This window comes from Hippopotamus amphibius, chromosome 1 (assembly GCF_030028045.1).
Source record: "Hippopotamus amphibius kiboko isolate mHipAmp2 chromosome 1, mHipAmp2.hap2, whole genome shotgun sequence".
In the NCBI taxonomy this organism is placed as follows: domain Eukaryota; kingdom Metazoa; phylum Chordata; class Mammalia; order Artiodactyla; family Hippopotamidae; genus Hippopotamus; species Hippopotamus amphibius.
In genome coordinates, this window is record NC_080186.1 from 81512038 (window position 1) to 81636324 (window position 124287).

Consider the following 124287-nt stretch of genomic DNA (forward strand, 5'->3'; position numbering starts at 1 on the left):
GGATTGTTTCCTTAATTTCTCTTTCTGATTTTTCGTTGTTAGTGTATAAGAATGCAAGAGATTTCTGTGCATTAATTTTGTATCTTGCAACCTGACCAAATTCACTGATTAGCTCTAGTAGTTTTCTGGTTGCATCTTTAGGATTTTCTATGTATAGCGTCATGTCATCTGCAAACAGTGACAGTTTTACTTCTTTTCCAATTTGGATTACTTTTAATTTCTTTTTCTTCTCTTTGCCGTGTCTAGAACTTGCAAACTGTGTTGAATAATCTTAGAGGAAATGCCAACCTACAGCTAAAACATACCATGCCTGGGACACTCAAAGGATGGTGGAAACTGTGAGCAGGAAAAGATTAGGAAGTCACCTAAGTACTACATCTCCTGGTAGTGGGGTTCCCACTTCCAGCCTCTTTCCTTAGACTCTCCCCACCTAGGGAAGACAGCACCCTCAACAGCCAGTTTTGCATAGCTTGGAATTTGTCCAAGGGATGAAGGGGAAGAGGAAAAGGGAATGAGGCACAAGGCCTAGAGTTTTGGACAGGCACAGCCAACTCTCATTTCCAATAAGCAGAGGACTTACCCAAAGGCTCAGGTTGCCCTAGGAATCAGAGTGGGGCTTTAAGCAATGCTGCCGCCTTGTGGCCGCTTCCCAAAACAAGTTGAAAACCTGTGCTTAGGGGCATAGCAATTCACAAAGCCTACAGCGTTGTAAATGACATCTGCCCTTGAAAAATGTCTTGGGGTATGTCAGTGAAAAGGACTTGAAAACAAGATAAAATTGCAGGAACCGGATTTCATGAGGTAGATTTGACGCAACACTAACGCACATGTAAAGCTGCTCAATATCGCCAATGACTGATTTGTTGTTTTTCCATACAAATATGTGGGAAATGCAAATCAACACTACAAAGAGGTATCTCCTTGCATCAGTCAGAATGGCCATCACCACAAAGTTGAAAAACAAGAAATGCTGGAGAGGACATGGAGAAAAGGAAACCTTGCTACTCTGATGGTGGGAGTGTAAATTGCTAACAGCCACTCTGAGAACAGTGTGCAATTTCCTAAAACGTTTAAATAATAGAGCTACAGAGGATGCGGCACGTCCAATCCTGTTTATATATCTTGGGAGAACCACAAATTGACAAGATACAGGCACCCCAACGTTTAATCAGCTCTGTTTAGAAGAGCCTAGACTTGGAAGCAACCAAAATGTCCTTGGAAGGAAAAAAAATGGATAAAGAAGGTGTGGTACATATGTACAATGGAATATTACTCAGCCATGAAATGAATGAAATCAGGCCATTTGCAGCAACTCAGAGCGACCTAGATACAATCATACTTAGTGACATAAGTCAGACCTAGAAAGATAAATATCATATGATATCACTTATAGGTAGAACCTAAAAAATTGTTATTAATGAAGTATCTTACAGCACAGACACAGAGTCACAGACTTAGCAAAGGAACTTATGGTTACCAAACTGGAAATGTGTGTGGGAGGCCTAAATCACGAGGTTGGAATTAATATATACAAACTTATATATAGAAAATACATAATGAACAAGGACCTGCCCTATAGCACAGGGAACTTGACTCAACACACTGTAGTAACCTCAATGGGAAAGTAATTCAAAAAAGAATATATAGTCATCTCTATACAAATGAATCATGTTGGTGTATATCAATAATGAACACATCATTGTAAATCAACTATACTCCATTATAAAATTAAAATTAAATTACCGAAAAGAGAAATCTTCACTAAATTAGTTCAGTTCCAGTGAATGGGCTAGTGTCACATCCCTGGACACAGACCCAGTTTGGTCCCAAGTCTGGGCTGTTGTGGGGCCAAGGGAGCTGGGGAGGATATGCCAGCCAAGGTGCACCCCTTGAACCTGTAGTACCTGGTCCCTTCTGCATGGGATCACAATCTCCAGATCTAGGTGTGCCCTCATACTACTAAATCAAGCCTCTGGCACCCAAAAGATGGTGGACCCTCTGGGCTTGATGAAATTTGGAAAATTACCTGGTCTCAACATCTCCTACTGTTTGGGTTCCCACATATAGCCTCTTTCATTAGGGTCATCCCACTCTGGAAGATGGCACCCCCAGCAGTTGATTTTGCAGGGGTTGGAATTTGTTCGGGGGATGAAGGGTAAAGGGGAAGAAGTAATGAGACAGAAGCTCTTGGGTGTTTGGTCAGGCACATTCTACTCTAATTTACAACCCAGAAACAGGACTTTCCTACATCTCAGTTCATGCCAGTAACAAGAGGAGGGCATTAGAAATCCTGCCACTCTGGCTGTTTCTTATAACAACAACTCTAAAACTAGAATTTATAGGCACTTCATATTCACAATGCCTGTGGAGATGTAAATGACACCAGCCCTCAAAAAATGTCTTGGGGTAGGTAATCAAAAAAGATTTCAAAACAAGGCAACCTTTCAATAACCCTGTTAAGTGGTAAATTTTACTCACACTGTTTTTAAAAAAAAAAGCACATATGAAAATGCTCACCATTGCTTTGTATTAGAAAAAAGCAAATCCAACATACAAAGATGTATCACCTGGATCAACTCAGAATGGCCATCATTACAATGTCTACAAACAAGAAATGCTTGCTTGAGAGGGTGTAGAGGAAAGGGAAACCCCCTACACTATTGGTGGCAATGCCAATTGGTAACAGGCACTATGGAGCAAAGAATGGAGGTTACCAGGGGATAAGGGTGGGTGGAGGGATAAATTGGAAATTGTGATTGACATATACACACTACTATATATAAAAGAGATAACAAATAAGGACCTATTGTATAGCACAGGGAACTCTACTCAATATTCTGTAATGACCTATATGGGAAAGGAATCCAAAAAGGAGTGGATATATGTATGTGTATAACTGATTCACTTTGCTGTGCAGCAGAAAGTAATACAACATTGTAAGTCAACTGTACTCCAAAAAAATTGAAATTGAAATCAAATGAAATAAAATAAAATAGAGCTACCAAATGATCCAGCAAGTTCACTTCTGTGTGCATATCTGGAGAAAAGCATAAATTGAAAAGACACATCTTCCCCAATGTTCCCTGCAGCACTAATTACAATAGCCAAGACAGCGAAGCAACCAAAATGTCCATCGACAGATGAATGGGTAAAGAATATGTTACATACATACAATGAAATACAACCCAGCCATAAAATAGAACAAAATAATGCCATGTGTAGTAACATGGATGGACCTAGAGATGGTCATACTAAGTGAAATAAGTCTGACAGAGTAAGACAAATATGATATGATATCACTGATAGGTGGAATCTAAAAATTCATACAGGGGATATGGAGATATGTGTACAAATACAGCTGATTCACTTTGGTGTACCTCATAAGCTGGTACAAGAGTGTAAAGCAATTATATTCCAATAAAGAGCTTAAAAAAATAAAAATAAAAATTCATACAAATGAACTAACTTAAAAAACAGAAACAGACTCAGAGACTTAGAAAACAAACTTGTGGTTACCAAAGGGGAAAGTGGGGGGTAGGGATAAATCAGGAGCTTGGGATGAACATACAAACAGTATTAAATATAAGATAAGCAACAAGGACCTACTGTATAGCACAGGGAACTCTACTCAATACTCTGGGAATACCTTTATGAGAAAAGAATCTGAAAAAGAATGGATGTATGCATATATGTAACTGAATTACTTGCTGTGCATCTGAAACTAACACAACATTGTAAATCAACTATACTCCAATAAAACTTAAAAAATAGAATCACCTATATTTCAAAAGAAAAAAAAGAATTCCTATGTATTTTTTTGTCTTGATAGCTACTTTTTTTTAGTGCTCAGTGTTATTCCATTCCCAGAATATATTAATACTATTGGACTTCCCTGGTGGCACAGTGGCTAAGAATCTGCCTGCCAATGCATGGGACACGGGTTCAAGCCCTGGACGGGAAGATCCCACATGCCATGGAGCAACTAAGCCCGTGCACCACAGTTGTGGCTACTGAGCCTGCGCTCTATAGCTTGCCAGCCACAGCTACTGAGCCTGAGTGCTGCAACTACTGAAGTCCATGCACCTAAGCCGGTCCTCCGCAACAAGGGAAGCCACTGCACTCAGAAGCCAGAGCACCGCAAGCGTAGCTCCCACTCACCACTACTAGAGAAAGCTTGCACACAGCAATGAAGACCCAATGCAGCCAAAAATAAATAAATAAATTTATTTTAAAAAATACTATATTGTTTCATTGATCTATTGGAGGACACCTTAGTTCCATTCACATTTTGGCACTATTGAATAAGGTGCTATAAATATCCACATGCAGGTTTTTGTCTGGATGTGTGTTTTAAAATACTTTCAGTATATATCCAAGAGCACACTTGCTGGATTGTATGGTAAGAGGGTGTTCGATATTACAGCAAGTGTCAATCGGACTACCAAAGTAGCTGTATTATTTTTCATTTCCACCAATGACGAATGAGATTTCCTATTGTTCCACATCCTCTACAGCATTTGTTCTTGTCATTGTTCACATTTTGGCCATTCTAAGTGTTATACAGTGGATATAATTATTTGACGTTAGAATATTGAGCCAGCCTTGCATACCTGGGATTAATCTCTCTCATTCATGATGTAAAATTCTCTCAAAATATTGTTGGGTTTCATTTGTTAATGTTTTGTTGAGGATTTTTGCATCGATGTTCCTGAGAGATATTGGTCAGTAGTTTTTACTATTCATATTTTCCTCTGAGTTTGGATGTTGTGGTTTTGGTGTCATACATTCATTTGGGGAAATTTTCAGTCATTTTTTAAATATTTTCTGTTCTTTGTTATCTTTATTCTCCTCCTACTATACCCGTTACATATGTGTCATAGCTTTTTTTGTTTTTCCACAATTATTGATTGCTCTGTTCTGTTGATTTCTTTCCTGCCCATTTTCTCTTTTCTTTTGAGATCTGAAGGTTTCTCTCTCTTCAGCCAGCTCTTTGACTGCTAAAACAAAATATGAGAGACTTGGTAGTTTATAAGCAACAGAGTAGTTTTTTTCTCATAATGACTGAGGCTGTAAAGTTCAAGAACAAGTTACCAGCCAACTTAGTGTCTGGTGAGGGACCAATTTCTGGTTCATGATGTGGGTTTTCTGGCTCTGCAATGAAATGATGGACTGGACATAAGAGCTTCTGTGGGCTACATTTATTAGGTCACTAATTCCATGTTTGAGGTCTCTAGCCTCATGACCTAATCACCTCCCCAAAGCCCCATCCCCTAATACCATCAACCTGGGAGCTGGGTTTCAAAATTTGAAAATTAGAGGTACAAAATGTTTACACCATAACAGGGACCACAGAGTTAATAGATTTTTCCTTTCATGTTAAAGGTTTTGCACATTTATATTTATTATATAATCCCCAAACCCTCAATTGTTTATTTTAAGATTATTTTCCCATATAGATCATTACAGAGCATTGAGTAGAGTTCCCTACTCTACAGCAGGTCCTTATTATCAATAGTTATCTATTTTATATATAGTAGTGTGTATATGTCAGTATCAATCTCCCAATTTATCCTTCCCCAACTTACCCCCTGGTAACCATAAGTTTGTTTTCTACATCCATAGCTCTACTTCTGTAAATAAATTCATTTGTACCTTTTTTTCTTAGATTCCACATATAAGCGATATCATATGATATTTGTCTTTCTGTGTCTGATATTCTGCACTCAGTATAACAATCTCTAGGTCCATCCATGTTGCTGCAAAACCCTTATTAAGGATAACTCTCAATTTTTTCCAGTGTTGTCAGCTATTCTTTCTGGCAGACATGTGATAACACTTTTTAAACAGGGATATTGAGACCAAGACTTCTGACCTGCCAACCAAAAGTGAATCAAGAAGAAATAGATAACTTGAACAGACTGATCACTAGAAGTGAAATATAATCTGTATTTTAAAAAACTCCCTACCAACAAAAGTCCAGGATCAGATGGTTTCACAGTCAAATTCTTCCAAACATACAAAGAAGAACTTATACTGATCCTTCTCAAACTCTTCCAAAAGATTGAAGCATAAGGAATACTTTCAAAGACATTCTGTGAAGCCACCATCACCCTGATATCAAAACTAGATGGGCACTTTTCTGGTGGTTCAGCGGTTAAGATATCGCCTTCCAATGCAGGGGGTGTGGGTTCGATCCCTGGTTGAGGAGCTAAGATCCCACATGCCTCGTGGTCAAGAAACCAAAACATAAAACAGAAGCAATTTGTAACAAATTCAGTAAAGACTTAAAAAAAAAAAACCAAAAAAGACATTACTAAAAAATAAAATGACAGGCCAATATCTTTGATAAATACAGATGCAAAAATTCTCAACAGAATGTTAGAAAACCAAATTCGACAACACATAACATGATCATACAACCATGACCAAATTTGATTTACCCCAGGGTCACAAAGATGTTTCAACATATGCAAATCAATCAATGTGATACACCCTATCAACAAAGGAAACGAAAAATCAAATGATTATCTCAACAGATGCTGAAAAAGCATTTGAAAAAATTCAACATCAACTTCATGATTAAAAAAACTCTTACCAAAGTGGGTATAAAGTGAACATATATCAACGTAATAAAAGCCATTTATGACAAACCCACAGCCAATATAATACTCAATGTTCAAAAGCTGAAAGCCTTCCTGCTAAAATCTAGAACAAGACAAGGATGCCCACTCTCACCACTTCTCTTCAACATAGTATTGGAAGTTCTAGCCACAGCAATCAGACAAGAAAAAGAAATAAAACATATCCAAACTGGTAGGGAAGAGGTAAAATTGTCATTATATGCAGATGACATGATAATATATATAAAGAGAACCCTAAAAATTGCACACAAAAACTACTAGAACTGATAAACTCAGGAAAGTAGCAGGATACAAGGTTAACATACATAAATTGGTTGCATTTCTTTACACTAACAATGAAATATCCGAAAGGGAATGTAAACAATCCCTTTTAAAATGGCATCAAAAAAATAAAATACTTAGGAATAAACCTCACTAAGGAGGTGAAAGACTTATATGATAAGAACTACAAAACATTAGTAAAGGAAACTGAAGATGATTCACAGAAATGGAAACACACCCCACCGGACTGGGAGAATTAATAGTGTTAAAATGACCATACTACAAAAAGCAGTCTACAGATTTAATGTGATCCCTACCAAATTACGCACGATATTTTCCACAGAACTAGAACAAATAATCCTAAAATGTATATGGAACCATAAAAATTCAGAATTGTCAACACAATCCTGAGGAAAAAGAACAAAGTGGGATACATAACCCTCCCTGACTTTAGACAACACTACAAAGTTACAGTAATCAAAACAGCATGGTATTGGCACAAAAGCAGATATATGGATCAACAGAACAGAATAGAGAGCCCAGAAATAAACCCACACACCTAAGGTCAATTAATCTTCGACAAAGGAGGCAAGAATATACAATGGGGAAAAGACAGTCTCTTCAGCAAGTGGTGTTTTGAAAGTTGGACTGCTGCATGCAAATCAATGAAGTTAGAACATAACCTCACCTCACACAAAAATAAACTCAAAATGGCTTACATGCTTAAATATAAAAAATGACACCATAAAACTCCTAGAAGAGAACACGAGCAAAACATTCTCTGACATAAATCATACCAAAGTTTTCCTGGGTAGATCTCTCAAGGCAGTACAAATACAGTAAGTCCCCTACATATGAACCTTCAAGTTGCGAACTTTCAAAGATGCAAACATGCATTCGCATGTCTAATCATGTATGTTACTTCTTATGTCTGGCGTACATTGTCATGTGTGTGCATCCTCAACAAGTGGTTGTGCTTTTGTGTACTTTACAGTGCTGTATACAGTACTACAGTACCTTTATTTCAAGGCCAAGATGTCTGGAAGCAAGTGTAAAAGCAGCGGTGATGTAGCTGGTACTGCTAAGAAGTGCCAAGTGATAATGATGGAAACAAAATTGAAAATAATTAAGAGAGTGGAGCAAGGCAAAAAGATGTTAGACATCACTCATTCTTATAACATGAATCATTCAACCACTGGTACGATTCTAAAGAACAAGGACAAGATCATGGAACATGTGAAGTCTGCTGTGCCAATGATGTTCACAAAATATTGAAGAAGCATGGAAAAGTGATGGAGGAGATGGAGAAACTTCTCACTGTGTGGATGCAGCATCAACATCAGCATCGAGACCTGCTCAGCTTAATGCTGATTCAAGAGAAAGCTAAAAGCCATTATGAAGACTTGAAGAAGAAACATGGCAAAGAATCAGAGGGTGCATCTTTTAATGCCAGCCATGGCTGGTTTCATCGGTTCAAGGCTAGAGCCAACCTTCACAATGTAAAAGTAAGTGGAGAGGCAGCAAGTGCAGATATGGTAGCTGCCCAGGAATTTCATGAAATACTTTGAGAAATTATTGATGAATGTGTGTATTTACCTGAGCAGGTTTTTAATGTGGATGAGACACGACTATACTGGAAGAGGATGCCAGACTGAAGTTACATCAGTAAGGAGAAAAAGTTGATGCTAGGCTATATAGAAGCAAAGGATAAGCTAACTCTATTGTTTGGTGGCAATGCTTCTGGTGATATGAAGCTGACGCCTCTCTTAGTTTATCATTCAGAGAACCCAGAAGCCCTTAAAAATACGGCCAAGGGCTCTCTTCCTGTTGTGTGAAAGAGTAACCCCGAAGCCTGGGTTACACAGGCCATTTTCCAGGGCTGGTTTTTCCACCACTTTATCCTGGAGGTAGAGAAATATTGCCTGGAGAAGGATGACCCATTCAACATTCTTTTGCTGCTCGACAATGCTCTGGGCCACTCCCCATTCAAGGATGACTTTCATCCCAACGTCAAAGTAGTGCATCTGCCACCAAATATTACATCGCTTATCCAACCTATGGACCAGGGAGTTATAGTGACTTTCAAGAAATATTATTCACGTCACACTTTCCGTCAGGTAGTAAAGTGAGTGATGAATCAAGAACAACCTTGAGACAATTTTGGAAGGGCTATAACATTTACAAGGCCACAAAAAACATTGACTTTGCTTGGTGTGAGGTTATGGCCATCACCATGAATCAGGTTTGGAAGAACTTTTGCCCACAGTTTGTTCATGATTTTTGTGGATTTGAGAAGGTAGATGAGGACTCTGAAGAGGTCTTCAGCAACACAGTGACCCTCAGCAAGAAGCTGGAGCTAGATCTGAAAGAGGATGACTTCACTGAAGTCCTTGCTGTGCAACACAAGGAGCTTACTAATGAAGACCTGATGGAACTGGAGGCCCAGAGAAAGGATGAAGAGGGACAAGAGGAAGAAATAACTGAAGAACTGAAAGAGGTTCATGGCACAGGAAATGGAAAGGGGATTTTCTTTCTTTTTTTTTTAAAGATGTATTCTTTTAAAAATTTTTTTTATTTATTTACTTATTTATTGGCTGCTTTGGGTCTTCATTGCTGCACATGGGTTTTCTCTTGTTGCTGTGAGCAGGGGCTACTCTTCATTATGGTGTGCGGGCTCCTCATTGAGGTGGCTTCTCTTGTTGTGGAGCATGGGCTCTAGGCACTTGGGCTTCAGTAGTTGTGGCACACAGCCTCAGTAGTTGTGGCACACAGGCTCAATAGTTGTGGCTCACAGGCTGTAAAGTGCAGGCTCAACAGTTGTGGCACACGGGCTTAGCTGCTCCGTGGCATGTGGGATCCTCCCAGAGCAGGGATTGAACCCATGTCCCCTGCATTGGTAGGTGGATTCTCAACCAATGCACCACCTAGAAAGTCTCAAGGGGATTTTCTTTAGTTGAGGAGGCACTGTTAGTTTATGAGGCACAGGACCCCAGCATAGAATGGTACACAAACATTGCAGCAGCCATTCAGAATGCAATCCAGTGCTACCTTGTCATTTATGATGAGAAAAAGGAGCTACTACCCAGACATCAATGGATCATTTTTCAAGAGGGTAGGTAGAATTGAATCCAGCATGGAACCAGAACCTGTGCCATCAATGTAAGGCGTGAGTGAAATTGCAGCTTGCCCTCTATTTCCTGTTGCTGATGATCCTTCAGCTCTACCACCTCCTCTCCATTCTCCAGTCAGCAATTCTTCTTACCTGTTCACTCAGTGCCAGCCCCAGTATGCCAGATGTTGTACTGTACTACTGTACTTTTCAAGGTACTGTACTGTAAGACTGAAAATGTTTTCTTTACTTTTGGTGTTTGTTTTTTATGTATTGTTTGTGTGAAAAGTATTATAAACCTATTACAGTACAGTACTATATAGCTGATTGTGTTAGTTGGGTACCTAGGCTAACTTTGTTGGACTTACAAACAAATTGGACTTACAAATGTGCTCTCGGAATGGAAGTTATTTGTATGTAGTAGACTTACTGTAAAAGCAAAAAAGAAACAGGACCTATAAGCTTTTGCACAAACTTATAAGCTTTTGCACAGCAAAGGAAACCATAATCAAAATGAAAATACAACATATAGACTGGGAGAAACTACTAGCAAACAATGAGGCTGACAAGGGCTTAATTTCCAAAATATACAAATAGCTCATACAACTCTGTGACAAAATAACAAATAACTCAGTGGGAAAATGGGCAGTAAACCTGAATAAACATTTCTCCAAAGAAGACTTACAGATATCCAAGAGGCACATGAAAAATGCTCATCATCACTAGTTATTAGAGAAGTGCAAATCCAAATTACAGTGAGTACCACTTCACACTGGTCAGAATGGCCATCATTAAAAATATCTACAAATAACAAATGCTGGAAGGGGTATGGAGAAAAGGGAACCCTTCTACATTGTTGGTGGCAATGTAAGTTGGTGCAGCCACTATGGAAAACAGTATGGAGTTTCCTCAAAAAAAACTATAAAGAGAGTTGCTATATGATCTAGCAATCCCACTTGTGGACATATATCCAGACAAAACTATAATTCGAAAAGATACATGCACCCCTATGTTCATAGCAGCGCTATTTATAATAGTCAAGACATGGAAACAACCTAAATGTTCATTGAAAAGTGAATGGATAAAGAAGGTGTGGTATACGTATACAATATGTATACTCAGACATAAAAAAAGAATGAAATAATGCCATTTGCAGCAACATGGATGAATCTAGAGATGATCATACTAAGTGAAGTAAGTCAGAAAGAGAAAGACAAATACCATATGATATCACTTATATGTGGAATCAAAAATATGACACGAACATGTCAACGAAACAGAAACAAACACACAGATATAGAAAACAGGCTTGCGGTTGCCAAGGAAGTGGTGAGGGAAAGACTGGGAGTTTTGGAATAGCAGATGCAAACTATTATACATAGGATGGATAAACCACAAAGTCCTACTATATAGCAGAGGGAACTGTATTCAATATCCTGTGATAAACCATAATGGAAAAGAATATATATATATATATTTTCAGATATATGTATATATATCTGAATCACTTTGCTGCATAGCAGAAATTAACACAACATTGTATAAATGCTGGAGAGGGTGTGGGGAAAAGGGAACCCTCTTACACTGTTGGTGGTTGATACAGCCGCTATGGAAAACAGTATGGAGATTCCTTAAAAAACTAAAAATAGATCTACCATATGACCCAGCAATCCCACTACTGGGCATGTACCCTGAGGAAACCATAAGCAGGTATAGAGAATATTTTATTAGACTTGTAACATGTCTCTTACTTAACAGCATAAAATAGAAACTAGTTACATGATCCAGTTTAAGAATATATATTTTATATAATTTATAACTCTTTACAAATAGAAAGTCAGTAAATACACTGAATCTATGGTGATTCAATTTGAGAAATCTTCAGTATAAACAAGTTTAGCAGAGTCCTTTAGATGCAATTTCTTTTGGGTTTACTGTAACACTTTTTGTTATATTGTATGTCTTGTAAATTCCAATAAGTCTATCTGGAATCTCAAACATTATTCAAAGAGAAATTATTATGAATTGGGCATTTTTTGTTTGTTCCTAAAGAGAAAGAAAATAAATTAGAAAAATTATACATATATATATGTAAATATATAAATCATAATAAACATCAAAGCTTTAAAAAAAGAAAAAGATACATGTACCACAATGTTCACTGCAGCACTATTTACAATAGCCAGGACATGGAAGCAACCTAAATGCCCATCAACAGATAAATGGATAAAGAAGATGTGGTACACATATACAATGGAATATTACTCAGCCATAAAAAGGAACAAAATTGAATTATTTGTAGTGAGGTGGATGGACCTAGAGTCTGTCATACAGTGTGAAGTAAGTCAGAAAGAGAAAAACAAATACCGTATGCTAATGCATATATATGGAATCAAGAAAAATGGTGCTGATGAACCTAGTGACAGGGCAGGAATACTGACACAGACATAGAGAACGGACTTGAGGACACAATGGGGGATGGGAAGGCTGGGACCTAGTGAGAGAGTAGCATTGACGTATATACACTACCAAATGTAAAATAGATAGCTAGTGGGAGGCTGCTACATAGCACAGGGAGATCAGCTCAGTGCTTTGTGATGACCTAGAGGGGTGGGATGGGGAGGGAGGGAGGGAGTGAGGGAGGCTCAAGAGAGAGAAGATATGGGGATATATGTATACATATAGCTGTTTCACTTTGCTGTACAGCAGAAACTAATACAACATTGTAAAGCAATTATACTCCAATAAAGATATATAAAAAATTTTTTAAATAATAAAAATTATGTATTGCAAATTGTTTATTTTTTTTTAGCTGTGCCTTTGTTGTTCCTGCATCTCATGTTGAGGAAAACACTGCCAAATCCAATGTCATGAAGCTCTTGTCCTGTGTCTTCTTCTAAGACTTTTTAATTTTATTAGGTCTTCTATTTAGTTTCTTGATAATTTTCGTTAATTTTTGTATATGATGTTAGGTAAGGGTCAATCTTCCTTCTTTGGCATGTTGACAAGACTTTTCAGCACATTTATTTGAAAAGACTATCCCCTCTACTTTGAAAGTTCTTATCAACTTATCAAAAATCATTTGGCCATATATCAAGGTTTATTTATGGGTGTTCTATTGTATTCTATTGGTCTTGAATAAGAGAGAAAATAGTATAACCTATCCAGGTTGGTGAAGAACATAAAGACCAGGACTGAGGATTAGAAGGGCAATATAAAAGAGCAAGGAGTAAAAGGCAGTGTGAGAGATCTTGTATTTGCAAGTTCGTGGAAATATGATCACGCTAAAACAACTAACAGCCTGATTTTGAACAATAGAGTAAATGTTTTAGCAAGAAACATAACATCCATCTCTGGGAAATACAGTATGGGCATAAAGACAAACCACACACAAATATATTAAAAAGGGAAGGGTTTTCATGGTGTGAGAAGATTGTGGGATTTGAAATACAATTTACTTCTATTCTACCATTGTCTCTAAAATTTATCAAAGTGTATATACAAGCAATTCCAATTCTGGTAATGTACTTGACAGGTTTATACATGAACTTCAGCAGACCAGTAAATATGTACTCATAGTAGAACTGTTCCCTAAAGCAAAACAAATAAACAAAAAACCCCAAACAACTGGAAAGACTATAATTTACTTTGTCAACACACATACAGATGTAATGATGGTTAACTGTTCAAAAACAGAGGGTGAGCTTGGGTGCAAGATGTTAATACTCAGGCTGGGGTGGGATGCAGAGTTTGAAGGTAACACAGGTAGAAAAGGCTTTTGTCAAATCCTTGATTTTTGAGGTATAGAAATTCACAGGTTACTACCTTCATTTCAAAATGAATGAACGCACTATTCAATTTTTTAAAACAGGTGAAGTAAACATGAGTGATAATAAATTTCAAACTGTCACAAATCAAATAGGATACTAAGAAAAGTTAAATAATATGATTTAAGAATGCAGTGGGGAGATTGTCCAAGATGGTGGCATAGAAAGACCCAGAGCTTGACACCTCTCATGGGCACACCAGAGTCAAAACTATTTATAGAACAGCAATTGATGAAAAAGGCTGGGACCTACCATAAAAGATCTTTTACAGCTAAAGACATAAAGAAGGCACCACAACAAGACAGGAAGGAAGGGCAAAAATTTCAGTATAGTTAAGACCCATACCACCAGGTGGGTGGCCCACAAATGGGAGAATACCATTTCAGAAGTGCTCCCAGGTAGCAAGGGGTATGAACCCAAAATAAGGCTCCCAAGCTGGGCCCAGGGATCCTGTGCTGAGAACAAGAGTCCCTAGAAAGTTGGGCTTTGAAGACTAGTAGGGCTTATTTTCCAGAGAGCCAGAGGATTGTGGGAAATAGAGATTCCACTCTTAAAGGATGCTGACAAAATCCCACATGCTCTGGGAATCAGAACAGAAGCAGTCATTTGAAAGGATCCTGGGTCACACCTGCCTCCTGATCTTGGAGAGTCTCTCGGAGAGGCAGGAGGCAACAACAGCACACCCTCAGGGACACAGACCCTGGCAGCAGCCATTTCTGGGAGCTCCTTCTACCTTGTGAACACTGGTACCAGCAAGCATAATTTCAGAATCTTTCCTCTAGCTTATCAGCCTCTGGACCTAGCCCCACCCACTTCCACCAGTCTATAGACACAAGTACTAGGATGCTGCAGGCCAAACAATTAACTGAGCAGGGGCATAGCCCCATCCACCAGCAGACAGGCTGCCTTAAGTCTGTCTCAACCCACAGCTGCCCCTAGGCATGGCCCCAACCACCAAAAGCCCCAGGACCAGCCTTCACACCTCAGTGCACAGGCAGGCACTAGACCAGGACCCCCAGGACCCTCCAGCCAGAGACCCTGGATCCCAACTCCACCCACCAGCAGGCAAGCACCAGCCCCAGAATCCCTGGCCCCTCTGATAAGTGAGCCTGCTCTAGCCTTGGAATCAGCCTCACCCATCAGCAGGTGATTACTGCACAGGGACTGGCTGGAGCATGGACCTACCCAACAGCAAACCTGCTGTAGCCTTGGGATCTGCCTGATACACCAACAGGCACACACCAGCTCCAGGAATACCACAGCCCAGTAACCTGCGTAATCAGGCCACTCACTAGCAGGCCAGAAGTAGCCATAGACTCAGCTGGGTCCTAACCCTGCCCATCAGAATGCCAGCACAAGATTTGGGATACCCCAGACCCCACAGATAGCTGTATCAGGAACAGTGATCCAACACCAACTCTGGGACTCCTGGGCCCTGCAGCCAGAACCCAGGACCTAGCTTTGCCTCCCAGTACCCAGCATAGCCCCAGGACTTGGCTTTACATACCAGTGGTTGGGCACTAGCCCTGATATCACCTGGACTGCAACTCTACCCACAAGTGAACCAGCACTAGATTCAGTGTCCCCCAGAGTTGTGCAGCTAGCTGCCTTATGATTTAGTCCCACCAAGCAGCAGAGACATCCTCCATACAAGGCAAACCTGGCCAACAACCAGTCTGGGGGCAGCCAAGCCTACCAGACCACCCAGAGGAGTCAGCCTACCACAACAGAAGAGCTCAAGCAGCCCACATGGGGGTACACCTAGAGCATATAGTTCTAGTGATCAGTGAAGAGAGGGCTGCTGGGACACATAGGGTATCTCCTACAAAAGGCTTCTTCTCCAAGGTCAGGAAATGTAACCATCCAACTATATACATAGCAATAAAAGTAGTAAGTTAAGAGAAATGAGGTGACACAGAAACATGTTCCAAATGAAGGAACAAGATAAGAACCCAAAAGAAGATCTAAATGGAGATAGCCAATCTACTCAAGAAAGAGTTCACAGTAATGATTGTAAAGATGATCAAAGAACTCAGGAGAAGAATGGATGACCAGAGCAAGAAATTACAAGGTTTTTTTTTAAGGTTTTATTTATTATTTATTTATTTATTTATTATTTTTGGCTGTGTTGGGTCTTTGTTGCTGCATGTGGGCTTTCTCTAGTTGCGGTAAGCGGGGGCTACTCTTCATTGTGTGCAGGCTTCTCATTGTGGTGGCTTCTCTTGTTGTGGAGCACGGGCTTTACGCATGCAGGCTTCAGTAGTTGTGGCACGCAGGCTTACTTGTGGGCTTAGTTGCTCAGCGGCACGTGGGATCTTCCCAGACCAGGGATGGAACCCATATCCCTTGCATTGGCAGGTGGATTCTTAACCACTGCAGTACCAGGGAAGTCCCTAGACATTTTTAAAAACGAGTTAGACTATTAAAGAACAACCAAACAGAGATGAGGAATACAATAGCTGAAAGGAAAAATATATAAAAGGAAACTACTGTAGACTAAATTATACAGAAGAATGAATCAGAAAATTGAAGGACGGAGTACTAGAAACCACAAAAGAGGAACAGTAAAACAATAGACTAAAATTAAATGAGGAAAGTTTAACAGACCTCTGAAACAACATCAAGTGTACTCACATTTGCATTATACTGGTCCCAGAAGGAAAAGGGAAAGAGCAAGGGGTGGAGAACATACCTGAAGACATAAAAGATGAAAACTTCCCTAACCTGGGAGAGAAACAGACATCCAAGTCCAGTAAACACAGTAAGGCCAAAACAGGATCAACCCAAAGAGGACCACACCAAGATTCATTGTAATTAAAATGGCAAAAAAAAAAAAAAAATGTAAAAAGAGACTATTAAAAGGAGCAAAGGAAAAACAACAAGTTACAAACATGGGAACTTGCATAAAGTTATCAGCTGACTTTTCAGGATAAACTCTGCATACCAGAAAGGAGTGGCATGGTATATTTAAAGTCATGAAAGGGAAAATCCTATAACCAAAAATACTCTACCCAGCAAGGCTCTCCTTCAGATTTGATAGAGAGATCTAAAGTTTTACAGAGAAGCAAAACTAAAAGACTTCAGCAACAGCAAACCAGCTTTATGGGAAATCTTAAAGGGGCTTCTCTAAATGAAAAAGAAAAGGCCACAATTGAAACATAAAAATTATGAAAGGAAAATTACTAAAGGAAAAAACCTCATTGGTAAAGGCAAATATTCAGTAAAGGTAGTAAATCAACTATGTACACAGCTAGTAGGAAGGATGAAAGAAAAAAGTAACAAAATCATCTATATTCACAATAAGAAGTTAAGGAACACACAAAACAAGCAGATGTAAAATATGTCACATTCAGTAATTGTGGGGGAAGAGAGTAAAAATGTAGGGTTGTTAATGTCCACTTGAAATTAAGCAATCAGCAACTTAATCACACACATACCTGAAAGAAATCCAAACATAACATTAAAGATAAGTCCTCACATCACATATGAAGGGAATGAAAGGAGAAGAAAGGAACACTGAAGAAATTAAAGAGGGCTTCTAAAAATACCCAGAGACAAATGAAAATGAACACACAATGATCCAAAATCTATGGGACACTGCCAACGTAGTTCATGCGGGAAGTTATAGTGATACAAGCTTACTCTCAGGAAACAAGAAAAATATCAAATAAGCAACCTTACATTACAGCTGAAAGAACTAGAAAAAGAAGAAAAAACAAAACTCAAAGCTGTCAGAAAGAAAAATTTAGAAAACAATACCATATGCAATCACATCAAAAAGAATAAGATACCTAGGAATAAACACACCTAAGCAGGTAAAAGACATGTACTCAGAAATCTATCAGCCATTGGCGAAAGAAGTTGAAGGTGACACAAAAAGATGGAAAAATATAGCATGTGGATGGATTGGAAGAATTAATACTGTTAAAATAATCACACTACCAAAGACAATCTACAGATTTAATGCAATTCCTATCAGAATACCAATGGCATTTTTCACAAAACTTGAAAAAGTAATTTTAAAATTTGTATAGAAACACAAAAAACCCCAACTAGCCAAAATAATCTTGAGAAAGAATAGAGCTCAAGGAATCACGCTACTTGACTTCAGACTCTACTACAAAGCTACAGTAATCAAAAGAGAATGATACTGGAGTAAAAACAGACACAAAGATCATTGGGATAGAACAGAGATCCCAGAAATAAACCCACACACTTATATATAATTGATTTACGACAAAGCAGGCAATATGGAGAAAAAACTGCCTCTTCAACAAATGATACTGTGAAAACTGGTCAGCTACATGGAAAAGAATAAAATTAGAACATTTTAACACACCATATATAAAATAAACTCAAAATTGAATAAAGACCTAAGTGGAAGACCAGAAAACATAACACCCCTATAGGAAAATAGAGAACATTCTTCAACATAAATAATAGCAACAGTTTTAGGTTCAGTCTTCTCAGGCAAATGAAATAAAAGCAAAAATAAACAAATGGGACTTAAAAGCTTTTGCACAGCAAAAGAAACCAAAGACAAAATGAAAAGACAATCTGCTGAATGAAAATATTTGCAAATGTTAAGAGGTGAACATCTGAAAGATGACCAACCAAGGGTTAATATCTAAAATATAGAAATAGCCCTTACAACTCAATATCAAAAAACACCCAAAATGTTTTTTTAAAAATGAGCAAAAGACCTAAATAGACATTTTTTCAAGGAAAAAATACAGATAGCCAGAACTCAAAAAGATGCTAAACATAGCTAATTGGCAGTGAAATGCAAATCAGAAGTACAAGATATCACCTCACTCCTGTCAGAATGGCTGTCATCAAAGAGATCACAAATAACAAAGGTTAGTGAGTATGTGGAGAAAAGGAAACTCTTGTACACAGTTGATGAGAATGTGAATTGGTGTAGCTACTGTGGAAAGCATAATGGAGGTTCCACAAAAAACTAAGAACTACCATAATATCCAGCAATTTCACTCTTGGGTATATATCAGAAGAAAACAAAAACACTATTTCAGAAAGATAAGTGCACCCCAATGTTCATAGCGGTGTTATTTGCCATAGCCAAGATATAGAGTCAAACTAAGTGTTCAATAGATGAGTGGATAAAAAAGATTTTTTATGATGACTTAACCAAAAAAATGAAATTTTTCCATTTGCAAGAACATGGTTGGACTTGGAGGGTATCATGCTTAGTAAAATAAGTCAGACAGAGAAAACAAGCATGGTATGTCATCGCTTACATGTGGAATCTAAAAAAATTGAATACAGCAATAACAAAACTGACTCACAGATTAAAGAACAAACTATTGGTTATCAGTGGGGAGAGATAAGAGTAGAGGAGCAAAAGAGTGGTAGGAGATTTTGAGGTACAATCCACTGTGTATAAAATAAATAAGCTATAATGATGTATTGTATAGCATGGGGAATATAGCCATTTATAACAACTATAAATGGAGAATAACCTAAAAATTTACAAATCACTATGTTGTACCTCTGAAACTGATATAATAATGTAAATTAACTATTCAACAATAAAATATAAAATAAGAAACAATAAAAGAGAGACATTATTAGATGGAAATCAATTAAATAAACACAAGTTTTGGAAATCAAGGAATTAAAAAAGAACATGCAGGAAATAACATTGGCATTTAAAGTGCATGATCTACTCATTTAAAAGAAATCATTTAAGTGGTAAAAAATGTTACTCACTCTCACAATTTTGTATATCTAGGATAAATTATCTACAAAAATATGTTACAAATATTCACTTAAAAAGAAAGAAAAATTTGGATTAACAAATTTTAGTATACAAATTTAATATCAAAGTCTATCTAAAATTGATTTGAATAAGTTCTGTCAACATTGAATAAGTTCTGTTAGCCACTTATAGTTACTTTGTGACATAAAATCTTTTAAAGAGTAAATATAACCCTGTCTACATTATTCCATTAGACTAAACTATACATAGAAGTTAAAAGAAATGAGAAGACAGAACAATCAACCGAGAATGTGAATTTACTGAGAAACAGTCACTTTTTCTCCCTCTTGCTTTTCTTTTCCTGTATTTCCAGGTCTCTTTCTGTTTCAATCGAGAGAAGCCTTGAGAGTTCTGAGAATATTTCTTTAAGGGCTTCAAAACACCACACCTATATCCTCTGCCGCAACTATGCACACAGGGACAAAAATAATCCTCTGCTATCTACTCATGTGGGAGGGATTCATGCACAATCAACTCCTACACGGAGACCAACAGATGAGTTTTCTACCTGTTCTTTATTATATCCTTCCTTTATAGTGAATCCCACACATTATGAGGTAGAAGCAGTTATGTGGGCTTTTCCTTGAAGTCAAAAACTTGCAGTCATTTCAAGTACCTGATGATGATAGGGTACAGTCAGGGAGGATGCTGTCCCCTTTGCAGGGTGGATGGGCGTTTGTATTAATTCAGTGACATCTATGGGGGGCAAATATTGCACTAGCTCCCAGAGCGAAATAATCAGCCTCAAGCCTGCTCCTCCCGTTGGAGGTGGGAGCCCCCCTTCACCACCATCCCCAACTTAGTCAAGATCATCAGTGAACATGGTGCCACCACAAGAATGATTTTCAGGCAACCTGTGTTTCTCTGTGAGAGGAGGAGTCAAGAGGGTGTTTGAGTGAGTCCCCAGATCTTGAGCACATCACCTCTCTGAGGCTCACTTCTCACTTCTGTCAAATTAAACAGCTAGAGTCAATAGATGATCCCCAAGCTTGCTTGCAGTTCTGAGTGTCCTAGATTCAAAGGGATAAATTTGTTGTCCACAGTTTAGGGATGAGTCCACTACAGGCTGGCTTAGATGGGCTCCCCCACTGCTAGGAGGGCACCAAAATCATAGGACAAGGATAAACCTTCCCAAATAAGTCATCCTTATCACCTCATCACTTTTCAAGACTTGCCTTTAACCCTTCCATGTTTACTGAGTTAAAAGCTAGTGGTTCTCAAGAGGATTTCCCAAGAATACACAGCCAAATAAAGAACTTCCCAACATTTGCTTACTTAGGGAAAACATATACTATATTTTCTATGTATTTAGTAGTTCATAGACCAAACAGAAAGCTCCCATATAAATGAGATTTCTAGTACAGAAAAGACTGAAAATATATGTAGGCATTAGTATGTTTTCATTCTGCAGTCACAAATTTTAGCAGATAGCCACTGGTCAAATGGAATGCTCATTAAGGTTCTACTCTATATTGTCCATTTCAAATGGCATAGAAAAGAGAGCACTTCTTGCCTGACTCACTGATTTTGGACTTATCACCAACCTCCACAAGAACACCTCAAAGAAAGGATTTATAACTCCAACCCCCTTAATTTGGATAAAATGCTTCGCTGCAGAGAAAAACCATGATAGAATTTTTAGAACATCATAAAAAGAATTCACGTTCTGTAATCTATCATGACCATTTATACTCAATCAGGAGAAAGGTAGAATTAAAGGCAACTCTATTATCATCCGCTGGAAGGTCAATTCTAATGCACTATAGGATGGTCTTGAACCACGTGACATTTTATTTGAATTGCATTTTACATTTTCTGTCTTGATATCTTGTGACTCCAGAGGACTAGCTACTGTTGCCAAGGCAAGATGACTTTGGTAACTGCAGGGATCCACAGGGGTTTTTGTTTGTTTTTTAAATATTAACACAACAAAAGTGGAAAAAGTAAATATAGAGAACAAATTCAGCCCATTTTCTCTACAAAATGTATGAAATACAAATCCTTTGGTATCCCTGCTTAAAGAATACAAAGACTCATGAAGTGATTTTCCCAACTGGTATAGAGACTTTATCCCAATTGATGGGGCTGGTACCATCAGAGTCCTATTCTTTGTTCTGGATTGAAGCCCCTCTGAAACTGTGGGATATTGACTAGACACAATATTAACTGCTCACCTCTGACATGTTGACCTCCAAATGAAAAAATCCTTTTTATGTGTGAATAAAGGTGGCCTTCGAGGTCTAGGTTTCAGAGAACTTGTGAAGGGAAGACAGAAAAACACATGGTGCAAACCACAGAAATACATTCAGTGGGTTCCAAAAGATTCAAATGCAGATGAGAATAAAAATTCCACCATTAAACTGGCTTTTCCCCCTCTGTGATTATTCCTTCTAGTCAGTATAATCTAAAAGTTTTTAGTCATGTTGGTGGACTCAAATCATCTGGTAATGCAAAAACCAAAGCCTCTATTTTCTGGAACATTACATAAAACTTCTCTGGAAACAGATAACATCCTTTTTCCTACTAACTGAAATGCAGTATTACTGAATCTGGAAGAGTTAAGAAAAATGACTCAGTAATTCACTCTTCTAGCTTTTTTAGGTCAGGACAGTATACGGGAGAGATGAAATCATCCAATTAGATTCTAAGAGCCTTCAGAATAAAACGTCATTTGCTCAAAGTCACTCAATTAGAAAAAAAATTAAACTCAGGAAATTTTATGCCTTCAGATGCATTGCTTATCCAAAGCTGGATCTAAAATCATTTAGAAATCAAATATTTCCATCGAATTGGTTTCATGGGCATGCAACCTGTGCAGTTCACACAGGGTCCACACTCAAAAGTGCCCCACACTTGGCTTAATACTCTACTGCATTTATCTTGAAATTCTTAATAATTTAATCTTTGAAATTCTATATTGTAAGTGAAGTCTGATGGGACAATGTGGCCTCTGTCTGAACTGAGGAGATAAAAGTGTTCTCCATTCTTTCCTGCAGAATTTGCATGTAACTTTCTAGATTTGCCACATGAATGCGGAATCCTGGTGGAGATCCACAATGCCTGAGTGTTCAGCAAGATTCAAAACAAGTACAAGGTAAGCACGTTATGTCCAAAACTAAGTGGGGCCCTGACAGCCCCAAGAGGTTGTGCTTTCCGTTCAAACCAGAATTTGCTTTCTGGTTTCCTAAGAAACACAGATGACTGAAGAACATTATCACATCCTTTCTTATTCGTGTTACTTCCCTATATTAGCCAACCATTTACACTGAAAATGACATAGAAGGAAAGGGAAAGATAGCGACCTATAGTTCTTTTCCTTTCAGTTCTTCCTTACTCATCAGTAAGCTGAAGATAGTGCTTGTAGGATGTGTGCATATCAAGAAGTGAAACAAAAACAGTTGAGTTATTTTTGTGCAGTGTTTTCACTTTTCTGGTAAGGATGAAATAGACGTACTTGTATGAGCTACAATATATGAACTCTAATTTTGGTAATTCTGCATGAATTACATGCTCTTATATTTGCATTTAAAACTGGCATTGTACAATACAAAGATGAACATTAAAATTCATGCTAATAATTTAAAATTTTACTTTTTCTTTATTTAGAATGACATTAAATATCAAATAAAAAACACCATTGCAAATCCAGAAAGAAACCTCAGAAGAAAGAAAAAAACTTTATATTTTAGTAACTTTAAAAAAAAAAACAGCTTTATTAAGATATAGTTCACAAAAATGAAATCTTGCCATTTGTGACAACATGGATGGATCTGGAGGGTATTATGCTTAGTGAAATAAGACAGAAAGATAAATACTGTATGACTTCACTTAAGGTAGAATCTAAAAAACAGAACAAAGAGATATAAGCCTCTAGTTACGAACTAAATAAGCCATGGGGATGTAATATACAGCATAAGGAATATAGTCAATAATTTTGTGTGGGGACAGATGGTTACTGCATTTATCAAGGTGATCATTTCATAATGTATGCAAATGTCAAATCACTACACAGTACACTTGAAACTGACACAATGTTGTATGTCAACTGTATTTCAATAAAAAAGATAAATGATATCGTTCACATACTATACAATATACATCACAATTTAGAAGTATAGAATTCAATGGTTTTTCAGTATATTCACAGACAAGTGCAACCGTCACCACAGTCAATTTTAGAACATTTTCATCACCTCAGAAAGAAAACCCCTCTCCTTACCCTTGCAGCTCCCTCTCCCTCACCTATCCCTAAGCAACAACTAACTTACTTTCCATCCCTACAGATTTCTCTGTTCTGGATATTTCATATGAATGGAATCATACAATATGTGGTCTTCTTGTGACTGGCTTCTTTTACTTAGCATATTGCTTTCAAAGTCTATTCATGTTGTAGCATGTATAATACATCATTCCTTTCTATAGCCAAATATTACTCCACTGTATGGATATACCACTTTTGTTTATCCATTTATCAGTTGATGGACTTTTGGGTTGTTTCCATTTTTTTGACAAAATGAATAATGCTGCTATAAAGATTATATTTTAGTACTTTTTTGTCACTTTTTTCTTGCTTTTTGAACAAAGGGACCTGTATTTTAATTTTTTTTCACAGTGCTTGGCAAATTATGTAGCCGTCCCTGGTTCCAATTCATTTAATTCAAGAAGTGTTTGTTAGGTGTCTACTCTGTCCAAGGTATAGTTGACAGTGCTTGCCCTTAAGTGGTCTACAGTGTGGTAATCAAGTATAAATCAAATTGATGTCATACTTGGCTCATAGATTTCAAATGAATTATAATATTTAAAAATGTATTTTTAAATATTAAAATATTTTAAAATGTATTTAGCACTAAAACACTTCAATACACAGAGGATAGTTAGACCTTGAGAGGGACTCTCTATGGAAGTGTGCTCCAACTTCTGGGATCAGCATTGGTCAATTTCATGAAAATACTGGCTCCCTGAGGGCTGATAAGCAGCCTTTTCCCTAAATTAAGCAGGCAAAAGCAGACATGCTGATAAGGACCAGGGAAACCCAACCTCTGAAGCTGCCAAGTCCCTTTGCCCATTGAAGACAGGAGAGAAAGGATTTAATATTTGGTAAAAGCCAGTATAGTGACTTTATTTGATTTTGTCTCTTTGTTGTGGCTAATGTTTGCCATTAAAATAAATCACAATTGACCTGTGAATAGTTCAAATGAAAAGAAGGCTAGGACATTAGTCTGAATCAAAAAGTACCTTTATGACTTAAGAAAAAGGACAAGCCTGAAGGTGCCTTTAGTACTTCAGAATTGAAATGTGTGGGGACTGAGGAAGGATGGTCTCCAGGACACCCTTGAATAGGATTCCTAGGTTCCCTGACATTACAGAAGTGGGAAAGGAAAAAAATCTTATGAGAAACACATAACGCAAACACAGAATACAATCCACAATGGGGTTTTTTTGTTTTGTTTTGTTTTGTTTACTCTTTTATGAGTATATGTAGACTAACTCTAATGAAAAAGCATAAGCAAAAAAGATACACTGTTAAAAAAAAAAAGAGGGAAAATAAAGGAATGCTATTCACTTAATTGTTGATTCATCACATATTTATATTGTGAGCCTGGTAGAAATACATGGTTCTTTCTTCTCAAGGAGCCCAGACTAAAAAGAAGAAACTAGTCAATATCTAAATAAGTTATACTGTGAACAACTGAAACATAGAAATATGAAAAAAGGAAAGCACAGAAGGAGCTTTGAATTCTGGCACTAATGGGACTAATATCTAGAACATCTGAACTGGTCTTTGAAGGATGAGAAGGAGCTCACTATGTTAAAAAAAGAAGTTAATTCCAGCATGGCAGAAGACCCAGGGCTATGAGAGAGCATATTCTGTTTGGGGAGTGTGACTGTACTACTGGGCTGCAGAGTGGGGTGTGTATCAGGGAGATGCAGGAGAGGAGGGTTCTGACCTCAGGCTAAGGGCTCAGGAATGTTGCCTTTGTCCTGTGGAATCAGGGGTATTTTAAGAACAGGAATAACATGATAGGATGCGTATTTTAGACTGACATCTGGGCTGTAAAAGAGGAATGATCTTTGAAGGGAGAAGAAGAAAATGGAGGCTCAGAGACTGGTTAGCAGACAAAGAAAAGAAATGATGACAGTGTGGTAGGGCACTAGCAATGGGAAGGAAAAAAAGAAAGATCTGAGTGGCATTTCAAGGAAGAATCAAAACGATTTAGGGATCAGCCGAATGGTAAGACAAATGCAAGCTGAAAGCTATACTGTAGAGCCTACCCAAAAGTCCTAACCTATGAGAAGTTTACAATCAAGTTGAGAAGGCAAAACAATTACATGCACTCACACATATACACACACGTACCCACAATCCAGCAAACAAACAATAGCCTAAGCAGTAAATGACAAGAGTCATTTGGAATGAATGAGCGAGTAGTATAATTGACAAATGCTATGCGAGTCAGAGCAGCACAATAGTAGAGCATTAGGCACAATGCTTATGAGTACAGGCTTTGGAATCAGGCCTTTTTTCAAATCTCCACATAACCACTTAGCAACAGGGAGAAGTTGGGCAAGTTATTTAATCCTTCTAAGCTTCATTTTCCTCCTTTGTAAAGTAGGCAAAATAATCATACTGATAATAATCATAATAATAACACTCTCAAAGGGTTGATGTGAAGATAAAAATATTGCATGTATAGGGCCTAGTACATAGTTTTTGATCAATAAATGATAAATATTATATTTGTGATGTCTTGGAGATGGTCCAGGAAGACTTCTCCAAGGATGTGAAACTTTGTAGATCCTAAACTGAATTCCACAGAAAGGGTAGATTTTATATAGGCAATGAGAGAGCAAGACATTTGCTACAGTCATGAGGAATGATATGAGCAATACAAAGAATAAAACAAGGCAAAATCATAAACCAGTTCCTCTGTGCTTCATCTCCATACTCCCATTTCCGTACACATGGAGTTATTAGGGTCTGATTCCCTCACTCCTTGAAAGCAAGAAGTGTATCATTTATGACTGTCACTGTATTCTCAGTACTTAACATAATGCCTGGTACACAGTAGGCACATAAACATGATGTTCAATGAGTGAAGAATAAAGGGATCTCCATGGAGCTGCAAGATTAATCAGGGATAGATTTTATGGGACAATGTCACTGATATACATTTTATCAGCAGGGTATCTTTTTTTCTCCTAAGCAGTAGCTATTTTTGAGTCACAGCTGAAGGATGGTTTTACATCCTTGGCAACATAAAGGCAGCAGCTTGCTTCTTTTCTGGCTTAGAACTTTAAAGAATAAAGTATCTTTAAAATGAAGTTAAAATCCATTGGAAAAATATAACTTTATAGCTTCCATCACTAGTTATTAATAGATTCTAGAAGAGATCTCTAAGCAATTCCTTATAGTAGCACAATATCCAAAGTTAAAAGCAAGTGCAATCAATCTTCTAACACTTTTTTATATCTTTTAAAAAATACTTTATATATAAATAACTTTGAGAAATATTGTCATAACTTATAAAATGATTTTTTTGCTCTCTCTATAGCTTCACTATTTATCTTGAACACAGTCTTGATTAAAATTATAGCTTTACTTCTCATGGAAATAAAATTTAAGTTATCTAAAATATACTTTAAAAAAAGTATTATGGATAATGGAAATACACGCTCCCCTCTGTCACTCCTCAGCACCCCTGTAGTAATCAGAACAGCAACTTCCTTTCTTGTTTTCATTTTTACTATCCAATCAGTTTTCTATATCAGTATATTGAGCTCTCCTCATTATTTTTACAGCTACATAGTATTCCATTTATGGATGTACTATTGTTTATTTAACCAGTTCTCTATAGATCAGTAGTTTTCATCAGGGGAACGGGAAAGATCTTGTCCCCCACTTTTACCCCAGGAGACATGTGGCAATGTCTGCAGTCATTTCAGCCTGGAGGGAAGAATGCTACTGGGCATCAAGTGGGTAGACACCAGGGAAGCTGCTAAACATCCTACAGTGCAGAGAGGACAGCCCCCACAACAAAGAATTTATTTGGTCCAAAATATAAGTTAGTACTGAAATTGAGAAGCCATGCTATAGATGGACACTTGGGCTAGTACAAACAATTATTAAACAAACAATTTCATAAATTTGTTGCTTTATATAAATGCAAATATATTTTTAGGATAAGTTGCCAGAAGTGAGATTGCTGGGTCAAAGAATAAATGCAATTGAAATGCCTTCCAAATGCCCTCCAAGGGGTTGTGGATTTTATACTCCCAACAGCAATTTATTTATTTCCATAATCTTGTCAGCAGAGTGGGTAGTCGCACTTTTGCTTTTTAACAATCTGAAAGGTGCAGGATATTATTTCAGCTAGTTTTAATCTGTAATTTTCTTATGATAACATCTTTTTATATGTTTAAGGGCTGTTTGTTTGTTTGTTTTGGCTGCTCCGCATAGCTTGTGGGATCTTAGTTCCCCAACCAGGGATTGAACCTGCTCCGGGAAGTGAAAGTGTTGAGTCCTAATCCCGGGCCATTTGAATTTTGTTTTCTGTTGCCTGAGTGTGAGATTCAGACAGTTGTCTACTGGAAGGAGTTTTCAGAGGAAGGGACTTGGACAATAGCTCCCTGTACGTGTCATGCAAGAAACCACCACAGATGGAGGGCAGAGCCAGAGAACTTTGCTTTCTAATCTGTGTAAGAGTCAAACTTCTATTTTACTTTAACTCTCAAGATGGGGTAATCACCAAAGACTGATGACTTAGGTCTCTTCCAGTTGCTGGGTTATTGCAACTAAGGACCTACCTTCCTTGATGATAGAATTTCTAGAAAGTGAGTTCCATTAGAATGCAAAAATCCACAAAGAGTGTCTCGGTGTTTTTGTTCATTAATGTATCTCCAGAATCTAGAATAGTGCTTGGTGCATAGTTGGCTCAATAAACGGTTGTTGGAATGAATGGATAATCTGCAAACTATGCTATAGGGATGTGGGAATGGGAATGGAAACAAAATGACAAGAAAGAGGCCTAGAAAAAAAAGAATTTGTTGATTGTGACTGAGGTGTCCAGGGTAAAGAAGGAGATAAGAGGACTTAGAGGATTAACCAGCTGGTGACTTTGGGAATTGTAGCCCCATTGACATAAGCAGGGCAGTCAGGAGGGTGTCCAATTAGAGGGCTTAGTTTGTGGTCATGCGGAGTTAGGGGAAATGACAGGATATTCGAGTGGAAATACTCAAAAGGCAGAGAAGGGACAGAGTTGAAGGTATTGATTTGGAAGACATTTGTTAAGAGGGTTGATATTTCAATAGTGCCTGAGATCTTTCAAGGACAGAATATTGAAATAAATGTTTGCTAGGAAAAAAATTTATTTTTAAATTTTTTTTGAGAAATAGGTGAGCTCAACTAATCAGCTATCCTCACTTTGTATTTTCAAGTTCTCTCTTTCTCAAATGGCAGCTTTCTCTAATCAATAAATGTGCTCAAATATCTCTAGTACTAATAAAGTTCTCCCTCACTCCTCTGGTGACCTGTCTATCTCCTCTTCAAGCCCACAGGGTCTCACCTTTCCAAAGTGATCAAAGATTTTCCCAAACAAATAGGGGTTTGATGCCAGGTGGTGATACTTTTAACCTTTCATCATGAAAAATTTCAAATATTTACAAAAGTAGAATAGAATAAAGAATTCCTGTCACCAGATTAAATAATTGCCAACTCATGGGCAATCTTGTTTAATCTGTAAGCCCCCTATTGCCCTCATCATTTCTTTGGAGTAAATCCTAGACTTCAAATGGCTTCATAGAGAAATATTTCAATGTGTATTTCTAAAAGATATGGACTCTTTAAAAAACATAATCACAGAACTATTGTTACATCTAAAAAAAGGTTTCTTAATACCATCAAATATTCAATGTTCAAATATCCCTGATTGTCTCACAAAGTTTGCTTTTTAAAGTCTGTTTGAATCAGGATCCAAATAATGTCCATACATTGCAATTGGTTGCTATGTCTTTTAAACCTTTTTTAATCTATAGACTCCCCTGCACCCTGCTCCCCTTAACTTGAAATTTATTTGTTGGAAAAACCAAGTTTTTTGTCCTATAGTGTTCCATAGTCCAGATTTACTTTATCCCCAATGACGCTGTTTAGTATATCACTCTGTCCTTTGTGTTTCCCATAAATTGATAGTTTATATCTAAACTAGGTTTGCTTAGATTTTGGTTAGATTTTTCTTTTTTTGGCAGGACTACTTCATATGTGGTATTAGACACTTACGAAAGGCACACAATGTCCAATTATCTCTTTTTTAATGTCAGCAGATGTAATTAATACATCTATTAAGTCATTACAAATTGTAAAATGGTGATATTCTAATTCTATAAGTCCTTCTGCATTTTAGCTAGAATACTTCTATAACGAGAAGTTTTATCTCATGAACTATTGGGTTGGCCGAAAAGTTCAGTTGGGTTTTTCCATAATATGTTACAGAAAACCTGAACAAACTTTTGGCCAACCCAATCTTTGGTTATTTGGTAGAGTTCATATAGGAAAAGTAGAATAAGGGTTTGATTCTTTCCTTTTTTTTTTAAAACTGTTTTTTTTTTAAATTTATTTATTGGCTGTGTTGCCTCTTCGTTGCTGTGGGCAGGCTTTCTCTAGTTGCAGCAAGCAGGGGCTACTCTTCCTTGCTGTGCATGGGCTTCTCATTTTGGTGGCTTCTCTTGTTATGGAGCACGGGCTCTAGGTATGTGGGCTTCAGTAGTTGTGGCATGTAGGCTCAGTAGTTGTGGCTCGTGGGCTCTAGAGCACAGGCTCAGTAGTTGTGGTGCACGGGCTTAGTTGCTCCACGGCATGTGGGATCTTCCTGGAGCAGGGATCGAACCCGTGTCCTCTGCATTGGCAGGTGGATTCTTAACCACTGCGCCACCTAGGAAGCCCCTGCACATGTACTTTTGCCTGATACTGCCAAATTCCCTGCTATTAGCAGTTTCATGTTCTGCATTCCCATAAACCAATAGGAAAGTGTCCATGCCCCAAATAACCTCACTAAAAGAATATTGTAAAACTTTGGGATTTTTGCCAGTCTTATAGGTGAGAAATGATATCTCACTGTAGTATTGATTTGCATTTTTTCTTATGAATGAGATTGAACATCTTTTATATAGTTGAGAGATATTAGCATTTCTTTTTTGTGATATCTCTAATCCACTTTTTCCATGGGATTTTTTGTTTTATATTTTAGAAACTTTTTATATGCTAGAGATATTAATCCCTTTTCTGTGATAAATATTGCAAAAATTTTCCCAATTTCAAATTTTTCTATTTTGCTCCTTGTGATTTTTATCACATAATTTAAAATTATTTTATGAGGTCAAATTTATTAATCTTTTCCTTATTGTTTCTTGATAGGAAAGTTTTCTCCACTCCTATAGAGAAATTCATTATTTTCCTCTTTTTACATTAAAACTCTAATCCCATTAGAATTTATTTGGTATACCTTGTATATGGTATGGGGATTGAGTCCAATTGTGCCTTTTACCATATGATTATCTTCTAGTCTAAATTAATAAATTCACTTGGCTGGTTATCAGTGCAGCATATTCAGTTTTATTTGTGTGTATGTAAGTGACCAGAAACTCAGAGTATGATGAAAGTCCTGCTCTTGGAAAAACAAAAACAAAAACACATCCATGCTATGATATCCCTCTTTCTTGCTTTTGGTGAATATTTGATGTTTCATGTAAGACTATAGCTCTCATGCCAAGTGAAACACTCATATTGAGTTATCCAGGTACCTTTCCCTTGAAAAGTTCTAGAGAAATACTAATGAAATTATAGTTACTAACTTTACTTTTTCTGGATTATTTGAGACTCAATTTCTTTTGGTGGTATTTTAAAAATTATATTACCAGTCTTTCTTCATTTCAATATGCTTTTATAATTCTCTATTCTATAAATTATTTTTGATTATATTTTAAATTGAATGCTTGATGACAGCAAGAAATATATTACTCTCAACACTACACATCTACCAACAGACAACCAACTCCATCAAAGTTTCCACTTAGTTCCAAAGTTATCTTATGAAAGTAGAATAGTAAGTTTGAGCTTTGCTCAAAGCCTAATTATCATGAATTGAAGTATTTATTATCTTCTATGCTTATAGTACCATATTTGGTAACAAGGCAATGCAAAGTTGAGTAATACGTATTTTCTACCTCCTAGGATGTCAAAGATTAGTGAGCGAATAAGCAAAACATACAACTAGTGACAATTTAAACCGGACTGTGTGGTGTTTTCTCCTTTTTTTAAAGCCCCAATTGTGGTTATAAGTAATTGCTAAATTAACACAAGGGTTGAGTCAGGAGTGGCTTCACAAGACTAGTAACATTAAAGAATGAAAAAGATATGGGAAGATAAGATGGAGGGCAAGGGCGTTCCAGGCAGAGGGGCACAGCATGAAAAGAGGCAGAGAAATAAGTGAAAACATAGCAAAAGTGGAAATGGGATAGAAAATGGTAGTTGTATAGCCAAGATAGGAACACAGGGATAGTGGGAGATTTTAGTGGAAGAAGGGAGGAAATAAATGATAGGTGATAAGTAACAGCTGAAGGTATGGAAGTGGATGAACTAGTTTATGAAAAGTAGACTAGAAGATAAAAAGGAACAGGACTGAGGAAGGGGTGTTATTATTTAAGGGCTAAGCAGAGGAAGAAGAATTAGCAAACATGCAGGCAGAAAATCCATCAGAAAAGTATTGGGGTTTGAAGATTCATATTATTTTACTTATTTTTTTAATCTTAAAAAACATACTGGACTTTATTTTTTAAAACAATTTTAAGTTTAAATAAAAATTGAGAAGAAAGTACAAAGTTTCTATATATTCCCTTCCCTAATCCTTCAGTTTCCCCTATTACTAGCATCTTGCATTGGTATGGTTCATTTGTTAAAATTGATGAATCAATATTAACACATTAATATTTACTAAAGTCCATTGCTTACATTAGGGTTCAGTCTTTGTGTTGTACAGTTCTATTTTTTTTATCTTACTTCTTGATCTTTCTCACTTTAGAGATACATCTTGATAATGAGTTTATTCATTTCTTATTCTTCCTTGTAGTGATATTTTATAATGTCATATTTAAAAAATTTTTCAAAATTAATATATCTTTTCTTGAGAATGGGAATTACAGATCTATCTCCTCTGTTTTCACTTTTGATTTCATGGAGCTATTTATCTATAGTCCAAAGTAGGTATCAGAAAAGGAAATATTCACAAATATTTCTAATCATACTTTTAGTATTTTCTACTTCCAATTTAAATGAACCATAGGTGTCACATTTTTTTTCTTCCTTTTAAAAGAAATATTTTATGTGGGATTATGGACAGCAAATGTTAATAGTGTTTATTTCCATATAGATTATGAGTAATTTTTATTTTATGCTTTAAACTTTTCTATATTTTTCCAGAAATAACATCAATACTTTATAATTGGAAAAATATGTGTTAGAGACAACTATTGGTTTGTACAAAAAATTTTTTTGTTTGTTTTTTATTTTATTGTGGTAAGGACACTTAACATGAGACCTACCCTCTTAAGAAATTTTTTTGAGTATAGAATATATTATGGTTGACTATAGGTACAACATTGCACAGTAGATCTCTAGAGCTTCTTCATATGGTTTAATTGAAACTTTATGCTTGTTATTCTTTGAGTTTATGAATTTGACTATTTTAGATACCTCATATAAGTATAATCATGCAATATTTTTCTTTCTGTGACTGACTTATTTCACTTAGAATAATGCCCTCAAAGTTCATTCATGTTGTCGCATATGAGGTGGTTTTTTCCACAGAAGTTTGTGGCAATAGGTTTGCAGGATATAAGAAACATATCTGACACAGAACAAAAAAATTCTCTTTGCTTCTGTGAAAATATAGAGGAAAAATCTAATGTTATATTACAAAGAAAATATATGTTAACAAAGGGACACTTTTTACAGAAGTCCTTAGAAATAAAAGGAAAATTAACGCCAAAGCAAAAGTCATGTCAAGACTTAAGAGCACTTTACTCCCAAAGATACGAAATCTATTAACTTAAATAGTGGGACTTCTGTCTATAAGAATACCAAATATTTTGAATGGATAGAAGACTCCAGCTGTAAACTGATGGACTTTTGTGGTGTAAAAGCAGCTGAGAGTTTCTACCCTTAAGAAAAGATTTCTCCTGTTACAGCAATTGAGGTTGTGAAAAATGTATAGAACAGATTGTGTCTCACTCTTTTTATGAGTGAAACAGCTTGCATGGCTTGTCGAAGGTGGGTTAATACTGTGGGAATCCTTATTCCATTCACAACTCTGAATACATATTTATGGTATTTAAGTATCTAGAGTTTAAGTGATCACTCTTATTACCATCTGTACATGGATAATTTTTACTCTATGAACTATTGGTTCCAATGTATTGTTTTGATACAATACACTATACACTATACACTATACTATACACTATAATTGATTGAAACAGAAGTAAATACAATAACAGTTGGTGCTCCAAAACAAAATTCAGCCCAATAATTTCCACATTTATCACCCACACTTAGTTCACTACATAGCCAAAGTAAAAGCTTGGGAAAGTAAGAATGAGATCTATGTAGACATTATCATCACCCACTTGACAAAAATCCTAAATGAAATCGAGACCTCTGAGTTCAATTTAAGAAAGTTACACAGACCTAGAATCCCCCAAATTTATCAAGTACGGCTGTTGGCTGATATTTATGGCCTCCCTTTCCATTTCTATTCTACTGTTTCTTTTTAATCATGGTAGAGTAGAACTTGTTTAAAATTTTTTCAAGGACTGAAGATTCAGAAACAAAACTAAACAATTTAAAAGCAAAACTTCTTGGGATTATAGATGCAATCTAAAAAATATAAGCATAGGATATAGGAAATCTTTATAGTTTACAGTCTTTAGACATTTTAATAGCAGCCAAGGCATAATAGGTCCCAAACAATCAAATTCCAGCTACAAAGGGTTAAGACTCATTTTAAAGTTTTATAAACAGGTTCTCATAATCATAACACTACCCACCAGTTAAAAAAAGGAGGGTGGGAAAGCACACGGATTAGACAAGAGGATTATTGATGTTAGACATAATTGATATTATTTATTTACAAGTTTGTATTTCTAAATATCAGTATAATTGAAGCTTTGTGTTAAGTTGTTTAATCAAAATTTGTTTAAAGTTGGAGACAGAAAATATAAATTGCTACATTGATTAATTCCTAACCTGAGTTGTAATGCATATTGACCTGACTCCAATATAATCTGAAACTATTAGGTCAATATGATTGTAATTATCTAATTCTGAAAGTTCATACACATATGGTTGGCTCTAATAACACCTGAATATTTTTCTAGTTCATTGAGGAGTTCTGACCTGTTCTAACAACCACAGCAAAAAAGGAATCAATGGGAGTGTTCAATTGTCAAGGAATCCAATAAGAGATGGAAGAGGAATTTACATTCCTTGAATGCCACTAGATTTCAGACAGCATGCTAGGCACTTTACATGGGTTTCTTACTTAACATTTCCAAAAATCCTATGAGTGATAAACTGTATTATTATCCTATTTCACAGATGAACAAAAGTAAGGTTTAAAGAGGGAAAATGACATTTAGGTGGCACTTAGCTCTTCTTTGTGATGAAAATTCAAACTCATGAGGATAAATTAAGAGGAAGCCGGGGGCTTCCCTGTGGCACAGTAGTTAAGAACCCATCTGCCAATGCAGGGGACACAGGTTCGATCCCTGATCCAGGAAGATCCCACATGCCACGGAGCAACTAAGCCTGTGTGCCACAACTGCTGAGCCCGTGCTCTAGGGCTGGCAAGCCGAAACTACTGAGCCCACATGCTGCAGCTACTGAAGCCTGTGTGCCTAGAGCCCGTGCTCCGCAACAAGAGAAGCCACCACAATGAGAAGCCTGGGCAACACAATGAAGAGTAGCCCCCACTCACTGCAACTAGAGAAAGACCACATGCAGTAATGAAGATCCAACGCAGCCAATAAATAAATAAATATCAACTTATCTTTAAAAAAAATTAGAGGAAGCTGTTGTAAGACAGGGAGGCTGGGTAAAAAACATGTCAGAGAAGTTTCAGCGTGAACAAACGTAAGGTGACATTTCTTTAAAATATATTCAGAGAATAATGGTGTCATTATTAACTACTCCTGTAGTTAATAAGATACTAATTCTCAACTGTTATAGCCAACACACCAATAAAGGATTGAGCATCACCAAAAATTAAATTCAAAACTAAACTGAAGACACTGTTCTACCCTTCTACAAACTACAATATATCCAGATCCATTCTATCCTATTCTGCTTACTTCATCTCTAGACATGAATAATGGAATCAAAGAAGACCCAGATGAAATTGAATGACTTATTTAAGGGAAAACATCACTTGAAGTTTTTTAGGTTAAAAATACAGATTCTTCCATCCTCAGATCACTTTTTGTGAAATGCTGGTATAGACTCTGGAGTATGATGGTAAGAAGGATGAACATGCTCACTCATCTCTTTTCTAGTAACTCATGTGACAAACATCAGACACTGCAGATGACAGAAGTCAAAGATGACAAAGGTATCTTTTAGACACCTTCTGTCTAGACTGTCTGTCTGTCTAGATGTCTGTCTGTCTAGATGTCTGTCTAGACATCCCTGCCATTTTACTCGAACCTGGGATGTAAACACACACCTGGGCCAGGCTCTACCTATCCCCTTGGGCTTGGAAAAGCAATTCCTTACTGTTGCATTCGTTTTCTTCAACACTGGTCCTAGATCATCTCCCATCCCTTAGGGGAAGGCTGATTATAAAAGTTTATTGTCCTCATTTGTCACTCCAGCTGCCCTGGGCTTCACTGGGGAAGATGTCTGATTTGTGTTGAACCCTAGGATCAAAGTCCCTGTGTCAACTTCAAAACCTTGCAAAAATGAAAGTGACTAAACCTATCACTGGTCCTAGTCCTTGTTTTTTATGTAGAGTAAAATATTTTAATCAGGTCTTAGTACAAACAAGACAGCACATGAAGACAATAAATCTACAGTACAATTTCTAAAATATTTTATTTGATAAAATACGGTCAATTTAATGAATATAAACTCAACTAATGTTAATAAGATCCTAATGGGAAACATATGGACCTTTGAAATAAGACATACATATAGTAACTACAATTGAAGTAGAGATTAGAGCTAGCCTAATGGTAGCAGAAAATCCCGAAGGGTTGGGTCCCTCCCTCCCCAAGGTCAGCCCTGCACTGGGCACAGGAGAAGAATGAAAGCACCAGCACCATGTATTTTCTGACTCTGGCTTAGATTAGAAATTCACTGAGCCAGAGTCCTTGGTTTGGCTATCTTTTTATCCATATAGTTATCATAATCTATTTTTCTGGCCTGGAGTACCTCTCATATATCAGCCCCTACTAGGTGCATGAGCTTTTGCTAAAGGCAGTTTGTTATAGGTTGGGTTCTCTGGGAAACAGACTCTAAGATGGAAATTAGCATGTGGGAAGCATTATGGAATCTCTTGAAATCAACACTTGTAGGAGAAGGGAAGAAAGAAAGATTGGGCACAGAGAGAACTTGGCTGCAGTGTAGCCACAACAAGGTCTTAGCTGACTCCATGAGAAGGTCTGAAGTTAAAATGATCCTTGAGCTGTCTCCTGCTGAAGTAAAGGGGTCTGATGGCCAATAATGTTGAAGATCTTTTGTTGTGCTCATTGGCCATTTGTAGATTATCTTTGGAGAAATTTCTTTTTTCTTTTTTAAACCATAATGTTGTTTAATCAGTTTGTTGTACAGAAGAGGAAATAAAGGAACAGATTTCACAAGACTGCACAAATAAAATCTGAGCAGGGCATGCAGTGTTTCCTTCCCACCTTTCTTCCTGAATGACCCTGGACCACTGACACAAGCAAGCATCACAAGGCCTTGGCGTAAGCCATTCCAGAGTCTAAAGAATTAGGCTTAAAAGTCTGATTCTATTAAAAATGAACTCATATATATATTTTCAAGCAAACTATTCTCAGGGGATTCTCAAAAGTCCTATCTCAAAGTGACTTAGGTTTCACAACTAACCTTTGTGAATTTTAAGCAGAAGAACAAAATTAAGCTGTTAAATGATCAAATGAGATAATGTATGACAAAGGAAATACAAGGCATTATCATGATTAAATATGTTTGTTGGTTTACCACAATATTTGCCCTACGCTAGGAAGTGAATAAATAATTTTAAAAGAACCGAATGATAGTTTTTATAGGCTCTTTAAAAAATTAATTTTTTCCTCCCAGTTTTATTGAGCTATAATTGACATATAGCACTGTAGAAGTTTAAGGCATAATGATTTGACTTACATAATCATGAAATGATTACCACAATAAGTTTAGTGAACACCTATCATCTCATATAGATGAAAAATAAAATTAAAAAGTTTTTTTCCTTGTGATCAGAACTCTTGGGATTTACTCTTAACAACTTTCACATATAAGATACAGTAGTGTTAATTATATTAATCATGTACATTTATGTCCCTAGTACTTATTTATCTTTTTTCAAAATTATTTATTGGCTGCATTGGATCTTCATTGCTGCACATGGGCTTTCTCTAGTTGTGGTGAGCGGGGGCTACTCTGTTGCGGTGTGCAGGCTTCTCATTGTGGTGGCTTCTCTTCTCGCAGAGCACGGGCTCTAAGCATGCGGGCTTCAATAGTTGCAGCACAGGGGCTCAGTAGTTGTGGCACACAGGCTTAGTTGCTCTGCGACATATGGGATCTTCCCGGACCAGGGCTCAAGCCTGTGTCTCCTGCATTGGCAGGCAGATTCTTAACCACTGCACCACCAGGGAAGTCCCTTATTTATCTTATAACTGGAAGTTTGTAGCTTTTGACCACCTTCATCCAATTCCCCCTCCCACCACTCTCTGCCTCTAACGACCACAAATCTGATCTCTTTTCTGTAAGTTTTCTTAGTTTTGAAGTACAATTGACCTATAACACTTTGTTTGTTCCTGGTGCAAAACACAGTGATTTGATATTTCTATAGATTTTAAATGATCATCACAATAAGTCTCGTTACCATCTGATACTATATAAAAATAGTACTATATTCCCCACACTGTACATTTCATTCCAGTGGCATTTTGTAACTGGAAGTTTGTACCTCTTAATCTCCCTCACCTATTTCTTTTATCCCCTTACCCACCTCCCCTCTGGCAACTACCTGTTTGTTCTCTGTATCTATGACTTGGTTTCTGTTTCATTATGTTTATTCACTTGTTTTGTTTTTTAGATTCTACATATAAGTGAAATTATACAGTATTATCTTTCTCTGTCTGGTTTATTTCACTTATAATATCTTCTAGGTCCAAATTTTGCAAATGGCAAGATTTTATTCTTTTTATGGCTCAGTAATATTCCATTGTATACATATACCACATTTTTATCCATTCATCTATTGATGTCCACTTAGGTTGCTTTCATATCTTGACTATTGCAAATAATGCTGCAATGAACATAGGGATGCATATATTATTTTGAAATAGTGTGTTTTCATTTTCTTCTGAAATGTACCCAGGAATGGGATTGTTGGATTATATGGTAGTACTATTTTTAATTTTTTGAGGATCCTCCATACTGTTTTCCATAGTGGTTATACCAGTTTACATTCTCACCAACAGAGCACATCCTTACCAACACTTCTTTTCCTTTTGATAATAGCCATTCTGACAGGTGATATCTCATTGTGGTTTTGATTATTTGCATTTCCCTGATGATTAGTGTTGTTGAGCATATTTTCACGTGCCTGTTGGCCACCTGTATGTCTTCCTTGGAAAAAAATGTTTATTCAGGTCTTCTGCCCATTTTTTAATTGTTATTTTTTTTGATATTGAGTTGTATGAGTTCTTTGTATATTTTCAATATTAACCCTTTATCAGACATATCATTTGCAAATATCTTCTCCCATTCAGTAAGTAGCATTTTTGTTTTGCTGATAGTTTCCTTCACTATGCAAAAGCTTTTTAGTTTGATCTAGTCTCATTTGTTTACTTTTGCTTTTTTTCTCCTTGCCTGTGGAGACATATTCAAAGAAATAATGCTAAGGCCAGTGTCAAAGAGTGTACTGCCTATGTTTTCTGTAGAAATTTCTATTTGTATCCTTTGCCCATTTTCAATTAGGTTGTTGGGTTTTTTTAATAAGAGATTTAAGATTTCTTTATATATTCTGGATAAATGTCCTTATCAGATATATGATTTCTGAATATTTTTCCCATTTCTTGATAGTATCCTTTGAAGTACAATTTTTTGTATTTTGATGTCCAATTTATCTATTTTTTCTTTGCTTGTGCTATTGGTATCATATTTAAGAAAGCATTATCTAATTCAAGGTCACAGGTATATTTTCTTCTAAGAGCTTTATAGTTTTAGCTTTTAAAGTCTTTAATTTTTAGCTATTTTTTGTACCTGAAGTGCAAGTAACAATTCAACATGGACAGCAGCCTATACACTATAACACTTGACCAAAACACAGAGCAATCCAATGAGATCCTCCAAAGGCTTAAAGTAAGCAAAGAGATTCTCTATTAGAACCCCTGGCTGTGTGTACTCAAAAGAAAGAGCAGCACACAAACACTGCAGCTCTCAGCAAAGTTGCCACATTCCATTCAGTATCCCGAATACAGTCTGCAGAGATCTGTGGTGGTTCTGCATATAATTCAAACTTAGTGACCTAAAACACCTTCTAATACATAAGGACCTACATCATCTGCCTAGGTCAAATACAGGTGTTTTAGGCTCAAGGGATGATGATGTCCATTCCCCAATGTTGGTATAGGCAGGTAACTGACAAGCCCGTCCCTAGGGCTCAGATATGTAAATCAGTGCAGATAAACCAGGTGGGGGGGAAGGGAATATAAAAACTTTAACAGAGATTAGATCAGATTTCAGGTTATGCTGATCAAATCTATTAGAGGTAACCTTTAGAAAGTTTTGAAAGCAGTAGCATTTTTAAGAGCTAAATTAATGTGTGCTCAGGAAGAAGTGTTTTGATAAAGCGTCCTGGCCAAATCTCAGCTGAAGAAAAACCACTGATCCCACGGTTGAGTGGTTGTGTTTAAGAGCGCTTTAGGCTGAAATAAAAGGTGAAGTTTAAAGCTAACTGAATACATCTGGGACATAGGTGTGACTAAGTCAAGGAATAAAAGCTGAAGAATTAGCTTGTAAAGCTTAATGAATTAAACTGGCTGAATTTAAGTTGCTCTGCAACTGTCGTCTGCCTACTTTTATATTGTTTGCACCCCAAGATTTCCTTATAGAAAAGCAAAGTAATTTTACTATCTAATCAATCAATCAATCAAACACTGTGTGAGAAGAAATAACTGATAAGTTTCAAGCTTTAGGTAAAATACAGGAAAATTTCCATTATTTCCTTAGTGAAAAATGGACATGTATGAGCAACAACATTCACTCATTTACTCATTAAACAAATATTTATTGACCAGATATGTGACAGGGCATTGTTCTAGGCACTAGGGATATTACAATGAACAAAACAAAGTCTTCACTCTCATGGAGTTTATATTCTAGTGTTGAAGACAGATAATAAAAATATATTTTTCAAGTGGTAATAAATGCTATGAAGCAAAAAAGGGAGCAGAGTGACTGAGAGGTTATGTTCAATATAGGGCAGTCAGAGAAGGTGACAATTGCTCTGTTAATATTAACAATATTAATCAATATTAATCAATATTGTGCAATACAATTATCAACCATTAAGCACTTTTTTGGGTGCCTACCAGAATAAAAATAACAATATTTGAGTACTTCTAGTGTCTGGTATTATTTAACTTACCATTCCAACAAATCTGAGGTAGCTATTATTATTATTTCTAACTTACAGTAGACAAAACTGAGACTTAGAGTGGCTGACTGTTTCAGGTATCTATTGCTATGTAACAAAGCAACTCAAACTTAGTGACCTAAAACAACATATCAAATTTGCTCGTAATGCTGCAATTTGGTCAGGGTTTGATGGGGACAGCACATCGGCTCACAGGGTATCACCTAGGATGGCTTAACTGGAGCTGAAGGATGCACTTCCAAGGTGGCCTCATGAACATGGTTGGCACGTTGGTGCTGTAAGCCCTGTTCCTGTTGTTCTACATCATCACCAGCATTTGGTTTTATCAGCATTTTGGATTTTAGCCATTCCAATAGGTGTGTAGTAGTATCTCATCATTTTAATTTGCAACGTTGAGCATCTTTTCCTATGCTTTATTTGCCATTTGTATATCTCTTTGGTAAGTTGTCTGTTCAGATTTTTTGCCCATTTTTAATTGGGTTCTTTGTTTTCTTACTGTTGAGCTTTAAAAGTTCTTTGTATTTTTTTGATATGTTCTTTACTGGAAGTGTTTTACAAATATTTTCTCCCAATCCTTGATTTCCTTTTCATTCTTTTAATGGTGTTTTTTGCAGAGTGAAATTAATTTTCATAAAGTTCAACTTATCAATTTTTTAATTTATGGAGCATGGTTTAGGTGTTGCATCTAAAAACAAACTGCCAAACCCAAATCACATAGACTTTCTCCTATATTATCTTCTGGAATTTTTATAGTTTTGCATTTTACATTTCTGTTTACACTCAATAGCATCTGTTAGATAAATTAAGGAAGGTTAATGGCAACAGAAATGGAACAGATGAGTTTAGATTGGAAGAAAGATACTGGTTCTATAGGTTTTGAAAGCATCAGCATAAAATTAACAGTTGAAGCTGGTTGGAAACTCATCCAGAGAACTACGTTGCCAGTTAAGACATAGCTGAGACAGCCAGTTGATCAGAGGGCAGGATTCAGGGTAGACCAAGGACAGATAAGTGAGAAGAGATCTGGTTCACCAATTAGAATTTCAAGAGAGGCAGTCCAGTACCCTGGAGAGCTCCCCAAAGAGCCTATGTTTTGACAGCCTGCGTGCTTTCAAATGCTCCTAGCTGACAGCATTTACGTTTTCTCATGGGTTACCAGAAACCTATATCACTGCACTGAATGAGTTTTAAATATCATTTTAAATATCACAAGAGTGGAAAAATTAGGAAATAGAGAGGAACATTAAAAAAAAAACTTACCACAGAGATAATAACTATGAAAATGGTGAAACAAGATCCACAAATTGACTCTATTTATTCATTCCTGTTTTCTTCGTCAACAATTCTTCAAATACTCCAGTTTAATGTGTACATTTTATGAAATTAAATTTGAATACCTAAGATTATGTAATTAAATATACTCTGATTCAATTACAATTACTATTTTTGCCAAGCCCTTGTTCCTGGCATAGGAGAGACAGGGAAGAACATTAGCAAAGCAAACTGGATTGGAGTACCAAGGCTTGTGTTCGTTTTCCATCTAATACCCGCCCTCTCCTTTACTGCGCTCCAGATATACTTCCTGCTGCCTACTTGACATCTTATTTTAATATCCATGGGCACCTTAAACTCAAATTGTTCAGAACTTACGTAATTCGTTTTTACCTCAAATTGTTCCATTCTTTCATTATCTATCTTGATTAATTTTAATACCAACGACCTTATCCAATCTTTGCAAAAATGAAGAAGGGAAGAAAGAAAGGAAAGAGGGAAGAAGAAATGAAGAAATACAGTCATCATCTCTCATTTCACTCAAGCCACAAACCTCAAAGATTATCTTCAAATCAATTCATTCTGTCACCTATCTCTTACAATGACTGCCAAGTTTTGTTGGTACCTCCTTCTGTCTCTGAAGTCTCCTCTTTCCTCTCTGTTCAGACCTTCAGCCATTACTCACCTAGACAGTTGCAGTGGCCTCTTTATTTGCAGTACTTCCTGTCTTAAATCCAATTTCCACACTGCTACCAGAGAGATATTTCTAAAGGATGGATTTATTTAAAATTCTCTGATGATTCTCCTATTTCTCTATAGGATAGTGATTAAAGAGTCATCTCCAGCGTCAAACAAAACCCGATTCAGTGAATTCCCTGGTGGTCCAGTGGTTAGGACTCAGCGCTTTCACTGCAGTGGCCTGGGTTCAATCCCTGGTCAAAGAACTAAGATCCCACAAGCTGCTTGGCGTGGCCAAAAAAAATTCAAACCTGCACTTACTGTTGTGTGACTGTGTGATCCTGGACAATTTGCTTATCTTCTCTATACCTCAGTTGCTTTACCTGTAAAATAGGAATTGATAATATCTGCTTCAAAGGATTCTTGGGAATATTAAGTAAAATAGCATATGTAAAATACTTTTTCACATATCTTAGCAGAGGGTAAACATTCAATAAATGTTATTATTATTACTATTATTATAATAATGGAAGTTCAAACTTCATTGCATGTTAGTAGATTAAAAATATTTTGATAGCCCAGAAGAGCAAATCCTTCTTTGGGAAAACATCTTATCTTCCAGTCCAATTATCTGCCCCTTGTGATGGCAGCTAAGAAGATTTCCACTTCTTTGGCTACAGGGATGGGCACTGATCCAATATTTGTTGAATATCTCACCTTCCTGCCTATAACATTTGGTTCAGGTTGGGCGTGTGACCCAAGCCTGGCCCAACAGAATACTTCCCTGGGATTTTTTTTTTTTTTCTGGAACTCTAAATGTGGGGAGTAGGGATGGGGGAAGGAGGTAGAGGGAGAAAATTCCCTTTTCTTAATTGGTTCCTATGGAAAACATAACCTTCCAAAAAGCCCTGTTTCCCACTAAACAGAGAATGCCATCTGCAGAAGAAGGGAATGAAACATCATTCAGAGAGGAGAAGAAATGAGAGAGAGAGAGAGGGAATGAGAGAGATGAGAGAGAGATGGAGAATCTTCATACCTTTTTATAGTTTCTGTTTCTAGGCAATACCAAGGCAAGGGTTTGCACCTTTTCAAGGCATATTCTGGTTACAGTCATGACCCCTGCAATCAAAAAAAGTCTTGACTGCTACCACTTGTCATACAAGGTCTCTCACAATAAGACACAACCATCTTTCAATCCTTGTTTCCATCTTTCACGCTAGGTTTCACTAAATTTGTTCTCATTCCTAGCATACATCACATCCTTTCACACCTCTGCACATTTGTATTGTATCTCAATTACTTATTAATGGCACAATCTCCAGACTCTAAGTCCTCCAGCCCATAATGCTTGTACTCTGTCCTGAACACTGTATAGCACAGTTTTTCTGTTATTTATTGTTAAAGAAATATCCACTAAAATTTTATTTATATAAAGGCAGATCTGTGGTCCAGATATGTTTCCAGGAATAGGGATATAAAAAATAGTGATGCCTTCCTACCCTCAAGAAGCTTGCAGTTGAATCAGGGGAGTCAGACATGTAACAATTGCTGTAAGAGAAGAAAATAAAGTACTTTTACACATATTATTTCATTTAATCCAAATGATAAAGCTTTAATGTTGATATTCTCACCCTCTCCATTGAGCTCACAAAGAAGCTCAGGCTGTGAGAGTTTAGAAAACTTGTCCAAGATCACTCAGCTAATAAAGTGAGAGAGGCTGGCCAGCAACTGAGGTCCTTTGTCTTCCAGTGTTCCTGCTTCTGTTATTCTGTCTCTCATATCATGCTTTCTCTCTTGCCTTGTCCACATCTTTGAGTGCTCAGTGGACAAAACAGCAGGGTGAAGCAGATAAGATGGTTTATCTTTCTTATCACTGGATAATATTCTCTCTCTCTCTCTCATCCCCTTCCTCTTAGCTTTTGGTGATTTAATCTTCAAAAACTTGTATCATAAGCAGGGTATGTCACAAGCACGAATTGGAACCTTTTTGGGGGGGTGGGTGGCGTGCCATGCAGCATGCAGAACCTTAGTTCCCCAACCAGGGATCGAACCTGTGCCCCCTGCAATGGAAGTGCAGAGTCTTAACCACTGGACCGCCAGTGGAGTCCCTTATGACTTTTAACTGAGTGATTTGTTTTGATTGCACACACAGTTTTCACTTGCCTTAAATTTTTGACTACCAAGACAGCACAAATATCACTTTACAGAAGCACATGTAAATTCTTCTGAGAGTAGGGTATGGGAAAGACTATTTGACAAGCCTCAGGAAGGTGCATGTGCTCCAGGATCCCAGCTCTGGAGCAGCTGTGCACACTGCAGGAGGCTGCTAAGAGTGCACTTTGGAACCACAAAGGAAAACCACTTTATAATGCATGGTTTCTCTCGCATTCTCCTCTGACAAAGCTTAACATTATGCCAGCTGGTGAGGGAAAAATATTTAAAGGGTCCACATCCATTTTCACAAAGCAAGTAATGAAGGGTGAATTTGGAAATGGTAATAAATTGCTAATGGGCACACTATATTTTAAGATACATTATATGAGGGGTCTAAATTTGCTATGTATACTTTTACAACAAATAACTGGGGTTAAAAGCGATGTTCATGTTATATATGGACATTTAAGCTTTGGATAAAAAGGAAAGGAATTTCAACAAATCCTCTTGATTTGATTATTATGAAAACATTTTTTTTTTTTTATGTTTCAGATCCATTTCCCTTTTCAGACCAATGCCACAATGAATAATGTAAAAGGTCTTCTACTCTTCCTCCACAGACAGTAATAGCTAATAATTGAGAGCCTGTAGGTTTATAACATTCTCTGTGATTTTTCAATTTTTGTATTTTTCATTTTTGGCTTTGAATATGGTAGAGAGCGCAATGCTATTATTGAGTTCTGTTACATATTAACATATCTGGATTGTTTCAGTCAGAGTAAACTAAAATATGCTGGGTGGCAGACAACTCCAAATTGCAGTGGCTTAACATAACAAGAGTTTGTTTCTCAAATTAAATATCCACATGCAAAAAGATGAATATAGGTCCATACCTCACAGTGCACACAAAAATTAACTCAAATGGATTATGGACTTAAATGTAAGAGCTAAACCTATAAAACTTCCATAAGAAAACATGATAGAAAATCTTTGTGATTTTGGGTCAGGCAAAGAGTTCTTAGATATAACATCAAAAACATATGGCATTGAAAAAAGATATATTGGACTTTATCAAAATTAAGAAACTTTTGTGCTTCAAAAGACACTATTAAGAAAATGAAAAGACAAACCATAGACTGGCAGAAAATATTTGCTAATCATGTATCTGATAAACAACTTGTATCCAGGATATATAAAGACTTCTTATAACTTGATAAAAAGAAGACAAACAGTAAAGTTAAAACGTAGGTAAAAGATGTGAATATATGCTTCACCAAACAAGATATAAGAATGGCTAATAAGCACATGAAAAGATGCTCAATATGATTAGCAATTAGGGAAATACAGATTGAAACCACAAGGAGAAGCCACTTCACTCTCACTGGAATGAGTAAAACAAGAAAGATAGACAATAACAAGTATTGGTGAGGATGTGGAGAAATCAGAACCCTCCCACATTGTTCACACTCTGGAAAGCAGTTTGGCAGTATCTTAAAAGGTTAATATAAACTTACCGTCCCATGCAGCTATTCCACTTCTAGGAATCTATCCAAGAAAAATAAAAACAAGTATCTATAAAAGACTTGTACACACATGTTCAAAGCAGTGTTATTCATAATAGCCCCAAACTGTAAACAATCCAAATGTGCATCAACTGGTGAATGGAGAAACAAAATAGGGCACATTCATACAATGGAGTACTATGCAGCAATAGAAAGGAAAGAACTAGGGACACATGGTACAACATGAATGAACCTCAAAAACATTGTGCTGAGTGAAAGAAGTTAGACCAAAAGACTACATACTGTATGAGTCCGTTTATATGAAATGGCCAGAAAAGGCAACTCTGTAGAGACAGATACCAGATTGCTTGGGTTTGGAAGCTGGAAAAAGGATTGATTGAAAACGGGCATAATGAATTCTTTTAGGGTGGTAGAAATGTTCTAAAGCTGGATTGTGGTAATGGTTGCACAACTTTAGTCTCTGCTTGCTGTCATTTAGGGACTCAAAGTGATGGATGTTCTATCTCAACACATGCTTCCATGGTCACCACAGTAAGGGGGAGGGGAATGTGCCTCTTAAAAATTTTCCTAGAAAGGGATTCATTTCCTCTTCCATTCTATTAGTAAAAGTGAGTTACATGGCCATGCTAACTTCAAGGGTGCAAAAGAGTGCAATTTGACTCTGTGTCTGGAACAAAGGAGAACCAGATTTTTTGTGAACAACCCTTATGACTATCACAGAAATACATAACAATAAAGGGTACAATTTACTCCAACTGGAGTTATTTTGCTTTGTACTTCTGAGGGGTTTGACATTTGTTTCTTCTAATCCATTGCATGTTGCTTAGTTAACAGAAATTCCTAAGACCACAGTTACAGAAATTCTTTTATGGTGCCTCCCTCAGTGCCCTTGATTCCTTGAGCATCTGGCTTCCTTAAATTAAATAACTGCACTTTTGTACTCATATAATTACACAGAGAAACAGCAAGGTTCCCCCCTGCCCCCAAGGACAGGCATTACTGACTTCTCTAATGCATAAGAGATTAGAACACTTTCGTGTGGCTAAAGAAGCAAAAAGTTAGACCAGTAAGTAGAAATTATAGGAAGGCAGATTGTACATCTATATAAGAAATAACTTTCTAATTATCAGCCTTTGTTAAACTGAAATGACTGCCTCTGAGGTACTGAACCACTGAAGATGCTGAAGCTGAGGCTTGCTGACCACTTGAAAAAAATGTTGAGAATTTAGACCAAAAGTTCTCTAAAACTGATATTCTATGATTAGGCTTAGCTGCACAGCAAATACACCTGTTTATGTAATATCTTTATCCATTTTTGGACTGCATCTAATTGTTTTAAATTCCACTCAACCGAAAAGTGTGAAGGGCACTGAAGATAAATTTATGATAAAATGTGTTATCACAGAGTTTAAAGTTACACTTGAAAGGTAGCACACAAACTGAGGCTCTCTTCTTCCACAGACTTAAAAACATGGTGCTAATTATCCCTGTGATGTAATAAGAGCCAAAAATATAAAATGATTTTAAAAATATAAACAAACGTACCACATGCGGCTACTAAGAGGAGCTGGGTTTTATCTACGTGGAAGTCACAGAGACAAGCATGCACTGTCACTTGGGACCTCTGTCGGCAGCAGAATATTGGCAGGCTAAGGGTCTGCCCTAGTACGAAAAAGTTCTGTATTCCTAAAACAAACCACTTTGCACGAAATTATTCTCAGATTTCATCACAATTAGTAAGGATTTGCAAAGCAGATAAACAGATAAACCCTTCATCTTCAAGGAAAAAAAAGTCCGAAAATCTTCTATATAAGCAATTTCTGATAGAAAGGAATTTGGGGCCGGACCATAATCGCCAAACAAAATATAATTCTGACATTCAGCGTCTCTTCCCCGCTGAATGAAATTAGGACAGCAGGCCTCACGCTGACGATAAGAGATTTTCTCCACAGAAAGGAAACTGGAAAGGCAGAACATAGGGAGCACCGTTCCATTTCTCAGAAACAGAACATGCAGTGTGAAAGTTGGACACAGGCTTTCCTCTACAACAGAAACAGCCTCAAGACGGCCGACGGTCCCAAGCACAGCGTTCACTATTGTGTTAGCGCCGGCGGCGGAAGAACTTAGCCCCACCACAAAGTTAAAGAGTCCTTCTTTGTTCAGCTCCGGCCGAGAGCGCAAGGCACGGTGTTCTTCCGCGCTCGCTCCGCAGTCTCCGCCCCCTCGCTGCTCTGGAGAGCTGCCATTCGGCACCCGAGTCGCTTCGCGTTCCCAGAATGCACCGCCAGTCCGCGGGAAACCAAAATGGCGAAGGGTTGTAGCGAAGTGGGCTGTGTTTGAGGCCGGTGTAAGGACGCTCACTCTGCCCCCCAACTCTCGTCCCCAGGACCTCGGTTTGTGCGCGTGTATGTGCGGGGTGCCCGGTGGGGCGGGTGCCCAGTAAGTGCTCGGACTCGCAGGGGAAGCGCCCACGGGGTCGTGATTGGTTGTTTTTTCCTGTATGAAGCGGTTGGCACCACTGAAGTGACCGAATGAGGTGAGAGACCTTGGCCTGGGAACCAGGCTCTTCCGGAGGAGGTGGAGGGGGTGGGGAGGAGGAAGAAAGGAAGCAAGTATAAAAGGGAAAGATGGAGGCTCACGGTGGGGGTGGGGGCTCCAGTGTGCATATGGGGGTGCGTTGTATATATGTATATGTTGTAAAGAATGGATGGAAAGAAGTAGTCAGTTGGGTGTTGGAGAAAATAGGGACTAAAGGAGCGCGCAGGGCGTTGGGGAAGTCGGTTGGAGGAACGAGATGAAACGTTGAGACGGGGAAGCTGTGTTTGGAGGGGCAGGAAGGAACCTGGGGGCGGGAGACGGTTGGAGGGGCAGGATGAACCTGGTGATGAGGGGGTGGGGAACCGAGGGGAGGAGCCGTTAGGAAATGGGGACTGAGGGAGATGTGGGGACCAGAATGAAGGGGTTGCCTGGGACCTTAGGGGCCCCAAAGGGAAGTAGCAGCTTGAAACGGGAGGGTGGTGGAATTGTATGGAATTGGAGTATGGGGGCAGAATAAAAGGGCAGGATGGAGTACGAGGATAAGGGGAACACCAAGTAGAGCCTGAGACCAAAACCCTGAAAGCTTAAAGGGAAGAAGTGAGAGGGAAAGTGTGAGATGGGGGCGAGATACCTTATGTTGGGAGCCCACCAAAAATCTGAGACATTCTTCTGTTTAATTAAATCTAACTCGTTTGCCTGCTTGGGTATAGATTTGTATCATTGTATTCATTTTTACAACGGAGGTAATTACGGTTTAAGGGATTTTAACTAATTTGCCAAGATTTCTTAGCATGTTTTAGTAGTGCCAGAACTCTTAACTGTGTGTTTTACAATCTGGCGTCCTTGGTTGCTAGAATTTTTCTTTGGAAGCAGCTAGAGGGAACAGATGGATTTATCGGGGTGATTTGACGAACTGTGAGGGTTCGTGAACAATGGGTAAAGGGATATGGAATGCTATTCTGTTCTTTAAAACATTTAACTTTAGTTAAAGATAGAACCCATTTACTAATTCAGATATATAAAACTGGGTAGGCCTGTGTATAACATAAGAAAGCACCATGTGAGGTCAGTATAGAACTAGAAATATGTAAATAGTGCCTGATTTAATTTGACTCCAGATGCTCCGGTAGTAGTAACTTTCTCCTTTAGATTGATTCCAGGTGACCCTTCTGTATACTTTGCCTATAGGCTGGTTTCAATTTCCATGTTTTCATTCTTTCTTGAGAATTTCTTTTTTGGGCAGTGGATTGCAAAGACAGGAAATTTAGAAGTATTTAATGTGGATAAAATAAAATGTATTTAAATTATTGAGTGACCTTTTCAGAGCTTTGAAATGCTTTAAATGGAGCCATTTTGACTAACAGCTGTAAGTGTCCAGTAGTTTTGGCAAGGAAAGAACTGATTTTAAATTTATATTCTGTTCTTGATATTTGGAATGTTATTCAGACTCCAAGCGTTTGTAGTGATAGCTTGTGAAGGGAATACAAGGTGTAACTTTTTGTTTTTGTTTTTTTAGGTTCCTAAATATAAAAATCTGTTTGAACTCACATTTTAAATTTACTCACCTTCATTTTTTTTAAGTGCTAAAAATATTCTAAAATATTTGAATTGAGTGCACCTGTTTCCTGATACTGCATATTCATGTCAGTGGGCATTAACGGACATCTATCAAGATGAAATGCACACACAATTTTAGAACCAGAAGTATAGAAATCATCTGGTTAAACTTCTTTTCTAGATAAAGCAAAATGTATTTAAATTATGCTTGTTACCTCATAGCTCAATTAGGAAAGAAATTTTATTTTGTGTATTTTGCTATGGGTTGTAAGCTCTTTGATGTCATGGATTTATAAATATACCTTTTCATTAGACCTTTGATTGAAAGGATATATTTTAGCATAATCTTCACATCTGACTTTAGGAAACTGGCAGTATAGTGATAATCTATTTTAACAGATGGGGAAATTTGCCTCTGAGCAGTTGCCATGGCCAACATCTGTAGCTTGGTGGTTTTGAAAGTAAAATTTAACTGCAGCTTTAGTTAGTGTAAACTTCCATGAATGGTATTCCTTGGTTGATATTTTTAATGCTTTATTTCCCCTGTTCTTCAAGATTTGCTTCTTGTAACAAAATACAGTGTAACAAGTCTAAATTGGAATATGGTACTTTGTGGATGTTTTTTATGTATTTGATTAGTGTTGTCCAATACAACTTTCTGCAGTGGTGGCAGATATCTATAGATGCTGTTTCCAGTATGGTAGCCATGGGCACGTGTGGTGTTGAACAGTAGAAATATAACTGGTGAGGCTGATAATTAAATTTATAACTTAATTTACTTCATTAAAACTAAAATTTAAATGGCCATATGTGGCTGCTCTATTGGACAGCACAATATTGTTGCATCCATTTATTAGGAGTTGTCACACACATGAACCATGAAAACCACAGGAACCCATGGGTAAGGAACTGTCTTTGAACTAAGGAGATGCAAATTCTCTTTGTACATTTTTAAGATGAAGTAATCTTCATTTTTGCCACATACTGTGTCTTCTGTCATATCTCTTTTCATATAACATTGCAAAAGAATAATGAAGGTGGCAATGTCGCTGGTCTTTTTAAGATAAAAGAGTCTTTTTCCTTTGCCAAAGACAACAAAAATGGATTTTGGGAAGATTAGTTTACCTTGCTATTTAAAAAAATTTATTTTGTTACTTTTACACATAAAATTTCAAACACATACAAAGTGAACAGGAGTATAATGAACTGTTTTGTATACGTGCTTGTTTCATCTGTACTTCTACCCACTCCCTACTCCTTTGTTTTTATTATTTTTAAAATTTTTTTGAGGGAAAATTTACACATATTGAAATGCACAAATATTAACTCTACACTTCTAATAATAGCTTGAGATATAATGCATGTATTATATTTATACATAATTCACCGTGTTACAATGCAGTGATTTTTTTTGTATATTCAGAGTTGTGCAACCGTCATCATTATCTAATTTCAGAGCATTTTATTACCCCGAAATGAAAGCCTGTATCCATTAGTAGTCACTCTCCAGTCCTCACTACCCCTACCCTGGACAACCACTAATCTACTTTCAGTTTTTATATTTTGCGTATCTTGGACATTTCACATGAATGGCATCATACATTTTTGTGGCCTTTTGTGTTTGCCTTCTTTCACGTAGCATAATGTTTTCAAGGTACATCGAGGTTGTAGCATGTATCAGTACTTTCTTACTTTTTTCTTTTAATTTATTTTTTTTATTGGCTTTGCTGGGTCTTCATTGCTGCGCTCGGGCTTTCTCTAGTTGTGAGGAGGGGCTAATCTCTTTGTTGCGGTGTGTGGGCTTCTCATTGCAATGGCTTCTCTTGTGGAGCACAGGCTCTAGGCTCGTGGGCTTCAGTAGTTGTGGTTTGAGGGCTCTAGAGCACAGGCTCAGTAGTTGTGGTGCACAGGCTTAGTTGCTCCATAGCATATGGGATCTTCCCGAACCAGGGCTTGAATCCATGTCTCCTGCATTGGCAGGCAGGTTGTTAACCACTGCGCCACCAGGGAAGTCCAGTACTTTTTTCCTTTTTACGGCTAAAATATATTTCATTGTGTGGACATACTGTCTTTTGTTTTTTCATTCATCACTTGATTGACATTGTGTTTTTTCTCACTTTTTGGCTATTATGAATAATGCTGCTATAAACATACATGTACAGGGTTTGTACAGACACATGCTTCCATTTCTTTGTGTACGTAGCTAGGAATGGAATTGCTGAGTCAGATGATACCTCTGTGTTTTACGTTTTGAGGAACTGCCAAACCATTTTCCAAAGACCCTGTTACAGCCTCACCGCCAACTCTGAGGGTTCCAGTTTCTTCACATCCTTGCTTGTACTTGTCTGTCTTTTTGATTATAATCATCCTAGTGGGTGTGCAGTGGTATCTCGTGGGTTTTTTTAGATAAATAAATTTATTTATTTATTTATTTATTTATTTATTTATTTATTTATTTATTTTTGGCTGTGTTGGGTCTTTGTTACTGTGCACCAGGGCTCTCTAGTTGTAGCAAGCAGGGGCTATTCTTCCTTGCAGTGAGTGGAGACTACTCTTCATTATGGTGTGCAGGCTTCTCGTGGTGGCTTCTCTTGTTGCGGAGTATGGGTTCTAGGTGTGCTGGCTTCAGTAGTTGTGACTCACAGGCTCTAGCGCACAGGCTCAGTAGTTGTGGCACACGGGCTTAGCTACTCTGTGGCATGTGGGATCTTTGCTGACCAGGGCTCGAACCCATGTCCCCTACATTGGCAGGAGGATTCTTAACCACTGTGCCACCAGGGAGGTCCTTCGTTGTGGTTTTGATTTGTATTACCCTGATGGCTATTGTTGACCATGTTTTAAATTGTAGTTATTGGCCTGTTGTATATCTGCTTTGGTTTTTTAAATTCTTTTTACTTATTTGTTGGCTGCATTGGGTCTTCGTTGCTGTGTGCGGGCTTTCTCTAGTTGTGGTGAGCGGGGCTACTGTTCATTGTAGTGTGAAGGCTTCTCAGTGCAGTGGTTTCTCTTGTGGAGGGTGGGTTCTAGGTGTGTGGGTTTCAGTAGTTGTGGCTCGTGGGCTCTAGAGCGCAGGCCCAGTAGTTGTGGCGCACAGGCTTAGTTGCTCCTCGGCATGTGGGATCTTCCTGGAGCAGGGATCAAACCCGTGTCCCCTGCATAGGCAGGCAGATTCTTAACCACTGAGCCACCAGGGAAGTCCCTGTATACCTTTTTTGAAGAACTGTCTATTCACACCCTTTGCCTATTTTATTTTATTTTATTTTATTTTATTTTATTTATTTATTGCTTTTTTTGGTGACCCCGAAGTGATACGAACACTGCCTATTTTAAAAAAATTGGATTATTTCTCTTTTTACTGAGAGTTGTAAGCATTCTTTGTATGTTTTGGATACAAGTCCCTTATCAGATGTATGATGTGCAATTATTTTCTCCTGTGGGTTGGCTTTTCACTTGATGGTGACCTTTGAAGCACAGAAGTTTTTTAATTTTGATTGTTTAATTTATCGCTTTTTGTTTTTTTGCTTTTGTTTTTGATGTCATATCTAAGAAACTATTACCTAATTCCAGTACATTTGACAAATGGATATAACTGTATCTCATAAGCCTATCATGGTGTAGAGTACTTCTCTCTTTCTAGGAAGCTCACATGTAGCCTTTCTCAGTCTTCTCTTTCCCTAATTACTATTGACTTTAATTTTGAATAGAACTTTATATAAATGGAATCAGTATGCATGTTGGTTAAATTTTTTGTTTCATAAAACTAGAACTGCAGTCTTAGCTTGAAAAATCCAGTTTTGCAAGGGGTAATGTAGAAGTATTTAAGAATCTTACATTATGTGGTGGCAGTCCTAACCAATAATTTGTGTAACATAAAGGTTTTTTTTAATGGCTTGTGAAGACAGTTCTCTTATTTTGAGTAGATATAACTGAATAGGGACTTAATGGGTATTTACTTCCAAATGTTGCCTAAGATAAGGATTTAAAAATTAGGGGAACGGGGCAATGTGAGGGATCCTTGTGATCATGGAAATATTGGTATTTTGACTGTATTGATGTTAATATTTTTGGTTGTGATATTATTCTATAGTTTTCAAAGATGCTACCACTGGGTATGAGTTACATGGAATTTATTATCTCTTACAACTGCATATTAAATCTACAGTTATCTCAAACTAAAATGATTGATTAAAAAATAAAAATTAGGGGGACAAAAGTGGATCAAAGCAAGCATAGCAAGAATAGGTCAAATTTGTTTGATTTTGGTCAGTCAGGTTCTAAAAACAAACTGAAGATTAGCTCTTGTTTTTCTCTGCCCTTACTGGTGAAGTTTATATTGCAGAAAAAGCTCCCACAGTTTTTTTAGGTTGTAGTGGAGGTTGGAGTGGAAAGACACAGTTGTCTGCTGGAAAGTACTGAATGTATACTCCGAAAATTTGGGTCTTTGTTTAATCTGCTAGCTCTGCAGCAGTTTTTGTTTCTTTACCTACAAAATGAGGATGTTACCCACGTGTGTTATTCACAGGGTTGCTGGGAGGGTCAAGAAGGAAAATAAAGGAGAAAGCACTTTATAAACTCTAGGTGCAGTGTAATTGGTTAGTATTATTTACCAAAATCTTTTTGCGGAAGAGTTGTATAGAACAAGAGAACCATGTACATATATAATGAAGCCTATGCACTAAAAACACCCTCTACAGCTTTCCTCTCCAGAAGATGATTATGTCTAATAATGAATAATTTATTTTGCCCTACTCATGATTATAACTTCAGACCTGTTAACTAAACAGCCATGTATCCTGTTGAGTATAATATATTTAGAATTTTAAAAACCATATTTAGTTAAAATTTGAAAAATACTGGCCCTTGGTGTTTTGGGATAACCAGTGCTGATAGTTCTAATTGACGTTAGATAAGCACCCATAGAGCTATCAATAGAAAACTGAAAAACCGAACCAAGACAAACAAGACCAGTTTCTTAGAACTCGTACCCTAGAAATTCTAATTTGAGAGGTTTGGTGCAGACTTTTGTATATATGTTTAAGATTTTTTCCCACTTGATTTTGTTTGCAGCCAGGGTTAAGAAGTACTAAATTTTGTTCTAAGGTCAAGTTTAGAAACTTACCAGTTCTTATTAAAATATTATTAAGAACTACAAAAAGGAAAGATGAATAATAGGTATGTTTTTCATACTTGAAAAAGAAAAATATTTTAGTACTGTTTCCATCACACTCGTTTAAAATATTTTAAATATGTGGTTAATAAAGTAGTTAGAGGAATTTTGTGGGAACCTTGTGAACTGTTAAATGTTTTATAAAATTGCATTTAGGTGTTGTGAGGTAGAGAATTCTCCTTTCATGGAAGCGTTTAATCAAAGGCTAGATGATCATCATATTTAGGGATATTATCATTATTATTTTAAAAATAAATTTATTTATATGTTTTTGGCTGTGTGGGGTCTTTGTTGCTGTGTGCTGGCTTCCTCTAGTTGTGGCAAGTGGGGGCTACTCTTCCTTGTGGTGTGCAGGCTTCTCATTGTGGTGGCTTCTCTTGTTGCAGAGCACAGGCTCTAGGCGTGCAGGCTTCAATAGTTGTGACTTGTGGGCTCTAGAACACAGGCTTAGAAGTTGTGGCACACAGGCTTAGTTGCTCTGCGGCATGTGGGATCTTTCCTGCCCAGGAATTGAACCTGTGTCCCCTGCATTGGCAGGCAGATTCTTAACCACAGGGTCACTGGGGAAGTCCCTATTTGGGGATATTATAAGGAGGGATTTTTTTTTTTCATTAGCTAGGAAGTAAATAACCTTCTAGGAACTTTCTAAAACTAAAATAAGGTTCTAGATTATAATGAAAACAATGGGCACTGTTTTTCCTTTAGGTTGATGAGAATTGTCAAGGGGAATAGAATCCTTCCCCAAATCCTGTTTCTCCTGAATGTCCTCTTCTCTGTTGTTTCCTAGGTCTCACAGTTTTTTCTGCTTTGTCTAAATCCATCTCTTAGATTTCTCTTTTTTCAAAAACAGGCTGCAGAATATGATGTTTTTCAATTAAAAAAATTATTTATTTTTGGCTGCATCATGTCTTAGTTACAGCACACAGGATCTTTGTTGTGGCATGTGGGATCTTTAGTTGCAGTACACAGGCTTCTCTCTAGTTGTGGCATGTGGGTTTTCTCTGTGTAGTTGAGGCGAACAGGCTCAACAGTTGTGGCACATGGGCTTAGTTGCCCCACGGCATGTAGGATCTTAGTTCCCCAACCAGGGATTGAACCCACGTCCCCTGCGTTGGAAGGTGTATTCTTTACCCCTGGACCACCAGGGAAGTCCCTGTTTTTCAGTTTTTTTGTTTCAGGAGTTTTATTGTTGTTCATTAGAGAGGAACAAACAAAAGTCGTTATTTGCAAAGATTAAAAATTTAGAATATCCTTTTAGAATTCACTAGTGCAGTGGATTCTCAAATTTTTTGGTCTCAGGACCCCTTTACACTCTTCTTTCTTGAGGATCTCAAGAAATTTTACATGGGCTATCTCTATTAATATTTACTGATTATAAATTAAAACTAAGAGAATTTAAAAATGAGAATACATATGTGTACACCCTGTTAATCTTAAGAGTGAAATCATCACATATCATTTAGCCTCTGGAAAATTCCACTTTACAGTTGTGGGAGAATGAGTGAAAAGGGCAGATAATGTCTTAATATTATTTTGAAACTAGCTATAACTTTGTAGACCTTGTAGACCCAGGTACCATACCTTGAGACCTGCTACTACATTCTACTCTTTTTTTAGGGAGTTAGGTTGGTTTTATGCATTGCAGGGTGTTTAGCATTCCTGTTCTCTTCTTAAGCAGATTTTTGTCACTTCTTAGGAAAAAAAAAATTTTGTAAGCAATTATTTTTAAAATTTGTTTTAAAAGAAGTTACTTTATTATTTTATTTAAAATTTTTTTTATTTTTATTTTTTGGCTGCATTGGGTCTTTGTTGCTGCAGGCAGGCTTTCTCTAGTTGTGGCAAGCAGGGTCTACTCTTCGTTGTGGTGCATGGGCTTCTTATTGCTATGGCTTCTGTTGTTGCAGAGCATGGGCTCTAGGCGCATGGGCTTCAGTAGTTGTGGTGCACGGGCTTAGTTGCTCCGTGGCATGTAGGATCTTCCCGGGCCAGGGATCAAACCCATGTCTCACTGCACCACCAGCAAAGTCCCTCTTCTTGGAAAAAATCTGAGGCTCTCAAACATGAACTACTTTAACTTTCTATCTTCACATCTACCAATTTAAGTATAAATGTACCCAACCTCACATTAGAAGAAATATACCTTCTTTGATTCAAAGCTAGTCTTTTCCTTAAGGATTCAGTTTCTCTGAGTTGTGTTTTCAATTATTTTTTGATATCTTCCTTTCATATTAGAAACATGGGCAAGACTTCTCATACTTAAAAACGGAAAAAGGCATTCACCTTGTATCCAGATGTTTGTAGCCTTCTCTCCTTTATGTAGCCAAGCTCTTTGTTTTCTTTAATTAATTAATTTTTGGCTGTGTTGGGTCTTGGTTGCTGCACAGGCTTTCTGTAGTTGTGGCGAGCAGGGGCTACTCTTTGTTGCGGTGCACGGGCTTCTCATTGTAGTGGCTTCTCTTGTTGAGGGGCATGGGCTCTACATGTGTGAGCTTCAGTAGTTGTGGCATATGGGCTCAGTAGTTGTGGCTCACGGGCTTTAGAGCACAGGCTCAGTAATTGTGGCACATGGGCTTAGTTGCTCTGCATGGGGATTCTTCCTGGACCAAGGCTCAAATCCATGTCTGCTGCATTGGCAGGCGAATTCTTAACCACTGTGCCACCAGGAAAGTCCCTATACAAGCTCTTTGAAAAAATAGTTTAAACTTCAGCTGAGTCCTTATCCAAGCTCCTAGAAAAAATAGTTTCAACTTCAGCTCTCATTTACAGTTTTATTAATAAACATATTTTTATACATATAATACACTTGTAGGAAATTTAAATATTAAGCAAAACTTTAAAAAGTAATCTATATCACTCGAACAGCTACCAAAAATGCCTTTAATCTCATTGCCTCATTTCTAAGCATATTTTTCATTTATGCTGAACGCTTTAAAATTTCCTTTAGTGGGGTAATGTGTGTAGTTGACTAAAAATATCAGAGTGCAGAAACAGAAGGATTTAAAACGAAAAACTACAGTCTTTAGGCCTCCTGAGTCCTGCTTTGAGAGAGAATTACTTTATTTTTAAGTGTTATATTTTTGTTCTGCTCATAATCTCCATAATGCTATGATACTTTTATACTACTATTTGATGTATTCACTTAGGCATTCTGCTGTGTAAAGACATTCCTGCTGTGATAAATAAAGATTCAGTTCACTTATGCCCTACATCTGTTTTCCCCTTTCCAAATTTTTGGGTTTTCTATTGGTTAGTTCTTTAACTTTAAACTGAAATCTTTTTTTCATAGTCCAACAGCTTTAAACTTTATTCCTCCACCATGTAAGGCAAGTATGATTAAACTCCCTTCCTTTGCCTTGGTTTCTCTTCATCCTTTCACTGCTCAGTTTTTGTCATCTTCACATTGCTTTTTTGTTTTAAATTTTGATAACATTTAATATTCTCTTCTTAACTGTAATTATCTGTGCCTTGTTTATAGTTGATTCTAAAGGCTGAAAATTAATAAACTGCTTTTATATGATTTTTACCAAGTGAATATTATTGTCTGCAGTGCTAGATAGAACCATGATTACAGTTCCTTTCTTATAATATTTTTTCCCTTAAAATTTCTAACACTTTTTCATGTTTTCTCTGCCTTTGTCTTATCTGGTGTTTTATACTGTTTAGTTTGTTAAATCCTCCGTTTTTCCTCAAACACTGTTCTTTGGGGTTCTTTTCCTTTCCTTTCCTGTCCTGTCCTGTCCTGTCTTATCTTTCTCTTTTTCTTTCTCTTTTTCTTTTTCTTTTTCTTTTTCTTTTTCTTTTTCTTTTTCTTTTTCTAATCCAGACTTGTTGCTCTCTAGATTTTTCTCATGGCTGCCATTATGGGGATTCTCTATGTTGTTCTCTTGGGCTGGGTGCAAATTTCCTGCATCCCATGTTTTTTCTTTCTTGAGGATATTTCCTCACTCCACTAGAGCCAGAACCTCAAGTCTTGGTTTAAGATCTTTTTTTTTTCTTTAATTTTTTAACTTTTTAATTTTTTTATTGGTTGTGTCAGGTCTTTGTTGCTGCACACAGGCTTTCTCTAGTTGCAGCGAGCGGGGGCTACTCTTCATTGTGCTGCGTGGGCTCCTCATTTTGATGGCTTCTCTTGTTGCAGAGCACAGGCTCTAGGCGCATGGGCTTCAGTAGTTGCGGCACATGGCTCAATAGTTGTGGCTCACGGGCTCTAGAGTGCAGGCTCAATAGTTGTAGCACACGGGCTTAGTTGCTCTGTGGCATGTGGTATCTTCCTGGGGCAGGGATCGAACCCATGTCCCCTGCATTGGCAGGAGGATTCTTAACCACTGTGCCACCTAGGAAGTCCTTGGTTTAAGATCTTAACATTTATTTTATATGCCTTCACTTTTTCAAATTTAGTTTGGTTGATTGGGATTCTAGTTTGAACATTATTTTTCTTCACAATTTTGAGGCAGTCCGTTGTCTTCTAGAATCTAGTGTTGCTCTTAAGTCTAATTCTGATTCTCTTTCTTTTGTAGGTAACTTGATTTTTCTCTGGAAGCTTACCAAGTCTTCTGTTTTCAGTGTTATGCAATTTCATGCACATTTAGGATTTTTGAAAATCAGTACTTATAAAGTCCTGTTTTGAAGATTTCTGTCTCCTTTCAACCTTGGGAAATTTTCTTTTATTATTATTTAAAAAATAATATTCCCTCACACCTGTTAGATTGGCTGTTACCAAAAAGACAAGAAATAAATGTTCGTGAGGATATAGAGAAAGGGAATCCTTGTGCACTGTTGGTGGGAATGTAAATTGGTGCAGCCACTATGAAAACAGTATGGAAGTTCCTCAGAAAATTAAAAATAGGGCTACCATATGTTCCAGCAGTTCCATTTCTGGGTATTTATTTCAAGAAAACGGAAATACTAACTTGAAAAGATACCCAGTTGACCTAGAATGACACAGGTTTGAAGCGTGCGGATTCACCTGTATGTGGATTTTTTTCAATAAATGTAGTACCTGTATTTTCATTTTATAAATCTTTAAATTAACTAAGCATGGGGGGAGGTTTTGTGTTTGATTAGACATCACAATATATGGAATCAAAAGAACTAGGATTTGATTATGAGTGTATCTATTATTATTTCAGCTTCCTGACCTTGAGTGAGTCATTTATCAGTTCCTTTGTTTTTGAGGCAGAAATAGCAGCACTCAGATTTTTAACTGTGCATTGGGGTGGGAGTGGAGGGTTGGTTGGTGCCCCTAACCTCCACTTGTTCAAGGGTCAGTGGTATATACCTCCCATGGTCATTGCAGCATTATTTATAATTGCAAAGACATGGAAGCAACCTTAGTGTCTATCAGTGGATGAATGCATAAAGAAAATGAGATGGGGATGTGTATGTGTGTGTGTCATGGAATATTAGTAAGCCGTGAAAAAAAAATGAGACCTTGTAATTTGTGACAACATGTAACTATACCTTGAGGGCATTATGCTAAGTGAAATAAGTTAGACAGAGAAAGACAGATACTCTTATGATCTCACTTATATGGGGAATCTAAAACAAGAACAACCAAAAAACCCAAGCTCATAGATAGAACAGATTGGTGGTGGCCAGAGTTGTGGGCTGTGGGTGTGGGTTGGACAAAATGGGTGAAGGGGGTCAAAAGGTACAAACTTTCAGTTATAAAGTTATGGGGGTGTAATGTACAGCGTAGTATCTGTAGTTAATGATATTGTATTGCATATTTGAAAGTTGCTAAGAGAGTAGATCTTAAAAGTTCTCATACGAGAAAAAAATTGTAACTAGTGACTGGTGTTAACTAGACTTATTGCTAACTACTTATTGCTAGTTGATGTTAACTACACTTTTATTGTCATTTCATAATGTATACAAATATCAAATCATGTATATCTGAAACTAATGTAGTGTATGTCAGTTGTATTTCAATGAAAAATAAATATTAATTAGCAGAAATAAATAAAAAGGTGCTGTGGAGATATGTTTCTAGATAAGGAAAGATGTTTCAAATATACTGTTAAATTGTTATTAAAAAAAAAAAAAAGAAATGCATGTTACAGAGCAGTATGGAAAGTAGACCTAATTTTTAGAGACGAAAATGTACATGTGGATGAAAAAAATTTTTTTTGTGCTGTGCATTCTCTTTGTTGAAGGCATCTTTTCTTTTATATTTTCCATTTCCTTTATCATTTACCTTCCCCCCCACCCCACCAGTAATCTGGGGACATTTTCATTGACTTATTTTTCCAGTTAAAGTTTTTTTAAATCATATTTTTAATTTCCAGGAATTCATTCTTGGACTCCGATTGTTCCTCATCATCATATTTTCAGTTTTTGAATGCAACATATCCTTAATTTTTTTCTATGTATATTGATCAGACTTTATTTATTTATTTATTTAATTTTGGCTGCGGCTTGTGGGATCTTAGTTCCCTGACCAGGGATTGAACCCAGGGCCCCAGCAATGAAAGAACCAAGTCCAAACCACTGGACCACCGGGGAATTCCCATAGACTTTATTTTTTAAGTTCTCTGTTCCCTGGATTGTTTCCTTTGGAATCTGTTTTCTTGGGCTTTGTCTCTTATATTGTAGTTTTTCAATATTTATTTAATCAGGAGGCAATACATACTTGGGTACCAGGCATGTCAGGCTTTAATTTAGGATGAAATGTGGGGAGCGAGCTCCCTTCTGCTTCCAGTGATCCCAGAATGTGAAAGGCATTGGGACACCAGCACTCACACTTTTCTTGTGAGTTGAACCCTCACTCCCCCCCCCCCCGCCCCCTTTGCTCCCAAAGCCAGCAGCTGGTCATACCAATGATGGTTAGAGGAGACAGCCAGTCCTTGAAATACTGCTCAAGAATGGTGACATCTCAGGAACATGGGAAGCTGTATTTAAAAAAGCCTCTCCTTTCCCTCAGTAAAACGGGAAGGGGAGTAGAAATGAAAGGAAAGAGAACTAACTACTGTGGTAGTGAGTTGCTATTTTTAATGGGATTTTCAGGAACATTGGGCCAAGTTGGAAGAAAAAAAGATTGAGAAATACAGTCAGCCCTCGTATCTGTGGGGTTCTGCATTCTGGATTCAGCCAACCTTAGATGGAAAATATACAGGAAATTAAATTCCAAAAAGTTCCCAAAAGCAAAAATTGAATTTGTCTTGCATTGACAATTATTTATACAACATTTACATTGTATTAGCTATTATAAGTAACCAAGAGATGATTTAAAGTATATGGGAAGATAGGTTATATGCAAATACTATACCATTTTATATAAGGGACTTGAGCATCCTTGGATGTTGGAATCTGAGGGGTCAGGGGATGGAGGAGGTGTCCTAGAACCAATATCACTTGAATACTAAGTGAGCCTGTGCTGTATATAAGTTCCAAACATAACAGATAAGCAGACCCTTTATGGTATGTTTCTTGACAACTTCATCTCACAGGAATTATGAGAAATAATGAATTATTGTTGTGATTGGAATATTGGGGAGTGGGAATGAGCATTGTATGAGAGGTTAACTTGTGAAAGCATTTTATATTTTGAAGGGATTTAAACTTTATTCTTTTGACCAGTGTGTTTCCTAAATGTTATTTTGTTGCCAAAATGATTTCTTGCCGTATCTGAGTATCTCTGTTATTATTTACTAAATGGTTTTCTATATATTAACTTTAACTCAGTTTTATTCTGAGCAATAATGATCAGTTTAGGATTGAGTATATTAGTACACACTAAAATAATTACACAAAATGGAAAACGTTTTTTCCTGCCAAGATGCTCATTACAACTCTGTAAAATACTGTATTTTATCAAATATAAGATGCCAGCAATTGCAGGATGTGCTGTTATTTGGTGTATCATTAAGAAAGAAAAAGCCCTGTCAATCAAGCTGGATGTGTTGCTTATTGTGTAGAGTTTTTATTTTATGCTAATTGAAAGACAGCTTTTTATTACCTATTGTTCTTGTATAAACATAAAATGGAAAGTATAAAGTTCATTGGCTTAAGTTTTTCTATGACTTCTTCCTGCTAAAAATTTGCTTGTTTTGAATTATTTAAAAAAAAAAGTAAAAAAAATAAGTTTTATTGAGATACTTCACATGCTATTATAATTCATCCCTTTAAAGTATATAATTCAGTGTCTTTTAAAAAAATTGAATGTAGAATCATCACCACTAATTTTATTTATCTTTTAATACTTATTACTTTATTTTCTTTTATCTATTTATTTATTTTGACTGTTTTGGGTCTTAGTTGCAGCATACGGGATCTTCATTGAAGCATGCGGAATCTTCTGTTGCAGTGCGTGGGCTCTTTGTTTAGGCATGTGGGCTTCTCTTTAGTTGTGGCGTGCAGGTTTTCTTTCTCCAGTTGTGGTGCGGGGGCTCCAGGGCGCATGGGCTCTGTAACTGTGGCACGCAGGCTGAGTTGCCCCACGGCATGTGGGATCTTAGTTCCCTGACCATGGATCAAACCTGCATTCCCTGCTTTGGGAGGCAGATTCTTTACCATTGGACCACCAGGGGAATCCTGCTACTATCTAATTTTAGAACAATCTATTACCCCCCCAAGAGAAACCCCATAGCAATTAGCATTCATTCTCCATTTCCCCCTCCTCCCCCTAGCCCCTGAAAACTACTAATCTACTTTCTGTGTTTATATTTTGCCTATCTTGGACATTTCATATGAATAGAATCATACATTTTTGTGGCCTTTTGTGTTTGGCTTTCACCTAGCATAATGTTTTCAAGGTACATCCATGTTGTAGCACATATCAGTACTTCCTTCCTTTCTATGGCTAAAATATTTTTCATTGTGTGGACATACTATGTTTTGTTTATTCATTCATCAGTTGATTGACATTTTAAAAATTTATTTATTTGTTTATTGGCTGCATTGGGTCTTCGTTGCTGCACGTGAGCTTTCTCTAGTTGCAGAGCACGGGGGCTACTTACTCTTCATTGCGGTGTGCGGGCTTCTCATTGCGGTGGCTTCTCTTGTTGCAGAGCATGGTCTCTAGGTGTGTGGGCTTCAGTAGTTGCAGCATGTGGGCTCAATAGTTGTGGCTTGTGGGCTTAGTAGCTCCACGGCATGTGGGATACTCCCGGACCAGGGATAGAACCCATGTCCCCTGCATTGGCAGGCGGATTCCCAAACACTCTGCCACCAGGGAAGCTCGATTGACATTGTTTTTTTCTGACTTTTTGGCTGTTAATAATGCTACTATAAACATACATGTACAGGATTTGTATAGCCACATGCTTCCATTTCTCTTGGGTATGTAGCTAGGAGTGGAATTGCTGGGTCAGATGACACCTCCATGTTTAACGTTTTGAGGAACTGCCAAACCATTTTCCAAAGACCCGGCACTGTTTTACAGCCTCACCAGCAGCTCTGAGAGTTCCAGTTTCTCCACATCCTTGTTTGTACTTGTCTGTCATTTTGATTATAACCATCCTAGTGGGTATGCAGTGGTATCTTATTGTGGTTTTGATTTGCATTACTGTGATGGCCAATGTTGTTGAGCATGTTTTAAACCCTGTAATTATTAGCCTGTTGTATGCCTTCTTCGAAGAACTGTCTCTTCAGTTCCTTTGCCTATTTAAAAAAATTGGATTATTTCTCTTTTTACTGAGCGTTCTAAGCATTCTTTGTATGTTTTGGATACAAGTCCCTTATCAGATGTATGATGTGCAATTATTTTCTCCTTGTGGGTTGTCTTTTCACTTGATGGTGTCCTTTGAAGCACAAAAGTTTTTAATTTTGATGAAGTTTAATTTATCCCTTTTTCTTTTTTTGCTTGTGGTTTTGATGTCATATCTGAGAAGCTATTCCTAACACAAGGTCACAAAGATTTACTCCTATGCTTTTTTTCTAAAAATTATATAGTTTTAGCTCTTACATTTAGCCTATGATCCATTTTGTGTTAATTTTTGTGTGTGGTGTAAGGTGGATGTCCAGCTTTATATTTTTTACATGTGAATACCAGTTCCCTAGGACCATTTTTAAAAAACTCTTCTTTCTCCATGGAATTGTTTTGGCAGTCTTTTCAAAGATCAATTGACTATGAATGTAAGAGTTTGTTTCTGGATTCTTAATTTTATTCCATCCATTTATGTATCCTTATGCCTGTATCATAACATCTTGATTACTGTTGCTTTAAGTTCTGAAATCGGATAGGACTCACACTTTTTGTTTTGTTGTTCTTTTTCAAGGTTATTTGAGTAGTCTTACTTTATGTGAATTTTAGGATCTGTCAGTTTCTGCAAAAAAGGCAGCTGGGATATTGATAGATATTGCATTCAATATGTAGATTGATTTGGGAAATATTGCGATCTTAACGTTAATATCTATGAGCAAGGGTTGACTTTCTATTCATGTAAGTCTTATTTAATTCCTCTCTATTGGGTAGTTTTCATTGTATAGGCTTTCCACTCTTTTGCTAAATTTATTCTTAAGTATTTGGGGTTTCTTTTTGGTGCTGTTGCAAATGGAATTTTTTCTTAATTTCATTTTCTGATTGTTCATTGCTAGTGTATAGAAACACAATTGATTTTTTTTTTAATTTTATTTATTTATTTATTATTTTTTGGGGGGAACATCAAGTTCAATCATCTGTTTTTATACACATATCCCATATTCCCGCCATCCCTTGACCCCCCACCCACCCTCCCCCGAGTCCCCCCCCACCCTCCCCGTCCCAATCCTGTAAGGCATCTTCCATCCTCGAGTTGAACTCCCTTTGTTATACAACAACTTCCCACTGGCTTTCTATTTTACAGTTGGTAGTATATATATGTCTGTGCTACTCTCTCGCTTCGTCTCAGCTTCCCCTTCACCCCCCGCCCCCTCCCAAACCTCGAGTTCTCCAGTCCATTCTCTGCACCTGCGTCCTTGTTCTTGTCACTGAGTTCATCAGTACCATTTTTAGATTCCGTATATGTGAGTTAGCATCAGTATTTGTCTTTCTCTTTCTGACTTACTTCACTCTGTATGACAGACTCTAGGTCTGTCCACCTCATTACATATAGCTCCATCTCATCCCTTTTTATAGCTGAGTAATATTCCATTGTATATATATGCCCCATCTTCTTTATCCATTCGTTTGTTGATGGGCATTTAGGTTTCTTCCGTGTCCTGGCTATTGTAAATAGTGCTGCAATAAACATTATGGTACATGTTTCTTTTGGGATTATGGTTTTCTCTGGGTATATGCCCAGGAGTGGGATTACTGGATCATATGGTAGTTCTATTTGTAGTTTTTTAAGGAACCTCCAAATTGTTTTCCATAGTGGCTGTACCAACTTACATTCCCACCAACAGTGCAGGAGAGTTCCCTTTTCTCCACACCCTCTCCAACATTTGTGATTTCCAGATTTTGTGATGATGGCCATTCTGATCGGTGTGAGGTGATACCTCATTGTGGCTTTGACTTGCATTTTTCTGATGATGAGTGATGATGAGCATCTTTTCATGTGTTTGTTGGCCATCTGTATGTGTTCTTTGGAGAAATGTCTATTTAGGTCTTCCGCCCACTTGTGGATTGGGTTATTTGCTTTTTTGGTATTAAGCTTCATGAGCTGCTTGTATATTTTGGAGGTTAATCCTTTGTCCATTGTTTCATAGGCAACTATTTTTTCCCATTCTGAGGGTTGCCTTCTAGTCTTGTTTATGGTTTCTTTCGCTGTGCAAAAGCTTTTAAGTTTCATGAGGTCCCATTTGTTTATACTTGATTTGATTTCCATGATTCTAGGAGGTGGGTCCAAAAGGATGGCGCTTTGATGGATGTCATAGAGTGTTCTGCCTATGTTTTCCTCTAGGAGTTTTATAGTGTCTGGCCTCCTTACATGTAGGTCTTTAATCCATTTGGAGTTTGTTTTTGTGTATGGTGTTAGGAAGTGTTCTAATTTCACTCTTTGACATGTTGCTGTCCAATTTTCCCAGCACCACTTCTTGAAGAGGCTGTCTTTTCTCCATTGTATATTCGTGCCTCCTTTGTCAAAGATAAGGTGCCCATATGTGTTTGGGCTTACTTCTGAGTTCTCTATTCTATTCCGTTGATCTACCTTTCTGTTTTTGTGCCAGTACCATACTGTCTTGATCACTATGGCCTTGTAGTATAGTTTGAAGTCAGGAAGCCTGATACCACCAACTCCATTTTTCCTTCTCAAGATTGCTCTGGCTATTGGGGGTCTTTTGCGTTTCCATACAAATCGTAAGATTTCTTGCTCTAGTTCTGTGAAAAATGCCATTGGTAATTTGATGGGGATTGCATTGAATCTGTAAATTGCTTTGGGTAGTACAGTCATTTTCACGATGTTGATTCTTCCAATCCAGGAACATGGTATGTCCCTCCATCTGTTTGTGTCGTCTTTGATTTCTTTCATCAGTGTCTTAAAGTTTTCTGCATACAGATCTTTTGCCTCCCTACGCAGGTTTATTCCTAGGTATTTTATTCTTTTTGTTGCAATGGTGAATGGGAGAGTTTCCTTAATTTCTCTTTCTGCTCTTCCGTTGTTAGTGTATAGGAATGCAAGAGATTTCTGTGCATTAATTTTGTATCCTGCTACTTTACTAAACTCATCAATGAGTGCTAGCAGTTTTCTGGTAGAGTCTTTAGGGTTTTCTATATATAATATCATGTCATCTGCAAAGAGTGACCATTTTACTTCTTCTTTTCCAATTTGGATTCCTTTGATTTCTTTTTCTTCTCTGATTGCTGTGGCTAAAACTTCCAAAACTATGTTGAATAATAATGGTGAGAGTGGAAACCCTTGTCTTGTTCCTGTTCTTAGAGGGAGTTCTTTCAGTTTTTCCCCATTTAGAACGATGTTGGCTGTTGGTTTGTCATATATGGCTTTTATGATGTTGAGGTAATTTCCTTCTATGCCCATTTTCTGAAGAGCTTTTATCATAAATGGATGTTGAACTTTGTCAGAAGCTTTTTCTGCATCTACTGAGATGATCATATGGTTTTTATCCTTCAATTTGTTGATATGATGTATCACACTGATTGATTTGCGTATATTGAAGAATCCTTGCATCCCAGGGATAAACCCCACTTGATCATGGTGTATGACTTTTTTACTGTGCTGTTGGAGTCTGTTAGCTAGTATTTTGTTGAGGATTTTTGCATCTATATTCATCAGTGATATTGGTCTGTAGTTTTCTTTTTTTGTGACATCTTTGCCTGGTTTTGGTATCAGGGTGATGGTGGCCTCGTAGAATGAGTTTGGGAGTGCTCCGCCTTCTGTGATATTTTGGAAGAGTTTGAGAAGGATAGGTGTTACCTCTTCTTTAAATGTTTGATAGAATTCGCCCGTGAACCCTTCTGGTCCTGGGCTTTTGTGTGTTGGGAGATTTTTAATCACTGCCTCGATTTCCGTACTTGTGATTGGTCTGTTCATGGTTTCTATTTCTTCCTGGTTCAGTCTTGGAAGATTGTATTTTTCTAAGAATGTATCCATTTCTTCCAGGTTATCCAATTGATTGGCACATAGTTGCTTGTAGTAGTCTCTCATGATGTTTTGTATTTCTGAGGTGTCCATTGTTACTTCTCCTTTTTCATTTCTAATTCTGTTGATTTGCATCTTCTCCCTTTTTTTCTTGATGAGTCTGGCTAATGGTTTATCAATTTTGTTAATCTTCTCAAAGAACCAGCTTTTAGTTTTATTTATTTTTGCTATGGCTTCCTTCCTTTCTTTTTCATTTATTTCTGCTCTGATCTTTATGATTTCTTTCCTTCTGCTCACTTTGGGGTTTCTTTGTTCTTCTTTCTCTAGTTGTTTGAGGTGTAAGGTTAGGTTGTTTATTCGATCATTTTCTTGTTTCTTCAGGTAGGACTGTATTGCTATAAACTTCCCTCTTAGAACTGCTTTTGCTGCATCCCATAGGTTTTGGGTTGTTGTGTTTTCGTTGTCGTTTGTTTCTAGATATTTCTTGATTTCCTCTTTGATTTCTTTAGTGATTTCTTGGTTGTTTAAGAGTGAATTGTTTAGCTTCCATGTGTTTGTATTTTTTGCAGTTTTTTTCCTGTAATTGATATCTAGTCTCATGGCGTTGTGGTCTGAGAAGATGCTTGATATGATTTCAATTTTCTTGAATTTGCTGAGGTTTGATTTGTGACCCAAGATGTGATCTATCCTGGAAAATGTTCTGCGTGCACTTGAGAAGAAAGTGCAGTCTGTCGTTTTTGGATTGAATATCCTATAAATATCAATTAAGTGGAGATGGTCTAATGTGTCATGTAAAGCTTGTGTGTCTTTATTTATTTTCTGTTTGGATGATGTGTCCATTGACGTAAGTGGGGTGTTCGAGTCTCCCACTATTATTGTGTTACTGTCGATGTCCCCTTTTATAGCTGTTAGCATTTGCCTTATGTATTGAGGTGCTCCTATGTTGGGGGCATAGATATTTACCATTGTGTTATGTTCTTCTTGAATGGATCCCTTGATCATTAGGTAGTGTCCTTCCTTGTCTCTTGTAACAGTCTTTACTTTCAAGTCTGATTTGTCTGATCTGAGTATTGCTACTCCAGCTTTCTTTTGACTTCCATTTGCATGGAATATCTTTTTCCATCCCTTTACTTTCAGTCTATATGTATCCCTTGGTCTGAAGTGAGTTTCTTGTAGGCAGCATATACAAGGGTCTTGTTTTTGTAACCATTCAGCCAGTCTGTGTCTTTTGGTTGGAGCATTTAATCCATTTACATTTAAGGTGATTATTGACATGTGTGTTCCAGTTACCATTTTCTGAATTGTTTTGGGTTTGTATTTGTAGGTGTTTTCCTTTTCTTGTGTTTCCTACTTAGAGAAGTTCCTTTAGCACTTGTTGTAAGGCTGGTTTGGTGGTGCTGAATTCTCTTAATGTTTGCTTGTCTGGAAAGCTTTTGATATCTCCCTCAAACCTGAATGAGATTCTTGCTGGGTAGAGTATTCTTGGCTGTAGGTTTCTCTCTTTCAGGACTTTCAGTATATCCTGCCATTCCCTTCTGGCCTGCAGAGTTTCTGTAGAGAGGTCAGCTGTTATCCTGATGGGTTTTCCCTTATATGTTGTCTGTTGCTTTTCTCTTGCTGCTTTTAATATTTTTTCTTTGTGTTTAATTGTCGTTCGTTTGATTAATATGTGCCTTGGTGTATTTCTCCTTGGGTTTATTCTGTATGGGACTCTCTGCGCTTCTTGGACTTGGTTACTTATTTCCTTTCCCACGTTGGGGAAGTTTTCCACTATAACCTCTTCAAATATTTTCTCAGGCCCTTTCTTTTTTTCTTCTTCTTCTGGGATGCCTGTAATTCGAATGTTGGTACGCTTAATGTTATCACTGAGGTCTCTGAGACTGTCTTCTAATCTTTTTATTCTTTTTTCTTTTTCCTGCTCTGTGGCAGTTACTTCCCCCATTCTATCTTCCAACTCACTTATTCGTTCTTCTGCCTCAGTCATTCTGCTGGTTATAGCATCTAGAGTGTTTTTAATTTCAGTTATTTTGTTATCCATTGCTGTTTGTTTTTCTGAGTTCTTATGAACTGTTTCTTGTACTTTCTCTATTTTGTTATCGAGATTTTGTATCATTTTTACTATCATCACTCTGAATTCTTTTTCATGCATTTTTCCTATTTCCTCCTCATTTATTTGGTCTTGTGGGTTTTTTTCCTGCTCCTTTGCCTGCATGGTGTTCCGTTGTTTCCTCATGGTTGTCCAGACTTTTGGGGTTGCTTGTCCTGGCGATAGAGGTGCTTATAGAAGACTCTCCAATCCTCAGACTAATGTGCAAGTATTGGATTAAACAAATACTAAGTCTAGGAAACACATACGTGTATAAGACACACAATTACTGAATCCATTAGGACGTAAGGCTCTGGAAAGACCTGACAGAATCCCAGTATGCTATCAGGTATTCAAAGAGAAACCCAACAGAAATTGACAACTGAAACAGAACAAATCAGAGACAAAAGCAAAAGGAAGCAAACAAACAAATAACACCTTACACATACAAACACTAATCCAGGGAGATTTTGTAAGCTAGGATCAAATATAGAAAAGAGCTAGGGTAGCACCAGAGAGAATGGAGATTCTCAGAATGAAATTAGACAGTTGTACTAAGAACTAAGATAAAGGCAGAAACCTAATAGTAAATACCAAGGTGGTGCATCATCTGGAGAATAGAGCAAGGAGTCTGAGCAGATCGATTGTGTTGCTTATAAGTATGTTAAGATAAAATAAACTTAAAATGGCTGTAAGAAAGGAGAACAGAAGAGCATAGTGTGGTTGGAAATATGGAAATAAAAAGAAAGGAATAGAAATGTATAAAAGATAGGGATGAAAGGAAAGTATGAGAGATATATTGTCCATACTACCAAAAACTTAGCTAGATATAGAAGTATATAAAAAGACAAAAAAAATGAAACTAGAATAAAAAATATCATTAAAAAAATTGTTATAAAACTTTTAGATCCCTTAGGACTAAGATCGTAATTAATAAAGAGAAAAAAAAGAGAGAAGAAAAAAAAAAAATCCAGAATGGACCAGTTCAATAGGATCGATACTAATATTTCTGTTTCCTTAGAGTCTCAGCTGTGAGTGTCCTTCTCCTCGCCTTGGGTTTCTTTGCATTATTCTGTGACCAGCAGAGGTTCCTTTGTTGTTCGTCTCTAAGCATCGGTGTGTGGGGAGGGAGAGGGTACAATAGTGGCTCCTTCCCCTGGGAGTGAGTGAGCAATGGCCTACTGTTGTTTCAGTCAGGCTTGGATGTGCCTGTTGCAGAGGGACGCCGGTGGCTCAGGTGTAAACAGAAAGTCTTAGGGTTGGGCCTCTCACGGGTTTTTTTTTTTGTTTTTTTTTTCTCGGCAGCCTCCCTGCTGCTGGCGTTCCAAGGGGTTTTTATCTAGCCCCGTCCAAGTGCCTGATGGTGCTTGTTATCCCTGAGCGCCTTAGGTGGCCCAAAGGGCGTCTCTCCACTGCCCGCTGCAGAGCCACCCGAAAGAGTGAGAGAGGCTATGCGCGCAGCTCCTCCCCACTGCCCGTGAGCCTGCAGCATCCAGCCGCCATCATGGCCGGGCAGCTCTCAGGGGCAGGCACTCCTCGCCGTGGACCTCTTCCCTCCTGTCCTCTCGGTCCGTCACCTTACTGGCAACAATGTTGCTCACCCTGAACCAGCTCTCCGGTTCCCACGCTCCCGCACCCTCTGTTCAGCTGTGGATTGACGTCTCGGTCCGGGAATGCTGAGCTGCGGTGCGGACCCTCCATATGTTTCTCACTCCCTCCCATCTGCCACAGCTCTGCCGCTTCACCCTCTTTGAGCCGTCATAGATGCCTCCCTACCAGTTGTGTCGGGCTCCTTGCGGTCCTTTCTGGTGTCAGAGGCCGTCTGCTGGTTTTCAGCCGGTTCTCTATGGGAATTATTGCGTCCTTTGGTGCATTCCCAATGCATCTGTGGAGAGGGATGCATTCCACGTCCCTCTACTTCGCTGCCATCTTTTTCCTCACAATTGATTTTTGTATGTTAATCTTATATTCTGCAAACTTGCTGAACTGATTTATTAGTTCTATTGGTGTGTGTGTGTGTATTCTGAATCACTACTTGAGTTTTATAACATAGTTTTCCCTCACAGTGGCAATTTTGGTGCCGTCATAAATATTGGTGACAGTATTTCTTAAAGTAATCTATATGAGTTAAAACAATTATGTAAAGATTGGTGCTGGTCTCTAGTGAAGGTTTATAGTGTAGTAGAGCATGTCTTTTCTTGATTCTCACCTTAGGAGACCAGCTGAAAATGTCTGATTTACTATGTGTACCCCAACTTCATCTATAACCATTTGTTTTCTGGAGGGATAAAAGATGCCTCAGTATTTTCTCTAATATTTTCTCCCCAGTGGCTCCTGACACCCATTCTGTATGCTTTGATGCTGGTGCTCTTAGTGTATGCACATGCATTGGCTATGAGGAGTACTTTGCTGCTGCTGCTTGGCTAGTGATTAGAAGTTACCATCAGTTGTAAGACAGATTTACATTTTATAGAGTTAAAATGTGAAAATTTTATGTCCTTTTAGTTATTTATTTCTCTAGACATAGGGCCCATTGGAGCTCTTTAAGCAAATAAGTGAGTGGCTAAAACAGGTTTTCCTTACAGCAAATTGAAAGTACATTTAATAAGTGGTGGGGTTGGTGACCAAAAGATCAGTTAGAAGTCAATGGTAATAGTGCAAGTGAGAGCTGATAATGACCTGAAATAAGGCTGTAATTATAGGAGATGTTTGAAAAGTAGTCTTTTTTATTTTTTAACTTTTTACATTTGTAAATTTTTTTGGCTAGGTTAGGTCTTTGTTGCTGCGTGCAGATTTTCTCTAGTTGTGGTAAGCTGAGGCTACTCTTGCATTGTGGTGCATGGGCTTCTAATTGCGGTGTGTGGGCTTTTCATTGTGATGGCTTCTCTTGTGAAGCACAGGCTCTAGGCACGTGGGCTTCAGTAATTGTAGTGTGTGGGCTTCAGTAGTTGTGCTGTGTGGGCTCAGTAGTTGTGGCTCGAGGGCTCTAGAGCACAGGCTCAGTAGTTGTGGCACACAGGCTTAGTTGCTCTGTAGCATCAGGGGTCTTTTTTCTCAGACCAGGGGTTGAACCCATGTTCCCCTCATTGGCATGTGGATTCTTTTTTTTTTTTTAAAGTTCTTTATTGGAGGCATGTGGATTCTTCATCACTGGGCCACCAGGGAAGTCCCTGAGAGGTGGTCTTTAAGGGAGAATCAGCAGGATTTGGTGAATATTTGGAGGGTTAGGGAAGACGGCTAGGGAGGGATCAAGGATAACAAATTTCTAGGTAGAGATGGTCAGATAGTAATGGTATTAACTGAGATAGGGAATACTAGAGAAAAGTGAGGAATTTTAAGAGAATGTTAGCTTTGTTAAGTTAAAGGTACTGGGGGAATCCAGGTTGAGGGGTCTGGTGGGCAGTTCCAAATGAGGGTATCAAGCTTTTGAGGTAGGATGGGGCTGGAGATAAAAGATTTAGAAATTGTCAAAAGGCAAAAAGTTAGGTGAAGTGTTAGGAGAAAATAACTAAGGACAAGAAGATCACGTTGCACAAGAGGAGGAAACGCTAGGCAACTCCATCATTTAAAGCGTTGGCAGAGAGGGAAGAATCAGTACAAGAAATGTCAGATAGATGGGAGAAGAGTCATGCACTTAGGGGTGAGGGGTATCTTAGAAACTAAGAAAAGTGTATTTCAAGCAATATGTCATCATCGTCATCATCATCAGTTATTATGTAAAGATTTGGGTACAGTGAGAACTGTAATTAGAGCATTGTCTGGTATTTGGTCATTTGGAGGTCTTTAATGCAGCTGTTATTAGGACTGTCAATTTCTTATGAATTAAGTGGAGTGTGCTTTTTAAAGTTTATTGGTGAAAAGAATGAGAAAAATGGAAATGTAGTTTGTAAAGACTTTTGTGGTTTTTGTTTGTTTTTAACTTGATTTTGGTTACCGCAGCTTTACACCAAGGAGAGTTGGAGATTCATAAGAAAAGAAAGGAAATAATTGATAAAGTGAGATTCTCAAAGTGAGATCTCTCATAGTGGAGAGGAGAGGCTTGTCTTTCTGAGAGAAGCGTTTTAGGTACTTTTATGGATAGGTTTAGGGGGAAAAGGGTGGGGAGAAGTTTAGGTATTTAATATTTGTAGCTTCTGTTTTTTGTGATAAGACTACCTCGTGAGTGAAGGAATTGAGTGCCCCAGCAGACCTTCCCCCAAGTTCCTCTTTCTGAAAGTGTTTACATAGGAGAAAAATAGTAATTACATATTTTTCAAAAAGCTTAGGTGCGAACTTCCTAGGTGGCACAGTGGGTAAGAATCCACCTGCCAATGCAGGGCACACGGGTTCGAGCCCCGCCCCAGGAAGATACCACATGCCGCGGAGCAACTAAGCCCGTGCGCCACAAAAAAACAAGCAAACAAAACAAAACAAAACAAAAAAACAAAAAAAAAAGCTTAGGTGCTATAACTAGCTGTATGCTAAGTTACTAATACACACCAAAAAAAAGAACTTTGAGCTCTTTGAGGAGTATCTGGCACATTTATCGCTTTACGCTTTACTATTTCTAGGTGAGCATTTTTTTTTAAGAATTATAGTTTTATAATATTAAGATGTTTTAAACATAGAAACAAACTATTTTTTTTATGAGAAGAGAGATCATTATTTCCTCCTTACAGTTTAAGGTTTCTTTATGGATACATGAAGCCCTCTATTGACAGTCTGAGGACTTTTTGGTAGCAGTTATGAATTCTCTGTTAGAAGAGTAGTTTATGCAGCTCTGGTTAAGAACACTTGCCTAGTGTCAAAAATACGTTTATACTGAATTTCAGAATATTCTCCTCATAATGTAGTTTTGGATCCTAATGACATTACTTGTAAAAACACACACATACACACAAAAGTAGGGATTTGTGAAGCTTTTTTTAATTATTATTTTGATTGAAGGATAGTTGATTTACAATGTCTTAGTTTCAGGTGTACAGCAAAGTGTTATATGTATATTTTTTTCTTTTTCAGATTCTTTTACCTTATACTTATTATAAAATGTTGAGTATAGTTCCCTGTGTTATACAGTAAGTCCTTGCTGGTTATCTGTTTTATACATAGCAGTGTGTGTATGTTAATCCCAAACTCCTAATTTATCCCTCCCTTCCTTTCCCCCAAGTTTGTTTTCTTGTTCATTTATATCATTTTTTTTAGTGATTCCACATATGAGCAGTATCATACAATATTTGTTTTTCTCTGTCTGGGTTACTTCACTTAGCATGATAATCTCTAGGTCCATCCATGTTGCTGCAGATGGCATTATTTCATTCTTTTTTAAAAGCTGAGTAATATTCCATTGTATATATGTGCCACATCTTCTTTATCCATTCCTCTGTTGATGGGCATTTAGGTTGCTTTCCTGTCTTGGCTATTGTAAATAGTGCTACAATGAACATTGGAGTGCATGTGTCTTTTACATTCCCTTTTAATCACGAATGAACATCAACAGATATCTGTTGGGTGCTCTTCTTGAAGAAAGTACTATACTTTAGTGCTGTATGCTGTAGAGAATTCATTTTCTTATTCAACAAATATTATTAAGGACCTTATATGTGGGATATAGTGTTAGATGCTAGAGATTTGTTGTGGAACAACATAAACATTTTCATTGCTTTTGTGGAGTATGCATTATTTTGGGGGGAGGGAGACACACACACACACATAGGAAACAAACACACAGTATCATCCATGTAGTGTTTATACTAAAACTGTTTAACTTTAATCATGAGGAAACAATAAGACAAATCCAGCATGCTACCAGCATAGCTGACATGAAAAAATGTCGAGTGTTAAAAATACAAAACTGGGGGACTTCCCTGGTGGTCCAGTGGTTAAGAATCCGCCTTCCAGTGCAGGGGACGTAGGTTCGATCCCTGGTTGGGGAACTAAGATCCCACATGCCATGGGGCAGCTAAGCCTGCATGTTGTAACTACTGAGCACACCACAACTAGAGAGAAGCCTGCATGCTGCAGTGAAGAGCCCATAAGCTGCAACGAAGGATCCTGTGTGCCGCAATGAAGATCCTGTGTGCTACAACTAAGATCTGATGCAGCCAAAAATAAATAAATAAATATTAAAAAAAATACAGAATAAAACAAGAACAGGGATAACGTGGAGATTAAAGGAGGCAAAAGAGACATGACAAATGCAATGTTTGAACCTTGACTAAGAGCCTAGATTTTGAAAAAAGCTTTGAAGAACATTTTTTGTGTGTGTCAAATGGGAGAATTTGGACTGTACATTAGGTGATATTAATGTTAAGTTTGCTGCAAATGATAATGGTCTTGTGGCTACATAGGAGAAAGATTGTTTTAAGGGGGTATATGCTGATATTTACTGGTGATGTGTCATGGTGTCTGCAACTTTCAAATGGATCAGCAAAAAAGTGTATGTGTGTATGTGTGTTTGAGACAGAGAGGAGAAGGGGGGAGAGAAATGTGAAATATTAATTGGTGAATCTTGGTGAAGAGTATACTGATGATTATTATATTATGGCAACTTGCAAAATAAAGAATTGAGAAAAAAGAAATGTAAATATGTTATAAGTGCTTTAAGGAATGAGTTCTCTGATAGTATTGTAGAGTGCAACTATTTTGATGTAATTACTTAGAAGAATGAGCTATTCAAAGAATGGAGGAGTTGGGGTGGGCAGTCTGGGGAGTAAGTACAATATGTATGAATGTCTTGGGTGGGAAAGATCTTGGTTTTGAAGAATTGAAAGGCAGAGTGTACGGCTAGATGTTTAGATGCAATGATGTAATACTCCTGGGAGAGGACAAAACCAACATATGATATTTTATTTGTAGCATTTTTAGCCTAATAAATATCTTTCTAAAAATTTGTTGAAGTGTAGTTGATTTACAGTATTATGCTAATTTCTGCTGTATAGCAAAGTGACTCAGTTATACACATATATACATTCTTTTTTTTATATATTCTTTTCCATTATGGTTTATTCCAGGAGATTGGATATACTGTAGTTTCCCAGCCTAATAAATATCTTAATGTCCCAGGTTTGTTAGTGTTTGAACTACTTGTAAAAGTCCTTTTGTATTTATCTGTATGAGGCTCTTAAATGCAGAAGTTTGAAAAAGTAAAATAGAGACCGTTGTCTTTGAACTTTTTATTGTGTCAGAATGAGGGACAGCATTCCTATCCTAGGGAACTTAACATCCAAGTTAAACCATCTTCAGAAAGACATTTTATCATTGGTAAATTAGGCTTGTAGAAGCCTTGTGGTTAAATATACCATGGACAAAAGGCTTGTTAGTGGCAGTGAATGACCTGATTTCACGACTTGTTAAGTCTGAAAATATTTTTGGCCTTCCCACTGTATTTTGTGACTTTTGTTCATACTTGGGATCCAAAATGACAAATACCTAGAATAACTTAGTCTGTTTCAGAGACAGTGTGACTTTCTTTAGATTTTCAAGGAAGTGATTGTTTTTAAAAATTTTTATTGGAGTATAGTTGACTTACAATATTGTGTTAGTCAAGGAAGTGCTTTTATTTCTTAGTTACAGATTTCTTATTTGTCGAAGGGAATAGTAAGTAGTCTCCCCTTCCTATCTTATGGCATTGTTATTAGGAAAAAATGAGGTGTGAGTGATCTTGAGAAAGTTAAATAGTACAGTAAGATGAAGGTGTTTTCAAGCCCTTTTAAATCCGTCAGTTCTATTGTACTATACAAGATCCAGTTCATACTTTTCTTTTAGGAATTGAAACTTTTTAATTCTAGGGCAGTGTTTGTGGCTTGCAGCAAGGATACCTCAGTTCTGTTTGGTTTTAGGATTATGATGAAAGATTACAAGATTACAATGAAAATTCTGAACTTTCAATTCAGTTCATTTTTGGCTGAATTTTTAGTGGAGTTTCATTTATATATTGTAATGAACCTTACCACTTTTGGACTTGAATGTGAATATGTATTTAACTCACAGATATCTTTAGTTATTATGTGTATTATTAGCATTGTTGGTTTTTGTGTTTTGAATCTGTAGTTACTGCTATCTATTGTGTGCAATATAACTAACTGTTGTATGCAAGATAACTAATTATCTCACAACTAATGTATCATCAGGGATCTGCAAATTAATATTATTAGCTAATAAAATGTCATTATGGAGACATTCTGTTTTCTGTTTGCACAAATAGATGACTGCATGTTGTAATGAAAAGGCTTAACCAACTGTAATTTTTATTTTATTTTTTTATTTTTTATTATTAAAAAATTTTATTATTTATTTATTGGCTGCTTTGGGTCTTCATTGTTGTGTGCAGGCTTTCTCTAGTTGTGGCGAGTGGGGGCTGCTGTTCGTTGCAGTGTGCAGGCTTCTCATTGTGGTGGCTTCTCTTGTTGCGGAACATGGCTGCTTAGACATGCGGGCTTCAGTAGTTGTGGCTTGCAGGCTCAATAGTTGTGGCTCGTGGGTTCTGGAGCGTAGGCTCAGTAGCTGTGGTGCATGGGCTTAGTTGCTTCATGGCATGTGGGATCTTCCCAGACCAGGGATCGGACCTGTGTCCCCTGCATTGGCAGGCGGATTCTTAACTACTCTGCCACCAGGGAAGTCCCCCAACTGTCATTTTTAAAAATCCAGTATATTCTTGAAATCTTATACTGTCTCTAAATGTTTGGTATTTCTTTGCCATTCTGAGAACACTTGATATGTTATATTTAGTGTCATTTACAGTTTTTAGAAGAGTTTTTAACAGTTTATAAAAATCTTTTTATGATCACAAAATATTATATACTTGTTGCAAAAGCCTGAACATACAGAAGTGTTCTTTAAAACTATTTTATCCTAAATTTTACGGTTTTTGAGTATATTTTCTATAATTTCATGAAGAGAGCCAGAGTCACACTCACTGAAATTGTAAACACCTCTGTCATTGCCTGACTTGTTGGGTGGCTAAGCTATTTTTAATTCTAGAGGGCACAGGCTGAATCTGAGGTTGGGGTGGAGAATTTGCCTCTGCTTTTAGTTTCAGTCTTCAAGTGAGATGAAATTAAGGGCAATTTTAAAAGAGTTTTTGGCTTTTTAGTATTATAATATGTATTCATAGGATAGTGATATTTGCTTAGGTGGATTTTTTTTTTTTACTAGTATGTGTACTGGTAAGTATAGGCTTTCATTAACTTATTCAAGAGGTAATTATTAAGTACCCACTTTATGCCAGACACTATGTAAAGTTTTAGCAAAATATTTTTTCACTTGTAATTTGAAATGTTAAATTCCATTTGTTTGAAGTTATTAGGTTATAAATTTCTAGAAAATTGAGTCTGCTTTTTTTTTTAAGTTCTTTATTGGAGTATAATTGCTTTACACTGTTGTGCCAGTTTTGGCTGTACAACGAAGTGAATCAGCTGTATTTATACATATATCCCCATATCCCCTCCCTCCCATGACTCATTCCCACCCTCCCTATCCCACCCTGAGTCTGCTTTTAATATATGTTTTTCACAGAAGATTCAGACTTAATCATCAGTGTATGAAAGTTTGTTAGAATATGAATATTTATGATTAATAAATAATCTAGTTTCAACAACCTCTTCATTTTTGTAACCAATAGCTTGTATTAATGCTCAGATTTTTTGCACCCCAAAATGTCTTTTGACCTCCTTGAGGAGCTAAGCTTTTAGAAAGAGTAAACTAAACTTAGCCTGTTAGTCTTTGCTTCTAAACCCCATGTGGTCTGGCATTTAAGCTCAGTGATCATAGGTGACTGGAATTGTTGACTTTGAAAAACTTTTTATTATTTGTTTTACCTAACCTATTACGTACATCTGACACGCTACTTTCTCCTTTTTCTTAGTTGTCTTTTTTTTTTTTAATGATATTTCTCTCTCAGGGTTATCTTTCTATTTCTGTGGTGACTCCTTTTCTCAGAGGATTCTTTGTTCATCACTTGAATAAAAGAGTTTTCTGAAGATTCCCAGATTTGACTTTCAAAAACCTTTAGATTTTCTTGGTGGGATGGGGGATGGGTGGGTAGTGTACTGATGTAGGATTGCCAGCTTTTTATTTTGGAAAGTAAAAATGTTTTAAAAAATTGCCACTTAACCACCATCATTTCATAAAAGAAGAGATACTTCAGCTCTAAGAATGTAAGAAGGATATGCTCTCAAAATACAGAATGGTCCGTAAGGTGATTAATTTTAACTTAATTTAAGCTCAGTATATTGTCCTTGCTTTTCTTATTTTGTTATATATTGACACTGATCTATGGACCTAATTATATTTGAGAACTCCTGACTTAAAACAGTAGTTTTTTAAGCTGGTTCAAGGGGAAGGGAGTGTGGGAAGTTCTGTGTCTAATGTTAAAGGAAGGGAGTGTGGAAAGTTCTGTGTCTAATGTTAAAGGAAACACTGTAAAGTATGTCTTAACATATTAAAGGCTTCAAAGTAATCCTTTGTGAAAAAGCCCCCCACTTTACTTGATATTACTTTCTTTGTGTAGCAACTCTTAATATTCCATAGAACTGTTATTCCAGAGGATACCCTTTGGGAAACACTACTGTGGGTGTTGATGTTACTGAGAGTTTTTCTTTACTTTTATCATTTTCTACATTTTTAAAGTTAATTTCTAATATTCACCAAAATATTACTTGCTAAGAATATAAAATTTAAAAACTTTTAACCAAAAAAATGCAGTTTCTTTATCTGTTTCCTCTACCCTTCTTTTTTTTTTTTTTTTTTTTTTTTTGAGTGCATTGGGTCTTCGTTGCTGTGTGCAGGCTTTCTCTTGTTGGTGTGAGCAGGGACTGCTCTTCCTTGTGGTGTGCGGGCTTCTCATTGCAGTGGCTTCTTCTTTTGCGGAGTACAGGTTCTAGGTGCACAGGCTTCAGTAGTTGCAGCACACGGGCTCAGTGGCTCACGGGCTCTAGAGCACAGGCTCTGTAGTTGTGGCCTACGGGCTTAGTTGCTCCGTGGCATGTGAAATCTTCCAGGATCAGGACCCGAACCCGTGTTCCCTGCATTGGCAGGCAGGTTCGTAACCACTGTGCCACCAGGGAAATCCCTATTCTACATTTTCTAGTTAGATTTCAAGTTTTACATTTTACCTTTATGTCTGGTCCATCTGGAGTTCACTATTTTGTGTATTGTGAAGTAGGAATACAACTTTTTCTCCCTTTAAGTGAGCCAGTTTCTCCAAAACTGTCTAGTAAATAATACATCCTGTCTGTACGGACTTGTAGTATCATTTTTATCACTAACAGTTTCCTGTAAGTAGATCTGTTTTGGAAATACCTGTTCTGTTGCATTGGTGTTATAGATTGTTTCTTACCAGTATAGAACAGTTTTCTCTGGAATATGTAACAGTATCTGGTAGAGCAAGTCTTCCTCTCTTTGTTCTTCCTTTTAAAAGTTGACTTGGCTATTCTGTGGAGATTTAATTTATCGTATTTTCTGAAGTGTTTGACCTCAAAAAAATCATGCTGGGATTTAAATAGGAATTGCATTGAATTTATATGCTAAAGATTATCTGCCCAATACTGTGAAATTTAGCTTGCATCAACTCCATTTGGGAGAAGCAGGAGTATTCTAGACCCTCTTAACATATTGTGAAAGGGAAAGGTATGAACTGGAGGTTTAATGGGTGTTGAGAAGAGCATTCATAACCCAACAGCAGAGGTAGGGAATACAGAGCTTAAGGAAAGGGCAGGTGGGCCAACTCCTTTATTTATTTTGGTTTTCTGTGTAAATTTCTCAGGTTTGACTTAAACATGAGAGGCAGCCTAGCCTTGACTCAAAGCTGTATCTCTCAACTGAGCACCAGGGAGTACTATTCTCCCAATCAGCTAGTCTGTTTATTAAGGCACTTTTACAGTGTGTGAACTGGGAAAAATATTCCCAACTTATATAATAATGAAGTACTATTCAAAGTATATAATACGCTCTTAAAAATCATTATGGAAAGGATTAAGATTTCAGTTTTAAAAACAGGCAGAGAATATCAACTGCAGTTTCCAGAAGACATACACATTGTTAACAAATTTATGGAAGAAAATGTAGATAGAAATTTGTGCTTGTGTATGTGTTGTCAAATAGCGAAAGGCTAATACTCCTTTTTAGTGAAGGTATGGCCCATCAGGTACTACTCTGATAGTGTCAGAGTGTTAATTGGTACCATTTTTGAGATTCATTTGACAATATGTATCATTAAAATATATACATAATATAGGTTTGGGGGAAATGGGGTGTTTAAATGTTTAAATGAAACAATATTCATCATGAAATGATAATTGGAAATGAATGGTGAATATCTGATGGTTCATTATACTTGTTTTGTCTACTTTTGTATATTTTTATAATTTTTGACAATAAAAGGGAAAAATACATATTCTTTGATATAGTCATTATTCATTAAGAATTTATCCTATATAGTATTTGGAATACTTTAAAAATAAAATGTAAAAGGATGAACTTTGTATTATTGCCTGTTATAGTAAAACATTGGAAAATCCTAAATGTTCCTCAGTTGGGTAATAGTTGGAAAGTAGCTTAGTGACGGAAAGATTATCTTACATACTTTTATATTTATACAGGTGGACAGTACATTGGCTAAAATACATTGTTACATGAGAAAAGTTATACAGTAGTATATGTAATATTCCACTTTTTAAAAAAACATGTAAATTACATCTACATATGAATTACATACATAAGAAAAATCAGGAGATGAACAGTTGTCTTTGTGTTGTTACTTCTTTTCAGGAAGTAGCATGGGGAATTTTCACCTTTAAGTATATGTTTCTGTATTTTTTATTTAACCAGCTGCATGTTTACTTTTGTCATCAGAAAGGAAATAATAAATTCTAAAATCAGAAAAATTAGTTTCTAATAAAGGATAAATTCTGGAGAGGAGGGAACTAATCAGTGACAATAATAAGTTCCTTAGAGGGGAAAATGTACATTGTTTATAATACCACAAGGCAAATACTGTTGTGTTTGAGTTGTGGTATTATAGATCATTTACCCTTGCTTTGTTTTCTCTAAAATTTCTTTGGGCAGAGGAATTTTAAAAGAGGAAGATACTTTTATAGAATATCTGTTTATTAAAGCATTTTTATGTAATACTTTGTTTACTTATTTAACCTGTCTTCACGTGCTGCTGTTATTTCTCAAAGGATGCAATCCTTAGTTCCCTGTAAAATTTTTTTAAAATTTATTTAACTTTTTATTTATTGGCTGCGTTGGGTCTTTGTTGCTGTGTGCAGGCTTTCTATAGTTTCGGAGAGCAGGGGCTACTCTTCATTGCAGTGCATGGGCTTTTTATTGCGGTGGCTCCTCTTGCTGCAGAGCATGGGCTCTAGGCGCACGGGCTTCAGTAGTTGAGGCTCAATAGTTGTGGCTCATGGGCTCTAGAGCACAGGCTTAGTAGTTGTGGTGCACGGGCTTAGTTGCTCCGTGGCTTGTGGGATCTTCCTGGACCAGGGCTCGAACCCATGTCCCCTGCATTGGCAGGCGGATTCTTAACCACTGCGCCACCAGGGAAGCCCTGTAATACATGATTTATGGTATGCATGTTTATATGGATAAAAGATTGGTGTGTATTTGCCTTAGAATGTGAATTAGAGTGTATTGTTTACTCAGAGCAAACTGAGATTATTTGTGCATAGATTCATTTTTAGAAAAAAATGTTAATTTAAATACAGATTTTTTTTGAATTGAATTTGATCTTTGTAAATTCCAAATAACCTTTTATGTACCCTGCCCTATATAGAGCATTGAGGATATAACTGTGAATAAGAGTAACACACACATTCCCGGGTTTTGGTGGAATGTTTGGGTGGGAGAGTGGTGGCTTGTGTTGCAGTGGGTTTCAGATTACATGGGGATGCTGTAAGAGTGGAGACAGTTAAATGTGTATAACTTTCTCTCAAAGGTTTAGCTATGAATGGGAGGAAAGAAATAAGAGGAAGTGGTGGGAGGGGCAAAAGGAATCAAAGGCATTTTAGTTCTCTTCCTGCAAGTTTTTAAGAATACTTGCAAGTTTTTAAGAATAGTTGAATGCTACTGAGAAGGTGCATTTATTTTTATTTATTGATTGCTTGCTCTGGTCTAAAATTCTGTAACCTTGGTCAAATTATTTAATCTGTCTTCTTAGAGTTGCAGTTTTTTCATATGTAAAAAGGGATCTGTGAAATCATTACCTGTAAAAATGTCTCCATAGGATTGTTCTGAGTATTATCTCTGTTCCTCTGGCACAGTAGGGGCTTAAAAATTATCTGTGAAGAATAAATGTACAGAAGGCTTAATGTGTGGTTGAGCACATAGTAATCACTCAAGTAACTTTTCCCCGGAGGTTTGGCTGTGAATGGAAGGGAAAAAATAAGGAGGTGGTAGTGGGATGGGGGCATAAGGAATCAAGGGCAGCTGTTATTAGATTGGGTATTGTCGATACACAATACACCAGAAATATTAGCAGAAGCAAAGTGGAAACACTAGGAGGTGGAAAAAAAATTTTTCATGGTTCATTTCTTATGATGTAAGTACATAACTGTGTAGTGGGAGTAATATAATGGAGAGTAAGATGGGGACAGACCTTGTCATCAAAGATGAAAAAGGGAGAGAACTTGTTGAAGCAATAGCAGAGCATATGAAACTATCCAGGAATGTTTGCAATTTTGATTTTTGTACATCTTCCACTCCAGAATTGGAAGATTCTACGTCCTTGAGGTCATCTTGGCATTCTGTTGAGGTTATTTCTCACCTGTAATTAACTAGGTTGCTCAGGCTTTAGTTAGTTTCTTTAATTTAAGGGAAACAAAGTCCCATTGTGACAACTAGATTTATAGCTTTTTAGGAAGTTGCTTGCTTATGCGGTCATTTTCATACTGTGATTTGAAGGTATTATATTGCTTCACTGTCTGGAGAAAGTTCTCAGCCTGGCATTGAGCATTCCTGCTGATAAAATTTATTGTAGTGACTCATTCTCTATTTTTACTTCTCTAGCATTCATCTTGTCAGGCTTTTAAGTCTTTTAGCCCTTCAAAAATTTTTTTATAACTTTTTAAAATTATTTATTTGTTTATTTTGGCTGCATTGGGTCTTTGTTGCTGCGTGCAGGCTTTCTCTAGTTGTGGCGAGTGGGGGCTACTCTTCCTTGCAGTGCTTGGGCTTCTCATTGCAGTGGCTTCTCTTGTTGGGAATCGCGGACTCTAGGTGCGCAGGCTTCAGTAGTTGTAGTGGACGGGCTTCGCTGCTCCCAGGCATGTGGGATCTTTCCGGACCAGGGATTGTACCTGTGTCCCTTGCACTGGCAGGTGGATTCTTAACCACTGTGCCACCAGGGAAGTCCACCCTTATATTATAGTATTGAAGTGCCTTTTCCTCACAGTTGACTCTGACAATAATATATGGCAATATATATTCCTTTATTTAGAGCACGGCTCTTAAAATGTGATCCATGCGTCCTTTCAGGTGATCTGGTCTGCAAGGTCTAAACTATTTTCGTGATAATACTAAGGTGTTACTTGCTTTTCTGACTGTGTTGACATTTGTACTTGCACGGTGGCATAAAAATAGCGTTTGGTCAAACTGCTGTGTGCCTTAGCATGAAACAAGGCAGCAAACTATGCTAGTATTCTTTCTCAGCACACAGTAAAACAAACACACGTGCACGCATGCGCACAAAACCCAATTTCACTTAAGATCGTTCTTGATGACACGGTAGAAATGATTTTCACTAAATCTTAATTTTGAGTTTAGGTTTTTAATATGTGTGACAGAATAGGAAGTATATATATAAGGTATTTATGCCATTGTTTGAGTTGCTGGCTGAACTAGTAGCTTTTTCATGGAACACCAGTTTTTGCTTGAAACAGTGACTTGTTTGGGTATGTGTGACACTCATTTCACTTATATTTACTTTACTTACGATTTTTGGTTTTCTTGATTTGTTCATGTGTGTTGGAGCTGCCATCTTATGTCATTACTTAAATACAGTTTTGTTCTCACCAGCTTCTTTGTGCTCTTACTGTCAAATATATTACATTCCTATATGTTATAGGCCTAACAGTACAGTTATGTACATATTGTTTCATATGCTTGCTTTAGAGGAAATAAGTATTTATACTATGTTTTATATTTACTTAATTACCTTTTGCAGTGTTCTTTGTTTTTTAGTGTGTGTGTGTTTGAATTTCTACCTTAGTTTACTTAATTTCAACCCTAAAAACTTCCTTTATTTCTTGCAAGGTAGCTCTGCTAGCGACAGATTCTCAGTTTTTGTTTATCTGGGAGTATCTTTATTTCACCTTCCATTTTTGAAAGACAGTTTTGCTGGATATAAGATTCTTGATTGAGAGGTTTGTTTGTTTGTTTGTTTTTTTCTTTCAGTGCTTTGATTATGTCATTTCACTGCCTTCTGGCCTTCATTGTTTCTGATGAGATGTTAACCTCACTGGGGTTTCCTTGTATGTGATGAGTTATTTTTCTTTCTGCTTTCAAGATTTTCTCTTTGTCTTTCAGCATTTTTACTGTAGTATGTCTGGATGTATATCTCTTTGCATTTATTCTACTAGGAGTTTATTTAGCTTCTTGGTTATATAGATTAATGTTTTTTAGCAAATGTGAGATGCTATAAGCCATTAATTCCTTTGGATATTTTTAAAATGTAATGTATCTTTCAAACTGAAACTCTATACCCTTTAAACACTAACTTCCCATGCTCCCCTCCTCCAAGCTGCTGGCAGTCACCATTCTACTCTGTCAGTTTGACTATTCCAGTTATCTCATGTAAGTGGAATTATACAGTATGTCCTTTTTGTCTGGCTGATTTTGCTTTAGCATAATGTCTTCAAAGTTTATTCATGTTGTAGTTTGTGACAGAATTTCCCAGAATTTGTATACCCTTAGGTATTGAAAATAGGTATTCCCAGTTGGAAACAATTTTTTTGTTCCCTACTTGTTTTGTTTTTACTTAACTTTTATACTGTTTTTGAATTATCCTCTGTCTAGTTTTACATACTGTTGTATGTTTAATTAGTTAAAAAAAATCTTAATTGGGAAAGTGAAACCAAACAAATAGTGCTTTGTTATCTTTAAGAAAGCTGATGGTGGTATGCCATGCTGTTTATGCTATAACTGATATATAAGTTACAATGTAATTTTAGAGTATGTAATTTTTGGGTCTTATGCTTAAAAAAATGTAAGTGATCTTACAATTGGCTTTTCAGCTGAGTATGATTTTGTGAAATTGGTGGTTCTCTTCTTTTTTTTAAAAAAACTTTTAGTTTGCATATTTGAGGGACTGTGATCCAGTCTCATCAATAATTTCAGTAGTGATTCCTGTAGGGTGGTCGTGACTGCCTTTCCAATGAGGTGAATATACCCAACTACCCAGAGTCACTGGTTAGTGTGTTTTAACTGCATGTAGCATAATCTAAGTTTAAGTTGAAGTTAGTTGGTTTACAGTATTTCAAGTGTGCAGCAAAGTGATCAGTTATACATATACATGTATATGTATTCTTTTTTTTTTGCTTCTTTTTTTGGTTGCATAGCATGCAGGATCTTAGTTCCCCTACCAGGGATTGAAACCTGTGCCCCTTCCTCTGGGAATGGTGGAGTCTTAACCCCTGGACCATCAGGAAAGTCCCCATATATGTATTCTTTTTCAGATTCTTTTCTGTGATAGGTTATTACAAGGTAATATTTGTTTCTGGAGAGTTTTTATGATTTGAGGTACTTGTTAATATTTTCCCAAAATGTAAGATTTTTAATGAATAAAAAAATTTGATTAATACATGAAATACATGATTGGTATAAAATAAGCTCTATAAGTAAATCAGTATTATATATGGTTATTTATTTCCTAAACAGAGACTCTACAGGGGCAGGTAATTCACTGGTCCACAAGCGGTCTCCTTTACGTCGAAACCAAAAGACCCCAACATCCTTGACCAAGCTGTCTTTACAGGATGGACATAAAGTCAAAAAGCCAGCATGTAAATTTGAAGAGGGTCAGGATGTCCTAGCTAGATGGTCAGATGGCTTGTTTTATCTTGGAACTATCAAAAAGGCAAGTTTACCTTAATATATCTTTTGCTGTTTTTGCAGTAAACTTTAATAATCGTGAATTTAAATTTAACTTCGTTTTTGATTTTTAAAGAAATCACTGTAAGTTTTCCTCTGTATTTCAGATAAACATATTGAAGCAGAGCTGCTTCATCATATTTGAAGACAGTTCTAAATCCTGGGTTCTCTGGAAGGACATTCAAACAGGCAGGTGCTACTATTTCCCTTGGATGTGATTTACACTAAAATTTTATTTTCTTCAGCTTGTCATTTTCTGGTGTTGTCTGTTAGTACAGTCTATTAAGATAACTTAAAAAATCAGTGTATTTTCCAGAATCTTCAAGGAGTTCTAATCTGTTATAGACCATAAGAAGAACAAGAATTGCTCTGTTAGGGTAGAAGTAGACTAGAGGACAGATGTATCACTGATGCACATGTATAAATTATTGTGGGGACCCTTCTAAGAACTTTGAAGAAAAATTTTAGCTACTAATAGGATTAACACTTTGGACTTCACCTTTACTGTTACTTGCGTGTAGTAGTACAAAGTAATAATAGAGAGCTAATATTTATTGAGAACATAATATTTGCCAGATGTTTTGAGGAATTAGGACATATTAAATAACTGTAGAATACTAGAACTATTCATTGATAAGAGTAGTTTAAAATTACTGCTTAGTTATGGTTTTTTATGTTTAGGTGGGAAAACGAGTCTGTATTTGGGTACAAGTAAAAATGAATACAGGTATACTTTGGTTTGGTTATAGGTATGTTTCTTGTAATGCTTTCTATTTTTGCAAACTATAATTGCTGTATACCCTTCAAATGTAATAAATAAAGGTATTTTTCCAGGTATCTCTTTCATGGAAAGTGCTTTATTTGTGAAAAATTATGAATATTAAAAATTTGAGTACTTTCGCTGTACACTAAAGCCCCACTTTTGGTATCCTTTTAATGGGTTAATGGGCCTGCACTAAGATGTTTTTATATCTCCTCTTATAGAAAGGAGACAGATCCTTTAAAGTATTTATCAATTAGGTTTTTAATTTTAATCCCAAGTGTGACTTTTTGGTAGGTTACTGCTATTTCAATTTCTTGATTTCACTCTTAATTTTTTTAAAGAATAAAAAAAAATTTGGTAAAGGAATTGGAATGTTCTAGTTGCCATTTTTATACATGGTACTCAGGGATTAGGTGGAGAACTCAATAGCTGTTACTCTAGTAAAATGTCATTCTAGAGAAACTTTTTACAGTTTTTAGGACTGATCAGTTTAAAGGACTAAAGTTGTAAACTGTTTTGAATCTCAAATTGAGGAGTCAGAAAAGGAATAGGAGGAGGATAGGAGGTCTCCAACAGTAGTGATAATTAGCAGATCGTATTACCCTGCATACAGAATTATCCCTTTTTCTTAGTTTGTAAATACGAGTCTCTCTGGTGGAACTGAAGCATGTTATATTGCTTCTGTTCCCCTTCTATTAGCTCTGTTTCCCTTTCAGCTTTTCTACCTTTTTGAAGTTATATAGGTCTGTCTGTCTTTCTGCCTCCTTTTTCCCTCCCTCCCTTCCTTCCAGAAAGGAAGAAGAAAACCAGTTGTATATAGAGATAGAGAGTTGTCTTGAAAGTGAGGGGGTCTTGTCCTACACGTGGCATACCCAGTATATCAATTCAGTGGTCTGTGGTTGTTTTTTCCTCGCTGGCTCCTTTTACTATCCTTGTATATAGTATAACTAGGTAGGATAGCTCCCTTGGCCAGTTATCTCTTTGTAACACCCAGAAAGTAGCACACATGTAACTTGGAGTTGCTATAGAATGACTAAGTGAATCTGAAAATTGCAGTATGGCAGATGTCAGTGTGAAGTGTAGCTTTAGTAGTTTTCTTCCTGTAAGAATTCTGCTTATAGTAGTTATGTATCAGAATAACTTAATAAATTATAGTAATCTCACTCATCTAATAAGATTCTTTTAAAAAGTTTACATAAATAGGAAAAATGTATAGTCATATTAGTAGTCAGAGAAATGTGCATTACAATAGGGGGATAGTATGTTAAAACCATTAAATAATTTTAAAAGGATTTTTAATCTTAATACCTAATACTGTTATGGTTTCTGTGAAAATGATGCACTGCTGGTGGCAATGTAAATTTCTACTTTGGATATTTAATGGTTGCATTAAATGCATGAAAATGTTTTATATGCTTTCATCTATGCAGCAGACTCATTTGTAGCAGTTTATTCAAAAGAAATAGTTCGTAAGTAAAAAAATCTGGATGAAAAATATTTGCTGTAGCTTTATTTTAACAACAACAAAAATTTTTGGCATATCTAAGATTAAATGGCTTTATAGTCATTTGGGTTTAGAGTAAGGGCGACTATAGAAGGCCACTAAGCTGTACAGAAAGTTTTTGTAAACTTGATGATAAAAAAGACAGAATGGATTTCACAAGTAAAGGCAATCCTCTGCTTCCTTAGGATTGTTTCCTGAGGTGAACACATATTGTTTGTTGGATCAGCACTCTTTTCTGAGGAACTGCCTTCCCCCACACCAGTCCACATGGTTATAGTGGGGGTCAGATCAGGCACCTTCTGCAATCTGGGGGCTAATGGTCCTTTTCCAGGAAGTTGCAGATTTGGACTGAGAGGTTCTAGGCTCAGTCTGGTTGCTTTCCTAAGTGGAGCCATAAACTGAGAAACTATGGAAACTAAGCCACATCCAGCTAAGTGAACAAAGCCTGGGAGAGAGGAGAGGACAAGAGCCAAAAACAAAAAAGGAAAAATGCAAAAAATGAACAAGCAAAAAACTTGGTAACCTGCATATCTAAAAATAGAGTCATAATAAAGTAAATTTGGTTCTTTCCACTGGATAGGATATTATACTGCTATTAGAAGTTACACTTTTGAAAACTACACTGTGAAAAAATGCTTTTGATGGAAGAAACATTACATAGTGTTAATGAAAAGAAGCATTTCACAGTGTAGAGGATATAGACTCTGGTGTATCTGGGTTTGAATCCTAGCCTTGATACTCTGTGACTGAGGGTTCTTGGATTAGTTATTTTATCTTTCTGAGCCTCAGTTCTTGTCTCTATATAGGATATTTATCTAGTAAATTGTAGAATTAAACAAAATAATATGTATCAAGAGCCTAACACAATGCTGGCTCATAGCAGAAAGTTATAAATTTTTATTGTTAGTATGTGAATAAAGTGCATGTATTAGTATTTTAACTATGTATTTTGAAGTTGATGAGAAGATATTATTGGAAATAATTGTGTTAAAGTGATAAAATTATATTCTAAACAACTTTGCAGAATAAAATTGTTTTTAGAATAAAAATGTTTAAGGAAGAAATACCTTACCTATTCAGGTAAAAATATATATAATTAATAAATGTGGAACCCCTCACTTCTGTTGCAGTGGGATATTGTTTAGGGTACATTGTCTGACACCATATTTCCAGATTTCAAAAGCTGGAGATCAAATAATTAGTATTCAGCTTTTTTTACAAATTAGAAAGTAAAAACAAATGTTCTTAATCATGAGAGTGAGGAGTCACTGACGGATCTTCCTTGCTCCTTTTCTTTAGTCTCATGATGTTAGTCAGTGTAGGGTGAATGAGTACATGTACATGGGTAGGTGTCTATTCTGAAGAGTAGTTCTAGTGTTCACAAAACATCCCCTTTCTCTCGCCTCCCAGGAGAGTGCGAATATTGGAAGCAAATGGAAAGGGATCCTGCCTGAGAGCAGTTTAAATTATGTCCTCTGCCAAAAAGCAGATTAAATTATGAATGTGGATAGTAAGGATTCTTAAGTTAAAGGTGGAAAGAACACAGATAGGGAGTAGAGAGATAGCATTTTGTGTATAGTACTTTGCCTTGAGAAAATACCATTATGGTCTAGGGAACAGACATTGCCAATATGGGCTACTCACTGAATCAAAAAAGTAGTTTTGTTATATGAAACAATTCTTTACATATATTTTAAATATTTTAGGAGCCACTGGAAGTGGGGAGATGGTCTGTACAATATGTCAAGAAGAGTATTCAGAAGCTCCCAATGAAATGGTTATATGTGATAAGTGTGGCCAAGGTAAACATTGATTTCTTTTAATCTTGTGGAAAAATTTTATTACATACTTAATGCCCCTGTTGGAGATTAATGATTAAAAGTTCTTTGCATTGGTAATTTGAAGCTGTTACCATAAGTTTAGTCATCAATTGTAAATATATTAATCTAGGAAAAGAGAATACTAAAATGCCTTATTTAAATTGTGTTGCAGTATTTATTAATAAAATAGAATTTGCTTTATGCTTTTTTTGATATTAAGGATATCATCAGTTGTGTCACACACCTCATATTGATTCCAGTGTGATTGATTCAGATGAAAAATGGCTCTGTCGACAGTGTGTTTTTGCAACAACAACAAAGGTATCTTTTAAGTGTTTTGGGCTAATGCCCTAAATGGAATTTGTAAGGCACTATCAACATAATGATTGTGTACGTTGAAAGTTAATTTGAATGAAATGAGCAATCAGTGCTGGGTAGAAAGAGGTACTGCTTATCGTTTGACTAATGATGCTTAGGTGACTTGCAGCTCTTCTTGCACTTATTTTCTTATAGTGGTCTTGGAATTGGGGCAGTAATTTAAAAGAAAAGACAACAAAATAAATAAAGATATTATTGGTCAAACAGTTTGTGATATGGTAAGAAATTTAGAATGGAAGTTTCTTCAGAAGTTTCAGAAGCATTTTAAAATTATGGAATTGTATTTAAAATTTTATCCTTCACTCTTTGAAATAACTTTTTCCCTCTAATATAGAGGGGTGGTGCGCTTAAGAAAGGACCAAATGCCAAAGCATTGCAAGTCATGAAGCAGACATTACCCTATAGTGTGGCAGACCTTGAATGGGATGCAGGTCATAAAACCAATGTCCAGCAATGTTACTGCTATTGTGGAGGCCCTGGAGAGTAAGTAAATACAGTTATTCAATGCCATTAATTTTAATTTTAATTTTTTTTTTAATTTTTAAATTTTATTTCTCTTTGGGCACTTGGTGTCTTTGTTGCTGCGTGGGCTTTCTCTAGTTGCAGCAAGTGGGGGCTACTCTTCGTTGCAGTGCGCAGACTTCTCATTGCTGTGGCTTCTCTTGTGGAGCACGGGATGTAGGGGCGTGGGCTTTAGTTGCTTTGAGGCATGTGGAATCTTCCCAGACCAGGGATCGAACCCATGTCCCCTGTGTTGGCAGGTGGATTCTCAGCCACTGCACCACTAGGAAAGTCCAATGCCCTTAATTTTTAATTGCTTATGTTGTCGTATACTTTTTTCTGTTATTGATTGGTATGGGAGTGATAGTGAATTATAGATGCGTGAAAGTACCAATAAAGAGAATTGGGAGGGGATTAGAGACTGCAGTTTTATTCATCTTTATCATTAAATGTTTGCTAAATGAGTGAGAGTTCTAACTAAAAATGTTTAGAAATTTACCTTTAGCTTCTAATTACTGGTTCTAGTTCTGGTCTTTGGAACTAAACACATGCATCTTATCTTTCTTAGGAAGTAGCTCTTAAAATATTTCAATCCAGTAATCATATTTCTCACTGCCATGACTCACATACCAAGTGTTCTCTTTTCCAGGCTAAAATCTCCATTCCCATCAAACATTCTTTATGACATGTTTTCCAAACTGTGTCTTTGTTGCTCTTCAGTTTTTGAAAGTATACTCTTGAAACATGGTGCCAGGATCACAAAATGCATTGTTTCCAGGAATAGTCTGACAGTATAATGGGCTATTAGAGTTCTAGCTATTATGCTTCTGTTGTTGCAAGGAAAGATTGTATTATCTCTCTTTGGTCATCCCATCATATTCTTTTGGCTCATCTTGGGTTTGTAGGTGGTCAGCTAAAACTAAAACTTTTAGTTCTTTTTTTCATACAAGCTGATATCAAACCAAATTGTGCATCATGTATTTGTACTACATTTTAAAAAATGTTAGTGAACAACTTTACATTTAACTCTACTTAAATTGTAACTATTGGTTCCTTAAATCTTATCAGACTCCGTGTTTCTCTTAAGACAAGAGTGCTCTCTAGAAGAATGCTGGGACATGTAAGGTGTTCAGTGATGAAAACATGAATAAATGAATATATAAATGAATGAATTTTTGGTTCTTCATTCTACCTTGTCTTTTGTCTTATGGAATTTTTATTTGTGGTTTAACATTTTTATAACATTTCTCAGTTTTTGGTTGCCTGTAGATTTAAGAAGCATTCTGTCTGGTTTCTTTAAATCATTTATAAAAGAGATACAGTGAACCTAGGGATTGATCTTTCTCCTTTAATCATTTATACCTAGCATTTTAGTTTATAGACATTATTTTATGAAGCAGATTGTTCATTGTTCTTTAAGTACCATGACTATGTAAACTATGTTTGATATTGCTAACATTTTAACATCTAACAGTGTACCTAGAACATAGTATCCATTAGTCTTTGGATGAATGAGTGACCTTACTAGTAGTCATCTTGCCTTTGCCTGTGTATGGCTTAAAATTAATGTGGGGCTCACTTATTGAGCAGAAGAATTATTCGAAGAAAAGGCATTATTTGGGTGGCAAAAAAGGCTATTAATATATAAAAACCATGTAGTAACTAAAAAGAGAGGATATCTTTAGCCTAAGATTCAGCTTTAGCTTCTTCAGCTATCTGAAGGAGAACAAAATCTGTCACAAAGGCTTTATACCTGGTGGAGTCTTAGATTAGATTTGTGATTATGTTAACCAAATTTATTAAATTGCCATACTCCTTTTCATTATAATGAACAAGAATAATGGGAACACAGCGAAGGCATAAAGTTGCCTATGGCCATTTGGTATATGGGATAAATAGCTCCACATATCAGTGACCTCTGTGACTGTTGATGTGAAAAAAATCCCAGGCTTGACAAAGATCCTTTACTAATTTAGGACCCAAGCATTTGCTGACTAGAAATAGTAGGTGTAGCTTTCAAGAGCTTACAAATTCTCATGGGTAAGAGAGAGGAGGGATGAAATGATCATTAATAACCTTTTTGGGAAGAAAAAAATTTAACACTAAACATACCAGAAATGTGATACGGTAATCAGAACTATATTCTGCAAGTCACTTTTGTCTTTGGGTTTTTTGTTTTTAAACCTTTACCTCATGAAAGGTAATAGTTTTAATTTTAAATTTTTTCTTATAGCTGGTATTTAAAGATGCTGCAGTGCTGCAAATGTAAACAGTGGTTTCATGAAGCTTGTGTGCAATGCCTTCAAAAGCCAATGCTATTTGGAGACAGGTGAGAGAAGAGCATTTGAGCTTTACTGACAGTTTTTTGTTTTTTTTTAGTTTTTTAAAATTGTGGTTATGTTTGCATTTTCACATTTCTAAAAGTAGTTTTAATAGTGATTTGTAAAAGTTTCACCTCAGAGGGAAAGTATTGTTTAATATACTTAAATTATATATAATTTTAAAAAACACATATTTTTTGTGCTTTTGGATATTATTGCAGAAAGCTTTTAAGTATTTGACCAGTGATTATATTTGCACCTATTGCCCCACAATACTCTAAACTATTCTCATTGGTACCTTCTTTTAAAGAACCTCAAAGGGATCCTGTGACAAAATTGGAAAAGGCTACAGAAAGTTGATGCACACAATTTATATCTTAAATCTAAAGAATGTCTAAAGGCAGGCCTAATGTCTTTTTGGATTAAGAGAATGTGAAATAGCAGAGAGAGCTCTAGGAAGAAAAATTATAGATAGATCACTGAAAGTAACATCAAAAACCCTGGGTTTAAATCTTAGCTTTATGTGATTTATAATCTTTCTGACCTTAGGAAGTTCAGCTTGTCTCCTGGGCTTATTTTACTAGATTGTTTTGAGCACTGAAAAGTAATAATGGGAGCAGCTGTCACAATTCCCTGTACACAGAAGCCATTAGTAAACTGTGCCTGTGCATGAATCTGTATGTGAACTCTGGAGGTTTCTAATGGTTAAAAAAAAATTGCCCCTTTCCCCCACATAAACAAACTATTTTATTATTTGTCATTACTGGGAAAGAAATTCTTTAAATCACAGTGTCATTCAAATTATATTTTGCTTTGTGTATCAGTCCTTATGTCAGTTGTAGGATATGCACTTGCTGAATATTAATTTTAATTGTTAAATACTTTATATGTATTCTTGATTACTCAGTATATAACTTTTCTTTTTTCCTTAGGTTTTATACGTTTATTTGCTCTGTCTGCAGTTCTGGACCAGAATACCTCAAACGTCTACCATTACAATGGTAAGTATGGACGTTTCTGTTAAGGAGCAAAAAAGAGCCATGTTTTTAAATCTACAGGGTGAAACTCTATATACATTTACTTAGCTTAAATAAAAATTTGTTCTTCTTTATGCTTGGCTTTATTTTCCTGTATTTATCCTCAAGCCTGATGTCATCTTCCCCAAAGATCGTCTAGTTTTATTGCTAAAGTAATAAGGCCATTCAGTTTCTAATGGCATAAAAAGTAACTTTCAGTATCTTTTAGATCTTCAAAATTCTTATTGATGTTTCTGCTTTTGGGGGGCCTTCAGAATAGCATAGAGTAGAACAGAGAGAGGTCTTATAACAAATATGCCAATTTCTGCCTCAGTTAAGTAATCCTTGGGCATGGAAAGTACAATGAATTTTGAAGATTTACTGAAAATATTTATAGTAAGTACTTAGAAATTTTTGCTAGATGTTTTACATATTTTAGGAAAAGATAAGATTTAATTCATGAATCAGATAAAAAAATCTGTCAAAGTGTGATCCATTCTGTTAAAGTGTGATCCATTTTGTAGCTTATGGAGTAGTGAAAACATGAAATTTTAGATCATAAGTCATTTTTTCTTAACGGCAGGTCCACTGTGAATGTATTTCAAGAAATCAAATATCTTTTAATTTTTAGTTACTGTTCAGAGTAAATTAAATGTTTAGTTAGTGTTTTTTCATTTATTTTCATATGTAATGATTTGTTGTGAATATGACTTATGATATTAATCCTCTGTTCACCTAAATACTTTACTTTGGATTTTTTTAATTGCTGGTTTTGTAAAAAATATTGTGTGATTTTTAAACAATAACCAAAAACACTGTTTTCATATATTTTGATTATTTTTGGATTCCAGGGTAGATATAGCACACCTATGCCTTTACAACCTAAGTGTTATTCACAAGAAGAAATACTTTGATTCTGAACTTGAGCTTATGACATACATTAATGAAAATTGGGATAGATTGCACCCTGGAGAGGTAGGTGGTCTTAGAGCTAATTTCATTAGCTACTTAATATCTTTTTTGTTTTGTTTTATTTTGTTAAAAGCAACTAAGATACATATGTAAGCCATACATCTAAAGTAGCATTTTATTTTTAGTTAGGGAGAAATCACTTTGGTGAGGCTACCAGGATCAGCCCTCATTCTCCTGTGTGTTGCTTGTTGACTTGAGAAAAAATGTAGGAGGAAGTTAATTACTTGATTCTTCCATTTTCAGAAGTGAAAATCACTGTAGTTAACGATAGAAGGGAGGGAGAAATCCTTATTATTGGGAATCTTACTTAATCCTCCTTTTCTTCTAAGTTTACTATAAACTTAGAGATATAACCATCACTCTTTTTTCCTCTCTTGTTGGTACTCCCTTACATGTCTTTGACCTCCAGGAAAAGTGGGACCCAGTAATAGAGTTAGAATAGTAAGTTAGAGAGTGAAACTACCAGAGTTGGAGATTATCCCCCTCATTCTGACATCTCATTTTGCTTTTCATTTGCAAAATGTAACCACTCATGCTGGTTTACAAACAGTCTTTTTTTAAAAAGGCAGTATAAAAGTTAGTGCATGTTCATTGAAGATTTTGAAACTACAGAATAGCACAAAGGAGAAAGTACCTAAAGTAACTTTAGTATTTACTTTGTTTTTAGCATTTATTTAGAATTATTAAAATACAAATATTAAATATTAAAATGCAGACATTAAATTTTTTGTTTTATAATATGTGGAATTAGGTGTGTGAATTTTAGTCATGCGTGTTTTTTTTTTAAACAAGAGACTTTTTTTTTTAATTTATTTATTGGCTGCGTTGGGTCTTCGTTGCTGCATATGGGCTTTCTCTAGTTGCTATGAGTGGGGGCTACTCTTCATTGTGGTGCACAGGCACCTCATTGTAGTGGCTTCTCTTGTTGTGGAGCACTGGCCCTAGGTGCGTGGGCTTCAATAGTTGTGGCACATGGGCTCAGTAGTTGTGGCTCATGGGCTCTAGAGCACAGGCTCAATAGTTGTGGTGCACGGGCTTAGTTGCTCTGTGGCATGTGGAATCTTCCCAGGGCAGGGCTTGAACCTGTGTCCCCTGCATTGGCAGGTGGATTCTTTACCACTGCGCCACCTAGGAAGTCCTGCATTACTTTTTAAGATAAAAACTAAACTGATTTGAAATTTAGGAAGAATTTCTGCATTTTTAACTTAGATATGCTGCAGTTTATAAGGTTCACATCAAATAAGATATCAGGTTTTTTTTTGTTGTTCTGGGGTTTTATGGGGCATCAGGGACACATAATACATATTAATTTAAAAGTTAGTGGTTAGATCAGTTGCATAAAATAAACATCTGTGGGATACTTAGATTTTAAAATCAAAGATTAAAATCAGAAATTGGAATATAATACTCTCATTAAGTTTTCTGTTAAAAGCTTCTTTTTTCAGATGACTTTTGAGAGAAAGTAAGTGTCTTGTAAATTTGATAAATTTTAATAAACTGATTAGTAATGGGAGAAAAAAGTGTGTAAGGCGCTATTAAGTATAGTGTTCTTTATAGTCATCTTAATATTTAATGTTCTAATATGTTAACTTGAAATGCTTTCTAGCTTTGGTTCTTTCAGCACTTCATATACAAATACATCTATATTCTTTTTAATATACTTTATGTTTTACATGAATAAATTCTGTGTTCGTTATTTCATGTAAATAGTGGACATGCATATAAAAACTCAAGTTGTGGTACTTCCCTGGCGGTCCAGTGGTTAAGACTTCACCTACCCATGCAGGGAGTGCAGGTTCAATCCCTGGTCAGAGCTAAGATCCCACATGCCTTGTGGCCAAAAAAACCAAAACATAAAAAGTAGAAGCAATATTGTAACAAATTCAGTAAAGACTTTAAAAAAATGGTCCACATCAAAAAAACAAAAACAACTCAAGTTATTTTATTTATTTCAAATGCTATCATTTTTTATTAAAATAAAAATGTAATTTAGATTCTATTGAAGATGTTGAAAATAGAAAATAATAAAAACAATAAGTAGTCTGTTTTTAAAGAAGTGAGTTCAATTTATGAATTTCAGGTATCTCAGTTCCAGTTGAACTTCTGATACATATCAGAAAAAGTTTATTTCAGTAATAGGTATATGTTTTATTTTCTGTAATCTATGAGATAATGTCTTACACATAAGAAATTGCAATTTCTTACTCTTTGCCAAAATGGAAAAATGTATCTTTATTTAAAAATTAAGAAAAACATGATTACAATCTAACTTTACACAGTAAAGTTTTACTTTTCTGAGGAGTGTTTCCATTTTTGGGGGACATCAAATTTATTATTAGAGCAAGTGACTTTCTAGTTACTTCTCATTGCTCTTTCTCTGCATTAAAAAAAGAAAATAGACAGCTTAGGTTAATCATCCCATCCTCAGACTACTTATTTACAATTGGAAGTTCAGGTTTTAATTCTCTGTATTAATATTTTACATCTTAATACTGTAACTGGTTTTTGTTTTTTTAATATTTATTTGTGCTGGGTCTTACTTGTGGTGGGCGGGCTTCTCAGTTGTGGCACGTGGACTCCTTAATTGCGGCATATGAACTCTTTGTTGCGGCATACATGTGGATCTACTTCCCTGCCCAGGGATTGAACACAGGCCCTCTGCATTGGGAGCGTGGAGTCTTAAACACTGTGCAACCCGGAAAGTACCTTGTAATTGGCTTTTAGAGTGGGATTTTAATGATAAAGAGACCATAAAATTTATCAGTAATATTTATTCAGTGTTTTCATTTAGTTTACTTTTAAATGTTTGTGGTAATAGAAACAAAGATAATACAAATAATGTATTATCCAAAATTATTAAAATAGAAAATCTTTGGTTAACTGAAATTGAATTGCAAATTGAGTTTTGTCACTAACTCAAAATTAGGTTAATAAAATTTTCTTTTTGTTTATATTTGTATTCAAAGTCTTTAATGAAATAACATTAATTACAGTTATCCCTTGGTATCCGTGGGGAACTGGTTTCAGTACCCCCTTCAAATACCAAAATCTGGAGGATGCTCAAGTCCCTTATATAAAATGATGTAGTACAGTCGCCTCTTTGTATCTGATTTTCTGCAGTTGAAACCCAGGGTTACTGAAGGCCAACTGTACTTTCAAAACATGAGAATTACCATATGCTAAGTATATTACAGGCATACCTCAAAGATATTGTGGTTTCAGTTCCAGGCTGCTGCAATAAAGCGAATCACGAATTTTTTGGTTTCCCAGTGCATATAAAAGTTATACTTGCACTACACTGTTGTGTGCATTAGCATTATGTCTAAAGAAAAAGTAATTTAAAAATAATGCTGTTCGGATCCACAGCTGAACAGAGGGTCTGGGAGCGGGAGCGTGGGAACCGGAGAGCTGGTTCAGGGTGAGAAACATTGTTGCCAGTAAGGTGACGGACTGAGAGGACAGGAGGGAAGAGGTCAGAGGCGAGGAGTGCCCGCCCCTGAGAGCTGCCCGGCCATGATGGTGGCTGGAAGCTGCAGGCTCACAGGCCAGGGGGAGGAGCCGCGGCCATAGCCTCTCTCTCTCTTTCGGTGCCTCTGCAACAGGCAGTGGAGAGACGCCCTTTGGGCCACCTAAGGCGCTCAGGGATAACAAGTACCCTCAGGCACTCGGGCGGGGCTGGATTAAAACCCCTTGGAACACCAGCAGCAGGGAGGCTGCAGAGAACAAAAAAAAAAAAACCCGAGAGAGGCCCAACTCTGAGACTTTCTGTTTACACCTGAGCCACCGGTGTCCCTCTGCAACAGGCACCTCCAAGCCCGACTGAAACAACAGTAGGCCACTGCTCACTCACTCCCAGGGGAAGGAGCCACTATTGTACCCTCTCCTTCCCCACACACCGAGGCTTACAGACAAACAATAAAGGAAGCTCTGCTGGCCACAGAACAATGCAGAAAAACCCAAGCTGAGTAGAAGGACACTTATAGCTGAGACTCTGAGGAAACAGAAATACTAACATTAGTCTGAGGCTTGGACAGTCTTCTATAAACACCTCTATCGCCAGGACAAGCAACCCCAAAAGTCTGGACAACCATGAGGAAACAACGGAACACCATGCAGGCAAAGGAGCAGGAAAAAAACCCACAAGACCAAATAAATGAGGAGGAAATAGGAAAAATGCCTGAAAAAGAATTCAGAGTGATGATAGTAAAAATGATACAAAATCTCTATAACAAAATAGAGAAAGTACAAGAAACAGTTCATAAGAACTCAGAAAAACAAACAGCAATGGATAACAAAATAACTGAAATTAAAAACACCCTAGATGCTATAACCAGCAGAATGACTGAGGCAGAAGAACGAATAAGTGAGTTGGAAGATAGAATGGGGGAAGTAACTGTCACAGAGCAGGAAAAAGAAAAAAGAATAAAAAGATTAGAAGACAGTCTCAGAGACCTCAGTGATAACATTAAGCGTACCAACATTCGAATTACAGGCATCCCAGAAGAAGAAGAAAAAAAGAAAGGGCCTGAGAAAATATTTGAAGAGGTTGTAGTGGAAAACTTCCCCAACGTGGGAAAGGAAATAAGTAACCAAGTCCAAGAAGCGCAGAGAGTCCCATACAGAATAAACCCAAGGAGAAATACACCAAGGCACATATTAATCAAACGAACGACAATTAAACACAAAGAAAAAATATTAAAAGCAGCAAGAGAAAAGCAACAGACAACATATAAGGGAAAACCCATCAGGATAACAGCTGACCTCTCTACAGAAACTCTGCAGGCCAGAAGGGAATGGCAGGATATACTGAAAGTCCTGAAAGAGAGAAACCTACAGCCAAGAATACTCTACCCAGCAAGAATCTCATTCGGATTCGATGGAGAAATCAAAAGCTTTCCAGACAAGCAAAAGTTAGAATTCAGCACCACCAAACCAGCCTTACAACAAGTGCTAAAGGAACTTCTCTAAGTAGGAAACACAAGAAAAGGAAAACACCTACAAATACAAACCCAAAACAATTCAGAAAATGGTAATTGGAACACACATGTCAATAATCACCTTAAATGTAAATGGATTAAATGCTCCAACCAAAAGACACAGACTGGCTGAATGGTTACAAAAACAAGACCCTTGTATATGCTGCCTACAAGAAACTCACTTCAGACCAAGGGATACATATAGACTGAAAGTAAAGGGATGGAAAAAGATATTCCATGCAAATGGAAGTCAAAAGAAAGCTGGAGTAGCAATACTCAGATCAGACAAATCAGACTTGAAAGTAAAGACTGTTACAAGAGACAAGGAAGGACACTACCTAATGATCAAGGGATCCATTCAAGAAGAACATATCACAATGGTAAATATCTATGCCCCCCAACATAGGAGCACCTCAATACATAAGGCAAATGCTAACAGCTATAAAAGGGGACATCGACAGTAACACCATAATAGTGGGAGACTTGAACACCCCACTAACATCAATGGACAGATCATCCAAACAGAAAATAAATAAAGACACACAAGCTTTACATGACACATTAGACCATCTCCACTTAATTGATATTTATAGGATATTCAATCCAAAAACGACAGACTGCACTTTCTTCTCAAGTGCACGCGGAACATTTTCCAGGATAGATCACATCTTGGGTCACAAATCAAACCTCAGCAAATTCAAGAAAATTGAAATCATATCAAGCATCTTCTCAGACCACAACGCCATGAGACTAGATATCAATTACAGGAAAAAAACTGCAAAAAATACAAACACATGGAGGCTAAACAATTCACTCTTAAACAACCAAGAAATCACTAAAGAAATCAAAGAGGAAATCAAGAAATATCTAGAAACAAACGACAATGAAAACACAACAACCCAAAACCTATGGGACGCAGCAAAAGCAGTTCTAAGGGGGAAGTTTATAGCAATACAGTCCTACCTGAAGAAACAAGAAAATGATCGAATAAACAACCTAACCTTACACCTCAAACAACTAGAGAAAGAAGAACAAAGAAACCCCAAAGTGAGCAGAAGGAAAGAAATCATAAAGATCAGAGCAGAAATAAATGAAAAAGAAAGGAAGGAAGCCATAGCAAAAATAAATAAAACTAAAAGCTGGTTCTTTGAGAAGATTAACAAAATTGATAAACCATTAGCCAGACTCATCAAGAAAAAAAGGGAGAAGATGCAAATCAACAGAATTAGAAATGAAAAAGGAGAAGTCACAACGGACACCTCAGAAATACAAAACATCATGAGAGACTACTACAAGCAACTATGTGCCAATCAACTGGATAACCTGGAAGAAATGGATACATTCTTAGAAAAATACAATCTTCCAAGACTGAACCAGGAAGAAATAGAAACCATGAACAGACCAATCACAAGTACGGAAATCGAGGCAGTGATTAAAAATCTCCCAACACACAAAAGCCCAGGACCAGAAGGGTTCACGGGCGAATTCTATCAAACATTTAAAGAAGAGGTAACACCTATCCTTCTCAAACTCTTCCAAAATATCGCAGAAGGCGGAGCACTCCCAAACTCATTCTACGAGGCCACCATCACCCTGATACCAAAACCAGGCAAAGATGTCACAAAAAAAGAAAACTACAGACCAATATCACTGATGAATATAGATGCAAAAATCCTCAACAAAATCCTAGCTAACAGACTCCAACAGCACAGTAAAAAAGTCATACACCATGATCAAGTGGGGTTTATCCCTGGGATGCAAGGATTCTTCAATATACGCAAATCAATCAGTGTGATACATCATATCAACAAATTGAAGGATAAAAACCATATGATCATCTCAGTAGATGCAGAAAAAGCTTCTGACAAAGTTCAACATCCATTTATGATAAAAGCTCTTCAGAAAATGGGCACAGAAGGAAATTACCTCAACATCATAAAAGCCGTATATGACAAACCAACAGCCAACATCGTTCTAAATGGGGAAAAACTGAAAGAACTCCCTCTAAGAACAGGAACAAGACAAGGGTTTCCACTCTCACCATTATTATTCAACATAGTTTTGGAAGTTTTAGCCACAGCAATCAGAGAAGAAAAAGAAATCAAAGGAATCCAAATTGGAAAAGAAGAAGTAAAATGGTCACTCTTTGCAGATGACATGATATTATATATAGAAAACCCTAAAGACTCTACCAGAAAACTGCTAGCACTCATTGATGAGTTTAGTAAAGTAGCAGGATACAAAATTAATGCACAGAAATCTCTTGCATTCCTATACACTAACAACGGAAGAGCAGAAAGAGAAATTAAGGAAACTCTCCCATTCACCATTGCAACAAAAAGAATAAAATACCTAGGAATAAACCTGCGTAGGGAGGCAAAAGATCTGTATGCAGAAAACTTTAAGACACTGATGAAAGAAATCAAAGACGACACAAACAGATGGAGGGACATACCATGTTCCTGGATTGGAAGAATCAACATCGTGAAAATGACTGTACTACCCAAAGCAATTTACAGATTCAATGCAATCCCCATCAAGTTACCAATGGCATTTTTCACAGACCTAGAGCAAGAAATCTTACGATTTGTATGGAAACGCAAAAGACCCCGAATAGCCAAAGCAATCTTGAGAAGGAAAAATGGAGTTGGTGGAATCAGGCTTCCTGACTTCAAACTATACTACAAGGCCATAGTGATCAAGACAGTATGGTACTGGCACAAAAATAGAAAGGAAGATCAATGGAATAGAATAGAGAACTCAGAAGTAAGCCCAAACACATATGGGCACCTTATCTTTGACAAAGGAGGCAAGAATATACAATGGGAAAAAGACAGCCTCTTCCATAAGTGGTGCTGGGAGAACTGGGCAGCAACATGCAAAAGAATGAAATTAGAACACTTCCTAACACCATACACAAAAGTAAACTCCAAATGGATTAAAGACCTACATGTAAGGCCAGACACTATAAAACTCCTAGAGGAAAACATAGGCAGAACACTCTATGACATCCATCAAAGCGCCATCCTTTTGGACCCACCTCCTAGAATCATGGAAATCAAATCAAGAATAAACAAATGGGACCTCATGAAACTTAAAAGCTTTTGCACAGCGAAAGAAACCATAAACAAGACTAGAAGGCAACCCTCAGAATGGGAAAAAATAATTGCCTATGAAACAACGGACAAAGGATTAACCTCCAAAATATACAAGCAGCTCATGCTACTTAATACCAAAAAAGCAAATAACCCAATCCACAAATGGGCGGAAGACCTAAATAGGCATTTCTCCAAAGAACACATACAGATGGCCAACAAACACATGAAAAGATGCTCATCATCACTCATCATCAGAAAAATGCAAGTCAAAGCCACAATGAGGTATCACCTCACACCGATCAGAATGGCCATCATCACAAAATCTGGAAATCACAAATGTTGGAGAGGGTGTGGAGAAAAGGGAACTCTCCTGCACTGTTGGTGGGAATGTAAGTTGGTACAGCCACTATGGAAAACAATTTGGAGGTTCCTTAAAAAACTACAAATAGGGCTTCCTGGGTGGCGCAGTGGTTAAGAATCCGCCTGCCAATACAGAGGTCACGGGTTCGATCCCAGCTCCAGGAAGATCCCACATGCTGCGGAGCAACTAAGCCCGTGTGCCAAAAAAACAAAAAAAAGCTACAAATAGAACTACCATATGATCCAGTAATCCCACTCCTGGGTATATACCCAAAGAAAACCATAATCCCAAAAGAAACATGCACCATAATGTTTATTGCAGCACTATTTACAGTAGCCAGGACATGGAAGCAACTGAAATGCCCATCAACAAATGAATGGATAAAGAAGATGTGGCATATATATACAATGGAATATTACTCAGCTATAAAAAGGGATGAGATGGAGCTATATGTTATGAGGTGGATAGACCTAGAGTCTGTCATACAGAGTGAAGTAAGTCAGAAAGAGAAAGACAAATATTGTATGCTAACTCACATATACGGAATCTAAAAATGGTACTGATGAACTCAGTGACAAGACAAGAACAAGTACGCAGATGCAGAGAATGGACTGGAGCACTTGAGGTTTGGGGGGGACGGGGGGTGAAGGGGAAGCTGATACAAAGCAAGAGAGTAGCACAGACATATATATACTACCAACTGTAAAATAGATAGCCAGCGGGAAGTTGTTATATAACAAAGGGAGTTCAACTCGAGGATGGAAGATGACTTAGAGTACTGGGACTGGGAGGGTGGGGGGGGACTCGAGGGAGGGTGAGGGGGGAGTCGAAGGAGGGAGGGAATACGGGAATATGTGTATAAAAACAGATGATTCAAATTGGAATACCCCCCTAAAAAATAATAAATTAAAAAAAAAACAAAACTACATAGCACTGCAAAAAAAAAAAAAAAAAGACCCAAAGCTCTTAAAAAAAAAAAAAATGCTGTTCAAAAATGGCACTGATAGACTTGCTTGAGGCAGGGTTGCCACAAACCTTCAATGTGTAAAAGACCACAGTATCTGCGATGCACAATAAAATGAGGTACAATGAAAGGAGGTATGCTTGTATTGGTTAAATGAGTACCTCAGAGCACTCAAGTCATTTTGAACATCAATTCTTATTATACATACTACAGATTATATGACAAAGATGTTTGCTCTAGAATTTTAGAGATTATATTTTAGAGTACATTTTAGAGAGTACAGTTGACTCTTGAAGAACATGGGGTTAGGGGCACTGACGCTCTGTGCCATCAAAAATCACATATAACTTAGAGTTGGCCCTGCCCTAGCTGCAGTTCTGCACCTGCAGATTCTGCCAGTCTCAGTGTAGTACTGTAGTATATATTTAGTGAAAAAAACCATACGTAAGTGGACCCAAGCAGTTCAAACCTCTGTTGTTCAGGAGTCAACTGTATATCCTTTCATACCAAGAGGCAAATTTAACATTTATATATCATATATTTTGTTAATTCTTGGTTATTTTCAGGATTGCCATGAAGAGAAGCTGAAACTTTTAGAACATATTAGAACACAATGATAATTTTATGTCATGTCCTTATGTGATCTTGTTAAACATCTTTGAGACTTGGTGCCTTAATGATTATCATGTAGACTGAGTATAGCTATTTGAAAAATTACTGTGTTTTGAATTATTTCTTTGAGATAGTAAAAATATGTAATATAACATTTGAAACCCCAAATAAAAATTGCTTAAGGTTTTTATATAGACTAAGGTATTTAGAATGAGATTGTATCAGATTGCTTTTGGGAGTTAAAGTGAGATATTAATAGTTTTTGGAATCTGCCTATTATTTGTCTTTGCTTCCCGATGTGAGTTGACATTTCAGTTCTGTGAGGACAACCCACTTTTCTGTTAACTGGGGTCTTAAATTGTAAACAGCCAAAGGTTGATAGGAGAGCATTGTGTTGACTGCTACCTCACTTGAAGGATGTAGGGAGAAAAGTATAGATAAAATTCAGATGAAATACTATGGCAGAAACAACGTTTTGGCTATAGAAAATGTAGCGTAGGGACTTCCTAGGTGGCGCAGCAGTTAAAAATCCGCCTGCCAGTGCAGGGGACACAGGTTCGATCCCGACTTCAGGAAGATTCCACATGCTGCGGAACAACTAAGCCAGTGTGCCACAACTACTGAGCCTGCGCTCTAGAGCCTGTGAGCCACAACTGTTGAGCCTGGGTGCTGCGATTACTGGAAGCCCACGCACCTAGAGCTCGTGCTCCGCAACAAGAGAAGCCATGGCAATGAGGAGCTGGCGCGCCACAACGAAGAGTAGCCCCCTCTCCCCGCAACTAGAGAAAGCACATGTACAGCAACAAAGACCCAACACAGCCAATAAATAAATAAATAAATAAAGACTGAAGCTTAAAAAAAATGTAGTATAGTAGAGATGGTATAATACTTTTAAGTGAAAATTATAAGAAATCTGGTTAAAAGCAATACTTGGAGCCTTGAGTTGTATATTAGCATACTGTATATGTTGGTAAACAAATTACTTAGGTGGCATGGAATTAAATATCAGTAATTGAGGCATGTATTTTATTGAAGAGAAGAATTTAAACTATACATAATAGCATGTATATCTGTACAGAAATATACAACCGTGAAAGTGAAAACATAGTGTGAGATTAGTGTCTGCAGAGGGAGGAACAAGAATGATTATTCTGTTGAAGATATATATATTAAAACCCTCATGGTCAGATGTAACAGTATAATATTTGCACTCTTTGTTTTCAGAATACGGAAAGGGAACCCTTAACTGCATTTCGCGAGCTGAAATAAACAGTCCTATGCAAAATAAAGATAGTCCTGGAGTGCCAAAGGAACTTACAGATAAAATTTCTGGGAAACCATAAAGCATAGGTACCAAAAGGAAACAGAGAGTTCGTTGTGATTTTCAAAAATTAAAAAAGAGCGAAGTAAGCCAGAAAGAGAAAAACAAATACCATATGCTAACTCATATATATAGAATCTAAAAAATAAAGAATGTACTGATGAACCCAGTGACAGAGTAAGAATAAAGATGCAGATGTAGAGAATGGACTTGAGGACACAGGGTGTGGGGGGGGGGGGTGCAAAGGGGAAGCTGGGACGAAGTGAGAGAGTAGCATTGACATATATACACTACCAAATGTAAAATAGTGTAAAGTTCCTGCATAACATAGGGAGATAAGCTCCATGATGGGTGATGACTTAGAGGGCCAGGATGGGGAGGGTGGGAGGGAGTTGCGGGAGGGAGGGGATATGGGAATATACGTATAAATACAGCTGATTCACTTTGGTGTACCTAAAAAATTGGCACAACAGTGTAAAGCAATTATATTCCAATAAAGAACTTTAAAAAAAGGAGTGGATTTGAGAAATTAGAAACTTTTGTTGTTGAATGTCAGCAAAATTGTAGAGTAGATTTTTCATATGTATGGCTTGTGAAGATTTAAAAAGCAATAAGAAAAAATACCACTAATTTATTGAAATAAATCACGTTAAATACCCTGGTTTCTTTGTTGATATGGTTAGCAACAATGATATGTCAAATGCTAATGCGCATGATACGTAGACATAGTACAACTAAACTTCACATAAGATACTGAAATGTGAACTAGTTAAAATAAAAATTAAATGGATTTGTAACTAGTTGACTTATAGTAACAAAAGCAGTCAGTGGCTTGGAAATATTCTTGAGGGAGAGTTTAATGGAGAGCCACAGGGTTCTGTTTTTGTCTGTCTTCAATTCAAGAAGGATGTCAGAATCGAGAGAAAAGATCATCTCAAACACTGAGCTGAAAACAAAATCAAATTAAGTTATAAAATTTTGCTTTTAGGCTTAAATATGCAATAACAGTACGGAAGAAGCAGTGTATGATGGGGACTACTTGGCTTGATAGCAGTTCATCTACTGAGATTTAGAGTTGAGGTGGGATTTGGGGACCAGGAAGAGGATAGAATTACTTAGCCAAGCTTAATATGAAATAATCATTGTGATGGGGTTGCTAAAAACTTTAACTTAATCTTATACTTAGCTATGGATAGCTGCTGTCAAATATTTGAAGAACTGTCTTGTGAAAGGGGAGGCCAGGAGGGAAGCTTTTGTTCACCCATGGAATGGACTCCTTCGTTAGGTTTCATTGGTGGTACTATTTAAACCAAGGTTGCATGACTTTCAGTACTGTAAAAGGGGTTGTGTTATTAATGAAAACTTGAATTAGAGGGATTTTTTTCGGTCTCTTTCAGACTGTAAAGTCTGAGTTCGTTATTTCTCCTTTAATAGAAGCTTGCTTTCATTGGACACTTCAGAAATTACAATAGGAAGGTGTGATATGGTTAAGAGGAATGAGCAGCAAACTGCCTTCCTTTGTTTCCTTTCCTTTTGCCTTTCCTTTTCCTTTTTTTCTTTTTTCATGGTACCCAATAAAGGCACAGAATGAGCTCTCAGTGAATGTTGAATGAATGTACTTAATTACTTAATTGTCACTTGGGTTCAGGTTCTAGCTCTCTAGCTAACGAGCAGTATGAATTTGAGCAATTTAACCTTTATATCTGTTGACTAGTCTGTAAAATAAAAGTAGATGACTTTAAAAGTCTTTCTACTTACAATAATCTGTTTGATTTGTTTGTTCTTTTTACTTGAAGCAGTTCTGACCTTTGGGAGTCTGAACTGGTAAAGGAAATTACTGGCAGTAGTTTTGAAAGTCAGCAGTGATATTTTGGAAGTTTTTTTGTTTGCTTTAGTTTTTGTAGCTTTAATTGAGGATGGTCTTTTATAATTTAATTTTTTGTCTATTGGGCCCTAGTCTTTAAACTTTGAAGAAAAGGCAGAAATGACTCTGAAAGAATCTTTTTGGAACAAGATAGAATATTTTCTGGAATTGAATGTTTAGATTTTAAAATAGTGTGCGATGATAAAAATTACTGAGCCATTTTGGGTTTTAGGGCTAACCAAAGTCTATAATTGTTATGAAAATAAAATCCCCAGATTTACATCATTTTTTAAAATTACAGAGATTATTATTGGTTTGTGTTAGTATTAGAAATATTGGGAAATAAATGGCATGTTTCTCATTTTTTATACTCTTTCCTGTTAATATATATTAGAAGGTTTTATGGTTGATATTAAAGTAATTCTAATGTATTATTACTTTCCCGGGTTATAGAATTAAAATAAATTAATGATTAATAATAAAATCCATTTTTATTGAATTTTACAGTTTATAGTTCTTTCAGGCATATCATTTGATCTCTACAAGTACTGGTAAAGAAACTAGTGAAGGATTTATATTTGCTTTTTTATAGGTGAGAAAACAAGCCTTGAGAGGTTAAATGGCCTTAAGTTATATAGCTGGTCAGTGAGGACCTGGAAATAGAACTTAGATCTTCTGACTACTAGTCAGTACACTTTTCTTCTGTATCACATTGCCTCTATCTAGCACCTGTGTATTACTAATTGATGAAATTATAGTTCATTAAATTGTTTCTTGATACTTCACAGCTGGCAGACACACCAAAATCTGAAAGATATGAGCATGTTCTGGAGGCATTAAATGATTACAAGACCATGTAAGTTGATATATTTTATGTGTCCCTATGGGGGAGACATTTAGTAAGTATAAGGAAAAACATCATTAAGAATTGTGGAATTGGTGTAAGAGTTAGTACATACCATTTTAAACCTTTTAATGTCCTCTTCTCTTTCAGTCATAGTAAAGCAGTGATTCTAAAAGGTTGGAGAAGGGAAGAGCAGTCCTCTGGGAATGGTGGATGGGAGGCATATCAGTATCTCAGGGGAATTTGGTCAGTTCAGTTGAAAAAGCATACTCAGTAATGACTTGTTTTTGTAATTTAATCTACTGAAAGTAAAATAGTATCTTGTTAGCTAATAGGAATATGCAGAAGATAGGGGAATATATTATAGAGAATATGGGTTTCTAAATGATTGAGGTCTTCTATGGTTTTAAGTTTAGTTATTGCCATCATTTAGAGAATAGTAGTATTAGTGATCTAAGTTTTTGATAATCAAATGACATTGATATATTCTTGTAGAGATCTTTTTTTAAACACATCTATATCTTAAAAATATTTTCCAAATGCAATAGAAATAATTTTTTAAATGTATACACTGATTCCAAGCAACTGTTGAATTATAATGGTGTTGTTTGTAACAAATTGCTTTTTTTTTTTGAACTTAGCAACATTTCCTCATTTAAAAAATGTTATAAGTGGCTAAATCTTTAGGCCAGCTCAAAAAGCCTTAAAGTTACCTGAGCAGTTATAGTGCCAGTAAAAATACTTTATGGGACAATGAATTCTGTAATACAACTTAGTGTGCTAGAAATACATTTGTTCCTGTTATGGTAGAAATGGGAGCTCCTCTTTCTCAGGCCTATATAAAAGTGGAAGAACAATCCAAGCACTTGGCAGTGGTTTGTATGGCCAGGCATGCTCTAGTAGAGCTAAGAGGGTGTTTTAGAGTAAGGACCCTAAGGACTTCGGGAAAGGATTAAGGAACATATTTTTCAGAAACTTAAGCCCACACTGCAATGTAACTTCTCTGCTCCAGCTTATTTACAATTCCAGATCTGACATACTAGACACTCCTTTTATTTTCTGGGTCTCTAGGATTGATGTATCTTTTTTTCCAGTGCTCTCACCTGTTACTTTCTGGCCAGGGTTTCTCGCCTCGCAGATCCACTCTAAAATAGAATTCTTCTTTTCCTAAACCTTTTTTGAGATGTTTTTAACAGATGACACTAAAAATATGGAAAAACATATTGGGACCAAAAAGACACCACACTCTACTTTTCTTTCTTCCTTTAAAAAGTTAGATGCCACGTTTTAAAAAGAAAAGTGGACATGTGTTCTTCTCCCTTCTGATACTATCCTTCTCTCCCTACTTCCCCATCATATCCTACTATGGACTGGCTCTGGGGCAGGTAAGAATCAAGAAAGCAAGGGGGAAAGAGCCAGTTTTTCTAGTATTGGGTGGGCTTTCATGTGTAAAGGCTTTATATCTGAAAGTTATGACTTAGGGTCTGCCATGTATATGTGTTCAGCTTTTAAATTCTTAGTTAATTTTTTTTTTAATTTAGGTTTATGTCTGGGAAAGAAATAAAGAAGAAGAAGCATTTGTTTGGGTTGCGAATTCGTGTTCCTCCTGTGCCACCAAATGTGGCTTTCAAAGCAGAGAAAGAACCTGAAGGAACTTCCCATGAATTTAAAATTAAAGGCAGAAAGGCATCCAAACCTATATCTGATTCAAGGTAAAGGTTGATCTGTGGCTTAGTTTTTCTCTTCAGCTTATTTGTAACTAAAAATGTGTGTTATTTAGTCTCATTAGTATATTTGAAAGTACAAGTGGCAGTGACCCTGATTGTTTTTCTGTTTATAATTTCTTGCTTGGACAAGGTACAAAGAGTTAATGCTAGATGTTTATTTATTTACTTTAGATCTAAGGCTTTCCAGGAATAGGCCCAATTGATTTTGTTAGTTAAGTACTGGCCTGTTGTTTGTTCAATTCTCATTCGTTTGTTCATTCATTCCATTTATCAGGCATCTTACTGTCTAAGTGCTGGAGATATAATAAGTGAGACTTTCTTTCTGCCCTGATGGGGTTTACATTATAGTGGGGAAGAAAGGTGATAAACAAGTAAAATAATTACAGATCATGCTAATACCATTTAGGAAATAGCAAATAGATTTAGACTATACCTGGATGGATAGAGATATAGGGGCCTACTTTAAGAAGGAGGCCTAAGGAAGGCCTATTTAAGATAGTATTTAAGCTGAAACTTAAAAAATGAGAATGACCTAACAATGTGAAGAACAAAGAGAAGAATATTTCAGGTAGCAGAAATAAGTGTGAAGCTGTAAGGCTGCTGAGGTATGAATGAGGACTAGAGAGTTGCATCAAGTGCTGGAAAGGTTGGGTGGGGCTTGGTCATACAGAGTTTTGTAGGTCTCAAGAGGAGTTTGGGTTGTTTTCTGAGAATAATGGGAAGCTGTTTAAAGCTTTATGCAGATTGAATTATCTTTTAAAAATACTCTTCTGGTTGCTGTTTGGAAAACGTATCTATAGAGGTAAGAATAGAAGGAAGTAAAAAATAAGACTTTCAGTTTTTTAGGTGAGAAATAGATAATGGTTGCTTGTGCAGGTGTAGGTGGTAGTGGTCAAATAGAGAGGAAATAGATTCAAGATCTCCACTGGAGGCAGAATTTGTTGGCTTTGCTAATGAATTACATTTCAGAAAGGAAGGGGGGAGAAATGAAGTTACACAATGCCTGTATCTGGTTTGAGCAACTAGTGGATGGTGGTGTCTGTTACCAAGATCTGGAAGAACTGATTTTGGCAAGATGAATAAAGCATTTCTCTGTTTCATACTCGTTGAGTTTGAGAGTCTTATGAGGAATATCTAAGTGGTGATGATGTTATATATAGGCAGTTGGGTGTGTTAAGTCAAGAGCTCAGGAGAGGTCAGGACATATAATAATAAGTTTTGAAGCTGATTTCGTCCTTGAGAATAGATGAAATTACCTAGAGAGAGAGGACAAGAGAATGTGGCCCAGAATAATGTCCTGATATCATTTAGAAATTTGAAATAAGTGAAATAAATGAAGGAGACTAACAGAAAACAATCAGTGAGATAGGAGGAAACCAGAAAAGTTTGATGTCATGAAAACCAAGTGAAGGAGAGTGTTTCCAGAAAGTTGTGGGTATGTTAAACAGTACTGAATGTTGCTGAGAAGCAGATTAAGGTGAGAGAAAAATGTTTATTAGGTTAGTTAACATTCTGCTATTAGTGACCTTGACAAAAACAATTCTTGAGTGGTAAAGATGGAAGTCAGGATGATTGGGTCAGTGTGATCAAATCTAGCACTGCCCAATTTATGTTGTGAAACTGGGCTTTTTCTACAGTAAGGAACGTGGGCAGATTCAAAATAATTATGATAATAAAGGAAAAGGGGGAAAAGGAAATAATCTTTAAGAATTCTGAAAGAGAAGGAAGAAAGTGGAAAGGGTATGTGTTATCAACTCTTACAAGTAGTTTTACTGTACTATAGAGGGAAGTAGACAAGTGGAGTGGAAGCTGAATCAAGTGATGGTTTTTTTTTAATAGATAATTGTAACCTGTTTTTGTGTGTCAGTGGAGAAGTGAGTAGTATAGGAGAGAGAGGAGGAAACTGAAGATACTGTGAAGCCTTTGAGAAGCCAAAAGGGACGACAGGGTTTAGAGCCTAGATGTGAGAGTGGCCTTTGATAGGAAGACTTACACCCTTTTGTTGAAATGGGATGCAAAAGGGGAAGATGGGTACAAATGCTGGTTCTGTTTTAGATTTAACATTTGGAAGATGACTAAAGTTATTGCCTGGTAATTTCTGTTTTCTCAATGCAATGATGAGGCAAAGATAGCTGAGAGGGAAATTTAAGGAGCAAATACAAGGTATGAGATAATCATCTTGGAGGATAAGAAAATGTAATTAGAGGGTTGACAGTGCTTTATATCCACTTGAGTTGGTATTACAGTAGATGCTACTTTAAGGGTTTGTTTTCTCTAAAGGAAAGGATACTCCTATCACTTTCAAATTTTATCTTTAATCTTCTGCTAGCAATTGCTTATATTATGAATTAGAAAAAAGATTTCCACATTCTTTCTCATGCTTATCATAATTTTGATAAGACACTCTGTCTGTGGTAGCTGTCAGGTTTTCATTTGATGCCACCAGGTAATGGTTCAACTTTCTCTAAAGGCATTCTCAGTTCCTTCTGGGCCCTCTGTATGAATTGGACTAAAGAGTAGTTTCTTTAGTCCAGTGGTCCTTTATAAATGTTATGATCATCTTCCCAAAAAAAAAAAAAAAAAGTATACCCCATCCATCTTATCCTTGAAACTTTTGATTATAGTTCTAGTTAAGCTTTGTTCCTCTAGCTTCTCTACTTTCTCCTTCCTTGTACTTCCACCTTTATTTTTACCAACCTTAGTTTAATGTATGGAGGGATAGTCTTTCCTGGTTTTCTCCATTCACCTCTTTCTAGCCTATTACATAGTATTGTTCCTTTACTTAGTTTTTTAATTGAATTTTCCTGATTAATGTTCTTGTAGCACTTAAACCATTTTATTACCCTGCTTGTATACACATTTGTCACCTCCTAACTATATTGTTGAACCCTTAGCACAGGGAACATCTTTGTATTCCTATTGTTAGTATCCCCTTTTATATGGAGATGCTTGTTGAATAAATGAAATAGATGTTCTGTGTATTGGTATTTGCCATTCCCCCCTTCTGTTAATTAGAGATGTTCTTGTATTATTGCTTTTTTTCCTTCCTGTTGCTTGATATTTGCCTTTGTATCTCAAAAATGGTTTTCTGCATCTTTCTGATTTTGTCCTTTGACTGACTCCCCTGCCCAGTATGCCTTCTTCCTTTACATTTTCCCACCCCGAGCTTCATTCTCTTTCTGATTAGCGTTATCCAGGAACCCACAGGATACCTCTGTTTATGTATTTTAACATAAATACTTTCTGGCTCCATGAGGGTAACTATTAAATTCATAATCACTTTTAGTAGTAAATTCTTGAAACAGCCCCCAAGTACCTACATAGTAACAACCTAAATGAAATAATTGAACTTTAAGGAGTTTTGAAATCTTCCCATCCAATATAGTAGTATTTTTTGTTTTTTAAATTTTTAGGTGGTATGTATTTTTCAGAATTGTATTAGAGAACTTTTTTTCTTAAGCCTTTCATATGTAAATATCTCTTAAATATTTAAATTAGAATGTATTATCTGTGAACTTGACTAAACTTGTAGATTCAATTTAACTTTGTTGTTTTTGTATTACCATTAACATAAAAATATAAGTAGAGTCTAATTATTATGTAAGAAGAGCTATGACAGTATATATTATCCATTGTCCTTTTGTTTTCTTTGTGCAGAGATTAAATACATAATGCTTTTATGTTTTAGGGAAGTAAGCAATGGCATAGAAAAAAAAGGAAAGAAAAAATCTGTAGGTCGTCCACCTGGCCCATATACAAGAAAAATGATTCAGAAAACTGCTGAGCCACCTTTGGTAAGAGGATATATTGGCATATGTTCTCAGAGAGGAAGTCTACTTGAAATTACTGAGAAACTAATATCTTTACGTTAGAAACCATGCTTTAAGTATGTTTTTTATTTTCCAGGATAAGGAATCAATTTCAGAGAATCCTACTTTGGAATTACCTTGTTCTATAGGGTAAATAGAAAGTTATTTTCTCCTATCCTAGGAATTTTCTTTTGGGGGGGAAATTAGTATTTCTATTGTTATGTAATATAGTTGTTATACCATTTAAATTTTTTTGTCTCAGGAGAACTGAGGGAACTGCACATTCATCCAATACCTCAGATGTGGATTTCACGGGTGCTTCCAGTGCAAAAGAAACTACCTCGTCTAGTATTTCCAGGCATTATGGGTACATATTTTATGTTCTTATTCTTAACTGATTTTCTTCTAGACTTTTTCTTTGTAATAATTAAATACATTTTTAGCAATTGAAAGTGAGACGAGTTTGTCTTTCAGCTTTTGAGAAGCAATCTATATGTAGCTTCCTTAGGTTGTTAGTATTCATCTGAATATTTTTGCTTTTCAGAGCACAGACATTAAAATTTTCAGATTTGTAAGGAATTTTGCTATGTACACAGAGAAGAAGTATCCTGGTGTTTATAGTTGTGCTCTTTTCTGTGAGACCTTTTTATGCTTCTTATATACAAATGTGGATTTTTTTTTTTAATAAGTTGGAATCAGGCACACAAATCCTTTTAGTAAAAGGATTTTAAACTCAAGATTTTTATCAATAGCAGACTTCCCCTCTAATATTTTATTTAATCTAACTCTTCAGAAAGGCAACTTTTTCCTGAAGTCTGATGTCTCAGGTAAGAAAAGGTTAGTTTACTTTGGGCCAGAACTATGAGCTTGCAGGTTTTATATTCCCCCTGTTTAATTTTTGTTCACAATTCAAAAACTGCTGTTGTAAATCATATAAAAGTCTAAGTATGTGAAGGTTTGAAATGCAACTCATTTTTAAATGAATTGTGAATAATAATAGTGACCTTTTTCTTTGCCTCTTATCAAGCATTGTGTTAAGCTTATATACATTGTCTTTTTTTTTGTACATTGTCTTAGTTAATTGTTAAAAGTCTTTTGAATTGTTCCCATTTTATAGATAAGAAAACTGACACAGGGTTTTTGTAATAAGCCCAAGATGGCATGTTTATCAGTAGGTATACAGAGCTGGGATTTTAACTTGGGCAGTATGATTATGATTATGATTATTACTTTATTTATTGGCTGTGTTGGGTCTTCACTGATAACATGCAGGTTTTCTATAGTTGTGGCGAGTGGGGGCTGCTCTTCGTTGTGGTGCACGGGCTTCTTATTGTGGTGGCTTCTCTTGTTGTGGAGCATGGGATCTAGGTGCACGGGCTTCAGTAGTTGTGGCGCATGGGCTTAGCTGCTCTGTGGCATGTGGGATCTTCCCCAGCCAGGGCTCAAACCTGTGTCCCCTGCATTGGCAGGTGGATTCTTAACCACTGTGCCACCAGGGACATCTGGGCAGTATGATTATAAAGTCTTTGAATTTAGCTGTTATGCTATATTTTGACCTCGTTTTATAAGATCATAAAATCATTGTATTTCTGAACTCAAAGATTGTCTAGTTCAACCCCTTCATTTAATCTCTTCACTTAAGAGAACACAGAGGATAAGAGATTTAAATTTGGGCAATATCACATTGAGCTAGACCGAGGATACCCTGACATCTAGTTTAGGCTTATGTCAGTTCATTATATTACTTAACAATAGGCCTGGAATTAGTAACCAAGAGAACCTTTATACTAGTTCTGCCATCTATTTAAGCACATGGAAAGGTGTCTTGTATGTAGTGGGTGCTTAATAAATGTTTCTTGCATTGGGTGAATGAATGAATGAATGAACTGTTTTCTCTTCAATGATAAAAATGTTGACAAGACCTGACTTATGAAAGCTTTTAGTAAGAATTTGCCTCGTTGGCCTCGTAAATCAAAAATTTCCTCTGATTCTTTTAAGCTTAATAGTACATAGTTAAGGAAGAAAAGCTCTTCAAAGGTCAGCCCCAAGAAGGTGATTGAATATAATGAAGGCGAGTGATTATCCATTTTATATAGCATTTGTTGTTTTGATTTGGCTGATTTTTTACATCAGCAAGGATAGACAACTGTGGCCTTTTTTGTTCTGTAGATTATCTGACTCCAGAAAAAGAACTCGTACAGGAAGATCTTGGCCTGCTGCAATACCACATTTACGGAGGAGAAGGGGTCGTCTTCCAAGAAGAGCACTCCAGACTCAGAACTCAGAAATTGTAAAAGATGATGAAGGCAAAGAAGATTACCAATTTGATGAACTCAACACAGAGATTTTGAATAACTTAGCAGATCAGGAGTTACAACTCAATCATCTAAAAAACTCCATTACCAGTTATTTTGGTGCTGCAGGTAGAATAGCATGTGGTGAAAAATACCGAGTATTGGCTCGTCGGGTGACACTTGATGGAAAGGTGCAGTATCTTGTGGAATGGGAAGGGGCAACTGCATCCTGACTGTAGGACTGAACATTATGTTCACTGCACTCTCATTTTCTGTAGGTACAGTTCAAAGCCGTAAAGGAGTCTGGCTTTTACTTTCTTAAAAAAAAAAAAAAGGTAAAAAAAATCACATAAGGAGATAATACTAGCCTTAACATGTACTTGTCAATGTTATGGATATTGTCATAAAAAGATATCTTTTAAAAATCAGAACAGAGACTTAATTTTTTAAATCTTAAGATTTGTAGAATGTTTCTAGGATAGGATATTAAAAATGATTCAAATCCATGCATGGTGTTAGATAATTTTTCTAATTATTCCATTGAGTCAGTTTTTGTGGTTAGTGGTTATCAGAGCAAACTTATCATGTAGATAGATAGCACAAGTATTTGGAGAAACATTGTTTGTTTTGTTACCAAAATGTTGGAAAAAATTTATTTCAATACCTTTTAGAACTCATAAAGTGCAGTGTATATAATGCCTACTAAAAGACTGTAAAATATTGAAATTTTCTTTCAAAGTGTAAAAAATATATTGAGCCTGTAAATTGCTCTGTGACTAGACTTCATTGTCGTCTTAATATATTCTTTGCATGTGCATATATATACACATGTGTGTATATATATGTGTGTGATTGATTATGTGACCTATGCAATACAAATTATGGGAATGGGCAGCTTTGGAGTATATATCCCATAATTCTTTTTTCAGGAATAGTTGCAGTATTTACACAGCAGCATTTCTTCTCAGGCTTTTATTGGGTGCTGTTGCTTGCTATGTATGAAGAGAAATGTGTCAGACAAGTTTAGTGTGTTCTGAAGAAGGGTGTGAACAACAGTGTTCATGGGCTTTTTCGAATGCTTTTCACTTTTAGTCCTTGTAACTCAGCTGTTCAGTACCTAAAACAAATTCAAATAGTGTGAACATTATCTCCTACTAGAAGTAACGTTTTCAAGTTTTCATGGCACATGATTGTAAATGTCTCTCAGTTTTAACAGTAAGTCTATAGGAGTCCCATGAAGATTCCTGAAATGTCTGTAGTAACTGTTAGTCATGTTGAATAAGTGTAGTATGAACAAAGTATTTTATTGCACAGGGTTAACAAACAGTGTGTTGCCTGCCAAGGCAACTGCTGTTTTATTACAACATTACCTCTTGTTTTTATAAAATGTACCAAGATTTAAATTGATAACTTTATTTTACATGTGTTAAAAAAAAAAAACAGTTTCTTTTATCACCAGTGTTAGAGTTGTCTTCTGTTTCTTTTTGTTTTGTTTTGTTTGTTTGTTTTCTTTTTTAGCCAAAGAGTAAACAGAAGAATATTCTTATTTTGGTGGCTGTTCATTTTACTCTTAAAAGTTACTGGTGGATTTTAGCCTAAAAATTGGAGAATTTGCCACCAAAATGAAAAATATGTAAAGTGTAGTGATTACAGAGCGGTTAAAAATGTGGGTTAGTACTTATTTATTCCATTGATTGATTATTTGACTGTTTATAAGAAAGTTGCTTTATTTCTTTAAACATCTTCAAAAGATGACCTTTTCTTGTCACATTATAGCCAAAAGAAGCAGAGAACTTCGTAGTCCTGCATTTGGTTCCTGGTTGGCCAGGTATAAATGAGCTTTACAAAAGTGCAAATTAAGAACTGTCACTTCTGTTTACCTCCACCAAAACTTGATTTTCCCCTAGCTATTAATTTAAAGTTGCCTTTCCTGCAGCTGCAATATTTTGAATAACACACAGAGTTTGTGTTGATTTTGAATGTTTGTTTATATCTAGGGGTAATGGAAAATGTAAATCCCGTGTAACCTTATTCACTCCACCTGTATCATATTATTTCATTTTCCCCAAAGTCCTTTAATTCTAACTGAACACCAGCAGTATTTTTAGTAATTCTTTCTTTAGCATATTTGGAAGATGATTTATTAAGCTGAACTGTCTTTAGACGTAATTATTGTGAATGTCTGTTTTATTTTATCATGGTGGTTCACATGGCTCTGATGTTCAGTTTGTATTTTTGGAATTGCTTTACTTAGAATTAAAACAGACCAACATTAAATGTGTGTATTTTTTAAAGAGCTAATGAGTTTTGCTTCTGTATTTGCCTGAAAATACACACTGGTGCAGTAGATGACTGCTTTTATTTAGCCAGAGAGCCAAGAAGTTTCCAGTTCCGTTGTAAATATGTTCACTTGAATTAATCTTTATAAAACTCTGCTTTCATTTTCCTCTTGTCCCCCAAATAAATATTAATAATTATTGCATGTTCATCTTAAATGATCCTTTAAAGAAATAAACTATGTTTAGCCAGCTTGTATACTTTATACTTGAAAGACAATATATCTCCCTGTAGCTACCCTGTCCCCAGACTTCAAAAAAATTTAGTTTTCAGCTGGGATTTCTTTTCTTCTTAGCTATATAGAAGGTGTCAGGGTTCACATAAAAGGATTTCTGTTTTTTATTCTAAAAAGCTTTGCCCCTAGGCTACAGAAAGAAAAGATGTAAAAATAATATACCTGATTTCATTTTAATTCCATTTTTATTCAGAACAAATAAATTTTATAAATACCCTGGTAGTCATGGGTGAATGTGGATTCCTAGGCCCTTAGGTGATCAAACTAGATCAGAATATGAGCTATCAGAGCTTTATTCTGTAGATTCCAATGTGTGAGTGATGAAGTCAGATCTTGCTGGATATATTTTGTTACTAAATATTGAACAGAAGTGAATGTTCACTGGTATGTGAGTTGAGGGTATTTTTTCCCGTTTTATTTTGCAAGGTATGTCTGGTTTCTATTGTATATATATTAAGATTTCTGTTAGTGTTGGGGTAGAACTATTTCTGTTTTGGGCTACTTGATTGAGTTTTTATTAGGTACTTTT

General features: G+C 36.6%; 1 protein-coding gene across 4 annotated transcripts; it reads left to right on the forward strand.

Moving 5' to 3' along the window:
• Nucleotides 1-49414: 49414 nt before the first annotated feature.
• On the forward strand, nt 49415-121692 carry MTF2 (metal response element binding transcription factor 2). Of its 4 annotated transcripts, XM_057717642.1 has the most exons (16): nt 49476-49706; nt 89829-89845; nt 89926-90027; nt 90149-90230; nt 94015-94110; nt 94349-94449; nt 94841-94989; nt 97241-97336; nt 98261-98329; nt 99196-99319; nt 113301-113368; nt 114898-115068; nt 118772-118877; nt 118990-119042; nt 119155-119259; nt 121062-121692. In XM_057717642.1, exons 5-16 carry the CDS (start codon nt 94035-94037, stop codon nt 121417-121419), a joined length of 1476 nt encoding a protein of 491 aa, XP_057573625.1. In that variant the 5' UTR covers nt 49476-49706; nt 89829-89845; nt 89926-90027; nt 90149-90230; nt 94015-94034; the 3' UTR covers nt 121420-121692. The 4 variants fall into 4 exon arrangements, with proteins under 4 accessions (XP_057573621.1, XP_057573625.1, XP_057573632.1 ...); XM_057717638.1 differs by having other exon boundaries at nt 49415-49706; nt 89829-90027; XM_057717649.1 differs by lacking the exon at nt 121062-121692 and adding an exon at nt 120891-121055 and having other exon boundaries at nt 89829-90027.
• The last annotated feature ends 2595 nt before the right edge of the window (nt 121693-124287 follow it).

Excerpts from the sequence above, each read along its gene's own strand:
- MTF2 (XM_057717638.1), top strand. Across the intron at positions 90,028-90,148 it reads ATCTTGGAACTATCAAAAAG|ATAAACATATTGAAGCAGAG; the intron begins GCAAGTTTACCT and ends TCTGTATTTCAG. Across the intron at positions 119,260-121,061 it reads AGTATTTCCAGGCATTATGG|ATTATCTGACTCCAGAAAAA; the intron begins GTACATATTTTA and ends TTTGTTCTGTAG.